Source organism: Bactrocera dorsalis, chromosome 3 (assembly GCF_023373825.1).
Source record: "Bactrocera dorsalis isolate Fly_Bdor chromosome 3, ASM2337382v1, whole genome shotgun sequence".
Taxonomy (NCBI): domain Eukaryota; kingdom Metazoa; phylum Arthropoda; class Insecta; order Diptera; family Tephritidae; genus Bactrocera; species Bactrocera dorsalis.
The window spans coordinates 17,979,595-18,105,419 of NC_064305.1; the positions used below are offsets into that span (position 1 = coordinate 17,979,595).

Consider the following 125,825-nt stretch of genomic DNA (forward strand, 5'->3'; position numbering starts at 1 on the left):
TGTGTATCTTGTTTGTTTGCGGGTTGCCACCAACGGCTCTCACGCTTACTTATCACTCAATTTGCAGCTTGTCAACTTTTTTGTTAGCGGAATTTGAATATTATTATGCATTCCAGTGAGTTTCTTAATTATGAAATATTTGTTGACATTCTTGTGTGTTTTTGTTATTTTTTGCTAAAGTTCTTAATTGCACAGCTTCCTGTTTTGTTAGTGTTTCCTTGGCTTTTTCCCTTAGCTGTTTACAGTTTGCGCCACAATTTAATCACTTCAAAAGACATTAACAAATTTTGCTTAATGACGTTTCCGCAAAACAAGAGAAGCTTAATTTTATGGTCCAGTTCTTTGGGGAGTCATTTATAATGGCAATGTGTCGGCGCTGATAAGGGTTGCTGCAATGTACGTGCCAAGCTTTAGTTGTCAATTGTCAGTTAGTATTAAGTATTTTTTAATTAGTGACGAATACTTGAAGTCCATAATTCAAGTGTCCTTATGATATATTAAAGTGGTTGTATTATTAAGATGGACTTGTGATTTATCTGTATGAAAGCCACATTATATGGTAATTTAGACCGAGAACAAAATGTTGAAGATAATTAGAAGACGAAGTGGTAGCTTTCATACTACACTGAAAGATGTATTAACTCTAAAAGTCTCTAGCTAGCTCAAAGGACACAAATATATAAGAAAGAAAAGCTGCTTCCATACTTTTGTAACTTTTTTTTAATAGTTAGGTGGGTAATGTAAGGTCTCAGATAAGTATTGTTGGAGCACTCGTGAAAAATGGATGCCAGCGACAAGAAATGTCTCACGTTACAGTTTTTATTCGATCAGGTCAAAAAGCCAAGTTTTTTTTGTGTTTCGTGGGGGTTGGCAAGGAATCATCTATGTACTATGAGCTCTCCTTCTTTGGCCAAACTCTTATCTTGGACCTGTATCGCCAACAAGTGGTCCATCTGCAGAAAGCAGTCGCTTAGAAGCGGCCGGCCTTGGCCAATAGGAGAGAAATTGTATTCCATAGGGACAACGCTAGGCGACATACATCGATAGTGAGCTAGAAACTTCGAAAGCTTTGTTCGTAGGTTCTTATGCATCTTTCCCATAATCCGGACTTGATATATATATATTTTCCCGTAGTTCCTAGGTGGAACATAGGGCCTCCGGACTTGGTACCAAGAGATTGCAACCTGCTCCTGTCAATGGCAAATGATTTTGCTTGTGGAAACTTTGTTTCAAGAGATAAGAAAAGTACTGCGGAATATTTATGGTTCCTTTCTTTGTATGGGATATACGATGACATTTTCATAGTTCAGCGAATTAAGAGACAGCGGCTAGGCTGGCTAGGTCATGTTGTCCGATAATTTCCACTCTGTTTGAAGAACCAGATGGAGAAGGACCTGGCTACAATTAACGCCAAAGAGTGAAAAGGAAAAAGGGCTGGCGCGCTGTTCTCTTTAGAACGCAACTCAACGATTTTGTAACCGAGAAGTCGACATAATCAGTTTGATTTTGGTTCTGTGGCTGATTCTCAAGATGAGATATTGTACTTGTACTACTATATACGGTACTTTCCGATATAAACTTAAAATAAAAAGTACTCCTAATAGTCAGATCTTACAAATCGACAAAGCGCTTTGATGTCAGTGCAAATCTGCTTATACATTTTATTTCTGAGCTCCGAGCTGATTAAGCTTCAATCTCGCAAAGACGGGACAATTAAGAAGGAAGTGGTGAGATGCTTCTACCTCATCTTCTTCGGAGTTTACAACTGGTATCCGGTAACTCGAATATTATCAACCTTGAATGGACAGTTAGATACAACTAGGGTAGCGTTAACCTTACTGCGGGCAAGGAGCTCAGGAGCTAGATCTCTTGCGTTGCATTTTGGGACAAAAGGCTTTTGCGACGGCTCAAGAACTACCAATGATAACCCAGCGTTGGTCAAGCTCCTGCGAAGCCTAACTATCCAGTAGAAAAACACATGAGAAGCTGAGCTCTGAATTATTGATAGTGACGCTAAGGTGTCTTTTCTTGCTAGATTGTCGGCTTTGCAATTTTCTGCGCTTCCGCTGTGTCTCGGTAGTACTAGTCTTATCAAGAAGTAACGAGATGCCGGTGATAGCGACTTATAGGCATTCCTTAACTTCTTGTACACAGGGTTAGTAACTCGACCAGCTAGCTGACATAAGTAGTACTTTGCTATTAATTTGCAAGAACCATAAGCAACGATAATTTCATACTACAAGACAAAGAAATTGATATTGTAGAAGCCTTTATCTACCTAAGCAGTATAATATTCGCCGAAACCAGTGCAAGAACAGATATTTTGTTGAAAATAAATTTAGCAATAGTCGCAGACGTTGTCTTGGTACTGTTTTACGGATATGAAGCTCGAATCTTAACCGACCACCTTACTGTAAAGAAACAGAGCTTTCATAATAGAAGCCTACGGCGTCGCCTCTAGGTGTTGTGGCCAAACGTTATCAGTAGCGACGATCTATATAAAATGTAAACTGGAACCCATGGGACAAATTTGCGAAGGTGAAGATGAATAGGTTACATGCTGCCGACAAGCTTTGGATTGGAACCTCCAAGCGAGTCATAAGAGAGCCCGTCCTACGAATACGTGGTGGAGAACCCTACAAATAACAAACCTTGGATGCGGAAAATCGTGAAACGAACTAAAGATGCTTGAGGTCTTATACTCCATTAGTAGTTGATGACGGAAATTATAATAGACACTAATACAAAAATGAATGACAATCGGAAGAAGATGCATTAGAAGCTTGAAAAGTTATTTGAAATGAAATGAACCGGTCATGAATCTTTCAGATATTGGAAAAGCTCTTCGGTGATATTTTTTTGTTTGTTCTTGATTGGTAAAAATCTTTCAAAGAGGGTCTAGAACGCTTTGACGACGATTTACGTTCAGAACGGCCACTAACATCCACCGAACATAAACACGTCAATAAAATTAAGGAATTCTTGCTTGAAAATCGACAATTATCAATCAGAGATCTTACTAGCTTCGTTGAAATAACGGAAGGATCAGTGAAATACAGTTTGAAAGATCATTTAAGCCGAAGGAAAGTTAAAGCACAATTGGTTCCAAAATCACGAAGTTTTTTCGAAAACGAGCTTTGCGTTAACGTTTGTGAAACAATGCTTTCCGACTATCACGATATCATGAGATGTATTATTACTGGTGATGGGTATTAGATCCGGAGACAGACCATCAATTGGCTGTATATCGTGGAAAAGCTGAGTGGAAGCTGAAGAAACCGCGACAAAGCGGTTTAAAAATCAAGGGTGTGTTGACCTGAACAACTGTTTTGAGGACTGGAAGAAACATTGGCACAAGTGTGTTAGGACTTTGAGGGGAACGACATAGCTTTGGAAGAATAATTCAAATTTTTTTAAATTATGAACAAAGTTTTACTGTTTTTTTCTTACAGTAGTATGTACATATATTAACTAAACACTGCTTGAAGTCAAAATTGTTGCGTTGGCCAGGCATACTCCCAAAAGTACTAACAAACGTAGATATACGATACTCAAAGTACAAGCCCATTTATATAGGCGAGTGTGTACATGAACTCCACACATTTACTTCTTCAATGTTGTCCTTGTTGCCATAACAACAAATACAAACGAAAGCAACAACATAATAACGGTATGTTTATGTATATATATAGCATACATATACGGAGGGGTATATGAAAAGCTAGAAGATGCGCAGCGTAACTTCCGCTCCGGAAGCTAATAGATACATATAACCTCGAATATATTTACATATATACAAGTACATGTATGTATATATGTATGCACCTAAATAAACACCGAGTAATGTAGACGAATATCGGTTTCAATTTAAAATATGTACATATATACATATGCTTTAAGCAAGTGTCGCTGGCGCCAGCGCATATTTTTTTATATTTTTTCAAGCTTTTCAAGAGGAAATGGAAAAATTGCCAAAAACTCTTAAAAAAAGAAAGCAAAGCACACGCGTTTAGTTAACCTTTTTCAAGCACGACATTATATTGTTGCTTAACAAACTTCGATTCTGCAACACAATTCCTTCGCGCACTTATTGAACCACACTTTCTGCGACTGTAGAAATACTACTTTTTGAATAATTTACGATTTTCCCGCCGTTTTCGCGCGCACACACCATATAAAGCGACTGCACAAAAGCACCGCCGACCGCAGCAAAAGACGCACCCGACCGCGACAGCGTAAAATGTCCAACTGTACGTGTGGTTTATACCGTTAGCGAGCACATTTGTCGACCAACTAACGGCAGCACCACGCTACGCTCAGCCATTAAGCAGTAATAGCCTTGTTGGCGTGCCGAAGCGACACGAAGTGCAAAGGATTGTGTGGAAAAGCTCTGTTTTTTACTCGTCCATTACAAGTCGGCTGGAGAGCGCGACCGACGAGTGCACAAGCGTAAGTGCGCCGACGTCGAGAACAGTGCTTGTGAAAAGTAAACGTTTGCGGCAATTTTTATGAATGAACCGCAAAGAGGTTGGTGTATACTACTACGGGTATACTAGGTGCCGACGCTGGAGTGTCGCAATTTGTACGCCAAAGCAGTCGATAGTAATATGTAGTATGTGTAGTAATGCGGTGGGTGGGTTGTTCCCTTCGGCTGATAGCATTTAGCTCGGCTGTTTGTTTGTTGTAGATATTGCTTTATTTTTGTTTCTTGTTTTGTTTTTGTGAATGCCGCAATAAATTTTATTCACCCAAAATGACATTAATAACCTTTCGCTCGAGCACCTTTAACTTCGCAAATAACAATTGATAGGTCGGGTAAAGTGGCGAGTAGTGTAGGAAAACCACGATTTTGATTTAAAATAAACAAAAGAAAACCAAAATTATTTTACTCAAATTTGAAAATTGAGTTATCTTTTTGTTGAGAGTGTTTTTTGTTGAGTATTTTTAACGTCCATTTTAATTAATTAATCGTTCGCAATAAGAATAAAAAGCCTGGAAGTATTGACAACCAAGGGAGACGAAAATTAAATATTTTGGTTATATAAAGAAAAAGTGGTGTTAGGTGTGATTTATTCTACAAAAAGTGAGATATAAGGACGCTCTAAGTAGTTGTATTTTTTTCAACAGTCTTTTTTTGACAATTCACGCGTGAGTCGTGTCAAGCTGTCATGTTATTTTTGTTCAGTATTGTTTGGAATTTCATCATGGAAACACTTACGCCTGAACAACGTTCACAAATCGTCCAATTTTATTACGAAAAATCAAGAACTGAAGCCGCTTGATCTTCTCAAGCGACATCGCTCTACCGGCTATTTCAGTTCCAAGTTCCAAGAAGATCCGCCGTAATCGAGCCTAATTTTGTTCGGCGATGAGGCCCTTATCTGGCTCAATGGGTATGTAAACAAGCAAATTGCCGCATTTGGGACGAAAAGCAACCTGAAGAACTTCAAAGGCTACCATTTCATCCAGAAAACGATTTGGTGTGGTTTGTGGGCCGGTGGAATAATAGGTTCACATATCTTCAGAAATGATGCCGGTGATGACTTAACCGCGACCCTTATCGCGGCTTGATAACCGACTATTTGATGCCTGAAATTGAAACTAATGATCTCGGCGATATTTGGTTTCAACAAGCCGGTGCCACTTCCCATACATCGCATCAGTCAATGGATTTATTGCAAGAATACTTCGGCGAGCAGGTAATTTCACGTTTTGGCCACCAAGATCGTGTGATATCACACCGCAAAACTTTTTTCTGTAGAGATGTGTAAAGTCTAGAGTCAAGCCGACAATGCTTCGATTCAGACCTTAGGGAACTTCGATATAGTAAAGGATGCTTTTTAGACGTGTACTTTTCAAATAATCTTATATTAGGTCGATATTATCGCTCAGCAGATTCGGTAGTTCAATCAATTATGAATCGGCTTCGCATCACGTTAACCCTGGTGGATAATGTGCATTTTCAGAGACGCCGTACTGTGCGCACCGAAGACGCTGTTACTGCTGTGAAACCGGGTATCGAAGTTAACCTGAATAAGACCGTGAAACAATTGGAGCTGGTCTCATTTATTTTATGAAAGATTTTGAGAAGGACATTGGCTTGCAGACTTACAAAACTCAACTTATGGAAAATATGAAGCCAAAACGATCATGAAACGCGTCGAACGTTGTGTGAATGGGCCCATAACGAAATGAGCACTGACCCAGAGGAAGTTTTTGGCCACAACATTAAATTATATGCGGTTTATTACTTATTGAAAACCACATGTCTCAAGAAACAACTCCGATTTCACATAATTTCGGCTCCAAACTGTATTATACAAGATTATACGTGGAATGAATGATTCTAAGGTATCTTACAGGTTGACCGATATAGACGATATAAAATCAACCGAAAATATGAACATCCTTTATATTTTGTTTTATATTTTCGGTATCTACCAAACTCAATGACTCGTTCGTCATTGCTTATATTTCTTCCGCGGACTTAAGTATTACTATACATGTTGACCTACAACTCGTTCATTTTTCTGCTGTGTTGCCAAGTTTCCGGTTCTTCTCGACCTGATCTCTCCAACGGAGAGGAGTTCTTCCTCTGCTTTCATCGGCGGTTCTTTTCTATCCGATGTCTATTTTTCGCAGAACTATGTCAATGTCACTGTATGTCTCTTATATCGTTCGTTTGTTCCATCGACTGCGTTACTCGCCGTTGCCAATGCGCAAAGAACAACAAATTTTCCGTAAAATTTATCTCGCAAATACTCCTAAGGCCGAATCATCAGATGACATCATTGTCCATGGCTCCGAACCATAAAACAGGACGGGAATGATGAGAAACTTGTAGAGTTTGGTCTTTGTTCGTCGGAAGAGGACTTAACTTTTCAATTTCCTATTCCTATTCCTATTTATCCAAAGTGTTGGATTTCAAGGTTGATAGGGTGCAATGGGGTATAGTTATACTTCTGGATAAGGAGTTACAGTTTTAAGACTACACTCAATTCCTACTCTTACGCCCTTGCCGCGCACCCTGGAAACGTGGGTGACGCTTGTGTAAGATGCAGTAGACAACATGTGTGGAGTCTGGAATCTACTACTACTACCTACTTCTAAAAGAGAGTAAGCTTCAGCGAAGCCACTGCGACATTTCGGTTTAAGGTTTGGCTGTAGTCTAATTGCACTAGAGGTGCGGCTACTAGTGGACGTCGGCCTTGAAACAAGCGGCTCGCTATATAAATGTGTATAAAATTTCATACTACGTGCCTAGTGAGGTTGTGCGCTGGGTCTGGGACCAGCCACGTGGAAACCACTACCTTGGAAGAAGATTTCCCACGACATTCGGTCAAGGACTGTCAACTCGGAGCAATTCTGTTGCTACAACGACAACAACGACAATAAAAATGATTGCAGTACTAGGGTTGCCAAATTCCGAAATATAAAAGGCAACCTACGAAAAAAGTAGACGTGCTCAGATTATGAACTCATCCTGTTCTGGCAAAATTTTGTGCTGGGTATGTAGATACCCACTTGTAAGATATGTATATGTGTATTTAAATATCCATATGTATGTATACCTAGAAATGTGTGTTATGGTATCTAAACATTAAACACCGTTAGAATGGCTACAAAATCCCTGCGGATTACTTAATGTTCTTACAGATATGAAGTTGTGCCACATTTGATAGTCCTGCAAGATTTGTTCAACCTGTGCGATGATATCATTTGGCTTAACTGATAAAGACGCTTTGGCACCCACTATCATATACACCGCTTTGCTAGTTTAGCAATAAAAAACTGGCGTTACTGCTTGTGGACTGCCGGCATGTGTGTGAGTAGATGAAATGAGAATTTCGGCCTCACATTACTTGATGCTTCGTTAGCTTTTTATGAGGACGATGAAAGTGCTGCTGGAAATCTTAATAATTCGGCATATATTTAGATATATGTACATACATACATATATAGTTTTTAGGTACATGCCTGCATCCAGTGCTTTCCCATACATATACATACATATGTACATATATGACATCGCACACATTGGTGACTACCGCCACTTCGGCATTGTTTGCCATAACTTTTGATTTGATTATGCCGCTGCCTATACTATACATACATATATAGCATATTCGCAGTTATATGTAAGTATGCGTGTCGGGGGGTGGGTTATAGTTGACATTGAATGCTTTTCATTTATTGCCCAGTTGGTGTGCTGCTCTTTTAGCAGCTGTGAATGTGCGTGCACGCCGGATATTCTGGTGATTGCGTGCCACATGAGGCGCATTAAGTGTCTGAGCCTCGTCCGTTCACCGCTGTGCGACCGTTATGCGAGCCACGGTGAAAACGTGATATGTACGTCATGTGAGTGCCGGGGTGGCGAAATGCTGGCTCTGCTATGTGCGTGACTGTTTGTCCATCGGTTGGTTTGGGTTTTGTGCGCGCTCTTCTCCGCCACTTTGGCCACTTTTACTGTTCATTGCCCTCTTCGGCTGTATTTCGGGTGGTCCAGCTCTTCGTTTGGGGGTGTTTGTCCCATTTGTTTGCTCGGGTATCTAGCGACCATTTAGTGCCGGATTTGGTTTGTTTTAAAAGCCCAATGCTTAGATCTCTGTGCCGGATTATAAAGTAATTTATTGTTTTATTGCATACTGTTTCCAAGCGAGTACGAGTATGTTTGAGTGTATGTGCGGCTCGTTGGCTATGATAAGTGCCAATCATGCCGGGACATGCGCCGACATAGTTTCGAATAATAAAACTTTTGATATAAAAACTTAGAAAATGAATGTGTACAAACAAAAGTACCCTTTCGAGATTAGGCTAATGTGAGTGGTGCAGTGTGTATGTGTCTGAGTGTGCATTTGTTCGCATAAGTGTTTGTTGTTGCAAGCCCAAAGCGCAAATAATTGAGTTGTCTTGTCTGACAAACAGCCAATAAGTGTGGAAAGGTTACTTTTTATAGCACTTTTGTTGGAGACAGAAATTAAATTTGAGTTTGAGGATTTGAAAGGAAGAGGAAGACCTGGGTATACTTGGAATCTCTAATTGACACAAAACAGCGAAAAGGAAGAACGCCTGACGCGCTGTTGTTAACTCGGCTAAAGAGAAGAAGAAGATCTGAAAAGAACTCTAACTTTAACTTCACCAAAGGATTTGTACTACATGTTTTTGGGGTAGCTGAAAACGAACCATGGAGTACATGGAGTAACGTCTGGAGAATACGGCGGGTGGGGTAAAATCTCCCATTTCAACGTCTCCAAATATTTTCTGATCACCTTTGCGACGTAAGGTCGAGCATTACCATGCTGGAGAATGACTTTATCGTATCTTTCCTCGTACTGTGGCCGTTTTTCTTTTAGCGTTCGGCTCAAACGCATTAACTTCGCTCGGGATCGATCTCTTGTGATGGTTTCACTTGGCTTTAGCAGCTCATAATATATCACCCCCTCGTGGTCCCACCAAATGCAGAGCATGCATGACCTTGGCGCCATGAATGTTCGGTTTTGTCGTCGACGTGGAGGCATGTCCAGGCTTTCCCCATGACTTTCTTCGTTTAGGATTGTCGTAGTGGACCCATTTTTCGTCGCCAGTTACAATGCGATGTAAAAGTCCCTTTCGGTTGTGCCTTTCAAGCAGCTGTTCACATGCAAAGAAGCGACATCTCTTGGTTTCAAGTCGTAAGGAACCCAGTTTCATGATTTCTGAATCATTCCCATGGCTTTGAAGCGTTTTGATACGGCTTGCTGTGTCACTTGTAACGATTCGGCCAATTCTTCTTGGGTTTGAAACGCATCTTGGTCGAGTAATGCTTCCAATTCAGCATCTTCGAAAATTTCAGTTCAGAATAAGCTTGGGATGCAAACAGATCTCCACAAATATTTTGTTGGTTTAATGTTGACGATGACAACAACCGATGAGTCGACGTTGCGAGTTTTCGAGAGAAAAGTTCTGCGAAAGATTTATGGTCCTTTGCGCGTTGGCCACGGCGAATATCGCATTCGATGGAACGATGAGCTGTACGAGATATACGACGACATTGACATAGTTCAGCGAATTAAAAGACAGCGGCTACGCTGGCTAGGTCATGTTGTCCGGATGAAGCGGGAAGCAACTCCGTTGGAAGGACCAAGTGGAGGAGGACCTGGCTTCGCTTGGAATATCCAATTGGCGCCACGTAGCGAAGAGCAGAAACGACTGGCGCGCTGTTGTTAACCCGGCGATAATCGCGTAAGTGGTGTCTACGCCAGTAAAGAAGATTACCATTGAGAAGGGTTGAAAGCATATTTAGATGTTTCCTTCTCATGGTAAGAGCCCTACGAAGGTCACTCCTCTGGGTAACGAGAACGGACTAAGTGTGAATCAGTAAGACTTAAGTAAATCAGGCTATATCCTCTAAAGATCAGACCTCAATAGTCACTTTTGTGCGAGGATTCCTTTTAGACGTGAATGGAGGAATCTCTCTTTTTAAACTCAACCAGCATCTTTCAAGCGGAAGTATTAGGAATATAATGTTTCTGATGTTCTGTTGAATAACTGCGGGACGATACAGAAAGCAATTCCAGCGTAGTCAACAATTGCAGGATGGCTTTAAGCTCACTGGCAGGTTCACTACACTTATCCACATTTTGGGTTCCAGGCCACAGTAACATTCTCGCTAACGTAAAGGCAGACGATTTGACAAAGCTAGGAGAGCCTCTTTGGACGAATCCGGGGCGGAGTTAATATCTTGACCGCCATGATTAAAAGAGGGCGTTATATGCGCTTCGAACACAGAGCTTAGTGCAGATGGAAATCAATAACAAATTGTAATATAACAAAGCAGCTATTAGAGGAATCGAACCAAGGACTTATGAAATAGGTCCAGAAATAGTATACACTAGACTTACAGCTACTATAACGTGGCACTGGTCATTAAGAAAGCATGCGCTAAAAATGGGTCTGCCATTTAACAATATTTTCCGCTGCAGTAAGCTAGAAGAGAATGCGGAAGCCATTTTGTATTTTCTCTATGAATACCCACATCTAACAAAAACTATACGCAGAATACTTGGAACCAGGCAGCGAACCTTGAACCACAAAAAGCATAACGGACATAAGTAGTTTTATTAAAAGCTCCCAATGGTTTGAGCGTAAAGATGAAGTAAGGTAACAAGAAAGAAATTAGGTTCTTAAAGTCGTCTATTGATATTGAAAAAAGGATATCTTTTATTGGATACTATATATTTACATACCCAAACTCATAAAAGTGGCTTGCTGGAAGAAAATATCACTCAAATCTGCAGGTTAAGTTAATCTCCTATTTCAAAAATCTTCAAGCTTCACACTAATGAACCGTGAACGAAAATTTGGAAACCCGTTGTAATAAAGAAAATTTTTCTTGACCTTAAAAGTCATGGACTTAAGAGAAGTTCAGATGAATATGACATTTCATATATTACTTTTTCCAGCTTTTCTGAAAGCTTCACTGTGCTCACCGGTTTGTTTAATACTCTTCCGTCATCATTTACACAACAATATTTGTGAGCATCAATGCTTTTTGTCAGATTATTTGACTGCATCTCCACTTGTTAGCTTGTTTATTTGCGGACTTCTATGTTGGCTTACGATAGCAGTGAGCTTAATCGTCAGTGTTGGCTGCAAATTGTTGCTATTCCTCATTTTACACATATGTGTATGAATGGCATAGAAACATAACATAGACAGGGTATCTAGTTTGGGATTACTAGAAAACGAACGTAAAGCTAACTAAGATGCGACGTCAACCTAACGTGTGTAAGAAAAATTAAGGTGAGATTATATGGTTTATAGAGTCCCTCAGCCTATAACGCTGGTCCTTTGTGATACCCAAAATTTTTAGATATGGATAAACAGACCCTCATAGATCTAAAAAGGGTTTCGAGTTCTCTAGTTGAATCGATTTGCTGGCATAAGATTTCTTTTCAGTCAGAACATTTTAAAGCTGATTAATATAAATCCCAGCCACTTCGCCAGGTACGTCGAAGGTGTGCCTACCGAAGTGTTTCAACCTCAGTCTGGCTAAAACTGGACCGTTGATATAAAAATACATAGATGACTCCAGCTCTCCAGCTAGAACAATTTGCATGTAGAGGATTTTTGTCCAGTCAGAAGATCTGACTTGCGAAGAAATGAACCTTTACTAAGAGCAACTACTTCAGAGCATCTCTTTCGTTTCATTTTTGGCCAGAAGAAACTCGCAGCTGCACAAGTTCTTAGTACGTCCATGACACAGAGCTAGAGCATAAGAATAAGGCGTAGTATGGACTCGATTCTTTTAAAATATGTTTCATATTGGCCATTTATCTGGAAATTAATTTCGTTATTACTTTGGTTATATGGGATCCAGGCGAACGTATGAACTTTTTTTGGCATCAAAGTGCATTTTACTTTGTGAGAACCCGGAACGTTAGAACATAACATACGAAATATAGATCTAAGGAAGGCAGTGGACTGATTCCTTATATTTTCCGCAACAAATCGCGCTTCGTGACTTAGTTCCAAAATGCATTATCAATAATAATATCACTGTTATCTCATATAGTGACCGTTATCGATCCATTTCGAGGAATTTCATCATTCCGGTATATGGTAGTTAGAAGAGCATGGACCAATCTCGATCATTATTAGCGAGTTACCTCAATCTCGGCGATCGTTACAGGTAATTCAGTTATGTTTTGTAAATCAAAAGAAGTTTTCAGGATTTAAAGTGGTACTTTATTGGAAGTAGGAAGAAGTAGAAGAAAAAGGTTTGGAGGTTGGAGTCGAGCAATTTTTTAGTTGTTACTAAATGTGAGCTGTTCCTCATCTAAACCTGAAAAATAATCCTAAATTTGAAAAGTAGATTTTGAACTATTATCACTACACACGTGAAAATGGTGACTTAGTTTTGTATACAACCAACAAATTTCCTCTTATCTCATCGGCTTTTTGCTTTGCTTTTTTATCTGTCTGCTCATTTGTTTAGTTATTCGTCTGTTAGTGTTTTCATTCGTTTGCGTCTACTTTTGTTTGTTGCTTTTCAATACAAAGCTGTGCTAATGCTGTTGTGTGAGTAGCTCCGCTGGCCTCAATGTCAATTGGTCCGATAGTCGGACGTTGTGGAGTTTCAGAAGATATTCGGTCAGCAGACAAACTTTTTGGTCAGTCAGTCAGTTAACAGCATATAATCGGGTACATAGAAACGTTTACACAGCTTTGGTCATCGTCCTTACGGTCGTTGCACTAATCCTATTCCAGTATGCGTAACTTTTGTAAGCGCTAATGAGCAGTGGACTACATGGATCATGTTGACGTGGAATGTAAACGGCTAGTCATTGCACAAATGTGGTGATTTCATGTAGTTCACCTGCTTGTTTAATTGCTATATATATTTGTTTGTGTATACATACAAACATATGTATGTACATGTATAGTTCCAGGTCAAGCTGGGAGATCTCCCGTTCGGTATTTGTAAAAGATGGTCGCTTTTCGTGCTACTTTTATTATTTGGAGATGGCTAGAGAGCTCGACATCTCTCGCGAGTCCGTCTGAATGATTTTGATGAATATTTTAGGTATGAAACGCGTTCTTGTTCGACTCATCCCGATGAAGCTGAATTTTTTTAAAAAAAAAAAGTACCGTGAGCAGGTTTCTTTGGGCATGCCTGATCAAACGAATTCCAATCAAACATTCAGGGAAATCATTATTACAACCGATCAGAGATTGGTATAAGAGTTTGACATGAAAACAAGTCAACAATCAGCGGAATGGACCCGTTTTGAGTAGACCGAAGAGATAAAACAAAATTCACAGAAGCAGTTGAAGGCCATCCCAAAAAGTGCTTATGAAAAGTGTTTCGAGGACTGTATGATAGTAACACGTAGACCAATTTTACATACATATTTTTGACCCTGAACTGTACCAACAAGTAAATGAGTACATAGATGGCTTTACTAGAATTAAATACACACGATTTTTAAAGGCTAGCTCAAAAGGAACGTGTATATGACAGCTGTCGTCACCAACGAACACATCAAAAAAGTCCACAAAATAATTTTGGTTAACGGTAAGTGAAGTTGTTCGAGATAGCAGGCACTCTAAAGATATCAAATGAATGTTTACATCACATCATTCATGAATATATGCGTATGAGAATGATCTGTACAAAGCGGCTGCCGCGCGAGCTCACTTCTGACCAAACACAACAACGAGTTCATGATTCGGAGCAGGGTTTGATAATGTTAAAGCGTAATAAACCCATTTTTTGCGTCGATAAGTGACAATGGTTGTAACATAACTTCATCATTTCATTCCGAAGTCCCATCGACAGTCATCCGAGTGAACTACGCATCATGAACCCGCTTCAAAGCCTGGAAAACTTAACGCCTTTATTTAGACAAAGCACGGTGTCAGTGAAAACGATGGCAAAGTCCATGACTTACGCTTCGAGTTGCTTCCGTATTCACCGTAAACTTCAGATCTGGCCCCCAGCGACTACTTCCTGTTCCTGAAATCTAAAAAAAAATGATCGCTGGGAACAATTTTTCGTCAAAGGAATAAGTTATCGCCGAAACTTAGGCCTACTTTTAAATCAAAGGACAAATCGTTCTACAAAAATGGCATCGAAGAGTTCCAGGGTTGCTATAATTAGTGTATCAATGCATCAAAAGCGAAATTTACCAAAAAGGCCGAGGACTTTTCAATTGATCTAATGCCTTTTGTACCATCATGGGTGTAATATGTGAGGTTTCTTTCTGACGGGTTTAGTAATTGATTTGCGAAGTTTATTCCGAAATTGTCTCGAATTTTGTATTTCTTAAGAATGTGTTTGCTTATTCATGAATTTTTGGCTTGTTCTCTTCAAAGTAACGGCACGAAATTGGTTGAAAAACTCACGAAGAATTATGGCAGTATGCGACGGTGCATTTTTGTGGCGCAAACCCCAAGAGTCGGTCTCTAATTCCGGCCTATTTTTACGAATAGCTTCGCGCAAACAACGCAAAAATTATTCCTTGTTGACTGTTTGGCCTCTCAGAAGGAATTCGAAGTGCACCACACCTCGATATTGGAAGAAAACTGTCCACATAACGTTGACGTGTTTTTTCGGATTCGGCTCCTCTCGATATTCGGCTGACTGATCGTATCTTTCCGGGTGCTTACAAAAGATCCAAGTTTTATTGCCAATCGTAATACGTTTCATGACACCTAGTAGTCGGAAAGCATTTTTTTAAAAACGTTTACGCGACACTGTTTTTCGAAAAGTTCGAGTGATTTTGGAACCAATCGTATTTTCAGTATTTTTAGACTCAAATGATCTTTCAAAATGGTTTTCATTGATCCATACAATGATTCCAGTAAGATCTCTGACCATCGTCGATTCTCAACCACCAATTCCTTCATTTTATTTAAGTTTTGATCATCAGTTGATGTTGATGGCAGTCCTGGACGTACGAGGTTTGACAATTAAGTAATGAGACTGATTTTATTGCCGCGCTTGTGGTAAACCTGTGACCTTGAAATTCCCTTTTCCGGCATCCCTCCCCTCTCCATTGATATATGTACCATCGCTCTAGCTTGTTTAGTTCGCCTGCTGCGTCAAGTTGAGTAGACGTGTGTTTGTAGTGCTCGTCACGAAAATGGAAAAACGAAATTCAAATGATCGTCGCAGAAGACTGTTTTGAACAAGTGGAAAACGATCCCACATTGCTTGATTGAGTTATTACAGGCGATGAGAGCTGGTTTTTTCAATACGACCCGGAAACCAAACGCCAAAGCTTACAATGGTTGTCTCCGCGCGCCCCCGCCCCGAAAAAAGCTCGCATGAGCAAGTCGAAGGTGTATACGATGATTATTGCCTTTTTTGATAGCCATGGAATCGTCCACAAAGAATTCGTTCCACCGGGGAAAACTGTGAATCAAGTCTAATATTGCCAAGTACTCGAAAGATTGCGAAAACTGGGGTGCTCCCAGACATCGCTCGTAACTGGATCCTTCATCACGACAACGCGCCGTGCCACACCGCTCTCAGCTTGTCCCAGTATTTGGCCTCCAAAGGGATCGCCGTGTTGCAACAGCCGTCTTATTCGCCCGACATGTCACCCTGTGACTTTTTTTGTTTCCTAAAGGAAAATCGGCGGTCAAAGGAACCCATTTTGAGTCGATTACGGACATCCGGCGGCCTTGACGAGGGTACTCGCGGACTTCCCAGTCGAAGCGTTCCAGATATGTTACGAAGCATGGAAACGCGCTGGAATCGCTGTATAGCTGCCCAAGGGGACTACTTTGAAGGGGATGGCAGAGTTGTAGAATAATTTTCAAATATACGGTTTTTATGAAATCAGTCTCATTACTTAAATGTCATACCTCGTGGTTCGTCGTCAACGTGTTCTTGACCCTCAACAACTGACAACTGTTAGCTGAACAAAACTATCATACTCTGTAGCAACATGGTGCAAGAGTATAGTAAGAGTAACACCACATATCATATACCTCTATGACTACCAAAGCGACTACATAAAAAACTCGCTGTTAACAAAATCAATTAAGGGCACATCCAGTTCAATAAAAGCCCAACTCGATTCGTGGTAAAACAAGAACTTTCTCTATGCAATGTGTGCGCCTGTGTGTGACGGTGTGTAAAATATTGTGACGCCCCGAGCAGTCCATCAAAGAACACTCGAAAACGATTAAAATTTCAAATGGTGTACGCCGGTGGTGTAAATGTTGATTACAATAAAAATTGCAATCGTTTTTTGGACAAAAAGCGCCTACAAAAGTCCACTAAAAAGTGGAAAATTGTTGCTAAACTAATTAAAATGCATTTAGTGTTTGCAGCCGGCCACCGATACGTAGCGCGTCTCTGTGGCCCGTGTGCCGCGCGTGCAACAAAAAATATGCCAAAGAAAAGCGGGCAAAATGTGCTGTCTCTGCCAAAAGTTGCCATTGCAGCGAGCATATTCATATTTTTTGTCATTGCTCTCGCGCTTTTGTTGGTGTTTAGGTTGCATGCCATAGAGCCACAGTGCGACACAGAGTCGCAGTAGGGTTTACAGCGGGAATGTTAACCTTAATTGCAAAAGCGCCGACGGTTATTCCGCGTTGCTGCTGCCAAAGTGTTGCAACGCGCACACAAATTGCAACTTAACCCTTGCAGCTTGCAGCTTGCAATTCGCCAACTGGCGCACCAAAATGTGCAAACAAGCAAGAAAAGATGGAGGCGAAGCACTTGACGAACTACTACGCCCACACACGCACACCCACACACACACACAGTACGCGCTTGGGGAAATTACCCAGCGGCAAGTGGGCCGGCACAACTTTGGTCACAGCATTGCGGCGGCGGCATGGCAGGCAATTTGGTGACGAAGAGAAAGCGCATATCCGCACGCGTGGGAATTTGCCTATGCAACCGCTAGAAGGCCACCAACTGTCAGCTTTCACGAATATTAATATATGTATGTATGTATGAATGTGGCGTATATAAAAGGGCAACTAGAACTCTTCATTTCGTTGGGAATCAGTTCTTCAAAAAATTTTGCTGTTTTTACTTGCATATTTTGCCTGTATGACATTTATCTCTTGCTGTTGCATTTTTTGCGTGCGACATCGTTTTTGAGTCGCAACTCAATTTTATGCATAGGATTTTTTCACAGCTGAAATTTCTTCGTTTTAAGGTTATGTCAAGAAAAAACGTTAAAGTTGGCTGCACCGAAGCCACACCACAATATTCATCATAAATGCAAAATAATCATCACAGGAGCTTGATTTTGATCGGTTAGTGTATATGGCAACTATATGCTATAGTGATCCGGTCTGAGCAATTTCTTCGGAGTTTGCTCTATTGTTTTGGAGGATAGTCTCTGTCTCGTCAAATGGAAAAGTTGTCCATACAAAGACTTTATTCAGGTTGTTCAGTTTGTATGCCAGGCAAGTTTGCGTACAACGTTGGTAGCGCTCAAAAGCACAGCGGATCGAATCAATGCTTTGATCAGAACCCTGAAAATGCCAGGCAGTGTGAAATGAACACACCAACCGCTTTGATAGGGTTTCTAGGCCCATCTAAAACCTCTGCTGTACTCCACATTCAACCTACAAAGCGTCAGTTCTTTCCGCTTTCGGGTTTTAATCACAACCACCACGAATCTCACCGGTGGGCCAGTCCGCATGAGTAGGTTGAGGCGAACTCCAATTGCTCCCGCTCCCCGTGGTTCCAGAATTAAGCCTCCGGTCAGACTTCGTAGCCGAAACTACTACCAGTTGAGCTTTCATACTGGTCTGGACTAATGACCGAGGGTTGGACACCATATGCAGATTACCCGCACTCACTATTCACACAAGTAGCAAACGACCCTAACTGTGCGGAATTCCGACTAGTGAAGATCAAATCGCTTACATCTAAACGCCCATCAGTCCAGCTAATCCCCATACCACCCAGATCCCAAATGTCTGAATACGGGTATTCTGCAATTACATGAATCCAGTCCTCTACCCCCGCCACACAAAAACGACCCGACCTCTAAAATTGGTGCCTTTGATGCAAAAAGGCATTCAGACAGCACATCATGCTGATCATAATCAAGTAAGAGAAATTTTGGTATTGTCGATTCGGCTCGGGTAATTTTGATGTCATAGATGCGTCACAGTGTGGAAAGCTGGACACATCACAAAATATTTCATCATCATTTATTAAGGCTGTAATTATCAATCTCAGCCACTTCGCTAAGTTCTTCAAAGATATGTCTAGTATGATATTTCAATCTCAGTCTGGCAAAAGCTAGATAATAAAAGGCAAAATTACAAGATGATTCCATCTCGGCTTCTGTCGTACTGCTTTTGTAAAGAGTGCCAGTCAATTTTCCCAAATGAAGGAATTCGAATAGTAATTACCCGTCTGAAGAACAAAAAAGCGGCGGGTCCGATAGATTCTCGGTCGAGTTATTCAAATAAAGCGGCGAAGAACAAAGTAGTAACAAAGTAGGAGCATCAGCTTCTTTGTACAGTATGGTCGAACGGGAGAATGCCTGACGGTTGGCATCCCCCAAAGGGAGACCCCACAATCTGCGCCAACAACTGAGGGATGAGCCTGCTTAACATCGAATATAAGGTTCTATCGAGCGTATTGTGTAAAAGATTAAAGCCAACGGGACTTCAGGCCTGGACCAGATATTCATCATATGTATATCTTTGAAAGCCTCTACTCCGTATGAAAGACCAGGTGGAGACGGACCTGGCCACACTTGGAATCTGCAATTGGCGCCAAACAGTGCAAAGGAAGAAGGAGTAAACTCGGTTATAATAGCGTAAGCAGAGTATACCATAATAAAGAAGAAGAAGATATTCAGATATGTATTATTACTCCACAATCATTCCACAACAAGTTCAATGCCGCAATTTTTGGTCGCTTTGATCACTTGAGTTAATGTTTTATTAAATTGTTGAGAACAAACCCTTTAAAGACAAACATTTTCTGTGTTTTAGCCTTTGTTGTTTTTTAAGCGGTTAACAAGCTGCTGTTGTCTCCACACTTGTGCTGTGAGATCCCGTTTTTTGGTTATGCAAATTCAAGATACAATACATACCGAAAACTATGCAACAACAGTTCCAACAACAAACACAAACGATAGTTGTAACTGCTTGTGCGACACTTGGGAGCCGTAAAAAAACAACGAAAGCCACAGAAATGGTCGCAGCGAGTTATTTGAAGAGGATAAAACGCACAGCTCGTTGCAGCTAAGGACGCAGACATTACAAACTACAATACAGCTTACAAATATCAAACAAAATATGTTGGCTAACTGAGCAGAGAGCGAAAACTACAAAAGTAACGAAATGTAAATAAGTGCAACAACAAATACTTGATAAAATAAAATAATGCTGCAGAAATATGTTGAGCACGTAATAAGCAGGACATTTGAGGCGCTTTGCTAGAGGAAGCTTATTATTTGGCTTTAGTTAGGATTGCATTTTTATTGTTTTAAAGGTGTAGTCAGAAAGCACTGTTTCACAAACGTTAACGCGTATGTTTTTCCAAAAAATTTAGTGGTTTTGGAACCAATCGTACTTTCATTTTTTTCTTTTAAAATGGTTTTTCACTGATCCTTCCAATAATCCAACGATGTTAGTAAGATCTCTGACTGTTAATCGTTGATTCTGAAGCAGCAATTATTTCTTTTTTATTATCAGTTGATGTTGTTGGACATCCTGGTTCGTCGGCAACGCGTTCTCGACTTAATGTGGTGCAAGAAAGAGGTCTGAAAAAGTGTCCTTCAACTACTGCTGTTATCAAAAATAGCTTGGTGAGAGTCATCCGGGCTCTTCGTGATATGAAATGTCCAGGGTTAAGAGAGTTCCGGACACAAAATTATTTTTGAAACATTATTTTGGATACCTAAATAAAATTAGAATGAGAGCTAATACTTCAAAAGGATCAAAGGGACGTGTTATACAAATCGTTCATGAATAATTCCACATTCTGTATCAGCTCACTACCTAAAAAACGCACCATATTTAAGGATAAGACAAAATATCTTTGACTTGATTCCGCACCTTGTACTGAGCGTTCCAGAATGTGGTTGAAGTAGAAGAAATTTAGCGACCAATAAGAGATAATCGCCAAAACTCGAGCTTATTTTGAGGGAAGTATGTATGCTATTATAAAAGCGATATGGATAAATTGGAATATTGATGTAGTAGGGCAATGATAAGAAATATGTTTTCGTTCCGATGCTCGTGTTATTAATATTTCGAATTCAGAATTGTAAGAAAAAAGAACTGAGACAGAAATCCTCAGAATACGGTGCACTGGACTGCATTTCGTAGCTTAATTTGACTAATTTGGCTGTAGCGACGTTAGAGGTGAGGTTTCTTCTGCAAACAGAGACGTTACAGTGTTTCAAAGTTCCGTATAACTCGGCATATTAAAACCCATCGATCATTGTGTCTTGGAATTTGGTGTAAATCACAGCTTAAGAGTATCAGATAATGGTAGACGTTACTTTTATAGCTAATAGGACAATTTTCTATTTCTTCGGCGGAAAGTGCACTACTATGAGCGCTCCTTAAACTCTAATGTGCTGTGTTCCAGTGAATCCATAAATCGCTTTGAATTGCAGCAACTTCAAGCACTGCTGTGAAGGATTACTTTAGTTCTACTGTATTGGGATGAACTCGTTAGAACAACTTTTGACTATCGCCAAAAAAATACAGAGTCCAGCTATACGGTATCCAAGAGCTCTTTAATTTCACTGCGTGATTTCTTTTCCAGACGACAAAATCATATCACCGACTGCTATAGTTTTTTTCCCCGTTAAAGGAAAACTACGAGTCGATTGACCGTAAATATGTGTTGTGTTAGTGCTGCTGCCGAACAGTGAAGCTAAATATATATTGAAACGTCTTCGAATGTTGAGAAATTCCTCTAACTTTCGCATTAGTAAGTTGTAACTTCGATTGTAGCGAACACTGATGCAATAAAGGGAAGATACAGTCTGTCAAGTAAGAGCGTGGTTAACTTTACCAACAGTTAATAAAAGATTTCGCTCTAATTTTTTTGCGGGCCGATAGAGGGATGCTTTGTCCTTGATGCATTGTCAACAAAGGTTCAGTTATCGCTGATCTTTTGCGAGAGAATCACGTTAAACGTCATGAGTGCTAATTACGCGTCACGCTACGAAGCTGTGTTCCTTTGCATCCACCCGAACGGCCCCAAACTGTCGCAATCAACGGCTGCCAAATACAATATATGAGAAAGTCGAAGGCCTTTGTACAGAAGTGGATATAGTGGCTAAAAATCTCGATGATTTACCAGAACGTGGTCCGATGGGAAAAGTGGACAAAAAAAGGTGAAAAAAGGATAGTGAATCTGTTTTCGCGAAATCCTGCTTTAACACTGCGGCAAGGACAAGCTAAATTAATGGCAAAAAGTTTAGATATATCTTACGAAACTATCCGAACCCTTCTTCATACTCATAATCTGAAATGGCGCAATACAATGAAGAAGCCTCTGTTGACTGAAAAACTTGTGACAAAGCGACTCACTTGAGCGCATAAGAATATTGATAGAGATTTTGAAAATCATCTTTGGGGCTGCTTCTCAAAGCAGGGATTCGGCACTTTGTATCTCTTTACTGACAACCTAATTGCCGAAATTTAAGAAAACCGTTCCAACGAGACACTTTATAAATTTGAAAAAAATTTCGGGGAGATCTCGATATGTTATATACGACTCACATTTTCCATGCTTTGAGAGCATTTTATTTCCGGTTCCGCTCAGAATCGAAGTTTGTACTTAGTTGTCGTTATTTTTGTCATATTTGTTCACCAAAGTTCAACAGAAAGATTCCCAAGAGCTATTGAAATGAAATTTGTGATTGCAGGATTTACGGATGTTAGGTTAGGTTAAGCGCTCGTAACTAACAGAGATCGCATTTGAACAGCGTGGAACGACAAAGCGCTTTGAGGATTCCACACATTGGTTGAGGAAGGGGACCTCGGTTTCGGCTCTTTCTTTCTTCAATATTTGACCTTCATGAAGGTTTTCTATCAAGGTTAATATTAACGAATGCTGTTTAAAAGAAAATCCTTTCAAAAACTGCTGCGAGTAACAATGATCATTTTTTCTTTAATTTTATTAAACTCTTTTATATGGTAAGGGAGTGTGGTAATAATGGAAAATGTCAAAATTCTCAAAGGTATGGCAACAATTGCTCGCTCATGCATGCATCACTGCGGCCATTGTTGCAATCTAGTGAATTCTTCATTCTCTCCTAAGGCCAACTAGGCAGGCTAATGAAATTGTTGCTGCTAGTGAATTTAATTTCACACAATCTCATTCACGCACGCTCGCACACACACATACACACACAAAGTAATTGCATTAAGTACGCAATAAATTTATTTGGAGAATTTAGTATATATTGTATATAACGGGTGCTATTTTTAGAGTAGGTCTTTTTGACAGCTGTTACTTGATTAATATCAGTTTGGTTTGATATATCATAATGAACAGACTTACTCCATCACGTTTACTCTAGTGGAAGTACGAGTACGCATCGCTGGAGCTGCCGCATAGTGTGCACCGAAGTCGTTATTGCTGCTGTGAAGGTGGTTATGGAAGAAGACCCAAATGAGTCCAACCGCCATTTTGCGAAACTGCTAGATCTGTTCCCATTCACTATATGGAAGATTTTGGGAAAGAGTCTCGGTCTGCGGGCCAATAAAATTCAACTTGTACTAGAAATGAAAGCGGTGGATGAGTCTAAAACGAGATGGCCATCGCTCTCGATTTCCACTAGAAAATTTTGTTCAACGATGAAACTCACTTGTGGTTGAATGGATACGTTGGGAAGCAAAATTCGCGCATTTGAAAATATGATAATCCACAAGCCATTGTAAAGAAGTCACTACATCCTCAAAAGTCATTGTTTGGTGTGCTCTATAAGCAGACGGAATTATTGGTCTATATTTCTTTAGAAATGAAGACGGCCATAATTATACAGTCAACCGCGAACGCTATAGACTCATGATTAATTACTTTTTCATGCCTGAATTGGACGATGTTGATGTGAGCCATCTTTGGTTCCAAGAAGACGGCTATAGAAGACATATCGTCAACGAAACAATCTATTCATTGAAGGACACTTCTGGCGAGTGCATAATCTCGCGTCATGGGCTTCAAGATTGTGCGATTCAACATCTCTGGACTATGCTTTGTGGCTTTATGTGAGGCCGCTTGTCTATGGAGAAAAGTCAGAGACAACTGAACCTTTGGAATGGAATACTCGACGCGTTATTGCTGACATATGGTCCCAACTGATGCAAAAATTGTTCGAAAAAAAAGGCTCTCGGCTGGAACTTATTTCACCCAGTCACGTTGGATTGCGAAATAATTTTTAAAAAATTGGTTAGGTTAGGTTAATCTGGTAGGCCGGTAAGCCACGCATAGACCAGTTCTGGTCCTTTGCGATACCAGATGTAGTTCAGTTGCTAGATCCAAGAGCAGTAGTCATCCTTTAGGATGCCTGCGCTTGACCCGAATTTTAACGGCCTCACTATCGATACCTCTTCCACCGTATCATGTCGTGGGCACCCCAGATGCTTATAGCATAGTCTTTTTCAATGCGATACAAGTGCACAAGAGATGCTCCATTGTTTCCGTGGTGCCCTGCTCTAGACATTTCCTGCAGTCTTCTCGATCTGCCAGTCCCATCTTGCGGGTGTGTGTCGTCACCATTTATTTCCCAAAACTGCATGTCTTAAAACGTACCCTTTATCTCCCTTATATGCCAGTTGAGGTTTATGTGAAAAAGTGATTTGCAACAATTTGACGCTGTCCTTGCTTCCCACCTTTCCACATGCTTCATCTTTCCTGTCAAATACATAGGCAAACTTAACGTTACATTTCAATTAAAAAAGCTCCAAGGACTCAACTGTGCTCTTTACTATTTACATATGACAACTAAAGAATGAATGCCTCAATATACAGTTATAAATGTAAGCATACACACATGAATATACATACCGACTCATGCAAATCTGTACGATGCGCATAGCATCCTTGCAGCTTTCATTCTATGCCAATTGCCACTTGTCTGTTATTAGAACACATAATGGCTTAAATGATGTCTATGATGAACGACAACCGGCCTCCTGCCAAACGAGCTTAGTCTGAGCTTTATTAAAGTCTCATACAAATGAGTTTAGCCGGTGAGCTGTCGCTTCACACAAGAGAACGTGGGTGATGTTGTTTTGACTCAACGAGCGCTGTGCAATACCGTTATATATATGTAAATCAACGTCGTATTTGCCAAACAGTATGCTGTGTGTGCGGAAAATCTGCTGAAGAATATGCACAAAGAAATCATGAGGTGTATAATTTGTAAAGCTTGCAGTTTAAGCTCCAAGGGATGTGCTGCTGCTAAGTCAACCGAAAAATCGAGCACAACTCCTCACACCTGCTAATTTGCATTCGTGATGATGTAAGCCTGCCTACTCACGACAGAGCATAAATCTTTTCTGAAAGCATTGTAATCTTCTTTCCTATTCACCAAGTAGAGATAAGTGTCGAGTTTATATCAGAATCAAATTTCTTTAATACGAAAAATACGATTTATTTGTCATTTAACTGTCATAATCCAGGTATGATGTGATTGGCTTGTTATAACTCAAGTGCGATACATTCATTTTTGAATCTTCAATAACGTCTGACCAAATTTGACGTCGACTGACCAAAAAAAAAAACACAAAAATCTACGGAGAAATATGCAGGACAGAAATTTTATTAAACCAGCTCTGCGGGTATTATATACAAGGAACGAGGGCAGGTCCTTCTCCATCTGATCTTTCCAACAGAGTGGAAGTCTTCCTTCCTATGCTTACCCCGGCGGGTACTGCGTCGAATACTTTCAGAGCTGGAGGTTTTTCATCCATTCGGACGACATGACCTCGCCAGCAAGGCCGCTGTTTCTTAAACCGCTGAACTATGTCAATGTCGTCGTATACCTCATCGTTTCATCGAATGCGATACTCGACGTGGTCAATACGCAAAGGACCATATATCTTTCGCATAATCTTTCTCTCGAAAACTCGTATCGCCGACTCATCAAATGTTGTCAAGCCAGAAGGGATTAATGAGTGATCTGTAGAGTTTGGTCTTTGTTCATCGAGAGACTTTACTTCTCATATTGCCTACTCAGTCCGAAGTAGCACCTGTTGGCAAGAGTTATTCTGCGTTGGATTTCTCGGCGTTAAAGTTGCCAAGAACGATTTTAACATCGAAAATATCTTTGGTCACATCGTCCTTTCCTTCCAACGTAGCGGCTATGCTAATCAGCGATATGTTAAAGAACTTCACCTTGGTGAGGATTGTGGTTAGACGTTCATCCACCAGGGTGAATGACAGGACTCGGCGACGGAGTCTCTCTCCCACGCCGAATTTCATTTCTATGGGCGATGACGGCGGTGATGTCAGCCATAATTTTTACGAGGACATCGACCAGCTAGGCAGCGGCATCTTTCCAATTAATGGACTGCGCATTCCAGGTGCATGCTCTTAAACCATATTCCTTATTGCGTTTGTTGTGGCTACCATCAAAAGGGCGTTTCTCTTCCGAGGCTGTTGCTTTACTATCATTGGAGGCGCTTTTTACGTGACGGACCCCAAATCCAGCACACAACACTCTCATTTTAGATAGATATTTTTTGGCAGACCCAGAAGATATTTGGTCTAAGATCGGAAGTCGTGAGGTGCTTGAGCCATATGTAACATAATCGTTGCAGGCCACTCCCAAGTCATGGCTATCAGAGAACTTTACTCATTTGCGTGAACTTCTACACATGACTCTATCCTATAAAACCGCATCTCAAAAATATTTTTAGTTATAAGACTTTTTGTTGTAAAAGAATTTCCAAAACAGACCAATATCAATAGCTTCAAGCCTTACTTAACTCAATAATACGTACCTACGCAAACTAGTTCCTCAGGTTTTGAGATATCGATCTGAATTTTCGAAGACCTTTTTTGCTGCCTAAGAAGCCGCTCATTTCTCGAAATGGTCGGTATCGGACCTTTATGGGATATATGTATGTAGTTGCTAACCAAACTGAACGATCGGAATAAAGTGCTTGTATGGAAAACTTTATCATTTTTGGAGTTAGCTTGACGAAATTATTGCCCAAGCCAATAATGCAATCTCTGAAGAAATTGTGCAGATATGATCCTTATATATAAAGGGTATTCTTCGTTCTTGTTTTCAATTACAAATCCATTCATTTCCAGTATTTTTCTTCCTTTTTTCCAATATTATGACGTCACATCTATGACAGCCGAAACTAAAAAGCCAACCACTGCTCTATTCGAACTAATTATTGGTTACTTACATACTATACATATGTACATATACATATATGTTTTGACTAAAACCTTCATGTTAGCTAAAGCTGCATTTTAAATTTTGGCTCCACGGTAGTCGGTGGAGGAGTGCCAATATACTCGTATATGTACATATGTATATATATATGTATGTATGTGTGTCCGCAGTTATATTTTAGATTGTATTTTAATTTGTTTTCAATCTTTTTTTCACTTACTTAATTGGAAATAAGTCTACATACATATATATATCAGGTCGTCATCGTTGTTGTTGTTGTTGTACACAGCATGCTAAAGTGTGATGCGCAGCGCCACCCAGAAGCTCAAGTTTAAATGCCGAAGCTGACGCCACCAAACGAAAACAAAAGGCATCGAACGCACCGAAACCGAAATTGCAAAATCATCAGTGGCGGCGAGCGGTGCGAGTGTAAAAAGTAGTTCATCATCGGCATCATTGACAAGCAGAAGCAGAAGTAGAAATAAACAACCAGAAAACGGCATACAATATAAAGACGCGGCAAAAACAAGCGCCACAATGCGTCGAGGAACGGTAACGAAACGAAAGTTAAGACCTGACAGCCGAAAAGGTTAAAATAGCCGGCAGCCACAAAAAGGGCAAATTCAGCGCTGAAGCTCAACGTAAACGCCAAAGGCCACCAATGAATTCCGTAACCCATTAAGCAATAGACTGCGTCCACCCCTCCCCCCACACACATATGTATGTATGTATGTACTCCTGCAGCACCTTCCATGCCATCCAGACTTCTTACGCAGGTCCTATGTTTACGCCCATTTAGAGTACAATGACCACAGCGCTACAGTTATGGTGCGTCGAACAGTTAACACAACATCATCATACGCGGCAACAGCGGCATAAATAACAACAACCAACAACTGTGTATGCAACAATAACAAAAACGTAGTCATAAATAACAATAACGGTAGAGCAAAAAAAATTTTGGAAGTTGGTACATAAATAATCGGAAACATATGTACATAAGTATGTATCTATGGGTATACATATGTATGGTTTAGTGTTTGTGTCGACTCATGTGTATAAGTATGTATGTATGTGTGTAGGAAATAAGCAAACAAACGAAGAAGCCACCTCAGCGATGAACAAACGAAATCAAAGTCAAACTAAGATGAAAGCGAAATTTGTGTGGATCCAAAACTGTATTGCGAGTGGACATTAGGGTGTGGCGCATTGAGCAAAATTCAAAGACGTGCAAGAAACTCGAAGGTTTGGGTTTTCCTCGATTCTTTTTGATACTGTGAAATCAATATTTTTGGTCCGATCTCTTTGTCTCTAAATCGATGAACCATTAAATATATTCACAGAGGCTCCATGGATTCAAATGCCGGTATGCATGTTCATAATGGCTGTGTTCGACTCGGCAAACGTTGGAGAGTAGTGAATCGAACAAACCAAAGAAGTTGTTCAAGCAAATTGGCCCATAGATAAAATTGCATATCTACTCCTCTTTAGTGCAGCCTCCTTCAGAAAAGTGACCATTCACTCACTCAGATGGCAGAGTGGCGATACTAGCCTTGAAATTATTAACAGTGTGTTCAGGGTTGGTCTCAGAGTGTCTTACTTTGCTGTCAATATCATCAAGCCTCTTTGTGATAAGACTGTTTTGGTGACAGGCCATAGCTGAGCCATTGGTACATGAACTGTCGCTGATCGTAAGAGATCTATCTTTTCGCCTTTAGTAAGGTTAGCGTTTCCTTAGTTATCGGGCTTTTAACAGGTCCTCTTGGCGTCCATGCTGTTAGGTTGAGAATCTTACCAGATGCTGTGGAATCAGCTCAACACTTCTTTCTTTAGCGTCCCGCATTCGGGAGGTTAAGACTTAAACAATTGGGAGCGCAGACATCCCACCGAACTGGCGAGAGTGGAAATTAATCGCCTGCGCAAATTTGTATTGTGTGCTAAGCGTTTTGCAAATTTATAAGTTCTAATACAGGAGTTCTCCTTTTCTATGGCTTTACAAAGGACTAAACATAGCAGTAGCCAAATGCGACAATTTTACTTATTATTCAACCAAAAGCGGGTGTAATCATGGAACAAAGTTTTCATGTGAGTATAAGGGTCAGTGGCCATCTCGTTTTGGACTCATTCTTTGAACGTGCGACGCGCTTGATGGTCGTTTGGTACCAATTTTTGTACGAGTTGGATTTTATAAGTCCGCAATCCAAGATCCTTTCCCAAAAGCTTCCATAAAGTGGAAAGGCGCAGATGTAGTTGTTGCGCGCGATGACGGATTATCTTATTCGAATTTTCTTCGCTATTCCGCTCAACAGCATCTTCGGTGCAGACTGTACTCGTACGATGTCTCTAAGGACGTATATTGTTAACTAAAGTAAACGTGGTGCGAAACCGATCCATAATCCATAGTTGCTTAAATTAGCTCCTCTACTGAGAAATTATATCGACTAAATATGACACGCTGCATACGATGTGTCGTCCGAACCGAACCTATGCTTTGGTAATAAATTTGACGATTTGCAAACGTTGTTCTGCGGTAAGTCAGCCCTTATGATATGACAAAGCGAATTGAGCTCAAGTAACAACCGCTAAAAACAAATCTTCTATATTGGAGTAGACACCGCTTATGCGGTTATGGCCGAGTAGAGACCAGCGCACCAGTCGTCCTTCCTTTTCACTGTTCGGCGTCAATTGGGGATTCTACAGGGTGGGCCAAAAGAAACCAGGGGGTGTAAAAAAAAATTTGACTTAAAAGTGCCATTGTGTCTCGGGCAGTATGGGCAGTAGCTCCGTCCAGCTGAAACCACATACCAGGTCTATTTTCAAGAGCAGGACGTAAAAAATTTTCTATCATAAACCGATACCGCTCTCCATTTACGGTTACAGCACTTCCATCTTCATTCTCGAAGAAGTAAGGCCCAATGACATTTTCATATGTGATCCCACACCATACTGTACACCTGATGGGGTGTAATTGGCGTTGATGAATGGCTCTTGGATTTTGAGAACCCCAGAGCTTACAGTTCTGCTTATTAACAAAGCCATTCAAATGAGCTTCATCACTCATAATCAAATTTTTAATAAAGTTGATTTCATTTCTGGCCAACTCTTGAAATTTAACTGCAAAATTTAGACGTTGTATACCTCTCCAAGTGCTGTCTATATAATCTGAAAGAAAAAATAAAAAAAAAATTAATTAACGAAGAAGTTATTAAACTTTTACACCCCTTGGCTTCTTTTGGCCTACCCTGTAATTGTAGCCAGGCCCTTTTTACCTGGTATTTCAACGGAGTGGATGTCTTCCTCTTCCTCCTGCGGGTATTGTGACGAAAACTCTCAGATCTAGAGTATTTTCTTCCGTACGTATGACAAGACCTAGTCAGCGCAGCCGCTGTCGTCGTATACCTCGTACTCATCGTTCCATCGAATGCGATATTCCCCACTGCCAATTCGAAAAGAAAAGCAAGACGGGGATGATGAGTGACTTATAGAATTTGGTCTTTGTCCTAAATGCCGACATAATGTCACGCAAATCGTAACAAAATTGCTTAAAAAACATACAGTGCTTATTTATCTAAGCTCTTGTCAAGAGGGTGGTTGCTACCCCGATAAGCTCTGCTGGTTTTATTAAAGCTTGTATATTGTTTTGTGTTTATAATCAGACAAGATTTCTACTATCAGCCGCAACTTAAGTCGCACAAGTCGAAAACAAATTACGATCGGCATTGTTGTTCGGCAAAAGGAAAATGGCGACACATTTTGTACACAGAAAAGCGCTGCGCCTGAAGTGGGAGCTGAGGCGACTAAGCGCGTTGAAAAACTTCTGCACCACAAATGTTTTCTTTGTGTGAAATCTCTGCAGAGCTGAATGTCGCAGCTCGAACTGCTGGCGTACGGACACGTGATTGCACCAATCCTTTGTTATGCGCCAACCGAAGTTAGCAAGTACCAAGTGAAAGTGGCATGTCGCTTAACAGGGGGGAACAAAGTGTGGCAGCGACGCTGGTGCGATAAAATTATTTGACAAAAGAGTTGCAAACATGGGCAAAACAACATTGGCAAATTTGGTAGCCAAACAGGGTGTCACCGAACTGCGGGCAAAACAAATTGTAATGACAGCGACTTACAAAATATACACGACAACAACAAAAATACAAAACTTTACATAAAATTTGTCGAAAAAGAAGTGGCACTTCGTTGCCGACAACGGCGAATTGCCAAATAATAACGAGCAGTCGCCATACGACGGCGAGCGCTGCCGTCTGCTTACGTTATGTTACGTTGTAACAAGTGTGTGTATGTGTGCATATGTGTGTGTAATAGCTACTCGTATTGTTGGCTGAATGTTGCACAAAGCATATTGCTGCTAATTTAATGCGCTGTTGTTGTGCATTTCGAATGCCACTTTCAAATTGATAAGCACACACCGAGCGCCACAGGACGAGGGCGCCTTTGGCGGTAGACAAAGGTGAAGCTCAAATACATAATACGCATTCGTTAACCATTGCCAAACCGAAAGACGGTTTCAGGTGAACCGTTAGCGGGGGAGCAGTGTTGTTGAAAGCTCTACATAGCAGCCACGCAGCGCCTGCCATGCAACAGCGCGAAAGCTTAGGCGGCGGGAGTGGAAGCTCGGTAGCAGCAGCTACGGCAAAATTGCTTTGTGTAGCTATAATCAGCTTAGTCACCCAAAAGGTTTGGGCGTCCTTTTTGGCTTTTATTGCATTTTAGTTGGCAGTGTTTGTGCGGCGCTTTGATTTACTATACTTTTGTGCTTAGGCATTGGGACTAAAGGTGAGTTAGCGAAAAATAGACGCGCTGATGAAAATTCTACTACGTAACGGTATTATACACTAATTCCACATACACGTACGTCATTTAATGTCAAGCGTATTTTACTGAAATTAAAGTTTGTGGACGCACTTATTCGAGTACACCTCAATTTGCCACCAAGCAAAGGCATCATAATTGTTCAAGGAGGTGTAAAACTAACAGCTTTTAAAGTCATACTCGAAAATAAAAGACTCTTATAAACTTTCCTCAAATTTACTGAAGATATCTTGTCAACTAAAAGCGTTTTCCATAGAACGACTTGATTTGCTACGACGACCTGATGTCTCTTAATTCGCTGAACTATGCTAATGTCATCGTATATCTCGCACAGCGAATGTGGTATTCGCCGCTGCCATTGCTCAAAAAACCATAAATCTTCCGCAGAACCTTTCTCTCGAAAACTCGTTTCGCCGACTCATCTGATGTGGTCATCGTCCATGCCTCTTGTCCACATAGCAGGACGGGGATGACAAGAGTTTGGTCTTTGTTCGACGTAAGAAGCCTTTATTTCTCAAAACGCGTGTTTAGTTATCGTAAATACAGACGAACATATCTAAATCGACTCAGTTCGTCACGCTTATCATACACATATACCATATATAACGGGTGATTTTTTTGAGGTTAGGATTTTCATGCATTAGTATTTGACAGATCACGTGGGATTTCAGACATGGTGTCAAAGAGAAAGATGCTCAGTATGCTTTGACATTTCATCATGAATAGACTTACTAACGAGCAACGCTTGCAAATCATTGAATTTTATTACCAAAATCAGTGTTCGGTTCGAAATGTGTTTCGCGCGCGTGTTTTGTTCAGCGATGAGGCTCATTTCTGGTTGAATGGCTACGTAAATAAGCAAAATTGCCGCATTTGGGGTGAAGAGCAACCAGAAGCCGTTCAAGAACTGCCCATGCATCCCGAAAAATGCACTGTTTGGTGTGGTTTGTACGCTGGTGGAATCATTGGACCGTATTTTTTCAAAGATGCTGTTGGACGCAACGTTACGGTGAATGGCGATCGCTATCGTTCGATGCTAACAAACTTTTTGTTGCCAAAAATGGAAGAACTGAACTTGGTTGACATGTGGTTTCAACAAGATGGCGCTACATGCCACACAGCTCGCGATTCTATGGCCATTTTGAGGGAAAACTTCGGACAACAATTCATCTCAAGAAATGGACCCGTAAGTTGGCCACCAAGATCATGCGATTTAACGCCTTTAGACTATTTTTTGTGGGGCTACGTCAAGTCTAAAGTCTACAGAAATAAGCCAGCAACTATTCCAGCTTTGGAAGACAACATTTCCGAAGAAATTCGGGCTATTCTGGCCGAAATGCTCGAAAAAGTTGCCCAAAATTGGACTTTCCGAATGGACCACCTAAGACGCAGCCGCGGTCAACATTTAAATGAAATTATCTTCAAAAAGTAAATGTCATGAACCAATCTAACGTTTCAAATAAAGAACCGATGAGATTTTGCAAATTTTATGCGTTTTTTTTTTAAAAAAGTTATCAAGCTCTTAAAAAATCACCCTATACTTTATAGATTGTCCGACATCTCCTTTGGTGTTACCGATTTCCTCGCTCTATTACCTAAACATTATTAGTCGCCTTTTTATTAATCTATACATACTCGTATACAAGTATATATATAAAAAGAACGACGAAAAATGGCTGATGGCACTTGATAGAAAAATAATACCCTTATCGCAGCTTTAGACCAGCATCAGGCATTGTGGGATTCAGCCTTACCGCTGTAACAGTTTTTATTTCGGTAGACGGGTTCTTCTACACGGGAAAAACGGGATCTGGTAAGGTTGGAAAGACGACAGTTGCCTATAATCGGCTCATCATACGGTCTCATCTGACGGAACGCTTTAAATTCTCGCCAGACTTTAACAAGGATCTCAATGAAACGTCAGGTGTGATAGCGGATTCATCCAGGGTTCAGCGGAGGCTCATAGAGGCTAGATTCAACGGCTGACGTCTTGCAAAAAAGACCATTTTGCGCTAAAGAATGAAGAAAAAGCAATATGTGTGGAAGAAACAACCTGAAGATTGGTTGCTGGAACAGAGTAAGTAACTTTAATATATTTGGATAAGATGGTATCCACTATGTAGGACAACCGAACGGTTCAGCGGAGAATGCCTACAAAGTACAGTATGCCAGTCAGTCAGCAGGTTGGTAGGGATTGCTTTTCTTATAAAGGAGTAAAAGGGATTCATTTAATTGAAGAAGGAGTCAGCGGTGAAGCCCATAAAAAAGTCTCGGAAGTCAATTGGATACCCTGCATCGACTTTTTCGAGTAATTGCAGAAATCCAGTGTATGAATTCATGCTTCAGAAGGTATTTGTAGGATTTCAACCAAATTTCAACGAAATTAAAGCTCAACTACGGCTGCTTCTGAAAAAATTGTGTTCCAGCAATACTACAATTGAATCTGTGTGTTTCGGCGTCAGATATACTCCAATTTCGAAAGACAGGTGTATAAATATAAAAACAACATGTCGGTGAGCTAACTAAGCCGTTGGATTCGGCTCGTCTTGGACGACCCACACGGTCGATTGCTGTTTTGTTTCGGGCTCATACGCATAGATCCATGATTCTTTTGAAGCACCGCGATCGTATTTTTCCAGCATTTCTTTACACCAAACCACACCAGCCTTTTTTGAGCGATTGTCGAATTGTGCGGGATCCAACGAGAACAAACCTTTTTTACGGCCAGGTGTTCATGCAATAACGAATGTATGCTGGTGGGAGAAATGCATAGGCATGCCTCTATCTGAAGGTATGTTACACGACGGTCTTGCATTATCAGTTCACGTACGGCATCGATGTTTTCTGACATAACGGCTGTTTTTGGACGACCTTCGCGGAATTCGTCTTTGAGCGAGCGTCGGCCACGATTGAATTCGTTGTACCAGTTTTTCACAGTGCTATAGGATGGTGCTTCATAGCCATACAAAGATTTTAGTTCATCGATGCACTCTTGTCGTCATAATCCACGTCGAAAGTTGTGAAAAATGATCGCACGAAAGTGTTCACAAGTCCATTACATTTTTTGGCCGAGATGAATTTTTTAATTCCCTGTAAATAAAACAATTCGCCATTAAATGACAAAACGTTCTGAGTGATGTTATGCTAAAAAATGTCAAACTTTCCAATGGAAATGTCAGATTGCACCTGGCAACACTTAGTGTTGCCTACGTCAGAGATATGTATAGCAGCCCTCGTATGTGTATTATTCAAAGTATCGCTTATCTGAGGCTATACAATTTTACCATCTTTCTGCAAATTTTGTGGATTACATCGCATCGAGATACTTTTGATAGTTTCTGACAATTTCTGATGTGAACAAGTGGTCGTCAGTAGGCGGTTCTGGTATATAAAACAGGTGAAGCAAATCTTCCCAGCCCCTATTTTCGAAATAAATTTAAAGCAATCTTGCAACATGAGATTGAGTGTTGTCATGATGAAATACTTTTGTCTCATGTCTAGTCGAAAATATTGGGCGTTTTTCGGCACACGTTCGCTTCAAATTCATTACTTGTTGCTGATAGTGTTTCAATCATTGCTTTCAGCCGATTTTAGAAACCAATAATACAGCGTGCTCTTCTGATCGCACCAAATACAGAGCATTAACTTGGCGGGATGAAAACTTAATTTTGCTATTGATTTGGCTGTTGGCAAGTTAGCATTCGATGCAAGAACAACCTTTTGTAACGTTCAAGAAGCATTTCTGATATGAAAAATCGTCTTTCAATGTCTATTAGCTTCAATTCTAATGGAACCTTATTTCCTTGCTTTTGTATATATCCGACTGCCATTGAACATTTTGAGCACTCGGTTGCTTGAGTGACTCTCAAAGATTCTACGAACTTATTTGTATTTGGAAACAATCTATGTAGAGCTTTGCTTCCAATTCCTCATCTTCAAACTTTTTGTTCGCCCAGGAGGTTTCTCGCCTCCCAAATCTCCACTTTTAAATCGTATACGGCTCGTTCGCTCAGTTACTTTCAGCTGAGATTTTCTTCATGTTAAAGTAATGAAGGAGAACTTCCGCAAAAACAGTATTTAGGCACAAAGTTCGACACATTTAAGTGAAAAAGTAACAGTACCAGTATATTGACTGATATGTGCGTCATGAAATCGACGGGACGGAAATCAGCACACGCTTTATATGAAGGACGCGTGGAACGCACGAACCAATTTCATAAATTTCTGCCATCAAAGCATAAGACTAAGTGTAAAATAGGCATTATTTTGCAGCAAAAAAAAGTATCCAACGAACTTAAGGTTATTAGCCGTTACTCCACTGTGCAACCTTTTAAGTACTAAGTAATTTATGTTTATTTGTGCGAACAAAAATCCATAAAATTGCAATAATGCTGCTGCAGGTCACATTCAACGCATGCCTCATCGCATTTCATCGCACGTCATCATGTCACCAACAGCGCCACCATCATCCACCACCACCACCACCAACCACGGCCACTGCCAACATCTGATGCCAGAACAAGAACAAGAGCATGTAGAATCACAGTAGCTGTCACTACATAAATGGGCATACATGATTGACATTCTTCGTTGATTGATTGAACAATTCGCCTGCGGGAATGGAGGATCATTCAATCCATCGCTTCCACCTGACAACCGATTACATCAATGATCGGACCAATGAACGATCAATCGTTGCCTGGCACGGCAACACGGCAGCTGCTCGCCAGCTCTTCAATACTGTATGTATTTACATATGTGTATGTGTGTGCGTGTGTGTGTGTGTTAGTGTGGGAAGAGCGCAATTGTAGGGCAATTTTTTCACGAAGCTGCAAAGCGTAGATAATTGTTGGCAGTGCTTTGGTTACAAGTACACAATCGCCGGGCACGATCGCAATAATTAACGAAACGAAATCAACCGTGGTGTCGGTTGGCTGAATTGTGCAACAAAATTAGGAAGGAGTAAGCGATTGGAGGATGTGTAGAAGTTCACGCAAGTGAGGAGAGTTTTCTGAGCGCCATTCACTTTGGAATGGACAGAAACGATTCTTTAAAGTAAGACCAAGTATTCTCTGGGTAGTAAAAAACATTCGTTTGAATTCGAGATAAAGTGTCAAGGCGTAACATCCTTCCCCAGGGTTTTGAGCTAGGTTTGGCACCGGCCACGTAAAAAATACACACTCAAGGAAAATAACAAAACAGTCTAGGATAAGAGACCCCCCTTTTGATGACGACCATGGCAAACGAAATAAGCATTACGATTTAAGGGGATGCACCTGAGATATCCGGTCTTTTAGTTGGGAAGGTGCCGCTGCTCAGCTGGTTGAGAAGTGCGCTGGACGGGACAAGGACTGCGATGAGTAGGTCCGTGTGGCATTTACTACAGTGGCTATATAAAACAGCGCAAATCGTGGTGGGATTCGTGGTGTTAGAGAGACTCCGTTGCCGAGTCCTGGCATTCACCCCAGTGGATGAATGTATAGCCACAATCCGCATCAAAGCGAAGTTCTTCAACATAACCACGACGGAAGACAAAGGCAATGTGACCAATTTCAACCCAGAATAACACTTGCCAACAAGTGTTACTTCGGACAGAGTAGACAATTCAGAAGTAAAGTCTATTTTCGACGAACAAAGAACTAATTCTACAAGTCACTCCTTATCTTCGTCCTGCTGATGAGTTTGCGTTGCGAGTTTTAGATAGAGAGGTTCTGCGGAAATTGAAGACTTCCAGTCCATTGGCGAGACCAGGAGGAGATATCTCAAGCATTTTATAAACCATTTTGGGTTCAGTTGCATACTTCGACTATAAAGAAAATACTAAAAGTACCTTCAAAAAGAACACATACATATGTATATATAAATCCTTCAAAGTAAAGCTATTCCACTGTGCATTCTTTGTAATTAATGAGTTCAGAAAAATAAAATCATGTAAGTTTGCCGCACACATACATACAAACCCAAGCGACTTACATATGTACATATATTTTTGTCTTGTGACATGGTGACTTGTAAATATCACTCATCAAAGACTTCCCCAGGGAGACAACAAAACCATGTGAATGATCGTAGCTCGCGCATCGCCAAACACCGGATCAGTGAGAGTGATCATTACAAAACACACAACGTTGACGTTGAGCAAGTCAAGTTCGCTATTTTTTGTGTGCGTCTTCGTTATTTATTCCTGTTTATATCGGTTTGTTGTGTAGCTCTGACTGCCGGTGGTCGGTGGTCGGTGGTCACACAAACGAGTGCCATGCGATTATTTGTTTACTTGCATGTTAAGCACTCATCATTGACGCTTAAATGGTTGCGAATCTATCATCCCAGGACCTAGGGCACTTTACAACACCTTCACGCGGCCCAAGTCACATGTGCCACCACCTACTGATGAGTTGCGATTTGCGCAGGGAATCTGGAGCAAAAACTGCCTAAGGGTATGGGCTCTTAAAAGATCTCGAAGATAAGTTAACGATCAGTGCGAGGAAGTGCGGCAGGCGGGTAGAGCATTGGAGTTGCAGCACCATATATTTATGTATGTGTATGCGTTTATAGATAGAAATCTCTTTCCGTGTGTAGAATATGAGTTACAATGGAGTCTTGGAGGTAAGCAATTTTAGTGCCATGATTTAGTTAGTAGTTTTTCGAAATCGTGACTGGCGATCGTTGGACTAAGTCACCGCACAATTCGTTCGATCAAATGACTAAAAAGATCAGTATCTCAACATAGATTGATCCTTTGCCTCATTCATGAGGATACAATATGAGCTACATTGGACCAAAACATGAGGTCATTGCTCATTACCTGGTTGGCCGCCTCATTTCGGTGAATATAATATGATCGACGTAGGACCATTTACTCAATCGATCAAAAAGTTCTGAATTGCAGCACAGATTGACTTCTGGTTGCGTGGTAGGCATCGCATGTGGTCGAAATCAGTCCTTTGGCACATTTATGTGTCTGTAATGAGAGCTACATTAAACCACACCACGGGATCATTGCTCAATCAATCAAAAATATTTGGATTGCAGCACTGAATGATTTTCGGATACTTGGTTGTCATTATATATGATCGGAATCCGTCCTCTGCCTCATATCGGAGAATATGATATGGCCTTCATTGGGCCAAACCTCTACATAATTCCTTCGACCAATCGACTAAAAAGATCAGGATCGCAACACAGATTGAATCCTTTACATGATTCCTGCGAATACAATATGAGCTACATTGGATCAAACCATAAGATCATTGCTCAAAGAAACAAAAATTCCGGTTTTTCGGATATCTGGTTGGCATCGTATATGACTGGATTGGGTACTCCGCCTCTTTCCTGTGAATGTAATTTGAGCTAAATTGGATCAAACTATCGGACCATTTGTTTAATCAATCAAAAAGATGAGATTGATTTCCGGCTGCTTGGTTGGCATCTTATGTGGTCGAAATCGCTCCTTTGCCTCATTCCTGTGAATATAATTTGAGCTAAATTGAACCAAACCATCGAACCATTTGATCAATTAGTTAAAAAGCTCATGATCGCGATCCAGCTTCCGAATGTTTGACAATGCTTATGGCCAAAACCAAACCGTTTTCTGGCAAATTCACCTACAAAACCTGTTATAAAGGGTCATCACAGATCATATTTCTCTAAGATCCCACTTTCAGTCATTTGGTAAAGTAATACATATTTGCAGAAAGTCAGAGCAGGCGTGGAGGAAGATGAGCGTTAGAATATTACCTTTGTGAATGTCCAGCCGATGAAGACAGGTTATAGTCCACGGCTCCCAATGTTCTAACTTAGGAGACATTAGTCAGTTGGGGAAGGAAAAAATCAGGCATGTTATTACATCTACTGGCTTGCTGCATAAGGCTTAATTGATTACCACTTGGGAGCACAACAGGCCTATTGACAACCTAAGTGCGGCTGCCTGCGCTCTACATAGCGTTCCTGCGCCTCCCTTTCAAACTCACCAACTTACCAACTAAGTTTTTTCTCCTAATACTTTTTGAACTATTTAATTTTTGATCGCGTGAGCTAAGCAAAAATTCGTTAAATGTCTTTAAACGCACCTTCACGGTTCCACGATATTCCACACTGAGTTTGGTGTAGAAGCGTCAGACCATGCGACTACAAGCATACCTACTTTATCGCGTTTACCGCTGCGGGGTTTTAATATAATGCGGTAATGATATGCTCTTTAGCATCTAATTATATACTCAAAACTCTCCTTCGTCCAAAAAGTGCAAAGCCTTAAAAATATTATAAGTTTTGATTTTTTGTATACAACATTCTGCCTCGCAAAGTAAAACACATAATTACGGTTGCTGGTGTTAAATTGCGGCAGCTTAACGGTAACTAACTACGCAGCCGAATTTTATATTGAGCGCTCTTTAATTTTGGCGCCGACGAGATTTGTGGGTCGCATGCGAACGAGGAAGAACGTGGCATGCGTAGAGGGCGAATGTGTGGCGCTGTAGGCAGCACATCCAAAACCAAATGGGTGCATAATTAAATTGTAACTCCAAAAGGTAGATTGCGGCGCTCGAGCCGATGATGGATTTGGAGGGTATGACGTTGGAGTTTTAAGCAGCAAAATTGCAAAAAAATTTATGAAGAAAAAATAGTAAAAATATTTTATTTAAATTTCGGTGATATGCGTTTCTTATGTTATTGGGTGAGCGAAAGAACTATTGTGATGATTGTTCGTTTTGTTGGTATAATGTGTGACTGGATATACTTAACTAAACTACAAGCTTCCAATTTCATACCCAAATCTGCAATCAGCTGTTTCTTCCATTCCTCACCAGACCGAAATATCAGTGCCAAAGGACCTTGCTAACTTGGAAGATATTTGTAGTACTGACAAAGATGGTACTGTACTGAAACCCATTGAGAAGTCAAGTTTTGAGTTTAAAAATGACTGCAAACCGAAATGGTTTCCCAGGGTGAGCTAAATGATTTGATGAGAGATCCAGAAAGATACTCTTCCCAAAAACGTAGCTGAATCAAGGCTAAAAGGCAGGAACTTACTTTTGCTGGGAATGTCTTCCTCCTGGTGTAGATTCGTGAGAAGCAGTTCACTTTCTTACTTTTGCTGGGAATGTCTTCCTCCTGCTGTAGATATCCTGAGAAGCAGTTCACTTTCTACTTTGCCCAAAAGAACGAGTTGGTTTATTGTTACAATATTGAGGGTTTAGTGGAAACATTTAAGAACTCATTCGACCCATCACAGTGGCAATTTTTCATACACTATTCAAAAAGATGCCTTAAAGCATTTCTTTCGGTTGTTGCTGTAGTTGCAGACAACATTTCTAAAGCAATTTCGAGGAATAATGTCGAGTTTATAGTTCTTCCACGGAAAAAACTCCGGATCTGTTCTGATTATATAGACCCGCCTGTCGTGGGAACGGATCCTGTTCCTGTCGGTCATTCTGGAAACCTCAAGGAAACCTGTAAGAACTTAAAATTGGTTCCCTACAAATTAAAATATTGGGTAGTCGAAAAAGTATTTTCGTATATTCGTTGAAAAAAAGTTACAGCTGTTCAAAAGCGAGTGAAAAAAAGAAGAAATTCGTTATATTTTGAAATTTTGGTTTGGAAGAATGCCACGCAAGTCACCAATGAAATTTATGACGAGACGATGCTGTATCAGTTCGTGTAGCACAAAAATGGTTCGCTCGCTTTCGTTCTGGAAATTTCGATGTGAAAGATGCACCACGCTCTGGTTGACCTATCGTTGAAATAATCGAAGAAATTATGGAAAGGTTGACCAGGACCGTCACTTAAGCAGCCATGACTTCGCTAAGGAACCTTACATTCATCATCAAACGGTTTTTGGGCTACCACATGAATTGTCTGTGAAAAATTTAATGAACCGAATTAACATCTGCGATTCTTTGCTGAAACGAAATGAAATCGAACCATTTCTGAAGCGAATGATAACAGGAGACAAAAAGTGGATCAAATACGACAATAATGTGCGAAAAAGATCATGGTCCAAGCGTGGTGAAGCTCAACAAATGGTCGCAAACCAGGCTTGACGCCTCAAAAGGTTATGCTGAGTGTTTGGTGGGATTGGAATAGAATCATCCACTATGAGCTGCTCCAGCCTGGTCGAACGATTGGCTCTACATTTTACTGCCAACAACTGATGAGATTGAAGCAAGCAATAGAAAAAAAATGGAGCATACAGAACAGAGCTCATCAACAGAAAGAGCTTCGTTTTCCATCAGCACAATGATAGACCACACACATCTTTGATGACGCGGCAAAAACCGGGAGAGATTGGCTGCGAAGTTTTGATGTATCCACCATATAGCCCTGACCTTTCACCATCGGACTACCAATTGTTTAGTTCAATGCAGAACTCCCTTAATGGAGTAAAGTTGGCTTCAAGAGAGGCTTGTAAATTAACTTGTCGCAGTTTTTCACTGAAAAACCAGAAAAGTTTTACATTGATGGAATAATGTCTCTGGTGGAGAAAAGGCAACAAGTGGTCGACCAATGTGGTACATATTCAGTTCATTAAAGTTCATTATACTTGTAAATATAAAAAAAAATAAGTTGAAGTTTGATTAGAAATACGAAAAGACTTTTTCTTCCTATATTCATTACCATTCGTAAGAAATTTTTAAAAATGTTTGACATTTTGTTTAACATTATCTCTTTTCAATATTGCCCGCGGCATCGTCTCAGATGGTTCATCCGTTGAGTTCAATTTTCGTTGACTCGTTCGAGCATTTTGACTGGTAACTGGCCAATGCCACGCTTGTTGTTTTTCTCTAAGGGCTGAATCGGAGCCGGATTGCCCGCATAGACTGTAGGCTTTACATATCCGGACATGAAAAAGTTTAACAGTGTGGTATCACACGGTCTTAGTGGCCAATCAACCGACCCAAAACGTGAAATTATCTACTCACCGAAGTGTTCTCTCTATAAATCCATTGACTGATGCGATGTGTTTGAAGTGGAGCCGTCTTGTTGAAACCAAAAGACGTCGAGTTCGTGAGCTTCAACCTTTAGTATCGTCACAGGAATGTTAAAGTCATTTCAAGCTTTCTGTTGCTTAATGTGTCACACGCTATTTTTTTTTTTTTTTTTCAGTCTCATCAATTTTCCTAAAAGTGTAGGAGATGTGAGTGAAGAGTAAAGTGAAGGATTTCATCCAGTTATTAGGTTAAGTTGTTAAGGAGATGGAAAAAAGATGACTGAAATTATCATGTTAGTGTCATACCCCTAAACTGCCTTTATGTGCTGTGTGTATGTGATGTACTCGTAGGTTTACATGTGTGCACTTATTTAAATGAGCCGCTAGTGCGTTAACATTATGCCACTGCCCCTGTGTTCGTTCAAAATGACGTATTTAAAAAGTGCCTACAATAATGTTGATGTTGTATGAATTTGGCTTTGCAACTCTCCCACATCCACATACATATATACATATATCTGCAAATATATAATATACTATATTTAAGCAAAGTGTGCCGGCCAGCAAATAAAGGGTGATTTTTTAAGAGCTTGATAACTTTTTTTAAAAAAAAAACACATAAAATTTGCAAAATCTCATCGGTTCTTTATTTGAAACGTTAGATTGGTTCATGACATTTACTTTTTGAAGATAATTTCATTTAAATGTTGACCGCGGCTGCGTCTTAGGTGGTCCATTCGGAAAGTCCAATTTTGGGCAACTTTTTCGAGCATTTCGGCCGGAATAGCCCGAATTTCTTCGGAAATGTTGTCTTCCAAAGCTGGAATAGTTGCTGGCTTATTTCTGTAGACTTTAGACTTGACGTAGCCCCACAAAAAATAGTCTAAAGGCGTTAAATCGCATGATCTTGGTGGCCAACTTACGGGTCCATTTCTTGAGATGAATTGTTGTCCGAAGTTTTCCCTCAAAATGGCCATAGAATCGCGAGCTGTGTGGCATGTAGCGCCATCTTGTTGAAACCACATGTCAACCAAGTTCAGTTCTTCCATTTTTGGCAACAAAAAGTTTGTTAGCATCGAACGATAGCGATCGCCATTCACCGTAACGTTGCGTCCAACAGCATCTTTGAAAAAATACGGTCCAATGATTCCACCAGCGTACAAACCACACCAAACAGTGCATTTTTCGGGATGCATGGGCAGTTCTTGAACGGCTTCTGGTTGCTCTTCACCCCAAATGCGGCAATTTTGCTTATTTACGTAGCCATTCAACCAGAAATGAGCCTAATCGCTGAACAAAATAAAGCGCGAAACACATTTCGAACCGAACACTGATTTTGGTAATAAAATTCAATGATTTGCAAGCGTTGCTCGTTAGTAAGTCTATTCATGATGAAATGTCAAAGCATACTGAGCATCTTTCTCTTTGACACCATGTCTGAAATCCCACGTGATCTGTCAAATACTAATGCATGAAAATCCTAACCTCAAAAAAATCACCCGTTATATGAGCGAACGAGCGTATTTGCTTTTGCTGACATGTGCAATGGACATTGTTCGAAATGTCATCAGCAAATGCAATCACATTTGACCAAATGGAAACCACTTGGATTGATTGGTTTCACTACGAATTTCGCCATTTCCTCCCCCCCCACACACACACACACACATTTGCACGCGGCAATTGCATAATCAACGCGTGACCGCATCATCAGCAGGAACCGCAACACACCCACACAGACACACAGGTATGTATGCATCTCTATCATAACGGTTGGCTGACAGCGCGAGCCGTTTTGGCTGCCGCAAAAGCGAAAATTGCAATTGACACTAGCAAAGTCAGAGTCGAGTTTTAATTTGTGTCAGAACTCAACAGAACCCAACAAATTGGGGTAGTCGAAAAACGACAGCGGTCGGCGGTCGGCGGCCGTTGACGCGCTGATGATGGACAGGTTAGCAAAGCGTTAATGATAGCTGTAATAAAAGCCCGAAAAAAGTGCCGAAAACCGCAACAAACTTCGCAAAACACACAACGACGAGTAAAACGAGCGGTGAGCTGTGAGCTGTGAGGCGAGTTCAGCGGATGGACGGATGGACTGACTGACGAGCCGGAAAAGCCTACCAAAATATTTTGTTTAGTCCAACATTGTGCAAACGTCAACAACGAAGGCAAATTTATACATATGTAAATATATAATATATATATATGCATATAAACACATATTTATGTATATATTCAAATATGCAATGCTAAAGCGCTTATGGCGCTTTTTTAAGTCGACCTGTATGTGCAGCTCATATGTTTGATTGTCTGTGCCGGCGACTTTTGGAATTCACCTGCAACGTAATCATTGTGCTGGAAAAAAGAAACGCCGAAAAAAGAAGAAGATCACCAAATAAAACTGGGGAAAGAAGGCGAAGAACTGCTGAATTGGCACGTAGAAATTCCAGGAAATCCCTTATGCAACGCACGCCCAAGTAAGCGATAGCCAACAAAAACACTGGCTGACTCGGCTGATCGCAAAAAAGGTAAAATTCATTTCAAACACTGTCGCTCCGAAGGTGGCAAATACAGCGGAATCGTGTCTGACCGACAGACACATGCACTGGCTTCAGCTGAACTGTAAAATGAGAAGGTGGCAAGTAAGAAAACTCCGAACATGTTTAGAAACATATTTAGATATGCGAACATACTTACATATTACTTATACATATATGTATGTATATGTGGACAAGCGTCTATAAGCAACAATATACTTGTATATACATATACATAAATATATCATAAATCTGTACAAATATGATTTTTTGCATAGCAATATTTTTGCCTGAGAATTTCTAATATTTTAATTTAATACCTTTTACGCATGCGACTGTACTGTTATTACATAATTTTTGTACCCTAAACAGGTTAAATAAGCTTGCCATGAAGTTTGTCAGCAGAAGCTGCTCATTTCTCGGAACCACTGTTGTAGAATCACTAATCAGTTATAGGCGTCTCACAAGGTTAGGCCAGGTTAAGAAATCAATGCTATGAGGGGTCTCACTTGAACAGCTTAGAACGCTGGTGAGCTGTGTAACCTAAAACTTCAATATAACCTTATAAATAAGCCTTACAAATTGACATAGCGCTTTGAGTCTTCTACAAACTTTTTGAGGCGGCTAATTTCAGTTTCGGCTTTGTCACTTAGTTCACCGATGAGTTTCATTCTCGCTTGAAAAGTCTGGACAATGGCGAAAAAGGTGCCTGGATGTTTCAACTTAACATTAAAGACTTTGAGACTTACCGGATAAATGTTTATTGGAGAATATCCAGTACGAGCTCTTTCGATTGCGGCAAGATGAACTTGGCTAAGAACAAGTAGTTCAGAAGACCTCCTGCGTTCCACTCTAGGTCAAAAGCATCTTGCAGTCGCACAAAAGTGCATCGTCGATATGCTCAACACATGAAAGATCTATTGGATCAATGCTAGAACACAAGATGCCAATGGAGATCCAACTCGGTCCCATTTCAATGTGAAGGCGGCGGTTGCCAGCGCTTCCGCTATGATTAGGCACCCAAAAAAGACTGATGATGAATAACTTAATGCTATGTCTAGTGAGAACAGACTCTCATTGATTTGTTTAGAGTTCACAGTTAGGGAGCTCAGGCTAGTATTGCCGCTCTGCTTTCGGAGTGAATACTCACTTCCCTGAAAGCGGATACATTTCGTAGTTGAACGTCCACCTTTACTTTAATAGCAGTCCTTTCTGCGTGAAAACCACTGCGGTAGTCCGGTACCTAAAGCTAAGATTGGCTTAGAGCTCCTTACAGCAAACTCGACTCATCCCAGAAAAAGCTCACTGGGCCTCTACTCCAAAGAAAATGAAAAAGCTGCCACGAGTATGTAGCCTCTGCAACGCACTGAACCAAGTTTTCAGGAATGCGTATGACGGAGAAGTTTCGGCGTGCCATGTTTGGATCCACTCATATCTATGCCAAGCTTAAAGGATCCTTAGAGCACACCTCGCAACAATGGACATGCCGGCATTGTCCTCTGAAATGAAGTGCTACTCTTGCTATATTCCGCAGTTCACCAGAGATGTCTGTCAGATCCGCTCTTGGGACACGTTAAAATTTCTTAGCAAGTGTAGTTTTTTTTTCGAACGAGCTCCACCAGACAAATACACCATAAAACGTTATTGGCTTGTCTATGGTTTGGTACAGCCAAAACACCATCTTTGGTGAACATCCCCACCTAATGGTGATGTTTGAGACCTTATACCTCATGGTAAATAGATCCATTGTAGTTTTACTTAGGTTGATCTGTTTAGCAACTTCTAATATCTTAGGTGGTTACCACGTTAAGGTACCCTTCAGTTAGCTGGTATTTAGAAAATTTTCTTCAAGGCGAACTACATACCGCTTCGTTATATATGAAGTAATTGAAATGCGGTGGAAACTTCGAAGGCTTTATCCCAGTCATTGAAACATCAGTATAACCGTGGGAGATATACTGAACCTTTTTGATATTTTTAAAATATGACGTTATTTGGGATATAATAAGTAGGTTGATGGTTCGAATTAACCCACGTTTATTTCATGACTCCATGACACTCGGTTGGATTTTGGACTCACCGAATCCTTTTCGCGAGATTTAGTTCTAAGTAAAATTACCCTTTTTCCCACTTAGCCTCCAAAATCGAAATATTTTATGTATTGCAGTATGTAAATTCATAAATTGTAACATTTTCGACACCTTATAGTTTTTCTATTATGGTCTTTCAATAGTGTACTAAATATATACCTGTAACATTGTTCGATCAAGCTCACGTGTCAGATGCAATAAGAAGTGGAAGACGAATTTTTGGTTAAAAATTCGTTTCGTTTAATTATTCTTAGTTTTATAACTATTTGACAAACCAAAATATCTTAAAAGTAGATGTGTCTGCAAACTTTGTTCTCCAGTTAAGCTATCATCTTACCCTCAAACTCTACCGACAGATAAATTATAATTTTCGTTCATTTGTTGTGCCTTTGGTGATTCAGTTTTTCTGCTTTTTAGTGGATTGAATTTCATTTTACATTTACTAGATAGATCGTGACAATTTTGAGATCGCTTCTCATGACAATTACGATTTTGTGTCGTGCGGAATATGATTCATGAAGTTGAGAGCTAATATACATATGTACATATATGTAGCTGGTTATTTGGGCGATCCCGTTGCTAACGGCGTGTGAACATCCGCGCATTTGACGCTTTACTTTACCTGCAGTAGTGTTGGACTGCTTAGGGATTCTGTAATCGATTATGAAACTTAATTTAAATTGGCTTTTAAATTGAGATTTATTTTATTTATTAATTATTTATAAAATAAAGAAAATTAGCTTGATCGAACGATTAATATTTAAGTGGGTAAGATAAAAATATGAGGATTGCACCGCGACCTAAGGCATATTGTTCCCATTTAAGGGTTAGGGGTAGTCAGAGGCACGAAAAAATTAGATTTTTCAGTTTTTTTTCGCTATTAAATCGTGTTATTTTACAAAAGTAGTAATATGGCATTCTTATAGCATGTGTTGACTTGAAGTCAGGAAAATTTCAAAAAAAAAATTAATTTCCAAAGTTATAGTTTTTTGTGTTGACCCAGTTCCAAAAATAAGTACTTGCGGTGACAACCATAAATCCTTGGAGATTCGTCTAAAATCCATCGGACAAAAAAAAATTAAGTTTTATAAATAGATAATTCTGGACCTGATCGAAGGATTTTTTTTCAAAAATTAACAAATTTTCGTCTAAATTTTTGGGGAAAAATCAACAGTTAATTGGTTTTATAAATTCGAAATTTTTGAAAAAAAAACAAAATCCTTCGATCAGACCCGAGCTTATTATGTATTCTAAAAGCTGTATAAATTTCATTAAAATCCACTTAACGGTTTTCGAGCTACAGTTGTCACCAGTTCAAAAAACAAAGTTTTAAGAAAAACGCGTTTAAAGTTGCACACCAGCGCTTTGAAGTGCCCGAACTCAGCAAAAACTAATTATCGCATCAACGTGAAATTTTCAGAGAATATTTTTAAGATATTACACTTAACGAAAATGCAAACAAATTTTTTTTTTTTAATTCTGACTACCGCTAACCACTTAAGGAATTAATCGACATTAAAAATTTGAAAAAGTGGTAATGTTTTCATATTTCAAAGGTTGAGATATTTAAAAATGTTTCCCCAAAAGAATTTATAAAAATACAAATTAGTTTTGGCGTTTAAGTGCCGGGACAACGCGGCCGAAGCATCAGCCTGCAAACGAACGACATTGGCTAACAGCGCATTTGTTGGATTTTTAAGCACTTAGCTACATATATCCATGTGGCCGTAGGGCTCATACAATTTGTGGTTACATACATCGCACACGCGGACAGCTCCAAAGATCTTGGGGAGAACAGTTGTCTCGAATGCTCAAAGTGCTTTCTCATCTCCGCATTTCGTCATCCATGCTTCTGCACCTTATAATAGGACGGGAATAATGGGAGACTTATTGAGCGTAATTTTTGTTCGTCGATAGAGGGATTTGCTTCTTAATTGCCTACAGATCCCAAAGTAGGACCTGTTGGCAAGAGACTTTCTGCGCTTGGTCTCCACGCTTGAATTATTTGTAGAATTTATGCTGTTTCCGAAATTTAGAAATATTTTATGAAATTCAAAGCTGCCAACCTTCCGAGGAATCTTTTTGTGTAACCAGATACTTTTTCTTGCCTTTGTTCCCCTCAAACTGACCTAATACTAAGTTTTTTCTTACCAGACTGGAAAAGGCTACGCATATGGCTCTGCTGTCATCTGCGTACCGCAATATCTTTGTACTTTTAAAGTAGTCCGTGGTCCGGTGGCTCGTACCACTTTTCCCAGCATTGCATTGAGAAGACGCATGAGAGGAAATCAGTCTGTCTAACACCTCGACTAATATCGAACGGCTCTTAAAGATTCTTCCCATTTTAACGGATCTTATGGTTTTGCTCAACGTCATTCTATGTACATAGCTGTATAAGTTTCGCAGTTATATTAAATTTAAACATGGCGCCAAATAAGCGGCTCCTGTCAACAAAAAAGAGATAGGTATAGAGCTGTATGTTAGGGGCTTTTTCAAGGATTTCATGAAATGTGAAAATATGGTTTGCGGTGGATTTGCCAGGTTTAAAGCCACGCTGTTAAGATACCAATAGTTTATTTACAATGGGTTTAAAAGCTCCATACAATACTGTCGACAGAACATTTCATGTAATGTTAAGAAGGCTGATCCTACGATAATTAGCGCAGATTGTAAGCTGTTCTGTATATCGCTTAATGTATACGGTTTCAGTTGCTGGGATACAAAACCAAATATTTGAATAAATGATTTCCCAGATGCTTAAATTAAAAATTGTGTTATATTAAAAATAATATCAATAAATTTGTGGAATCTTTCCATATATACATACATACATACATACATACAAAAACATATCGCTGGCTAAGGGTGCAAAGTGCCTAAGTCCATTTTTCCCAAAAATGAGATTTTGATGCAGTTCGAAAGATAATTCGAAAATACATGGGTTAAAAAACAAAAAAAGGGATTTTTTTTTTTTTTAAGTTGTATAGTGTTGGTAAGCAAAAGTCTTAAGTCCGTAGTTGTCAAAAAAGCGCGCGCTAAGTCCACTGAACGTACACAGCATCAGCTGTTTCATAGGAATTTGGCGCAACATTCAGTAAAGTTTGTTTATTTGTTTTATAAAATTGCTCATAAGTGGAAGGTGAATACGGTTACTTATTTTTTCTTAATATTTAAAGTTTAATTATTGTTATTATATCAGATAATGTGTGCTGATAAAAATTATAATATTCAACCGAAAGCAGTAGAGTGCCCTGATTTTGGAATTGAAGCAGATGATGGTGTTGTAGGACTAGTGCCTTATGGTTTTAACAGCAGTTCAGACAATTCATTTGAGTTACCAGAGCAGAGTAAAACACGTAAACGAAGATTAAAAACAAAATCCAGTTCCTCCTTTTCTGAAAAAAATAAAGTCCTTCGCCAAAGTGGTAAAAAATACCTCGGCAAAAAAAAAAACAGGTAACGTTTGGCAATACAATAACATCAGAGACGCTAGAACTCTCAAACAAAGATGTAATTGTTTGGACAAAGGTGAGACTGCAATCATGAAATGCGCACAACTGTCAGAATCATGTAGAGAACAAATATTTAAGGAATTTTGGAAAATGTGTTGGAAACAAAAAAAAAATTACGTTAATACTTTGATAGAGTGTATTCAAACTAAAAGACCTCGAAATCGTCGCATAGAAAACGCATCCAAGAGAAGTCAAACACTGCAGTATCACCTTAAAGCCAATAATACAATTTTGCGTGTGTGTCGCACTCTCTTCTTAAACACATTGGGCATAAGCGGAAAAACTGTTTTGAAATGGTTGAAAACGCCCTTTTCTGTATCCAATTCAAACAAACACAACCGAGGAATGGCTACCCAAAGTGTACAGCAGCAAGAACTAAGTATGTTGTTCGACAGTTTTCCAGCCACAGAATCTCATTATTGTCGAGCTACAACCACAAAAAAATATCTGTTATCAGAATGGCAGTCTAAAACAAAGCTTTATGATTTCTATAAAAATAATTGGTGTACTGAACACGAAAAGCAACCTCTTTCTAAAAAGCGTACTGCTTTTTATGGCACGAGGTCGAAGGCGGATTAACTGCTGATGAATTCGCTAGTATTTGGACTTATTTCATTGAAAAAAATATTCTGCATAATTTGGAAAACAAAAATAACCCGGTTAACATTATTTTTTACAGTGACGGGTGTACACATCAAAACCGTAATTGTACTATGTCAAACGCTTTGCTTAATACATAGATAACTAATAAAATTACGATTGAGCAAAAAATACTTGAAATAGGTCATACGCAAATGGAAGCTGATAGCGTACATTCTGTAGTTGAACGTGCATTAAAAAATAAAGACATTTATGTACCAGCCGACTATATTGGTTTGTGTAAAGGTGCGCGGAAGAAACCAGAACCATATGATGTGACCTATTTAGATCATACATTTTTCAAATCGTTTAAAAATGTATCGTTTTTTAAAACCATACGTCCTGGTCGTGGTACAGGTGATTCGAAAGTGACAGATATTCGAGCACTGAAGTATACTCCAGATGGAGAAATATTTTTTAAATTAAGATTTCCACATGAATGGAAAATTCTTCCACAGCGCAAATGTATGCATTTAGCCCCATTACTGTGGTACAACCTGGATCAGCTTTACCATGAAAAAAGGCCTATTTCAAAAAGGAAATATGAAGACTTACAATCTTTAAAAGTAACATTGCCAAAAGACTACCATAAATTTTACGACGAGTTGCCACACGAATGAATTGTGTTTATTTTGAATAATTAGTGTTTAAGATTTTGATAACTGGAACATATGACTGATTTTTGTATATTTAAGATATTTATTTTTTTTTTTTTAGTTTTAAAAAATTTAAAAAAGAAAGTGAAATATAATTAAACTTGATTAAACAATTAAAGTTTCTATGAACTTTAAATAAAACTTGTTTTGTCTTTTCAGGCGAAGAGAAAATACAAAAGTGTTTAACAATAAAAAGAGCTAAGTCCCATACAAAAAAAAAACTCTGTTGCAGAAAATGGGCTAAGTCCCAAAAATAGGCATAAACAAGTATCTTATGCTTATTTCAAATTAAAATTGTATTTGAGTCATCAATTACGAATATAAAAAGACATTGTGTTATACAGCTTTAAAAAATATTAACAAAAATAATATTTAAAATGTTTTTCGTCTCTCCTGAAAAATTTCAAAAAATGGACTTGGGCACTTTGCACCCTTAGCCAGCGATATGCCACCTCTACTTTCGCCTTCGGCCACAAAGACGAAATATCCTCAACATTATTAGCCTTCTTTAACTTGGCTTTGTTGTTGGTGTTTTTCCTTCAATCTCCTTTTTTCGGTTTTTACTACTTCGCGCGACTGCCGCTTCGTGACAGCGCTCGAGTTTTTCCGATTATAAAATAGTTTGCAATTTTCTTCATATAAGCCATACTATTATATATATGTATATATGTATACATATCTTATACAAATATATATAAACATACATACATGACGTTTTTATTTGCTTTTTATATTTTGCCGAATTCGTTCGATTTGCTCGATTGTTGTTCTTCGCCATTTTTATTGTTATTGTTCTTTTGATTTTAGCTTTTCTCCGGTACTTTTTTCTTTTGCGCGAAGTCAAAAACATCAGCAAACACTGCAACGTCGACCGCGCGGCCGGCGTCGACGCCGACAGCCAGCAATGACTTCGGCTGCTGACGCTGCTCAGCCAAAGTTGACGACATTGTGTGCCGTTGTCGATTCGCGTCTTTAGTTTCCTCTTTGTGTGGGACTTCGTCTATTGTTTTGTGTCTGATCTACTTGTGTTTCAATTCCGTACGAGTATTTGCGCTTATGTTGTGCTTGTGTTGTTTGCTGCCACTGTAAGTGGGGACAATGTTATTCCTTGAGTTGTTGCCTTGCACAGTGGGCAAAAATGTTCAAAAATAAAGCTAAATTTTATTATTTTCTATTATTTTTAAATTGTTCAAATGTCATTATGGTAGGAACTGCTCACTCAAAATGGCAACTATCGATTTTGCAGCAATTCTTTTTTTAATTTTAAAATTTTCTAAAAATATTGTAAATTAAGCATTTCTTGCTTCCCGTCATGAAAAGATATATATGTGTATATATAAAGAAAAGGTATGTAAATTTTCAACCAAATCGGTGTTTTGAAAAGAGTTGGCTCCAAAATAAAAAAAAGCTTTAAAGTTTACTCCAGCCGTATATTCATAAATTTTTTCTTACTAAACTACCCTAGTTAGTCATACACCGAAATGGCGGTAAACTTTGAGGTAATTCGAATTTCGAAATTTTATTTTGAAGATCCAAAAGTAGTTTCACTCTTTAATATGTTTCAATCCTATTTGGTGGAATATCGATCGATTCATTGTCTGTTGGAAAAGGAATACTGTGAGCTTCTTCTCAGATAAATCGAAGTTAAAAAGGAAAGAAGGACAGACTTCCAATGTCTTTCGAGCTGTAGCGCCTTTCAGGCGGAGGTAGTTGTCATCAAAGTAGAGAAAGATATACTGGTCCGAAGTGCAGTCCCTCTTACAGAGTTGTGCATTCACTCCGATAGTCGAGCGGCTATATTTTCATTGAGCTCGCAGGCTGGGAACTCAAAACTAGTCAAAGAGTGTATGACCACATAAACAATAGCTTCAAACTTTTTTCATATTAGACGTGTATGGATGCCCGGCACTTATACTCCAATTTCAACCAAGTGGAAGCAAGTCAGTTTACCGATGTCCTCTTGCGCTTTAGCGGTAAACCTATACACCGACAGTGTGCTCGGCAAGCGGTGGTCAATCATCAGAACTTGTGAACTGGGAGAGACTTCTGGCTTAAGTGCACCGAAAGAGGTCCTCCGAACTACTTACACTTAGCAAAGCTAAACTAAATTTTAGGAGCTCAAACTTGACACTGCTTATTTCCTTATATATATATACTCTAAGTGAAGATTTCTCGATGGATTCGGCCCCATTCGCAGCAACTCGAACTGACGTAAGGAATGGCGAGATCTTAAATTGAAAGAATTCCAAGAAGATCCGACTTTTCGAGGCAAATTTTGTTCAGCGCTGAGTCCCATTTCGGGCTCAATGGGTAAGTAAACAAGCAAAATTTCCGCATTCAAGAGCTGCCATAATCCAGAAAAAAAACGGTTTGGTGTATTTGTGGGCCAGTGGAATCATCGTTCAATATTTCTTCAAAAATGATGCCAGTGAGAACAAAACCGTAAATGGTGATCGTTAATGCGCCATGATAACCGACTATTTGATGACTGAAATTGAAGCTCGGGGTCTCGGTGACATTTGGTTTCACCAAGACGGCGCCACTTCCCACATGTAACGTCAATCAATGGATTTATTGAGAGAACACTTCGGTGAGCAGATAATTTCACGTTTTGGGCCGGTTGATTGTCCACTAAAATCGTATGATATCACACCGTTAGGTTCTTTTGCTGGGGGTATATGTAAAGTCTAAAGTTTATGTGGTTTATGCTACGATTCAGGCCTTGGAGCGAAACATCATGCTTTTCATTCTGCAGTTACCAGTCGAAATGCTCGAACCAGTCAGTAAAAATCGGACTCAACGGATGGACCATTTGAAACGTATCCGCGGCCAACATTTGAAAGAGATAATCTCCAAAAAAGAAATGAAAAAGAATGTTCTTTCAAATGATAATAAACATTCCCTATCAAATTTGAAGTTTCTGTGTTTTTTCTTAAAAAAATAAGAGCTAACCTCGAAATGGATCACTCTTAATATTTCCGAAAATATTTAGTTTGAATTTTGAAAAGTCCTTTTGTAGAAATAATCTTGAATATGTAACCTTTGAAAATATGAAAATAAAATCAGTTTTTTTTTTTAATTTGTAGACTACGAGGTATGACAATTAAGCAATGAGACTGATTCCATAAACACCGTATATTTGAAAATTATTCTACAACACTGCCAACCCCTTCAAAGTAGGCCCCTTGGGCAGCTATACAGCGATTCGAGTACGTTTTCCATGCTTCGTAACATTTCTGGAACGCTTCGCGAGTACCCTCGTCACGGCCGCTTGGATGTGTGTAATGGACTCAAAATGGGTTCCTTTGAACACCGATTTTGTTTTAGGAAACAAAAAAAGTCACAGGGTGACATGTCGGTCGAATAAGGCGGCTGTTGCAACACGGCGATCCCTTTATAGGCCAAATACTGGGACACGCTGAAGGCTGTGTGGCACGGCGCGTTGGCGTGATGAAGGATCCAGTTACGAGCGATGTCTGGGCGCACCCTGTTGACTCGTTTTCGCAATCTTTCGAGTACTTGGCAATAGTAGGCTTGATTCACAGTTTTCCCGGTGGAACGAATTCTTTGTGTCAAACCTCGTAAATACCTTCTTAGTGTTCTAAATAAAAAATACAGTGTGTTTCGAATATAAAAGACTAAGTTTACTCTAATTAGCAGTGCATTCTTCTCCACACGAAGTCATCCACTTACTTTGTCGGTACTCTTTCAGCTTCCCAAAAAAGTATTGAACAGTTCTTTTAATACTTACAACGAGCTGTGTAAGCGCTCTTTATATCACTACACATTTCGCAATATTAGAAGAACACAGGCCACTGTACTTGCTAGCGCCGTCAGCTGCTGACTGGATGGATGCGTGCTCTAATCGCTTGTTGGTGTTTTTGTTTTGTGTGTTTTGTTTGTATTCGTTGCCGGCGTCATCGACGTCGTAGTGGTTGTCGCCGCTACGCTGCCGCTGTCAAAGGGGCGCGCTGTAGCTGTCGTTGCCGTGGTCGATGTCGGTGTCGGTGTCGTCGTAGCCGTCGTCATTGTCGTTGTCGTCGAGGAGCAGAAATCAAAAAGATTTCGAACGCAAACAGATGCAACGTGCCGCTCACAGCAACTGGTCGCACGTTTTCCCTTAGCGCGTATTATACACACTCGACATTCGTCACTCGACAAATACAGTCGAAGAGTCAGACCGAGTGCGTCGTATTGTTGCTGCCACCTCGTCGCATTGACCAAACGGTATTGTGCTCTGCTATCGCTTAGCCGCATTGTATCGTAGTCTCATAGTTGCGGCAGTCGAAGTCGTATCGGAAGTGTGTTTAACGTGTTTCGTGGATTTCCGCTCTAACGCGACCACATTGCTTGGCAGCAGCTGTCAATCGAAGTTTCGCGAACTTAAAACTCAACTAATTTACGGTTTTGTGTATTAATTAAAATTTGTGCCTACGGAAAAAGCCTAGAACGTGGTAAAGTGTGAAATAGTGTTGCGTCGTCTATCGTGTAGTGTTTGTGTGTGTGTTGTGCGGGTATTACATTTTGGGCGCGCCGTCATCAGTGTGTCGGGGAATCTGTGTCACCTACCCAGAAGAGTGACGTTTGACGCACGGTCGCCAAAATTGTTGACAACCGAAAAAGAAAGCAAGAAAGCGCTACAGCGAAATCAATGCGAAAACGTTGAAGTACAAGAAATCACATTAAGCTGCTCGTCAAGTTGTTTTAGACGCCTGTGAGCCCAGCACTTGCCACCGGTGAACCGTTAAAATCGCCATTCATTAGTGCAACTACTTAAAACGCGTTGTATGTGTGGTCTTTGTGTGTGACTACGTCGCTAAGCCTCGCTCATTAAACTCAACGCTAGAAGGACACATGTACATACATATATTTATTCGTTGTGGGTCGGCAGTTGCCTGGTTTGAAGGTGTTCGCTGCAAAGTGTCCTTGTTCGTGTATGTGTGTGGTTAAACGCTTGTCGTTTATCACCACTCACTAAAGTGTACAGTAATATAACTGTTAGTGTACCGTTAGCCTAACGTTAGTGTATCTTTAGTGTTGTTGTTGGCCAGTGTTGTTAATTGTCGTTGTTTCTGCTGTTATAAGCGTTTGCTGTTTGTTGGGGCACAAATGCAATGTGTCGTTCCGCCAATTGCCACAATTGTCATTTACTTGTGGCAAGTGTTGCATGTGTGACAACGTAATTGAGGTTAATTAGTTGTAAGTTGCGGCAGCCACAGGTGGATGTGCGCTATGTTTGTATATATGTATGTATGTACATATGTAGCACATAGGAGGGTGTATATGCTTTAATTGCTCATAAACAGCTTCATATATACAAAAATATAGGCAAATATATGTACAAAGAGATAAAAAAATGTCCGAATATGTTCACAAGTAATTACAAACAGGTATCATATATATATAAATATATCCTATTTACCTCTTAAGAGTGTTGTTGGAATATGTGAGTTCACGGCGTGATCCCTTTAGTACCAGTCATCTTCATTGGTTCAATGTCTGTTATAGGTTTTATACCCACAACGGGCACGTTAAGTTGGCACCGAAGCTTGTAACATCTATAAGGAAACATCTGAGATCCTATATATAATATTATATACATATATACATACATACATACACATATAAATGACCAGCGTGATGAATCGATTAGGCGATTTATCCACCATCTGTCTGTATGTGTATACTCCAATTAGACATTTTATTTGAGATACCGACCTGAAATTTTGCAATCTTGCCTTTCTCACCAAGAAGCTTCTCATTTGTCAGAATCGCTGATATCGAATCACTATAGCATATAGCTGCCATACAAACTGAACGATCGAAATCCAGAGCCTGTATGGAAAACTTTTTTATTTGACAAAATATCTTCATCAATTTTGGCATGGATTATTCTCTAAAAATAATATAAAACCTCCGAAGAAATTGTTGAGATGGGATCACTATAGTATATAGCTGCCATACAAATTGAACGATCCGAAATTAGTCCTTATAAGGAAAACTTTTTTATTTGAAGAGATATTGTGACCAAATTTGGCACAGATTATGTTTTAAAGCAACATCACAATCTCCGTAGAAATTGCTCAGATCGAGCTACTATAGCATATAGCTGCCATACAAACTGACCGATCAAAACCAAGTGCTTATATGAAAACCTTTTTATTTGACAAGATATCTTCATGAAATTTGGCATAGATTTTTCCTCAAGATGAAGATATAATCTCAAAATAAATCGTTCAGATCGGACCACTACAACATATAGCTCCCATACAAACTGAACGATCCGAAATAAAGGCTTGTGTGGAAAACTTTTTTATTTGAAGAGATATTGTGACTAAATTTGACATGCACAATTTTCCAAGGCAATACCACAATCTCCGTACAAATTGTTCAGATCGAGTTACTATAAGATATAGCTATCATACAAACTGACCCATCAAAATCAAGTCTTTGTATAGAAAACTTTTATATTTGACAAGATATCTCCATGAAACTAGGCATAGATTATGCTCGAAAAGAAAATTATCATCTCCGAAGAAATTGTTGAGAGCGGTTCACTATAGCATATAGCTGTCATACGAACTGAACAATCCGTATCAACTGCTCGTATGCAAAACTTTTTCATTTGAAGAGATATCGTGACTAAATTTGGCATGCACAATTTTCCAAAGCAATACCACAATCTCCGTAGAAATTGTTCAGTTCGAGTTACTATAGCATATAGCTGCCATACAAACTAACCCATCAAAACCAATTGCTTATATGAAAACATTTTTATTTGACAGAATATCTTCATGACACTAGGCATAGATTATTCTCTAAAAGAAACGTATCATCTCCGAAGAAATTGTTGAGATCGGTTCACTATAGCATATAGCTGTCATACAAACTGGCCTACCAAATTCAACTGCTTGTATGGAAAGCTTTTTCATTTGGAGAGATATCCTGACTAAATTTGACACGAATTATATTCCAAGGCCACTATATAATCTGTGAATAAATCGCTCAGATCGGAACACTATAGCACCCAGCTGCCATATAAACCAAACGCACAAAATAATTTTTTTGTATAATTATATAAGTAATTTTTCTTCGTAAAGGGTATTATGGCCTCGCTGCAGCCGCAGTTAACATTTTTTCTTATTGCGCTTTTTAGCACATGTAAATCTACCTAAAAGTCTTTAGTACATACATATTTACATGTACGCAGCAAACACCACACGAGTGTGTGTCTCGTTGCAAGTAATTGGGCGCGTAAAATAGTCGCAGTCGCAGTCGCTTGTCTACCGGTGAATTCGGGTCTATTTTTATGCTTTTTAGTGCTTTTTGTTTTTGGGTTGTTGCTAATTTTCGCATTTTTGTTGCATGGATTTTACGCAGTTCACAGCACTTGGGCTATCTCACATTGAAAACGCGCATTTCATTAATTACCCAAACGCACTTGACTAAATAGTATTTCGGAGTAAGATGATGGATTTCAATTTAATTGCACTTGACTGTAAGTGTGGTGAAAAATTATTTACTTGTTCGCAAGCATTTAAATTGTGTTTAGTTAAAAAAAAATATGTAAATATATATAAACTGTTACTTTTTATCGAAATAACGAAGGATCAAGTTTAAAGAAACCCATATTTTTGCCATAAAATTAAGGGTTTATTTAGCATAGTTATAATGATTCGATTTAGCTCATAACAGAACTGTGTTTTTGATAGCTTTTTGCCATTTTGTTGGTAATTTCAGAAACCACTTTCAAGAAACCCTCGTCCCTTTCGGCAACCAAACTGTCATAGCTGATTTTCACAAGCTGCTCTTGAGCCGCATTTTGCATCAGCAAAACCAGTCACCATAGACAGGAACTGGTAGCAGTCATTTGGTGGTAGATCTGGGTTAGAAGGTGGCTACACAATAAAGATCTCGGAGCTTTTGGCCAGGCAATTTCTCTTGTATTAGCCAAAGCTCGCCTCATCAGGACGATTGCTTCTTTTGAATGGTCTAATTGTTGCCAGTATTAATCCGAATTAAGAGTTAGGTAGTTGGAGCTCGACTTGTAGATGATTATTTCTTTTGATTGGTCAAACTGTTGCCAGTATTAGTCCGAGTCTTTTCACAGTAAGTGATTCTCTGCCAATGCCATCAAACACGTAGAAAAACATTCTAGACCCGTCAATCCTTGCCTATCCACCGTTTAAGTCGGCGCATCTCGATTCGACCACAGCCACTTGTCGCTTAAAGTTGCCTTAAGTGACTCACTTCTCATCACTAGTTTCGTTTCAGAAATGGTTTGATTTTATTGCGTTGCAGCAGAGATCCGAGCCAAGAGGTTTTTCTGCCTTAACTCGAGTAACACCCATACAACGAGCTTCTTTTTGTATTTAGCCTAATTTAGATGCTTTCAAACGACTTTTGTACAGTATTTACCCAATTGACAATCGAAAAGTTTCTATATTGTTGGACTTTCCGACTTCCACAGTTTGCCCGTTGTTCAGACATTTCGTGGGTGTTGGTGTATTGTTTTGAATCCAGATCGATGAATGATTTTTGAGAGAACTATCAAATTGAAACCTTAAAAGTGGTGAAGTTTTGACGTTTCGTCAAGTCAATTCATTAATAGTTTTTCTAGACCCCTGCCTAGTTCTCCTGGTCAGTTGGTTTCTCGTATGGTTATGTTGCGGTTTTTCTGGTATTCGTTGTGAGTTCTAAACTAGTAACGATCCAGTTTAAATCAAGTAACTAAGAGAGTTAACAACAGACGGTACCCGTAAACTATATTGAGCATTTCGGGAGAAAACTTCACTGGCATATACGAGCATAACCACGTACAGCTCCTCAGGGAAACAACACTGCTTCTTCTTGACATTTCAGTCGCTTTAGTTAATCTTTCATCTCAACCTTTTATGAATCCTCCGTACAAAACTAAAAATATCTCTATGCTAAACGCTTTCCATAGTAGTTTTGCCATGGTTTCCTTTTATAATAATTAAAACATGTACTGAGTATTGGCGTCTACCATAAAAATTTTAAATTCCAACATTTAAAATATGCGTTTTCCAACCATAAATATTTACCCTTGTATAATTGAAAGTCAGTTGTAATCGTGAAAGCATTAAATATCCGTGTAATTGAGACAGCATAAAACCCACACCCCTGCCACTCCACCATGCTGAATGCCGGGAAAACAGAGCTTTATGCAATAATTCGCATTTAAAACTTTTTCAATAAAAATCTCTCAACTTATCTAATGGAATAAAAAAAAAATAAAGAAAAGATGGACAAAGTATGTAGTAAAAAACATGCTGCTTCAATCGCATCAAAACTACGTGGAGCGCATTTCACTGCAACTGTTTTCATGTAGACACATGTTCTATATGTATACACCCAGCAGGTTAACTTGGTTTGGGTTTGATTTTTTTAAATTGGTTGGAGTACTGAGTAGTGCAGATGATAAAAAGTAAAATGTTTCACTTAAGTAAATTTCCCGTTTAAAATTGGCCGCTGCCGTCCTTTAGCTGTTTCTCAAATATACCACAGAACTGTTCACTTCGAATTTGACGCCTAGGTTAGGTTAGATTAGGTTCAATGGTTGATGCAAAATCGCTTGAAAGCCATTGCTGTGATCTGGTAGACTGAAACTAGCGTTGATGGACAGTTTCCGACAGAAGCCTGCACCTTCTATCCTTCCATGTAACTTCGATCCATTTGGAAAAAAGCTTCCTGTACTTCCTCTTAAACTTTAACTCCTAAGGGCTTCGCCCTGCCACTAAATCCATCCAACCTGGTACCGCAAGAGACAGCTTCCGCGATGTGATGTAAGGAATGCAATCGAAGTAGTGGATAATTTCAGTGTGTCTCTGCCCGCAGTCTCAGCTTGCTTAAGGTCAATAGCAGCTTTTGCCACAAGGTAGCTACCTGCTATGTCTGCAGGTGCACAATTTGACTCTTACAAGACTGTTAAATAATATTTTCAAGTCTTCCGCATGCCCTCACTCTTTGTTTCCAACTCCATTTGTCGGAACCATAAGGCTACCATACAAATTGAACGATCGGCATCAAGTGCATGTTTAGTAAGTTTTTTTACTTGACGAGCTACATTCTTCTCCGAAGAAACTATACATATCGGACCATTATAACATTTAGCTGCCATACAAACTGAAAGATCCGAATAAAACGAACCTTAACTACACCACACCAATATGGTCGCCTAGATGCAGTGAAACGCAGACGAGGAAGCTTCAGACTTGTCAGAATAATGCATACCGTACTACGAAAGGATGTATCTTGTCGTCTTCTATTGAACATCTACATGGTGAGGTCCGTATGCTCCCAGTTAAGGGGTATAATGAACTCCACTCCAAGCAGTTCCTGCAAGGGTGCTTTCGCAGAAATGATCTCTACAGTCACAAGCTTGGTGGTGAACCGCCTTCTAGGAGCATCAAGAGATCATTCTTAAACTACAACAATGACATCAAACAATACGCCGACCAGACTTCGGACGCAATTAACTTCCGAGAAGCACTGACCGCGCTACTCACAGTGGAGCCATCTACCCTTTTAGTGAATGGTGTACATGGATTGAAAACACTGCCTACTGGAGACGAATAGCTCGAGTTGCCGCAAGAAACGAGAGTGTCCTTTGCGTAGCTTCGTTCTTGATACTGTAGCAGCTTAAATTCCCACTTATGCAGGATAGACCCCGACATATCTAATATATGTCCTGGGTGCAATGAGTATCCGCATGACACAGGCCGCCTCTTTACATGCCCCCTAACCCCACTCATCTGACACCCTTCTCCTTTTGGACTAACCCCGTCGAAAAGGTAGGCTTCTTGGGCCTACCGTGGGATGACGTCGATGACAATTTAGCTAATCCTTACCATTTTAACGGTGATCAGGGGCCCGTTACAACAACAACAACAACAATAAAGCGAGTCTAACTTTTTTCTTCTTGTTTTAAATTCTTTCTAAACCGAATCTCGTTTACGCTTCTTGCTTTTCAAATAAGCACTTCTTTTATGAATCACCTCAGCATTGTTGGAGCTCATTTCATATGCATCCAAATGAAACCAGTTGACGACTGCTGCATGCTTACTAACATTACTGTAGGTCTTGCTTATCTAGCCGCTAATGCGCAAGCACACACATACATATGCGAGTATAGCTGTGTTTAAGCAACCATTTGGCAAATAACTTTTTGCGGCGATTCGAAAAGAAAAACCCCAAATTTAACGCATCAGCAACGGCAATGCACCATTAAAAAATTTCGGTAATTTCCATTATCAATTACAACTGCACACATACACACGCACACACGTGTAACAGTGCAAACATGCTCATACAACCTTATGAGTAGTAGCATTCATATGCGTGTGTGTTGGTGTGATTGTGTGTTTGGCTTGCGGAAACGCTAAAAGCCAAAAGCGGATACAACTTTTTCACGAATTGGACTTTTTGAAAAAGTTTCTCGCAACGCTGACGCAAAAACGAGCAGCAAGTTTGCGGCAGCTGTGCTAGGTGACGGGGCAGCGCGAGACGCCGAGGCTAAAAAGTGACTGAGCGTTGCAAGTGCTGCTAGCGCATGCATGTTCGACGTTTCAATTGTTGGTTTGCGTGGTGGAAGCCAACCATGAACCCCGTTTGCCGGTTACATGTGTGACACACACATATGCATGTATGTATGTATGTAGGTGTGCAGCTGGAAGCATGTGTGCGGTTACCAAATTACATCTATTGCAAGCATGCATTGAGCGGTGAACTGGCCGCACATGGCCTAAGGCGCAAAGGATTGCCACTTTTAGGGTGATCGGGTGTATGAGCAGGAGGGGCGGCAGGTGGTTTCGGCGTTGGGTTCGCAGGCAGCCATCAACATGCTCGCCTTGGGCGCATAAACGATGAGACAGGAATCAGAGCAGATGTTGCAAGTATGCAAGTATGCCGCAATTGTTGGCTTCGTGTCGGCCATAGTGAGCCATAGTGATGAGTTCAGCTCTTAGGGGTTAAAGGGTTGATGGATTGTGCCGAACAAATAACTGTAATGCACTTCAAATGGTTTTGTTTGTTGATCCTTACACGCTACTTATGCCGTTATGCATTTTTCCGTATAGCGAATTTGCAGAATTTTTCTAGTTTGGTCTGGAATTTGATAACACTGTTTATGCAGAAATTGACAAAAACTAAAAGGTTTACACATTAAGGTATTCTTATGCAAATTGCAACATCGATATATGTATATGTATATGTAAGTAACTGAGCACTCATGAACTTGAATGGAGAAGAGGTTTAGTCGGTGAGGAGGATACTACTTCAATCTATAGCATACGGACGGGTCCAAAATGAGTTGTGGGGCAGGGACGTGGATATACTCCCAGGATATTGATATCTCTCTATATTTTCGTCAACCAGACTCAGTTAGAAGAAGAAGAACCTCAGTAAGCATTTTCACAGCGGAAGTTATAGGCATAGAGAAGACTTGTAGTATTACACTGAACAACTGCGGGGGTATACAGAAAGCCAGGTGACACTACTACACTACTAGCCTTAACGTTGCACAGGATATATTCAAGCTTAGTAAACAAATATAGAAAGTCTTTAAGCTCACTGTCAGGTTAACTCCACTTGCCCATAATTTGTGTACCCGGTCACGGCAACGAAAAAGCGGACGATTTGGCTTAGTCAGGAAGCTTTCTAAACAAATCCGATGCAGAGATAATTACAAGTTCGCTAGGAACGATCAAGAAGGAGTTCAATGAGCTCAATACACAATTTGAACAAATAGATAACCTGCCCATTTGAACTGTTATATCGAAATGAGCAGCTCTATATTTTGCTAGAACTTGATACACGTGTTCCTTGGCACTTGGAGGCGGTGAAAAGAAACTGAAACTTATTGAAAGATCTTAACAACAGCGAACTAGTCGTTTCTTCTTCTTGCTACTTGGTGTCAATTTGAGATACCAAGCGCAGTCAGGTCCTTCTCCACCTGATCTTTCTAACACAATGGAGGTCTTCCTCTTCGAAATCCTTCAAAGCTTGAGTGTTATATTTCATTCGGACGACATAACCTAGCCAACGTAGCCGTTGTTTCTTACTTCGTTAACCTATTTCAATGTTGTCATATATCTCGTTCCATCGACCTCGGTATTCGCCGTTGCCATTGGCAAAGAAATATAAATCTTCCGCAGAAAACTCGTAACGCAAGACGGGAATGATGAGTGACTTGTAGAATTTGGTCTTTGTTTGACAAGAGGGGACTTTACTTTTCAGTTGTCTCGTCAGCCCAAAGTAGCACCTGTTGGCAAGAATTATTCCGTGTTTCAAGGCGGAGGTTGTTGTTGGTTTTAACGCTGGTTCCAAGTTAGAAGAAATTATCAACGACTTCGAAGTTATGATTGTCAACAGTGACGTGTACGCCAAGTCGCAAATGCGATGACTGTTTGTTTGATGACAGGAGATATTTCGACTTGTCCTCGTTCACTGCCAGACCCATTTGCGTTGCTTCCTTGTTCAGTCTGGAGAAAGCAGAACTAACGGCGCTGTTGTTGAGGCCAATGCGATTGTGGTTTCTCTATTCAGCTCTAATTATTTTAACTTTATAATATGTAGACAATTGGTGTTTGATAGCGATAATATCATAATACAAATTTTTCACAAATAGTGTTTTCTCTTATTTAAGATTTACCGACTTCGAAACATAACTTTTCAACCTCATTGTTAGAAAAGACAAGTATATACAGATCTAAGAGCCAATGGCTAAAGTTCTATCGCAAATATCGCTCAATATATAATATGATAGAGGTTTCTTGTTCAAACTATAAATAAAATGAGTGAGTCCTACCTATTGGCAACCCTTTAAACTGGGCATCATTTTCCTTTGGGATCTCCCTCATCCAACAACTCAACGATAATGTCATTGCGGGCCGCTACAGCAATTAACTTTTTGGTTTCCTTTCTAAGCTCCCTATTAGTTGGAAGTTATGGTAGTACCCATCTCAGCAGGTAAGCAGCACAACACTTCTTGGAATACCTTGCCTTCGCTGGGTCATCGACCTTACAAACTTTTAAACTTCCGGTGAGCCTTATACCGTAAATATAGCCAAATTGTCTGATATCTTAGCAGAGTGAACTTCTGCTATATAGTTTTGTGATTGAAATTGGTGAAACCGATTTACTAACTACCCCCATATAGCCTATACATATGTATGTAAACTGACTGTTCGTACTATATGTAGTAGACTTTCTGCGTAATATAATTTAATTAAGGCTTACACCCCGACCTAAGGTATATTGTGCCTTTCTGTGTTACACTTATATCTGTAAACTTTGAGTTATAAGATTACATGGAAATATTGCCTATGAAATTAGTTTAATGCCAGAAGTAAATAGCGTAAGCTCAGATCTTCACGTAGTTCCAATATGTCCGATATAGAGATTTCCAAAAATCCACTTATAGAGGTATGACACTGTCGGTTCTCAGAAAAAATTGAGTATTAATTTATTCCTAGCTTAGATTAGAGTAGATTTATAAATATGTACTATGCGTTTTAGACATTTAATTTTAGGAAGCAATATGCCGAAACTTCGCATGAATATTGTCTGTAGTGGATTCAGAATTTCTTTCTGAGTGAGTTTTTTTTCCAAACTACTTTTAACAGTGAATTTTAATTAAAATCTCGCATTTTGGGGGGTTTGATACCAAATACCGTACACTCCCCTCTCCTACTTTTGGGTCCACCACTGAGTTTTGTATTTTCTGGTTAATTAATATTCTAAACGTAAATTTTTGACAGCAAAGTGAGTAGCTAACTTTCAGAAAATGTTCAATTAAACTGTAATGACCTCAAAAATTACTGACGAACGAACAGTGACACAACTTCGCACTGCCAGACCGAGAGCTTCTATGGCAACTAAAGGGTGATTTTTTAAGAGCTTGATAACTTTTTTTAAAAAAAAACGCATAAAATTTGCAAAATCTCATCGGTTCTTTATTTGAAACGTTAGATTGGTTCATGACATTTACTTTTTGAAGATAATTTCATTTAAATGTTGACCGCGGCTGCGTCTTAGGTGGTCCATTCGGAAAGTCCAATTTTGGGCAACTTTTTCGAGCATTTCGGCCGGAATAGCCCGAATTTCTTCGGAAATGTTGTCTTCCAAAGCTGGAATAGTTGCTGGCTTATTTCTGTAGACTTTAGACTTGACGTAGCCCCACAAAAAATAGTCTAAAGGCGTTAAATCGCATGATCTTGGTGGCCAACTTACGGGTCCATTTCTTGAGATGAATTGTTGTCCGAAGTTTTCCCTCAAAATGGCCATAGAGTCGCGAGCTGTGTGGCATGTAGCGCCATCTTGTTGAAACCACATGTCAACCAAGTTCAGTTCTTCCATTTTTGGCAACAAAAAGTTTGTTAGCATCGAACGATAGCGATCGCCATTCACCGTAACGTTGCGTCCAACAGCATCTTTGAAAAAATACGGTCCAATGATTCCACCAGCGTACAAACCACACCAAACAGTGCATTTTTCGGGATGCATGGGCAGTTCTTGAACGGCTTCTGGTTGCTCTTCACCCCAAATGCGGCAATTTTGCTTATTTACGTAGCCATTCAACCAGAAATGAGCCTTATCGCTGAACAAAACACGCGCGCGAAACACATTTCGAACCGAACACTGATTTTGGTAATAAAATTCAATGATTTGCAAGCGTTGCTCGTTAGTAAGTCTATTCATGATGAAATGTCAAAGCATACTGAGCATCTTTCTCTTTGACACCATGTCTGAAATCCCACGTGATCTGTCAAATACTAATGCATGAAAATCCTAACCTCAAAAAAATCACCCGTTAATAAAAATAAAGCTTGCTATATTTCGCAAACTTTATTTATTATTCGAAAATAAAAAATTTCTAATATAATAGTTCGAGCAAGCCATTACCAGCAAGCAATCAAGAAGCACTCGAATTGTACCCGAAAATAGATTGCTCTCCAAAGTCGAGTTAATTAATTCAAATCGAATTTCAAACTAAATTTGCGCGATTTGTGGAAGCCACAATTGATGTACCGCCCCCCTCGCGCTGCCGGCTGCCGTTTTCGCTTCAAATTATTGTCGAGCGCGCACTAAAACCAACCGCCCCCTTTCGAGGTTTTCGATTGGTGCCAATTAAAACGCAAAAGGGCCAATTAAATATTTCGAGCGCAATTCGCATTTCGCATACGGAAGGCCAATTTGCATGCGAAGCCAATTAGTTAATCTAACAATTCAGGGAATTAGCAACAATTTTTTTTAGAAAAAAAGCTCGGAAAGCTGCAAAGCTTAATTTTAAAAGGCGCCAAGTCGAAACAAAGGGCATTGTAAAAATGCACTCTGATTTCGCTGACAAGCTGCAATTCATCTCTGACAAAGGGAGATGTTAACAAACTGGACAATGTCACCATTTGACAGCTGTCCAATCAATTGTTGGCAATTAAAAGCGATTGGCCTTTGCCTTTGCCACACACACAAAGCCACATACATATATACATACGCCTACAACCCCACATGCCAAACGCGTTTGTCTAATTGTTGGCAAATGCTGGGCTTTGCAATTGGCTTGACTAATCCTGCAGCAAGCTTCTCTCTTTCTGTGTGTTGCCGTTTGAAACAATTCGGGTTTTGCAGCGTACGAGCATTGCCTAAATGCAATTTTACTAATTCACAAAGCGCATAAATTACACTTGCCAACGAAGCGTTGAAACTAATTTGAACTCTCGCACCGAAATTACGAAGGTCGTACACGTTGAAAATGCTGTTGCCAGGCCGAGGAACTCTTCACACGCCGCCGCTTGCATTGGCGCGCCTGCCGTTGCTGCTGCTCTTTGTTGGCGCGGCATTGTCAGCCCGCTTTGTTGACGCGGCAATCGCCTCAGCCATGGACGATGCGACGCAAATTTTCGCTAATAGTTTGACGAGGCGCGTATTTAACGCCGACAGCGGTGGGAATGGCTGTTCTGCACGCAAATTTCAATCGATGGCCAAAGCTATCGATGACATCGAGGATCTGGAATTGGATGTGCCGGTTAACATCGCTTTCGATAACCATCAGAAGAAGAGGTAGGTGGGATTTTTTAATTACTTTCAAAGCATATATATTTCATATTTGTATGTATGTACTTGTATTTATTTGATTGTTATTTATTGGTTATATTGCTACAGTCTTGTGCTTGCAATAACTTGCTTCACATTTTGAAGGTAATTTCATCAGGTCAAACGCATAGAAGCTCTCGTCCATACTGCCAAAAACTGGCACCAGCGATATTCACAAACTTCTCTTGATGCGAATTCTTCATGAGCAACAATAGTCGCCGGAAATAGGAACCAATAGTAATCACTTGGGTCCAAACCGTACTAGAAAATGGATGGATGGATGAGGGTGTTACCAATCAAGCTGCCGGAGCTTCTGTTGCGTCACTCTCATTGTGTGTGACCTGGCGTGGTCCTAATGGACCACAATTCCTCTCCTTTTGGTTAAAGCTGGCCGCTGCCGTGCGATCATTTTATTCAGACGGTCCAACTTTTGATAGTAAAAATTCGAAATTGGACTCTAATAGGGGAAAAGCAGTGGATGTTTCCATGACAGTCGGGTCTATGTAACCGAAACGTACCCGTATTTCTATCCAACCAAGGACTGTCAATTCAGTACCATTTCTCGAAATTACTTCAGGAATGTTGTTAGCCGCTTTAACAAAAACAATAGTGGTTACCGCCAACCTCACCAAATACCTTCCTCATCGTCAATACTGACTGGCTACCGTTTACATCGGCTCTACGGAAGCATGACCATTTTCGTTTGACTATGTTAAGTGATAAATTTTGGTCCTCATTTTCCTTCGAGATCTCCCACAACCACTACTTAGGAAAATGCATTTTAGTCTACATCAACTGTGGACTCCTGGATCTCCTATGTAAGCTTCTCATTAGTTGGCGTTTATGGTGGTACACATCTCAGCAGGTAAGCAGTACAACGTTTCTTGGTACACCTTGCCTTCGCTGGGTCATCGCCCTTAAAAATAGGTCATTCCCTAATGGACGCACTACCAGCAGTAACATTCTTGGTACCTCCAGTCACTTCCTGCTTTGTAGCCATAATTTAGTTAAAGGATTTGGGTGCGGCTGCCTCTGGTGTTGTTGCCTGTCTGAAGCTAAGCTTAACTTTAGCTCCGGAGTTAGTGCTAGCCTTAGCACCTAGACCAAGCTTAGCTCCTGTCTTCCTGTCCCGGCTGTTTTGAACTCTTAGCAAATCCCGTCTTTTTCTGCGAACAACTAGTTCCATCCGGTTTTTTTGCAGGCGAACCGGGGTGCTTTAAGATTCTAGTATTGCTGCCTTTATTTAGCATTGTCGCCTTGTTTCAGCCCTTTCTCTACCCAAAATTATAGCAAAACTTCCCACCTGCATGCTGTCCTATTGAAAAGCAACGAACACCCAGATAAAAAAATCAGATCTGAGTTAGATACCTCCCAACTTCAACAGCGGCGAACTGTTTCCTATTGAGGAGCAACGAGCAACCAAATAAAAAAATCAGATGTTAGTTAGATACCTCCCAACTTCAGTCCAACCTTGCCTTCGTCGCGATACTGTCGTATCTAAGTGTTGCCAGTCGGCACCGTCGGGGAGTATTCAGCGGGGGAGTCTCGCCATCTTTGCTTGTTATCGCTTTAGAACGCGACATACAGTTTACTAAAGCAAAATAATGGATTTTCTTTAGTAGTCTTACATTATCTCACTCAAGACCATTCCGCTGCCGAAGCAGCCTACGTACTCGGACGCTTCTCAGTTGTCTTTGAAACCAAAAAAGCTCGTTAATATAAGAATTGTGTGAACTTTACTTTCATATTTAACTCACCTGACCAATTTAACCGTTCCATAGTTTAGATATATTATCGAATCTTGAACAACTTTTACTTTCATGAAATAATTTTCACTTCTCTTGAGTTTTGAACATTATATTTATGCAATAAATTAAACTTTTTCCCTTTAAATTTTCCACTTAGCCAGCGTGCCCTCATAAGTACAAACAGTGCAGTGTCCCAATAAGTATGTAGTAATAAAAAGTTTCGGTAGTAAAAACTTTTACCGCAACCTGAAACCGAAACTAATAATTTCTGCAATGTGAAACATAAATCGAGCACTTTGCCGCTTATTTTGGCCATTCTTCGTTTTGACACATACAACAACATGCATGCCATATAGAGAAGTTCTAGACGCACATGTGAGCACGTAATGCGGATGCATTGCATTGGGACTGGAAAGTATGGTACTACTTATTTACAGTTACGAATTCTGGCGGGTGCTTCCAGCTGTGCCGCGGCTGACTGTAAAAGCAATTGAATTTGAAAAATGGCCGAGCGACGTGAGTCAACAACCAGCAAAGAAAAAACGAAACAAGAAAGCAGGCCAAAATTTTAAATGTATAAATAAGAAAAGCTTAGCTGAGTTATAGACAGTCTCCAACTGCTTACGATTAGATTTCATAATAGTTTTAAATCTTTGGTTTTTCTAGTTACTCACTGTGCTTAAGTTTCTTTTACTACTTGCTGATCCAAACAGGAACCCGGATCAAATATCAGCACTTTGTTGTATAAAGTTTCTCGGGATCATCACTTCCCCATCCTGGTTGCATTGTTAGCCCTTTCGGGGTTCAAAACCCAGTCGATTTCGGTATCTTAGAACGGGTTGTTGGGGGGACTCCTTAATTTTTTCTCGAAGATACCGCTTCACAACTTTTGTTTCATTGTTAACCCTTGACCGTATAAAAACGGCTGTTGTGGGGACTGCTTCATTCTTTCTTGAAACTACCGCTTACAGATTTTTGTTCCCATATTGTCCGGGGCTGCGTTGTTGGAGGTTTCACAGTACTGTATTATCACATTATTTAAAATTATTTCATCCTGTTATACAACCATAAATGAAGTATTTTCTTCTTTTTTGGTACTGCAACCGCAAGTGGCCTGGGCCGCTCCAAAGTTCTCGCGAAGAACAGTTCTCTCGAATGCTCCAAGTTCTTTGTCATCTAGTGCTGTCATCGTCCATGTTTCTGCGCGGTATAAGAGGATTTAATAGGATGAGAATAATGAGAGACTTATATGTAGAGAATAATTTTAAAATGATTTGTTTCTCATTTGCCTACGGATCCCAAGGTAACGCCTGTTGGCAGGAGTTATTCGCCGCTTAATCTTCAGACTTAGATTTTTGGTGAAATTTATGCTAGTTCCAACATATATCTTTATATCTCACAACAGTATTTAGTTATGTTGCCTCCTTTCACCACAAAGTCAAGTTCTTTCGCTAATTTTTATAGGCTTGAAAAGGCTGTGCTAAGGCTCTGTTATTTCTACGTTGTCAATATCATCTATGCTCCTCATTGAAAAAGACAAACGAGAACAATCGTCTTGTCTGAAATCTCATTTGATATCCAACGGCTTGCAGAGGTCCATCACGATTTTCAGGGAGCTGATGGCTATGCTCAATGCCTTTCTGCATATTCGTATGAATTTCGCAGGGATACCGTATTTAGACTTGGTGTCGAATAGACAGCTATTGTCAATGATGTGGAAAGCGGCTTGTACTAAAAAAGGGAATGATGTCGATCTGTTTTTCAAGGGTCTTCTCCAGGATTTGAAATATTGTGAAAATCTGGTCTATAATGGATTTTCCTGGTTTAAAGCCAACCTGATAAGATCCAATCAGGGTATTTGCAATGACCTTAAGTCTTTCACACGAAACTGTCGAAAGAATATTTTATGCGAATTCAAGAAGGCTGTTTCCGAAACATGCTTAAAAGCTGGAACATGCGCTTTCCAGCTCCTCGTCGACGCTTTATACAGCTCAGCCGGTAATCCATCGGCTTAGAGCTGATTTCACTTCGTCTTGGTCGAGTGGCTTGACGACAATGTTGTTGCGGTAGATTGTTGGTGAGGCTTCTTCTTCATTCGTCGGAGCACTGATTCTGTCATGTAGCAGATCCTGTCGTTTGTATGAATGAAAACACTCCAGCTCTGAAAGTACTCCACGAAGTACGCGTCGGAGGAAGCAGAGGAAGAGGTTCACTCGGCTGGAAAGACCAGTTTGAGAAGGACCTAGCTACGCTTAGAGTCTCCAATTGGCGTCAATCAGCGTAAAGGAAGAACGAGTGGCACGCTGTTGTAAACTCCTAAGCGGTGTCTACGCCAATGTAGAAGAGGATGATGTAGATTTGAAAGCATATTATATTTTGTGCCCAAATAAACTTGCAGCGCCACTTAACATATTTCACTACCTGCCGCTCACCCATTTCGAAACGCAAGACACCGGCGTGTGCGCCTTCCTGTTATTAGCTGTCAAATTTCTGTCACCACGACGACAACAGTATTAACGGTTTTGTGTCGTTGTTTGACTGTCTAGCGCCTTGCTCGCAATTACATTGACATTATTTCCAACTGTCAAAATGTTTACGACAATGGCACCTCAAAATCCCGCCCCTACCGTTGTAAATTCCAAACCAACCATGGTTTTTGTTTGCCTCAAATTCGTTTTACTGTCAGTGGCGCACGTAATCTTGGGTCATCAACCGCCTTCTCGACCTTCTCCACCTTTACTATTTCTGTTTTTGCTTTTTTTATTGCAATATACATTGTCTGTGCTTCACTTCTACGAAGCTCGTTCGTCTTGTGTGCGGAAATTTCGGCGCAGGTTTTATGCTGTCAGGCACACGCACACAGGCACACAAACAATCGGAAGCGCCATCGACAAATAATCTTTTATGATCTTTCCGGTACGTGTGAACATTTTCCTATTTTCATGCATTCTATCTTTTTACTGCGTGTTTGCTTTTCCAATTCGATGATTTTATGAAATGTCGATAAGGTCATAGCGGAGGGCAATAATAGCAAAAGTGTAATAATAAAAAGTGTCAAATGTTAATCATAAAAGAATTTACGAGTGTGATAATAAAAGTGGATCCAGAGTTAAATATGTGTCCGTATTCCGAACGGAGTAGTATGTAAATGCAACAAAATCAATTTCTTTATAATAAAGTGAATTTAAAAAGTGTTGTGTGTAATTGTTTTCAAAAATATTATAAAAATCTACAAAAGTCAATTATGGAAGGGTTTGGACCATTTTCATGTCAATGAGACGGTAGTGTTCGAGTTATATCCACTTTTTCTTCTTTCTTATTGGCGTAGACATCGCTTACGCTGTTATAGCCGAGTTTACAACCATTAAACGCCAGACGTTCTTCTTTCTAGCTGTTTTGCACCAATAGGAGATTCCAAGTGTATCCAGGTTCTTCCTGCTTTCCAAAACGGGTACTGCGTCGAATACTCTCAGAGCTGGAGTGTTTTCATACATTTGGACGACATGAACTTCCGCAGAAGCTTTCTCACTAAAACTCGTAACGTCGACTCATCAGTTGTTGTAATCGTTTCGGCCTCATCTAACAGGACGGTCTTTATTCGTCGAGAGAAGACTTTATTTTCAATTGCCTATTCAGTTCTATATAGAACCTGTTGGCAAGAGTTATTTTGCGTCGGATTTTGAGGCTGAATTTGTTGTTGGTGTTAATGCTAGTTTCAAGATAGACGAAATTACCAACAATTTCGATGTTATGACTGTCAACAGTGGCGTGGAAGCCAATTCGCAAATGCGACGACTGTTTGTTTGATGATAGGAGATATTTCGTCTTGCCCTCGTTCACTACCACATCTATTGGCTTCACTTCTTTGTCTACTTACAAATCAAAAATTTCATTCCTTTTGATGTACTGTTTGTATGCAAGCTCGGAAGGAGGTGAATGGAAACGGCTATTGCTAATGAGATACCAAACGTAGATGGGAGTCGAGACTGCGATTTGGCAAGATGTATCGCGGACACTTTTCCAGTGCAAGCTAGCTCTAAAGTTCACGAAAGCTTCCACGCTCTCCTGAAGGTAGCCGTGCGTTTTAATTCGAACAAAAAAGAGGACTCCAGCAAAGCAAGGAAGTGCTGAAGGCTAAACGCGATACAAGGTGGCGGTCAGGATATGAAGCCGGTTCGAGGGAAAGTCCAACCCAAAGGAATAAAAGGTGACGCTCTTGGATTGGGCAAGAGAATAGGTGAAAAACTGTCGGGTACATTTTGCCACACGCAACAGTTGCAGTGCCCCGGATCCAGCGATTGCAATTTGTATAGAGGAGCACATCGGTGAAAAGTGGCAGCGTTGATAGATAGCGAACCAAAGAACCCTTGAAACAGATAAAATGCGAAAATGTTCATGCAAAGCATGAACGTCAAGAAAGCGGAAGACAAGTCGGCAATGTCCAAACAGCGGCAGCAACCAGTGGGACTGCAAAAGGATATGTGATCGTGGCGCCCATCGACAGCAGTAACCCGTTGCAACAGATGTTGCATTAGCTTTCAAAAATAGTGGAGAAGAAGGCATTGGAAGCTCTCTTCTCGAGGATAGACTCAGAACTAAACGTGGTGACATATGATGGACGGACTTACGGAAAAGTATATACCAATTGAAAAAGTTCAGAGGCTCGCTGCGTTGTGCACAACGAGAACTCTAAGAATCACTTTAATGACGGCACTTGAATAAGTGCAAAACCGGCTACCAATTACATATAGAACCTTCGGGCATAGCCTGGTGGACAGTGGCGTGTTGGCAAGCACCAACTACATATTCCCACTTTGCAATTGAAAAAAAAAGTTTAAAGTAAACATAGAAAAAGTTGGTTAGCTGCACGCAACATATTAAACATTTATACGGATGACTCGGAAATCTGGGCAAGAGTTGCTGCCCTCATGTGCTGTCCAGTGTTAAGTAACGGACGGCCGTTTATGCTGTCGGATCACTGTAGTACATTTCCAGTATAGCTATAGTATGGTATAGCTATAGTCTTTGCTATTGGGAAAGCCGCGAAACTGGCCTTTAATAAACCAGCAGACAATTCCAGAGTGAACATCCATATTTAATGAAGTCATATTGAGTTTTAGATCACAAAGGCATCGAGGTCAATGGACGAGATTGCCAAAAGTGGTATTCGACTGTCATGCGAAAACGTGATTACCATTGGCTAATGCTCTGGACAAGAGCATTGATAAAGAAAATGAAAAGAAGATGAAACGAGCTATCTGGTCGTAAAGCTGCAAAAGTCAAGTGTGTATTGTTAGATCGGAAATACCATATACAAAGTTTCTGCAGGTACTCGATAGTAGCAGACTGTAGGATAATGATTGAAATACTTACTTGTCACAGTCTGGTATTGTAAGTGAGGTCACAGAGTCTGTTGAAAATCGCATCAAGCGCAGGTAACCTAAAATATGATTACTCCTCAAGGATTTTGTAACGGAACTTCATCTGGTATTGCAAAGAGCCAAAACTTGTCTATGTTTGGCTCATTAATCTACTAGCCTACCCATATTTCCATATTTCACAGTAGAAACTCCAAAAAATGTGACTGTTGGTGAGGAAGATTTTTCAGCTTAAAAATTATTTCTAAAAACTAAAAAAAAAACTATTGTAATTATTAGGTATGAATACGTGTAATGATTAAAGGACTACTCAATATTTTTTTTGTTTACAAGATTACGGCTTCCAAAAACCCAAAATCGTTCTTTTTGAAAAAATTTATACTTTAGAGTGGCCAAAAATTGAAGCTGTTACAGAAAACCTTATACCTTCGCTCATTAACTCGTCGGTATATATTTCCTAATCAAAGCATATATACAGGGATTTGGCGATTTTGAATGACACCATCATTCTAATAGACCTAACTATTATAAGTATAAACCGTAAGACTAGCAAAACAATTAACTATGCTGTAAAATTTTCTCAGTGCTATAAATACCAATATGTAGTTGCCACCTTCATGTAAATATAAATACAAAATTATGCCAAAAATTCAATTTAAATTTAGGCAAGCATAATTTAGCGCAAGGTTAGTCAATTGCACCCCTACAAGCTGTTATTAATATCCGTAGTGGAGAACGAGCAAGGCAGTGAGTGCGTTCCCTGATGTGTCAGACACTAATTCACTCGCCTATAAGCATTTGTCAAAACACAAAAACACCAAAAAAACAACAACTAAAACTAATAATAAAATAGCATCAATTACAAGAATGATAAATTTCGGCGATTTAATTGAAACAATATTTCATTTTTGCCGCCCACAAATCGCGAGTCATTGTCAAATTGCATAGACGCTGCTCATCAAAATATTAAAATTGTACATATTTAATTGCTGTGCGAACCATTTGACCAACATGCCATGACGAATCAACATTTTTGTGCCTTTACTGTGCACCAGACCAAAATAATCGATTCAGGCGCCCAAAACTAAAAACGTGTCAAGAAAACCAGGCGCAAATCTATTTTCGTGACAACAACGAATTTACAACCTTACCGAAATAATTAGCGAATAAAATCCTGTGTGCGCCACAACACACTATACGATATAACTGTATGTGTGTGTGCATTGACATTCTGGCGAATCGAACTAGTCAATTCGACACTACACGGTGGAGCGAATCGAACACAAATTTTTTTGTTAAAATATTTTAATGTTGAAAATTTGGTGTTTTGTGGTTAGAAGATAGTGAAATTCACGTCAAGCGCTGGCAACCTGAAGCATGACTACTACTCATAAACTACTGAACGTATTTTATTTCCATCTGGCATTTCTAAGGACCGAAACTGGTCTATGCGTGGCTGACGAGCCTTCGAGACTAACTTATCCTAACCTTTTATATTTTGTAAGAAACAGTATAAAAAGAGGTATCGAAGTATCAAATTTATAGCGTGGATCTATTAGACAAAGAGTGATCCATTTCGAGGTTTCCTACTTTTTTTTAAAGAAAAACATAGAAACCTCAAATTTTATAAAGAAGGGTTATTATCATTCAAAAGCCCATTCCTTCGGATTTATTTATTGAAAATTATTTCTTTCAAATGTTGGTCGCGACTACGTCTCAGATGGTCCATCCCTTGACTCCAATTTTCGGTGACTCGTTCGAGCACTTCGACTGTTAACTGGCGAAAGTCAGGCTTGAAGTTTCGCTCCAAGGCCTGATTCGAAGTAAGATCGTCTGTATAAACTTTAGACTTTACATATCCCCACATGAAAAGTCTAACGGTCTTGTTCACATGATCTGGGTGCCAATCGACCGTCCCAAAGCGTTAAATTATCTGCTCGCCGGAGTGTTCTCTCAATAAACTCATTGATTGATGCGATGTGTGGAAAGTGGCAACGTTTTTTTGAAACCAAATGTCGCCGAGATCACAAGCTTGAATTTCAGGCATAAATAGTAGGTTATTATGACGCGATAACGGTCGCCATTGACGGTTATGTTCTCAGCATCATCATTTTCGAAGAAATATGTACCGATAATTCCACCGGCCCACAAACTACACCAAACCATTGTTTTTTCTCCATGAAATGATAGCTCTCGAATCTCTTCAGGTTGCTCTTCATCCCAATTATCGCAAATTTTGCTTGTTTACATACCCACTGAGCCAGAAATGGTCCCCATCGTTAAACAAAATTTGTCTCGAAGATCTCGAATCTTCTTGGCACTTTTCAAGAATCCATAGAGCAAAGCAATATTTGTTCGGTAACTGCTACTTGAAATCTTACCCTAAACTAAACTCGGCTACAGCATACCGTTAACGGTATTACTATGTATTTGATTGCCCGTTACCACTGTGCGGCGGCCAATAGCCAACCGAGGGAGACATGTCGCGACATCGAATGCGTAGTGAATGAAATCACAACAATCAACAAATGCGAATATGCTCGTAATATTTGCACTCTACATTTCAAAAACAACAAGAAAAAACTAGCAAAAATGCGAAATAAAATTGATGCCAATAATAAAAATACGCCAAATAAAAATGCCGGTTTAATGAGTGGCCGAAATAGGAGCGCCAACTGCAAGAACAACAATGGAGCCGAGCAAGCATATCAAAAATGAACATATCCACCGACGCCGTGCATACATAGGTGCGTGTGTGTCTTATGTAGCTCATGGGTAAATGCGCTCATACAGCGCGTGGGGAGGGGGGTGGAGCGCACCGACGCCCATCTGTCTGTGATGCGTAATTTTAGTATTGCCACGTAATTGCAACAGAAATGGCTTCAAAAAAATGAAAAACTGAAACAATAAGTAAGGAAGAGTTGTATTCGGGTGCAACCGCGCATTTTATAATCATGCAATTTACATAGAGCAAAGCCGGAAACTCAGGCAAAGAGGAAAATGTAATATGTGGGTTACTACTATGAACAAAATATAATTAGACGTTGGTCAGAATTTTAAAACTCTTAATTTATTATTCAAAATCTATTTCATACCTCTTAAAATACTCCTCTTTGGCCCCAGCACACTTCTGCTAACGTTTTTACTAATCCTGGAAGCATTTGTTAAAATCAATTTCCGGAATAGCCTCCAATGCGCGAGACGATTCATGTTTAATATCTTCAATTGGCTCCTCGGAAAGGTTGTTTGGGTTTACTGAATAGCCAGAAGTCACACTCAGCTAATAAGGCGAATAGGTTGTGGCATGATATTGGTTGAAATTTTGGCGAAAAACTCACAAAGAACTAATCTAGTATGCGACGGTGCATTTTTGTGATATAAAAACCAAAAGTTGTCGCCCATAATTTCGGCCTCTTAGTACGAAAAGATTCGCGCAAACGACGCATAACCCTCAAAAAGTATGCCTTGTTGACAGTTTGGTCGATCGAAAGAAATTTGAAGTGCTCCACACCTTGATAATCGAAAAAAACTATCAACATTGATTTTTGACCTGCGACGTAGTTTTTTTCGGCTTCAGTTCACCTTTGCCACGATATTCGGCCGTTTAATCGTCTGTTTCCGGATCGTGAGCATAGATCCAAGACTCATCTCCTTGACATCCTGGGTATCCTACATATTGACTGTATCTTACATATCTATCCAATTTTGGCATTACGACATTTCAGTACAAAAACAGGATCTCTAAATTTTCTTTAAGTCGTTTTTGGCATTATAACATACCAATAGATTAGTACGATGTCTTACAAGTTGTGCAATCTATAAGGGTTGAAGTCAACCGAATATTCGAAAATCCTAGTAACAGATATGTAAGAACGAGCGTCATATTCATCCGACTTTATCCATTATAGGCATAAGAAGAAACTGTTTTTGAAAAAAATTTCTCTTTGAATTTTATTATAAGATTTTACATATTGACCGATATATACTTAGAACGTATGTATGTAATATAAAGTGTACCCAAACTTTGAAAATCCTTTTGTTTATAAATATAAGTTTCTGGAAACCAATGATCCGATATATTTCATCTTTAAGAGGAAGCTGCAGCAATAGGAGGAAAAGATATTTATCAAAGTTTCATTGTTCTATGTTAGAGATTGACCTATTTCAGTCTCTATTTCAGCAAAAAGTCAGGTACAGGCTTTCAAGTCCACATATTTAGTATAAGGGAGCTTGATAAGTTGTGGTATGAGTTTGATCATTTTGATGCACTAGGGTACTATTTGTATAAAGTTTTCTACTGATAACTGTCGCCTGTAAAATCTTCGATGCCTGGTGATAATGATGGTGAACAAAACTATTATACTCTTTGGCAACATGTTGCGAGTGTATAAAAACGAAAGCAATGCCCAATGAAAGAGTTGAAAAAAGCTCACACTAACTGGCCCATAAGGTGGTGCTGCTCACAAACACTCACACATACAATGCAGAGTATTAAAATAAATTTCACAACTAATGATACGAAAATAAAATACAATGCGACGCATTTAAACGGAATGCAGGCGCTTTTGATGTTTTGCTATTTGTGCGCGGCAGGCGGCAGGCGGCGGGCGGTGAGGTGGCGAAACATGTGCATCACATGTAAATACTTTGTGTGGCCAACGGCGATTTCCGCGTTTGCTGTGTTCGCACTTTGCTAAACGCAAACGCTAGTTCGTGCACAAATATACATACAATATATTCTATATGCACACATACACACCATAGTATACACATACACACCATATATGTATATAGTATATATGTATATGCATTAAATACGACTATTTTGCCTGTGGAAAGCGCTCTGCTTGCCGCTGCTACTTGGCTCGGTGGCCGTATTCCTGGCTAAACAGTTTTACTCCAACAACTTAGCTCCTTGGGGCGCCCGCAAGCTTTATGCGCCTCCCGGCAGCAGCACAACGGCACAACAACAACAACCATTAGCGATGAATCGATTCCTGGAATTATATAAATAAATATTGCACAAAAGAGTTCAGACGTTTAATTAGTCAAAACAAAATAAAAAATAAATATGTGCCAACGCACCAGCATACACATATGTACATATATACATATCGCGCTGCTTATGTTTGCTGCTGGAGCGTTAAGTATGAAACATAATTCTGGTAGTGATTTTTATGCAAATAGAATTCTGCCGCGTGTACGAATTTGTAGCGGCTCAAATTACACACAACAACATTAACACAAAAGCAACAACATTTTACGCGATGTTGCAACATGAATATGTAAACATACATGCATGTATATGTGCATATGTAAAAACGATTTTTATTCGAACATACATTTGTATGTCCCTATAGGTATAGTACGACAAACAGTAGTTTAAAAAATTCGTGGTACATTAGCGACCACTTAAATCAAATCGTTCATTTGTATGGTAGCTACGAGGTATGACAATTAAGTAATGAGACTGATTCCATAAAAACCGTATATTTAAAAATTATTCTACAACTCTGCCATCCCCTTCAAAGTAGTCCCCTTGGGCAGATGTACAGCGATTCCAGCGCTTCGACTGGGATGTCCGCGAGTACCCTCGTCACGGCCGCCTGGATGTCCGTAATCGACCCAAGATGGGTTCCTTTGACCACCGATTTTGTTTTAGGTCATGTCGAGTGAATAGGGCGGCTGTTGCAGCACGCCGATCCCTTTAGAGGCCAAATACTGGGACACGCTAAGGGCGGTGTGGCATGGCGCGTTGTCGTGATGAAGGATCCAGTTAGGAGCGATGTCTGAGCACTCCCTGTTGACTCATTTTCGCAGTCTTTCGAGTACTTGGCAATAGTAGGCTTGATTCACAGTTTTCCCGGGTGGAACAAATTCTTTGTGGACGATTCCACGGCTATCAAAATAGGCAATAATCATCGTTTTTACCGTCGACGTGCTCATGCGACCTTTTTTCTGGAGGGATGCGCGTGGAGACAACCATTGTAAGTTTTGGCGTTTGGTTTCCTAAGCTAAGAGCACTATCACCATACACTCTTACAATTTTAGCGTACGTTTCCGAAGCTGTTTCGTCCAAAATGGCGCAAAATTTTATCGCGACGCGTTGCTCTTGATTTCGTTTTTCCATTTTCGTGACGAGCACTACAAACACACGTCTACTCAACTTGACGCAGCAGGCGAACTAAGCAAGCTAGAGCGATGGTACATATATCAATGGAGAGGGGAGGGATGCCGAAAATTTCAAGGTCACAGGTTTACTACAAGCGCGGCAATAAAATCAGTCTCATTACTTAATGGTCAAACCTGGTATATGCTGTAGTGGTCCGATATCAGCGATTCCAACAAATATTTGGTTAGGTTAGGATAGGGTAGCTGGCTGATCTAGAAAGATCGCACGTGGACTGTTTTACATATGTAGTCCTTTGTTAAGCCATCGAAAAGAATAATTCCTTTGTTCGAACTTATAAATAAGCAAAACGCTTAATAGCCAATAGAAATTTGCACATCCGTTAAATTTCCATTCCCGCCAGTTAGATGGGTTAGATGGGTTACAATTTCCTACGATTTCGTTGTGGGGTATCCATACCGGTCTTGTCATAAAGACACTCGATGCTATTGATAGCAGGGTTATGCATTGCTTGACCAACCCTGAACGCACTTTTAATGAGTTTAAGTCTGTATTGCCGCTCTGCTATCTGAGGGTAATGTCACTTCTCTGAAATAGGCTGCATTCCGGAGCAGTAAATCATCTGTTTCTTTAATGGCTGCAAGCCGACTTGGAAAATATGTACTACAAAGGTCAGGAAGTCTGAAGCAGGAATTGATAAAAAGCTCTACACCAACCTTCCGCTCAAGATATAGGGGGAGATAGGCCTTGCTAAAAATTTCAAATTGATGTATAAAAAATTTAGGATTACTTCGCTAGACTAAAATGTGGATGCATGAGAGCTTCCGGAGCTTCTGACCAGTCTGTGGCTTGGCTTTGTCATGTTGGAGCTTCCGCTCCTATTGGGCTAAGCTGACCGCTTCTGGGCCATTGCTGCTCCAGAAGGTTCAATTGGACCAATCGATCCTTCTGATCGTCAATCCTGACTTCACTACCATTTTTACCGTCTCAGCGTAATTCCGCCAACACCGTTATCGTTTTATGTTACTGTAAGTGACTCATTTTTCGTCATCAGTCTCCATTCGCTTTTGTGGAAAATCGGTGCATGAGACTTATTTTGAGTTTGCTCGTGTGACATTCACACATCGACCTTTTTCTTGTGTCTTGCTTTACTTGAATGCTTCTAAATCGTTTTTTGGCTTATATTACTTTATTGATACATTTCGACCACTGACCTTCAAATCCTAGTATTACGACTGTAAATTTCTTCTTCTATTTTGCTTTCGTTAGCCGGTCTGGGTCTAGACACACAAAATTTCGCCAGTTGCCTCTATCCTTTGTGATGTCACGCAAGTGCAGATAAGTCGCTATGTACTTAGTCTTTGTATTTAATGCTTGGGCGTCTTTCTTTCCGTTGTCCACCCATTGGTCTGTAATCGAAGGAGCTTTTCATTGGAGCATCATCTTCAATACGACAGGGCTGAATCAGCGCATTCATTGCATTTTTAAGAGCATCACTCATATCACCGAAGAGCTGATTTCGTCGTCAGTTCGTGCTTCTATCTTCTTCGATATTCATCGCTCACGCAGATGGCTCCAAAGATCTTGTGAAGAACAGCTCTCTCGAATGTTCCAAGTGCTTTTCTCATCTGGAGTCGTCATCGTACATATTTCTGTGCCGTATAATAGAATATAATAGGGCGGTAATAATGTGAGACTTATAGAGCGTAATTTTTGTACAACAAGAATTCACAATTGGCTATAGATCCCTAAAGGGCACAAGGCTAAGATTATTAGAAGAATTTATACTGGTTCTAAGAAATATCCTAATCCCCACCTTTTTCAAATTGCTGCTAGGAAGAACGAGTGACGTAGTTCCTTACCTCGTTCAACACAAGAACAAGAGGAAGAGGTTGCGTTGACTGCTGTGTTGTTCAATATAATCTGTGTAACTGCCAAAATTTTTTACCAACCACCATTATAAATAAACAGCTGTTTGCAAACATTCGTATTCTACTGTTATTAGTACTGCTGCTGCAGCAGCTTTATCTTAACTTTAGCATAACCAGCATAGAAGGAACGCAGGCGGCTGAACTTTTCGATCGCTTAAACATATGCACATACGGACATACTATACAACTACCGATATGTATATAAATATATACAATTGTACAACACGTTCAAGATGATGGAAAATTTCCCGCGCAAAATGACACGATTTTCTGCCATTAACTCGTAAGCGATCAATAACAACAAACATAAAAGTGTACGGACAGCAAACCGCTTCTGTGCGGACTTCGGTACGTCAAGCTGACGATCAACTTACTGTTCGAGTGGCATGAATGAGCGTGTCATTGCAGTCTTTAGCTCTGCCGATCGAACTGCGTTTACTACTAATGAAGTCGTAAAATTAGGTTTTACGATTTGTTTACAAAATCTTATGGTTTTGTTATGAAGTGTCGGGGCGACCGATTAGTTGATTTTATGCTATACTTACATACATTTGTATGTATGTATATTTGTAGATTTCATGGTTTGGTCCACATATTAACTTATACAATATTAATTTGTTTGTATAGAAAAACTGTATGTGGGGTCTATAACCCCTTACAAAAAATGAGGATTAATTTTTATGGCACACCTTCACATATGCTCGACAAAATCCGTGAGGATTGGTTATATTGACCAATTTAGAATGATTACTAAATATTTCCATCCTCTTGACCTTCTACGATCTGGGTGGTAGAGTGGAAGGATGAAGCTGGCGTACACGAGGGGTGGGAACCCATCGATCGTTAAGCATTTCAAAATGCAGTGGTTATTCTGAGAGAAGTACAGATACCTCTGTTATGAGAATCCATCACCCTCCATTGCATAGAGTTTATTCATTAGTAAATCCATAAAACAGAAACCAATTGACTTACTGTGTGTCCTCAACTCGGATGGTACGTCCTAAGGTGTTCGAATTTGTTTAGGATTACGCTTTCACTCGGGGATCGTGGTATCTGAATCGCGATACATTACAATTGCTTTTTCTACTAAGTGATTAAATTCATCGGATGTCACTTATAGCAACCCTTTGAAAAAAGACGAGGTTGAAATATTGCAAACTTCCTGACAACTACTGTGTCGCCTTTGCCAGATCAAGGTTTAAAAACTTCGAATCTAAAACACTCAGACATTGGTAAGCTAATGGGAAGAGAAACGCTGGAGCTAATTTGTATTGGGTTCAAGGCGCTTCATCGACTTATATGAATTGACTATAAGAGTTCTTTTTTCAGGTCCACAAAGCACTTTATACAAGGTAGATATAAGGTAGATCAAGGAACTAATTTAACGTATCATTATCTCTTATATCTAGCCGACTGACTGATCACTTGAAAACTTATGAACTTTGCAGTACCGTACTTAAGAAAATTGAATTTTGAACGCTTTATGTGAAAAGAAGGCAGGATATAAGTAGAGTAGATATTCCAGCGTCTCTATTATGACTACTTCTTTGCACTTTCTGAATGTAACGTTGTTTTGAAGGCCCATTCGGCTCGCATATGATATCAGTAGGTTGTCATTTGGCAGTCATTTCGAGACCACGCTTGCAAAATCCTACCCAACATCGCATGTGAGGATCTATAAAGCCTATTCTGAAAAAGATTAAAGCCCACCGCCAACACACCGATTGGATCTTATCAGTGGGGCTTTAGGCCTGGAAAATCAACAACTGGATATTCTCCATTCGACCGGGAAAAGAAGATCGACATTTATCACCTCTTTGTCCATGTCAAAGCTACTTTTGACAGCACGAAAAGGAGCTGACTTTATGTCGCTCTGTCGGAATTTGGTGTCCCCACAAAACTAATACGGTTGTGTAAACTGACTATGCCAAAAGCCCCGTCAGAATCGGAAAGGACCTCTCCGAGCTTTTCGATACCAAACGGGGTTTCAGACATGGCGGCTCTGTATTATGCTTCTTCAATTTACTGCTGGAGAAAATAATTCAAGCTGCAGAGCTGAATCGAGAAGGCAGAGGAAGAAAAAGATCTACACTCCTTTAGAAAGATCAGGTGGAGAAGGAACTAGCTGTACTTGGAATCTCGAAATGGCGTCAGACTGCGAAAAGGAAGAACGACCGGCGCGCTGTTGTAAACTCGGCAATAATTGCTTAAGCGGAATCTACGCCAATAAAGAAGAAGTGTGCAAAAATCATGCGTGCTTTTCTTCGAAGGTCTTGCATATCTTACATACTTGTATATTTCAGCTTAGTTTCAAAAATTTAATAGAAATAGTACTACGATACATAAAATTGTAACTGTAACAGATAATTGCCTAGGTTATTACAAAGTTCGACAAATTCTGGGTCATGTCCATAAGTACAGTTACATCTAAAATAGCTTTTTTTTTATTTTTTTTTTTTATGTGATGCGTGATTGCCGAAAGTGTTGCACTGAGTAAACGTTTTCCTGTTCGAATTAAACTCTTGGCGCTGTCTTTGTCGCTGGTCGCATTGCTTTTACGGCAGTTACTTGATATTACCGCTTTTTTATACATTACCATAGCACCGATAGTAAAAACATTTTGCCATTTTGCCAAATATTGCACCAGCCATATTCGAGGACACACGAATCTGCTCCTCATAACGCAAATACGTATTTGGCACGCGACATGAAACACTGTTGGCCGACCGGGGTGGAAGTTAGGAAGTAATCCGCTGCAGTTAGAGATAAATTTTACGCATTGACACTGTTGAGGTTATTTGAAAGTTTCTACATGTAGATGTACTATTTGATAAGCATAGTTATTTGTAGAAATTTCAGATTTCTTGTCTCGACATCAATATACAATATGCGAAAATATTGTGCTGATAAACAATTGGAGACTCTCTTAAAGCTATTCGGATGTGTAAATGTGTAAGCGTAATTCCACTTGTGCTTTCATTGTGAACGAATTTGAATCTTTTCCAGTTCAATTTAATTCATTTCTAAGAAGTGAGTAGAGTATTGCCTATTTTGTGGAAGTTATGGGTTGAAAACAATAATTCCAAGGCAAAGCAGATCAAATAACCTCTGCTCAGCTTTAACCATCGATAGCACGACAACTGTGCCCGATCTGAACAAAATGTTTAGAAAATAATTTATGACAAATGTCATGAGAATATTTGGACAAGAACTTGGGTTTATTCTTTTAGTTTGTATGGCAGCTATATACTATAGTAGTAGTTCTGAACCATTTATTCGGAGATTGTTGCTATGTTTAATGGGTCGAAGGAGGGAGGGAGGGTTGGACGGGGGGTTTTTTGCATGGAGCTCTCCGTCAATATTAGCTTTAGGCTAACGGACCACTAGTAAACTTCATCATCAGACTCGTTTGGGAGCTTGGTCACAGCGGAACCGCTGGCAACTGCAAGTCCGATGGGTTGGGCAGAGGAGGCCCTCTAGCCACGCTTAAATCGAAATGAGACCGAGTTGGATCTCCTTTGCACCTTGCGATCAATGAACATCGCTTAGCAAACGCTGGTTGACGACCCGCTCCTGTGAGACTGCAAAATCATTTTTGGCTAGAGTAGAACGGAGAAGATCTTTTATATTACTTGCCCATAGTAAAGGTCATCTTGTCAAAATAAAAGGAGTTCTTATTTGACATTGTTCAAAAGCGTTAATATGGTAAGGTTAGAATTCTTGACGGACGCAAGTTATCAAAATTGCATGGAGGAAAGTGAGGTAAAAACATCCAGGCGCTTTCGACTCCATTGTCCATCATTTGCGAGACTGAAAATGAAAAATCTCTGCTGTCTTACCCACGGCGAACCAAGTTTTGGAATTTTTTAGGTTACAAACGATCCGGCCTAACTTAGCAATGTCGTGGATTATAATCTTTTCCAAATTTCATGAAGATAACAAATAAAAGAGTGTTCCATAAAAGAAGTCGAAATCCAACTTTAAGAACGAAGCCTAAAATTAAAGATAACCCGTGGGAATTCAGCAGATAGTGCTTAAAAATTACATTCTCACCTGTTTCTTGTTTAAATGTCCAAAGTACTTTTCAATATAATCAGATTTCGTCTCTGGAGCATACATCCTCAAAAAAGTAGCGCCATCACACACGATGGAGTACTGTTGCCTTGGCGACGCTCCAGGTGATGTTGGCTTCGACTGACCTTCTATTTCATTAAAATTTATTCTAAAACTTATCTACCCAAACGAGTTTAGACCTTAGAAAGCCTTTAGCCGGATCGTAGAACCGGCTGTTGTGGCAATTCCTACTACCCATCACATGATTCCTGCAAACCACCAGCATGGCTACCGAAGAGTGCACAGCACCACCACAGCGCTTAGCGTCATAAACGGCCAGATAGTTCATGGCCTCAGCCAAAAACCAGCTTGCAAAAGGACCATCCTCGTAGCGTTGGTCTTGTCAAAAGCCTTTAACACAGTCAATCACATAACGTTACTTGAGAACATCGAAAAATCTACGCTACCTCCAGGGCTGAAGAGGTGGACCATGAACTTACTGAGCGGTCGACAATCATCCCCCAGGGAATTGTCCTCTCCCCGTTGCTGTTTAACTTCTACATCTCGAAGCTCCCTCAACTAGGAGAAGTTATTTTCTATCACTTTGTACGCTGATGATTGCACGATAATTACTTAAGGAGATGGAATCGTTGGCAAGTGCTTAAACGTAAAAGGTTATCTCTCCGACCTTTCTCGCTTCCTCGCTGTGCGGAACCTAACACTCTCCCCCACTAAATCCACAGCAGTGAAAACTGGACGAAGGAGTATAGACTCCTTAAGATCTTAATATTGCAGTTGATGGCATTCAAATTCCCTTAAGATTTTAGGTGTGACATTTGACAGTTTGTTGCCCTTCACGCCTTATACGAGCGCGATTATTGTCAAAGTACAAAGCTGCAACGAAATTATCAAGTCGCCAGTCGGCAGCACGAGAGGAAAAGGCAAAGATACCTTATTCTACAAGGCAATCGGCCGGCCGTTCCTTAACTAGGTCGTAACAATATGGCCGCCTGGACGCAGACGAGGAAGCTACCGACATGTAAGATACCTGTTGATATCTCCCATCGAACACCTGCACAGCGAGGTCCGTATGCTACATAGCAGTTAAGGAGTATAATGAACTCCTCTCCAAACAGTTTCTGCTGGGGTGCTTTCGAAGAAGTCCGCAAACTCAAATGACCGACTTGACTTGACTTTAACAACTGTTTCCAGGATTGGGGAAAAACGTTGGCACAAGTGTATTGGAGCCAAGGGGTATTTATAGATTGCGAAGAATAAATAAGAATTTTAAAATTATAAACATAGTCTTGTCGAGGAAAATATAAAAGTATAGTCTGTATACCTTCGTCCAGTAAGTAAATAGGATCGCTGTGGATTTAGCATATAACAAAAATATCAATTTAGCATCTTCAGTTTTTTTTTTAATTTTTATTGTAAGTTATGACGTATAACTCCAACTTATTTTAACTCTTTGTATATTATCATTTTATAATTGAAACTGTATTTAATATTTAAAAAAATATTAGTAAAAGACACGCAAGTCGACATATCTTCGTTTGATCGGCGTAAATCGAATATCCCTTACAGCATTCACTTCGTAAGTTTGCTCACCAATTTGTCGATTATTATTGGATTTCATCTTTCCTTGCTGTCTGGCGCTATTTTTCCTTGACTTTCTAAAACGTTTCTTCAGTGGCCACCAAGTGCCCGCAGATCTAGTTTTAACTTTGAAAGACTTTTTTGTACGCTTGAAGCCCTTTCCTTTGGGCGCTTTCTTGGATTGCTTCGTAGTAGTATTCTTATTCAAGCAAGTTGCAGTTATCCAGTAATAAATAAGTTCACATATAAATAATATTATGCCAACCACAATACCTATAATTAATATGCAGAAAGGTCCTTTCAGATGATCCGTGGTAAGAACGATCGTGGACTCTGGAATGTAAGATATTTTTAGTATATTGCTAAATAAAGAAGACTTAACATTTTCACAATTTTACTTTTAAAATCCGGTCGCATGCGCGATATTCTATTCAGGTACGTGTTGTTGTAGTGAAAATCTTGCTCAATCTTCTGGAATATACCGTGATCGCGCATAGCGCCAATCAGCCAATTAAAATCCGGTATCAACGGAAAGCCGGCCTTTGTTATGATTTGTAGTGGTGTTGAGAAAACATTTTGTGGGAATGCGAAAATCTGATCGGCCAGTCTGTCTTGCAACACATACATGCGGCTTGCCAATAGCACACGCTTGCCGTTTTTTACCGCACGAAGATTGGCTGAATTCGGTATGAATAAACTGGAATCGTTGTATTTTTCGAAGATCCACATATCCTCATCATTTTCAAACCAATCCTGGTTCTCATCCGGCCCACCAAACGGTATATCAGCTTCGATTACTTCTTTGAGTGTGTCTATTTGGTGTAGGAAGCCAGGATCGGTGAATACAGAAATCAGCTGGGATGTGTAGACCGCAACAACGTTCACACCATAAAAGCTTAAGGCGAGAAAGAAAATACGTGAAGCATAACACTCAGGACGCTCTTCAACCGACACACAGAGGGAGACCGCCATGGCATTTATACCAGCTAACGACAAGTCTTTGTGATCTGACGGTTCCGGTAAAACATTAACGAAAAAATACCAAAATAGCCAAGTAAGTAAGAGCAATGCCAAGAAACACATCCATGTTTCGTCTTGGAAAATTTGATAGAGTGCTATCCATGCTGGTCTTCGGTCAGCCAGCTTTACATACCAAGTGTAACTATCTGAGAGGTAACAGGTGGAAGCCCAAAAGTCTTCATTAACTTCGTTGTCTGGATAGAAGCCACCCAGTATGAAATCGCAGTTGCGGTCGATCAACTTGCCAAGTAGGCCAGTCCATGTGCCATTTTCCTCGCGTACTCCTCGGTTATCTCGCTTGCATGATTGCTTGATCTATAAGTGAAAATAAAAGAACAATATTTTCTCTTCTGACTGTTTAAACTAGCTAACTTCATCGAAATATTTCATGAAATTGATCAGGATTGCGGGAGGAGCTGAGCTCCGGACGTTCATCTATCTGTTTGCGGGTATTTTATTAATTTGTTACCTCGTGGACCTCAGTTTTTGAGATATCGATCTGAAATTTTGCAAACGTTCTTTTCTCTCCAAGAAGTTGTTTATTTCTCGTAACTGCTAACCGATATTGGACCACTATAGGACAAGCTGTCGGACAAACTGATCGACTAAAATCAAGTCCTTGTATTAAAAGCCTTTTAGTTGGCGAGATAGGTTCACGAAATTCGAGTTGGATTAGGAAAATTGTTCAGATCGGACAACTACAGGACATGATAGCTCTCCAAAAAATTATCCATCAAACTCAAATCCTTTCCTGAGAAGCTTTTCTATCGATACCTTTGCACTCTCGATTAGCTATAAGAAACGATAAAACTTACTTTGAATTTAAGACGGTTCCGCATAAAGGTTATAATACGTAACTCAATGCCCGCGTGACAGTTCTTTTCCACGAACGGCGCTGCAATGGCCGCACACATTAGAAACGTACAGTTCTTTATCTCGATTTCTCGCTCGAACTTGCGTAACTTTCTTTTTACCTCGGCCGTGCTCGGTTGTGGCTGACCATTCGTGCATTCGCCTATTTTGGACACACGAATCGTGCGACAGTTCTCATGGTTGTAATAGTCCATTACCGAAAACGAGTAGTTGAGATCAGCTGTAGCATATAACAGTGCGATTTGATGCACATAATACTGTTTTTGTAAAAGTGTGAATAGTTCCATTGCCACCGCATGCTCGCTGTCTCGTCGTGTTGAATTATTGTACAGTAAAAGGAAACGTGCGCCCGGATTCCATGAGTTCATTCTACTAATGTAATCCCTCATAAGCTGCCGCAGTAGGTCCGCGCTGTCCACAATAATGATGTAGTAATCAGTGGAGATGACGGCGCTGTCGCTGATTTTCAATTTCACGTATTTATTGTTGTCGTATACCGCACGCAGCTGGTAGAATCGCCGACCCCGTTCATTACTTTGGCTAATAACTTCATTCAATAGTTTCGTGATGCCGTCCTGTATCTCCAAGCCTGGCGAAGATATGTTGTAGCTGTTCGTTATGAGCACATTATAGGCACGCGTTAGACGCGCTCGACTAATAAAAGCAATCTTCATGTACGCTTCTAGGCACTGTACACCTGAAAGCCATGGCTTCTCATCCAGTTCGGCTTGTGGACGTAGAAATATCACACTATTGGCTGTCTCCTGGTGCTCGTTCATGAGCGCTTCACAAGGCCAACCGCTGAGGACTTGTAATATCACAAATGCGACGCTTTCAAGCATTCTTACGGTTAGCGCTGTTCTCATCGCGAATTGCAACTGTCGTAAAATGACACAGAATTTGATTTTATTATGGCAAAAGGATTTCGTCCTCTGCTACCATTGCATTGTGGCATGCAACTGTTGCATGTATGCGAAATTTGCATGTGACTTTGTTGACTTTAGGCGCTTGTTGACCTAAAATGAAAAAATTCACAAGACTCATATACAAAGCTGATGGTTTTCAAATATACGATACTGATATACCTTTATATAAAAAGTATGTATTCACATTTACTAACCACTTGGTCGGTTAGCTTGGTGAGAGTGTTCTCTAAAGTAATAAAAGAAAGTCTAGACTCACTTTCTGTGGCATTGGGTTACTTCATACCAAGACTGATTTGGGTGTCTGACCAAAGCGTTATTGCAAAAAACTGCAAGACTGAAGATCTTACCAAGTTAGGCTCTTAAGTCTGCTTAGCTGTGGAGTGGTAACGAGTTGGATCATCACTTTATACTGGGTTTCAGGCCACAAAGAAATTTCAGGGTAACGAAATAACCGAAGAAATTGTTAAAGGTCCAACCGTCTCGCTATCGCTGAAGTACAAGTATAGGGAGTACTGAAGTTACTAAAAACAATACACAATGAAATTTCCGAAAAGACTGAAAGACGTATCAGGGTGACATAGTATGCCTTAGAGACCTGCAGAATCCCGGAGATATTCTGTTAGAGTCCCGAAAAAAAACACCGAATTAGCCATACGATTTCGGGCAGTTATTGGCCTAATGACAGGTCACAACTTAACGGCATTTTTTACGAGTCGGATGGACGAAAGTAACGACGATACATGCAGAAAGTTCAGAGATGTATCTAGGTATCAGAGTGATGGCGGGCCTTTGTTCAGCATTGTCTAGAACTCGTCTAAAATAGCTAGGAGCTTGACAGTTCAAAGAACTATATTAAGTACAAGATTAGATATTAAGTCACTCTTTAAATTCTCAAAAAGCGTTGACATCCTGTAATGAATACTACAGGTGAAATTGAACCTCCATCTGATATTCCAAAAGAGGTCTAAGTCTGGCGTGAGTGATGGCCAGTATAACCTAACCTAAACTCGGCAAACGGAGGATAAATCGAGAAAAATGCAGTGTTGGAGTTCTTACTAAATTTTTGGCGTATGAGGACTTTTGTTCAGTGGATTGTCTAATATTGATATTAGCGGCAGTGGGTCACTTTGCGATAAGGCTAATACTACCAGGCCACAGTGGAATCGCTGATAGTTGCAAAGCCGACAAGCTGACACCTTAGTACCACTATTAACCATTCGGAGCTAGCGATCTCTTCGTGAGCCTTCCACTTGTTCAGCTTTGCATGAATCTGACCAACCCTGTGATATTATTAGTTCTTGTGCTATCGCAAGATCCTTTTGGGCCAAAGTGGTCTAGTGAGCTTCTCGTCCTAAGTAAGGATAGCTCTTTTCTCGTTTGAAGGGGTTCTAACTACTCACTGCCCTATCGGTGTTCTCGCGGCAAGGTTAAGAATATTTCTGAATGCCACTTGTATAATCTGTTTCAAAGAAGACGAGGTGGAAACATCTTAACGCTTCCATCATGATTGTCCCGTCTTTACGAGGTCAAAGCTTAAGCATATGGGAACTTATATCTGCAGTCATCCTGAGCTGGTGAGAATAGAAAAAAATATCTGATTATAGTAAATTTTGTGGATTCACAAAGGAGAGCAATGTAACTTAGACTACTAAGTGAGATCATCTCAATTCATCCTTCTTGAATATCCCGGTTTTACCATACCAAGGCTGAAATATCTTAAGTCTCAAGCTTGTTGACACAAGGGAAAAGTATCTGAAGCCTAAGTAAAAGACCTGAACATATTTGAGTTAGGTTCAAGGTGTTTGGGCGAGATTTAATATCCAACTACAGCTGCGTTTATGTGACTTTACAAAGACCTGCTCATAGCTTTCAAATTGCCCTCGCCATATTGGGGATAACCTATCTAATATAACTATCATAACCTCATTAGTTGGATAGGAAGTTAGGATTGCTGACTCCAATGAAATAACTTACAACCTTTATGGTTTTTGTGGACAGCCATTAAATGTTTGGCGCCTGATAGGTTCCAAGTATTTTGTGTCGGATTTGTGATAGAGCTGAGCATCCACAGTAAGTGGAAGAGAGTTTCCGTTTTCCTTTTTCCCTTTTAAATTGAAGCTGCGGCAAATATTGTTATAAAACAAGCCCATGTTAGTTTATGAGCCCCAAAAGGCCAGTGCCCGTTAAGTGTGTGTAAGTCTGTATACGTATACTGTTATGGTGTTATTTAATAGGTCTTTGGTTCTATTCCTCTCATACTTCAGCCATTTCTGCTTCGTTATCTTGCAGCTAGTTACTGATTTTCGTCTGCTTTGAGCTATTTGTTCCCTCTTGACCATTCGCAGTAAGTAAGTTACTAACCCGACCACGGATTCGTCTAATGAAGCTCTTATCTTTGCCATAAGTCTCGTCTGCATTTTCATAGCCGAAAATCTTCTTCTTACCAGAAACCAAATTATGGACAAGTCGTGTTAACCTGCCAGTGAACTTAAAGCCTTCCTGCAATTGTTTACTACACTGAATTTAACCTTTGTCGTTGACAATGCCGCCAATGCCGTCTGGATATTCATGTGTAGTATGTGGTTGCTTTCTGTACCCTCATTTAGTTATGCAATAGAACTCTACTGTCATTCTCTTTAGCTGGTTTCCGCTTGGAAGCTGCTGGCCTCTTTTGGTAGATGGATAGAAAGCGAAACATCAAAATAATTGGAGTATAGTCCTGTCCATACTCAGCAGCCCATTTAGAACCCGTCAATACAGATAGAAGTGGTATCCCCTTCACCTACTAAACCTCTGCTCCGTTCACCTGACCTGAAAGTGACTATTGATATTTAACCTTGGGAGGATGTATGTACTTTGATTTACTTAGGTTTAGTTGGTTTAAAGAGGTGGTAAGTGTTTTCTTCAGCCTTAACCGTTTTTAATGAACGGAATACGAAATATGAGTACTAATTCCAGTCCTATTGTCGTTAGTCCATTTCTCCGAGGTTATTTGTTTCCTAATATTTCCTAGATTGTCCTTAGTAAATATCTAAAGTTGCTGGAACTGGTCAATAGCACGGTTAATGGACGTTTCCATTCCATTTCATTATAAATCTTTAAATTATTTACAACTACTCGAATCGTATCTACCATACAGATATATTTTCTATTTCCGCTGACAATGTTAACATTTCTGAATGTTGCTTTAAGTTTGTTGCTTGGAGTTACCCGAGTATCTGCTGGCATCTCGTTAAAAAGTTAAAATGTCTGCCAATCGCGGAAGTCATAAAACAAACGCGTCAACTTATTACATTTTCCATTCACTACGCAATTTCTGCCACTGTTATAATTAAAGTTAAATTTACGAGCAATTGTCATAGGAACACACAGAGCAGTATACAATGCAAGTTAAAACTCAGCTGAGACACGAGTACAGACAATGCCTGAAATGCGCCGTCCAGACGCGTACACGCATCGTTTGGGGGCATAAATAAACGAAGCGCGGAGTAAATCAAGTGGGCGACACAAACGAACCACCGCCACCAGCACCACCAATCATCTCGGAAGCACAACCAAATGGCTTTGCTGCTTGCACACAGCATCAAGTTTAACTAAGCCATCAAAGACAAGGAAATGGTTAAGCATTTCGTATGCGTTCGCACTTAGTAAACATCACAAAAACAATGCATATGTTTGGCTAAGATGGTTGCCACTTCTTTCCGGCAGTCGAAAGTGGTTTTATGTGCGAGTACATGGCAAACATTTTTGGCGTTCTGGCTCGCTTCTCTACAGCTCAAATCACTTGAGCGCCTCAGTATTGCTCTGCACGGGCTGTTAGTGAGTGTGGCAATGTCGGGTATGACTCATTCGCCACAGCCACTTGGTGGTGGTGATGACCGCCAAAATGACAAGTGGCGTCCGGCAGCAACATTGAAATTGTTGCTGTTGCCAGTTTAATGGCCGCCTCAGCTAATGGTGTTGGTGTCATAACATTCATCTTTTCGCCGTCGTAATATTTCTTAAGCGCCCTGCTTAATTCGGGAAAGCTCGCATGCGTTGTGGTTGGCGGCCGGGTGCAAGTAGTTGGCAATTCAGCCAGCAACTTTATACGATTTTGTGTCTAGTTGCAATAAATGTTTTAATGTTGCCGACAGACGATTCAGCGATAACAATAACGACTTGATGTGACTCCCAATTCGGGCCTTTTATGGGTGCTTGCATTAACAAGTGCTTGCAGTGTGTTGCCATTTGTTGTTGTTGATTTCTACTACTGGCAATTCAAGAAGGGCAAATGTTATTAATGCATTCCGATTATAGCTTCTATATTATGCTTAAAGTTGAACTAAATTATATGTAATTAAAATTTAGTAACTGTAAAGCACTCAGTCGATAGTTTAACAATTGTTCCTTAATCCTCTTGATTAGCTTGGTAAGTTGACAAGAAATTTATTTGTTGAAACGCCGGTCTGTTGTGATACCCCGAACGCCTAAATACGGATCAAAAAGGCTTTCGCATATCGACAAGTTGCCTTGAACCTGTAAAAAATATTCGACAGCTAACATGAATTCGTCTGGTTCGTAGAAGATATGTACGCTTCAACTTTAGTCTAGCACAAAGTGCAACAAGTTTCGTCTTCACTAACCTCCATACAGGTTTGATAGTTGCTTTCTATGACCTAACTGCCTGAATACCAATAGCATCATTCGAACTCCTATCATTGCGGTAAGATGCAGCTTGCTAAGAGCAAGTTATACAAAGGAACCCTTATCTCTCACTCTCACTGCAGCACAGAAACTGGTAGCTAACTAACGCTGAGAGAGCTCACATGGGCTTCACAGATCCGGTACTAGCAGGCAAGAGACCAGCTAAAACTTATTGCGAGCTTATCAGCTTTGTTATTTCTAGCGATACCACATTATGAAACTTGAGGATATTGCTAGTGAGGTCAGGCACTCTTTGACTAACCTTCCCAGCCAACGCAAGGCCACTATGCTATCGGAGTGAATACGCACCTCTCTAGATGAAGCTGCACTTCGAAACAGCCCATCTATGTTAACTTAATTGCAACCACTTCTGCTTCAAAATGCTACAGTGAGCTCCGAGTTCGCCTGAGCTTTGATCCAGCAGTAAAAAAAACTCGCAGTGCCACTTTATCAGCGGCTTCACCAAGTTTACATATACCTTGTGGGTATTTTCGCAGAAAAAACCCATCACCACACAGCTCTAGTCCAGGTTATCAAGGATGTAATGGAATCTATAGAGGAGTCCGGTATGCCCTGCAACTGCTATATCCAAAGAGATTTTCCTAAAGAAACAGTCACTGCAGGAAAGACTTACAGAGTAGACTACAATTTGATTTATTCTGCTATGCAACTCTGATAAAAGGTGTGTTCCAAAGCAAACAAGACTTAAAAAAAAACGAAAAAACAGAACAAATGGTTTTTTCGGCAAAATCAATTTATTTTATTCAAAATAATCTTCCTCAACTTCAATATAGCTTTTTGCACGGTCCAAAAGCATGTCGAACGAGTGTTTTAGCTCGTTGGCCTATATGGCCGCCAGTATGGCGGTGCGGGCCTTTTGAATGGCCTCTACGTCTGCATGACGCTTTCCTTTCATGGGCAAATGCATTTTTCCGAAAAGGAAGAAGTCTTACGGTGCCATATCAGGTGAATACGTGGAGTGGTTAATGGTTAAAATGTGCTTTGATCAAATAATGATGTCCTACGAATGTTGGATTCTGATCAATTTTTGGCCATCAGTCAATTTGTGTGGAACAAACCTTTCGTAAGCCCAAATGTTCGGTCAAAATGCGACAAATCGATGTTTTGAAGATGTTCAATTCCATTTCCATGAACTTCAATGATGATTTCGGCTGATTTTTGATGAATTTACGCAAAGTTTCGATGGAATTTCCGGTGGTCAGTGATTTTGATTGGTCCACATGTTGATCGTCATTTATGTATGTTCTTTGAAAACGTTGAAATCACTCGTGCACTATGCCAAGGGATAGGCAATCATCGCCATAAAGTAGTTTCATCAATTGAAACGTTTCGGTAAAAGTTTTACCAATTTTAAAACAAAATTTAATGTCGGCTCTTTGTTCGAAGCTCATTTTCGCGCCGATAACACAAACATACTGACACTTAAAACGCAATAACTTCACTTCCAATCAATGAAATGTCATGAAGTTCTCACCGGACAATTGATAAAGATAGCAGTTTCTAACACATCAGTCGACATATAGATAACGCCACCAGGGGCCGCTAGATTCAAAAAGTCCTGTTTACTTTGCAATGCTCCTTGTATAATGCTCTCAAATATATTTTTGTATGAACACAACCTTTAACCAATATATTGGTGATTTAAAAGTTTCTATCCAAACCATTTTCTCCTTAAAAATTGACATAATTTTGTACTTACAATGAAATAACCTCTTCGACTTATTGATATTCTTCTAACGTTACCTATCGTCGGGGCGAAAATCTCTAAGCAGATTTGCATTACGTCTTCTCCTCTTCCTCAAACCATTTGAGAAGACAAGAGAGACAGAGAAATTCATAGAATTTCCTTGGAATTTTATTGGAGTTTAAATTGTATTTGTTATTTTGTTATGACAGCTACTTTTAGCAGCATATTGCTACTAGCGAAATAGTAAACAAGCGAAAGAGCAATAATGCCATCAATCGGAAGGTGAGTGCTAGTATTATATCAAACGGAGTACCACGGAGTACCAGCGGCTGCTTATTGCGATTCAAGAAGAAGAAGAAAAAGTATTACATATCAATCCATAGGACATCTTGGCTGGCGTCGTAAACTTGCTTTCTAAATGTGTTAATATATTTATTACTATACATTGAAAGATCAAATCAAATGTTCAACTTTACTTCAAGCTGTTTCGCGAGCTTCCAACCCCTGGCCACCAGTCCAGAGCAGTACGGAAGCTCAACTGGTAGTAGCTTTGGCTATGAGGTCTGTCCGAAGACTTAATTTGGGTGCCACGGGGAGCAGGAGCCCTTGGAGGTAACTCCAACCTGCTCATGCGGACCGGCCCCTCGAGGAGTATCGTGGTGCTTGTGGTTAAAACCCGAATGCAGAAAGAACTGACTTTGTCAGTTGAATGTGGCAGAGGTTTTAGATGGGACTCGAACGCGACCAAGGTGGTTAGTGTGTCCATTCCACATTGCCAATTGGCACTGAAAATGCTTAGCATTCTCAGAGCGCTGATCAATGCATTGATTTGATTCGCTGTGCTTTTGAGCGCCGTGGAGTAAGGCTGTCGTCAGCAGGTACCCATGTTAAACACACCGGACGTTGTTTCGCGAGCTTCGCTCAACTTATGGTCAACATAATCGGCCTACCGACCATACTATTCGGAACACCATCACCCATCTTGAGTCCCAGCATTCATTATTGGTTAATATTCGACCGAATAGACCACGTCCTGCACGCAGTGAAGAAAATATAGCAGCCGTAGCTGAGAGTGTACACGAAGACCGTGGGGAGTCGATTCGGCACCATTCGCAGCAACTCGGACTGACGTATGAAACAACTGGGCACATTCTACGAAGAGTTTCTAAATTGAAAGCGTACAAAATACTTCTTGTGCAAGAACTGAAACCACTCGACCTTTCAAAATGACATCGCTTCATTTTAGGGGCTCTTGAAATCTTCGACGAAGATCCGATAGTTTCGAGCTAAATTTTTTCAGCGACGAGGGCCATTTCTGGCTTAATGGGTATGTAAACAAGCAAAATTGCCACATTTGGGATGAAGATCAAACTGTAGAGATTCAAGGGCTGCCAATTTCATCCAGAAAAAACAGGGGCTTGGTGTGGTTTGTGTGTCAGTGGAATCATCGGTACAAAGATGCCGTGGCAACCGAATCTTTGATGCTTGAATTTGAAGCTGGTGATCTCGGCGACATTTAGTTGCAACAAGACGTCGCCATTTACCACACATCGTATCAATCAATGGATTTATTGAGAGAACACTTCAATGAGCAGATAATTTCACGTTTGGGCCGGTGTGATATCACACCGTTAGACTTTTTTCTGTGAGGATGTTTAAAGTCTAAAGTCTATGCGTACAACCCCGCTTCAATTCAGGCCTTGGAGCAAAACATCACGCGTGTCATTCGCCAGTTACCAGTCGAAACGTGTGAACAAGTTATTGAAAATTGCACCCAACGGATGGACTATCTGAGACGTAGCCGCGGCCAGCTTTTAAACGAGAAAATGTTCAAAAAATAAATGCCAAAGAATGTTCTTTCGTATGATAATAAACCTTCCCTACTAAACTTGAAATTTCTGTGTTTTTGTTGGTCTAAAAATTTAGGGAACCTCGATATGGATCACCTTATAATTATATTTTTATACAAATTATTTTACATCCTTTAAAGCTACAACGTTTCATCCCATAATTACTTTATAACCGAAATTGTATGCTAGTAAGCCATAGTTCGGAGGACAGCATGGTCAATTGTGGCATGCCACAATGCTACTAATGCCCTCCACAAAGCTCTGCATTTATAACGGGTGATTTTTTTGAGGTTAGGATTTTCATGCATTAGTATTTGACAGATCACGTGGGATTTCAGACATGGTGTCAAAGAGAAAGATGCTCAGTATGCTTTGACATTTCATCATGAATAGACTTACTAACGAGCAACGCTTGCAAATCATTGAATTTTATTACCAAAATCAGTGTTCGGTTTTTTTTTTTTTTCGGACAAATTTTGTTCAGCGATGAGGCTCATTTCTGGTTGAATGGCTACGTAAATAAGCAAAATTGCCGCATTTGGGGTGAAGAGCAACCAGAAGCCGTTCAAGAACTGCCCATGCATCCCGAAAAATGCACTGTTTGGTGTGGTTTGTACGCTGGTGGAATCATTGGACCGTATTTTTTCAAAGATGCTGTTGGACGCAACGTTACGGTGAATGGCGATCGCTATCGTTCGATGCTAACAAACTTTTTGTTGCCAAAAATGGAAGAACTGAACTTGGTTGACATGTGGTTTCAACAAGATGGCGCTACATGCCACACAGCTCGCGATTCTATGGCCATTTTGAGGGAAAACTTCGGACAACAATTCATCTCAAGAAATGGACCCGTAAGTTGGCCACCAAGATCATGCGATTTAACGCCTTTAGACTATTTTTTGTGGGGCTACGTCAAGTCTAAAGTCTACAGAAATAAGCCAGCAACTATTCCAGCTTTGGAAGACAACATTTCCGAAGAAATTCGGGCTATTCCGGCCGAAATGCTCGAAAAAGTTGCCCAAAATTGGACTTTCCGAATGGACCACCTAAGACGCAGCCGCGGTCAACATTTAAATGAAATTATCTTCAAAAAGTAAATGTCATGAACCAATCTAACGTTTCAAATAAAGAACCGATGAGATTTTGCAAATTTTATGCGTTTTTTTTTTAAAAAAAGTTATCAATCTCTTAAAAACCACCCTATATTAGCGTCGATTCGTCATGTCTACACCAGCGAGTTCGTTAGTTCACCGTCTCACCTACTATTTGAGCATAATTTTAAATATATTCTCCCACCCAAATGCCCTCTTCCGGAAGGTAAGGTGAAGCTGTTGGTGTTCCATAATCGCATTTTCCTCATTTAATAATCTGTGAATGTAAACAAATCTTTTGCAAAATAAATTGAAATACTTTTGCGTTGTTGTTGCTTTTCAGAGCCGTGAAGGAAATGTGAGAGAGAGGGAAACACACAAACCGCTAGGCTAAATGTATTTGCTCTTTTATTTTAGACGGTCATTTCCCGTAGACATTCTTAGGTATAAATTGAGTTACTGATTTCATGAAATAATATGAAATATAAGTAGTAAGAGTAACGGCAAAAGGAAATGGAAAAGCAGCTGGGAAATTGGAAACCGACCGACCTACTAGGTTGCTATTATGTGTTTGTTAAATAATTTACAAAGTCGAAGGTTTAGGGGAATGCAGTTTTCCTCGAAGGTAATACAATTTGCATGCAACTTAAGGAAGCTCTAACGGTATTAGCATAAATATTATATATAAATTCTCACGAAAACTAATTGTTTGAAGGTAAATGTGTTGAAAGCGATTCATTTAAGAGCTTGGGACGGGCAGAGCTGAAGGACTCATTCGATTGAGCCCGTCCGGATTCAGTGACGACTACTTCGATACATATCTTTTCCTCCGATCTTTTTTTTGCCACTTTCTTATAAACTGTTCTCCAGCTTGCTGAATGGCAGTGAAAGCATGACACCAAGAGATGGTGAAACCGATTCCCCAATCGATGACTATGGAGCGAACATTCCATTGCCCGACAACTTAGAAGTTCTAATAGCAATTACCTGTCTGAAGAACAACAAAGCGGCGGGGGCCGATGGATTGCCGGCCGAGCTAACAAAATGCATCAATTTAGAATTTGGACGGACGAAAGTATACCCAACGATTGGAATTTCAGTGTGCTCTGCCCAATTCACAAAAAGGGAGATCTCAAAATCTGCGCCACTACCGTGGGATAAGCCGCCTCCACATCGCATTTATGGTTCTATCGATCGAATTGTGTGAAAGATTAAAGCGCACCGTCAATAAACTAATTGGATCTTATCATCCTTTATACCTGGAAAATCAACAACTGACCAGATATTCACCTTGAGCCAAGTCTTGGAAAAGACTCGACCGAGCCGTTCAATCCCAAACGAGATTTCAGACAAGGTATCTTATTATCGTGCGACTTCTTCAATCTGCTGCTGGAGAAAATATTTCGAGCTGCAGAGCGGACTCGAGAAGGCACAATCTTTTATAAGAGTGTACAGTACGCCGATGTTATTGATATCATTGGCCTCAACATCCGCGCTGTTATATCTGTTTTCTTCAGGATGAACAAAGACGTGAAGCAAATGCGTCTGATAGTGAATGAGGGCTAGACGAAATATCTCCTGTCAACAAAAAAAGAATCGTCGCACTTGCGACTAGGCTTCCACGTCACTGTTGACAGTCATACTATATACTACTACAGCATATGTATACTGTAGTTGTCATACAAACTGGTCGGTCGAAATGAAGTATATGTATGGCCAACCCTTTTATTTCACGGAAAATATTCACGAAATTTGGCATGAATTATTCTACTAGGCAGTGCTATAAAATCAAAACAAATTGTTCAGATCACATCACTATAACACATAGCTGCCATACCAAAAATCAATTTCTTGTTTAGAAACCTTTTTATTTGCGATTGTGATTGTGAGCTTCAGCGCAGCCGAGGTTAACGTTTTTACATATATTTTTTTTTTCTTTTTTATTACATTATGTCTTGTAATTTGCGTGCTCACTATGCCACAATAGCCTGTCAAAATCTTTGACACCAACTCATCAAGCCGCAGGCAAGGCTTGTACCAGAGCTGATAGCGCCGAGTAAGAAGTGCCACGAGTCGACGAAAAAGTGCAGTGGCGCACATGATTGAGTATTTTACGCGCTGTCAACTTGCAACAGTGTTGCAAATTACGGCATATGAAATTATAATATTTCAATTTAGCCTTTTATTGTGTGCTGTTGCATGTAGAAGTAAGACAAATATGGTCGGGAGGGGAAGGGGAAACTAATTGCTTGCATATATTTGTCAGCCTCGCGTGCAAATTGAAACATCAAAACAGCAATTACTTGCACATTACATGCTGGTTACATACCCATACCACTATATATGTATATGTATGCATATATGTGTGATTTTTTGCAATATATGTTTGTAAAAAAAAGCAAAGTGTGGCACCTCAGCGCGTGTTAATTAATGTTGTGGCGAAGTTAATGATGCCGTGCGACCGCTTACAGTATATTAAAGGGTGATTTTTTAAGAGCTTGATAACTTTTTTTAAAAAAAAGACGCATAAAATTTGCAAAATCTCATCGGTTCTTTATTTGAAACGTTAGATTGGTTCATGACATTTACTTTTTGAAGATAATTTCATTTAAATGTTGACCGCGGCTGCGTCTTAGGTGGTCCATTCGGAAAGTCCAATTTTGGGCAACTTTTTCGAGCATTTCGGCCGGAATAGCCCGAATTTCTTCGGAAATGTTGTCTTCCAAAGCTGGAATAGTTGCTGGCTTATTTCTGTAGACTTTAGACTTGACGTAGCCCCACAAAAAATAGTCTAAAGGCGTTAAATCGCATGATCTTGGTGGCCAACTTACGGGTCCATTTCTTGAGATGAATTGTTGTCCGAAGTTTTCCCTCAAAATGGCCATAGAATCGCGAGCTGTGTGGCATGTAGCGCCATCTTGTTGAAACCACATGTCAACCAAGTTCAGTTCTTCCATTTTTGGCAACAAAAAGTTTGTTAGCATCGAACGATAGCGATCGCCATTCACCGTAACGTTGCGTCCAACAGCATCTTTGAAAAAATACGGTCCAATGATTCCACCAGCGTACAAACCACACCAAATAGTGCATTTTTCGGGATGCATGGGCAGTTCTTGAACGGCTTCTGGTTGCTCTTCACCCCAAATGCGGCAATTTTGCTTATTTACGTAGCCATTCAACCAGAAATGAGCCTCATCGCTGAACAAAATTTGTCGATAAAAAACATTTCGAACCGAACACTGATTTTGGTAATAAAATTCAATGATTTGCAAGCGTTGCTCGTTAGTAAGTCTATTCATGATGAAATGTCAAAGCATACTGAGCATCTTTCTCTTTGACACCATGTCTGAAATCCCACGTGATCTGTCAAATACTAATGCATGCAAATCCTAACCTCAAAAAAATCACCCGTTATTTAATTTCTTTGGTTGTTGTCTTGGGAGGTGTTGGTATGTTAGTTATAAGAGAGACGTTTTGAGCCTACGTTGGAGAATGTAATTAAATGTAATATGTATTTTAGTTATAAATTCATTAGCGAATGAAGTTGTTTTTTGGTTTCTAATTACTATAATATTAATTTTGAAAAGAAGTTTTGTTCTTTAAAGTTTTTGTATCAGTATGATACACAAGGAATGAGGTTAGAAAGAGGACAGTCACTTATTATTTCATAAGTAATTTTTGGGAGAACCTTTAGCTCCTTCAGCGAATTTTGTTTTATCTCTTCGATCGTCTGAAGAAAACGGGTTCCACAGTTTTAATTTCAGTTTGGGGAATAAGAAAGATTCTCACGAACCCAAATCTAGTGAATACAGTGGTTGATGGATAGTATGCATTGCATTCTTGGCTTTAAATTCGGTCACAATCATGGCTCGATGTGATGGTGCATTATTATCGTGTAAAATCCGTGAATTGTTCTTCCACAATTCCGACCGTTTTAGACGGATGTTCTCACGCAAACGCCTCAATACGGTCAAATGGAACTTCTTATTGACCGTCTGTCCCTTCGGAACAAATTTATGATGCACCAAATCACGAATATCGAAAAGCAACTACTTTCACCTAGAGTTTTGAGCTGCTTTGGTGTTGCTTTTTGGTTTCGGCTCTTTTTTCCCTCCATTCAGATGATTGTTGACTTGTTTGCATGTGAAACTCATAAACTCATGTCTCTACGACAGTTATATCGTTTGCCATGAATGCGGGATCGGAATTTGACCGATCAAGCATGTTTAAAGAGATCCGTTTACGGTACTGTTTTGGAAAAAAAAGTCAGCTTTATCGCTACAAGTTGAGCAAGAATGCATTTCTAACCCAAAATACTCATCCAAATCAACGGGCTCGCGGAAGAGATGTCGAGCTTTCTTGGCATCTCTCTATCTCCATCTCCTTCATTTAATGTATAATCCAGTAGTCCAGAACGAGGTATGTCTGCAACGATCTCTCGACCGTTTTTGAAGGCTTTGTATCACTCGTAGGCTCGTGTTTTTGATAAAGTTTAATCAATGTATACTTTTCCCAACATTCGCAATGATTTCCCATAGGCGATGTAAAAAACCGCAACTAAAATCGAAAACTAAATCTGAAAACACAACCGATCAACAGTTTGCGTCCAGCGGGAAATATTTTACTAATTAATGCCAGATGGAGGTTCAGATTTAAGCTGTAGTATTCCTTATACAAAACGTTAAGGCGGCTTACGAAATTTAATACAGACTTGATACCTAATTTTGAACTGCAGCTAGTTCCTTAACTGCGAAGCTTCTAGACTTCCAAGTCGAGTTTGAAATAAGCTTGGAAAGAATGTTGTGGAGATGTTCCACTCTATTTTATCATACCTATTTCCATGCACTTTCTGTATGTATCGTCGTTTTTCTATCCATCCGTCTCCGATGGGATTTCAGTATGCTGCGACCAGTCATTAGTAACAGCAAACGTTCTGCAGTTCTTTCGAGACCGTTTGTGTAAAAACCTTACTTGTTTTCCTTCCGCTCCTTTGCAAATGATCTTGGCAATCCTACATGTCATTAAGACATTCCTCTGATAGATGGATCATGGAGAAAGTCTATCAGAGCCTCCCGAAATTTCATGGTGTATCGTTTTTAATGACTTCCGTATTTCTTGTACTGGTTCATTAGCCAAATAATTAGCACCTTTGACAATCTCATCAGCGGTTTCGTTTTTCAGAATTCAGTGTGTTCTGGAGCCCAGTTAATATGTTGCCGCTTTTCGGCAGACACTAGATTTACTTTTTTCTTGCTTCTAAGGGCATTCTTTGAAATAATGCGTTGTAATATTGTTGCTTGAATTGCCGCCTGGCTACCGATGTATATTTTTTAATGTGTTTCCTGCATTGGTAGCTACCTCAGCCGCTTTCCTGCACGTAAAAACTTTCAGCCGGGCGATACTGCGTTATTCCGGAAGCTTCAAGCGTTCCTAAGGTTTGGCTCCGAGCAATATATTCTGACTTCCACTTTATTCCATTTTTGATCCGTCTATGTAAATCTTGTAAGTTCCGCTGACATGTTGCATGCTAATGCGTCATCCGCACTCTTCTCGTGTGACTTGAAACCTTCTCTGCCAATTAATGGGTATGTATGTTATTATTTTATCCAGAAATCTTCTGCTTTTTGAGCTGTACCCAAAGGGTCTTGTTGAGTCTTGTTGAACGCTCCCAATATTGTTACTGATTTTGCTGCAGAGCTTTCCATTGCATTCCCGTTTGGTGATAGGTTGTATAACATTTCTAGAACTGCAATTGGTGTAATTATTAGCGCTTCCGTTATGCAGAGAATAGCGAGCAGCTGTATTCACTTTAACGGTTTTCTGTATGAGACTTAGCTGAAAGCGGTCCACCACGCGAAAAAAGCAAGTTTGGCTTGATCACCGCGGTATAGCACGGTTCTAAGTAATCCCGGTCCCTAGATTTTTATCCGATCAATGACTGTCAAACCTGCACCAAGCCTCGAAATTATTTTATGTACTTTTTCTGCCGCCCCGGCAACAACAACCAAAACAAAAGGCCGGGTGATAGGCCATGTGAAGACCTTAGCATCGTCTTACATGCATAGAGCGCACCGCTGGTTTTTGGCATTCTGTCCTCACCATTGTCTTTCACTTCAGTTTGCTAACCAAAATTAGTTTCAAGTATTTGGACTTTGCTTAAAGGTTACCTAATGTGGAAAAAATATACTTTATTAACACGTTGACGGACACTTGCGTCTATAGCCGTCAAAGCGAAGTTCACTATGTGGCATGACGGCGAAAGCCGTCTAAAACGAAACGGTCGTTTACAGACACTGCGGCGATCGCAGCACAAATGTGAATTTACCGGCGTACAAGTAGAAGCCTATTGTCGTGTTTTGGAAACAATTGGAAACAACCTAACTAAAGGTGCTGAATTATTCAAAATTAAGTTTATTTAAGCAGAAATAGTAAAACTATACTTTAAATATTCTAAAAATTACAAAAACACATAGTGTCAATTTTCAAACTTTACTTGTTCCTACTGTCCGTCAATGTGTTAAGACATACTCGTATGTTTTGATTTTGTTTGATTTTTGTTTTGTTTTGATCAGTTTATTCTTCAGCTATATGCTATATCGATCCGATATATGTACATATGTATTAAAAACTCTATGAAAATTCCATGCAGCCTTACTTAAAAAGCCGAATATCTCGAGAAGTATTAATGATAGCGATTTTGACCTCGCATCTTTTTCATACCAAATGAAATTTCCTACAAATTTGTCCTGTACATTTTTTCTATAGCTCTTGTCATTTACGAGATATGTACAAAAGAATGCGAAATTCGTGGAAAAATCGGGTTTAGAGCCCCGCACTACCTCACCGGTGGGAGTTACGACTTTGTTGCACAGGGCACTTTTGTAGAGTGAAAAATTCTGAGAAATGTCTAAAGTCAAAGTGATGCCATAAAATACCACTGATCTGTAGGAATTCAAAGATAAAAACTCACGATTGTAGTTTATTTTATATGGAAAATTTTACAGGCCTTGGTCCAGTCTTAATGTAAATATTAAGAGCTAAAATTTTCAGGGAATTTTTTTTAGGGTATTTTCAAGAAAATTTCGTGACGGGACTGAAAAAAATGAATAGTTCAATAAAAAAAGAACACCCTTATATACATATGTATAATATTATATATATATTTTTTATAATTATTTTTTCTTCTCTCTTTGTAGATTTTTGCTTAACATCAACGCCTCCGCGCCGTTAACCATCACTTTTTCACAGCAGGTCGTGCGCAAGCTGTACTTCAATCAAACAAGTGAGTAGCACAATCAGGCACTTTCGGTTAGTTTGCCAGCAAGTTAAGTTACTCATACGCCATGGCGTTCATTTGCACACAAATTTAGTTTCCTTTAATTTTCATGCCTTTGCTGCCACACTAACGTTAATTTCTCATTACACATTACACATATACTCTGCATTTTCCACCATTCGCAACTGCAACTCCGCATTCATGTATTTTCATCACTTTGACGTGCGTATTTGCATTAATCTTTGGCTGGCAATGCTCGTCTCCTCTGGTTTATCATGCATTCAACGCTTCACTTTGACTTCCGTGGGCAGTAAATTTATCGCGTTCACTGAAATCGGATCAACGCATGGTGGTGCTGCCCTGTGCGTTGCGCGGCCACTACGATGTCTTCGTGCAGGCCCGTCAGCGCGGCTCCATCAAAATCGAGGCGCATGCAGCACATCCGCAGTCCGGCTGGCCGCTGCTCAATCGCACGCATCACATACGCATACGCACGCAGAATCTGGTGCGCAATCGTCAAATGATAGTCAAGTGGGACAAGAGGTGAGTGCACCACACTAGCTATCATACTTATTTACATAGGCAACGTTTTAACTGTAAAATATGCATTGATCACTGATTGACTTTCTTCGTTCGGCTGGGCGCGCTCGCATTGCGTTGCAGTAAATTTGATTTCCATGCGGTGCATTACTGCCTGGTGGTGAACACACAGCGGCACCAATTGAATTTCTGCAACGCCGTCAATGACTACTTCTCCGGTGTGACGGCGCGTGAAACTGTTGCTGCGCCAGCCAACTGCTATCCCGGTTCGTTGGTGGACCACATATGGTTAAGACCACCGGAGCGTGCTAAGAAAATTGGTGAGTTACCACACAACGCTGCGGTCGCTTGTAATTGCATTGCGGACATATCTCATAAGCCATATGCTGATATATATATTTTTCACTGCCGCCAGATGTACGCAACGTCAACATTATCTGCACGGGCGCTCACACGCAACAGCTGCTGCGCGGTGTGCTACCGAATCTCACATATTACTTGGATATATTTGGTGTGCATACACGCCGCCAGAATCTCACCTTTCACATTGCCTCGACACAAGTGGATTATAATCGGACGCATCCGGTTGCGCTGAGCGACAATATGCTAACCATGCGGAAAATATCGGGGCTAAATGGCGTGCAGGTCTTCAGTTTTAAGGTAAGCAAGAGTCACAGGAAAATGTATGCAAGGAAATTGATTTTTAAGGTAAGCGTAGGTTGGTCCTTCGGGCTCAATTACTGCTAGATGCGTCGTTTTGATGTACTATCATGAGACCTTTTTATCTTGATATGATATGCTTCGCTGTTGTGTTCAACGCATTTGGTGTCCTCTATGAGACTACTTATCTCCATTGTGCCTGATAGAGATTCAAGGTTTGGTACCTGCTGGATTCCAAGCGCTTCATGTCTGGTTTATGATAGAGCTGGGGTTTCACAGAGGAAGAGGCGGAAGTTATGAACTGCTTGAGCCTTATGCCTTGCGTGAACTTCTACACATGACTCCATACTTCGGTTATAACCGCGTAAGCGATGTCTACACCACTAGAAAAGAAGAAGTTTGTATCTACTTTTCCTAAACCTATGTATGTATGTAATAAGATCTCAGTTCTCTTATCTTGTCATAAGTGGGTCATATCTGTTTCGCTATCATGATTTCCATATATTCTGAGCTATTTGTTCAAATTGTGTATTGAATTCCCTCTTGTTTGTTTCTAGCGGTCACGATAGTATCTATATCTCGATTTCATTTAGAGAGGCTCTTGAGTTAGCCAACTCATATGCTGATTTCTTTCAAAAAATGTTCTTCTGACCAGAAACTAGTAGAATTGACCTACATTACTTTACAACTCTGATCTTTGACGATGACAAGGCTAGTAGTATCGCCGGACCATCGGTGTAAATGGTTACCTTCTGTATGCGGCGGTAGTTGTTTAGTAGAGTAGTAGTAGTACTTTCTCTTGGAAAATGCTAACTGAGACTGATGGCTCTCTGTGTAAATGGTCACCTTCGGTATCCGCCCGTAGTTGTTCAGTAGAACTCCATAGACCAGCCCAATGCTTAGTGCTTTCGCTTGGAAGATGCTAACTGAGCTTGGTAGATGGAAGAATAGAGCAATATATAGTTTCTAAACTTATTCTTCATTCACGTCTAGAGAGTATTCCGACCTTGAAGTAACTATTGAAATCCAACTTTTTGAGAATATAGAGATTTGATTAGATCAGTTTCAGCTCTTTCCATAATCTCACTGATTGTAGAAAGAGACAGCTCTGATACCATTAACACATTGCATATCGTCTGATCCGTTGAATTGAAGTGGTATAACGAATCTCGCAACCTGCTCTTGAGACGAGTTTTCAAGCTGGAGAATAACTCGCCAAAGACAAAAGCAATGGAAAATAACGTGATGCCTAGTTCGTTCTATTCGGTGGATGCATGAAAACCTTTCAACCAAGCTGCCGGAGCTTTTGAACGATCGATTCTTGCAGACGCTCCAATGCTTGATAGTAGAGGTCCGAATTAAAAATTGGGCTGTAGAAGAGTTGCTGTTGTTGTCGATGTAGCCGCAGCAATCTGCCGAGTCAGTCCTTGGTCGAATAAAAATTCGGATCCGTTCCGGTTAAGTAGACCAGACTGTTGAGCTGTTCATACTAGCTGATTCTATGCCAATCCCACCATATATATAACAAAACCTTCCAGATCCTGACAACTTTAGCATGAACCCCGTTTGCGTCGGCTCACAATGATTCAAACACGACCATTTTCGCTTGATGTTGTCATGAGCGACCTAGTTTTCGTGAGCAGTAAACAGCGGCTTCATAAGTGGATTGATTTTGTTTTGAGTGAACAGCGATTTTCAGTTGAAAATTAGAACCATGAGGTTTTGTCGTATGACATCTATACATCGGGGTTCTTTCTAAGTCGAACCTTATTTAAATTGTTCTAAAGGGATTTTTCTGCAATGTGTAGCTTCGGTGGAATTGAAACAATTGGATACGGCGAATTCGATACCGATATTTTCGACCGTTGGCTTTCTGGAGCATGATGCAGGTTTGATGTAAAGATTTCAGGAAAGGAATCACCTCAAGCAAAATTGCAAGTCATTGGCTATTGAGGTATCAGGAACATAAGCACTATTCACCTTCCTAGCCGCTTGCCTTCCGTTTTACCCTTTACGGAAGAAACACTGTAATATTTATATGTGGAACTTTCTCTTTGCTGGTGTCCATCTTTTAAGGTGAGCTGAAGCAATACTGAGTCAGGCAATCACAAAACTGTCTGAAGAGCTTCTTTAGTATGAAGACTTATTTTTCTAATGCCATATAACAGAACCTGATTGCACTGTTAGAACGGGAGCTAGAGATTCGTAAAGTCATATATTGCCTAAAGCAATAAAAGCGTTCCTCTTTAGTGACCGGGGCGGTCAAATTTGAGCTCTCGTATCTCGAAATATATTTCTTTTCTCTTATGATCACTTCACAAACAAAATTTGTAATTTACTCAATTCACAGGTTCCTGGAAGAGAAACAATATTGCCAACAACCGCGCTGCAGCTGCGCTATCTCATTGTGCCGTGCGGCGGCAGTGAAATCGATATAAAAATTCTACGCAATCGCACGCTCATGGGGAATGCGACTGGCATATATAGGCCCACATACATACGTTTATCAGAGGTGCACAAGGGTCAGCGTTACATAGCGCGTTTCACGCCCAGCAACGAAGACGAGACGCTGCGCGCACACAAAGTGGGAGTAAGTAGCCACAGATTTCAGTTCAACTAATGTCTAAGATATTCTAACGCACATCAAACAGCTGGCTGTCACGACAACCGGCATCTTTCAGCACCTGCCAGAGCTGCCGGCTGATATTACAGTCTTTGATGTGAGCACACGCTGCTCCTTAGCCACCATTGCATGGTACAGTTCGCCGGACAGTCGAACAATAAGGTGTGTATACTAGCGACTAGACTCGATGCATACTTTGCACCGCCGTACTACTCATGTAACTCTCTTCTCCAATACTTTAACTAATACTTAAACCGAACCGTATCTGTTTCTTTATTATATTTGCAACATCATCAACAATGAAAACCACATAATTGGAATGCGCATCTCAATCTACGCTGCGGTCTCGACTACGATATGCAACTTGCCACATATGCCCCTTCGTGCTGCATGAATTTCAATTGCGGTTTCTGTGGCCTGTTTAAGCCATAATGCTTTACGAAATACGTGTTCCTTTGGCTGTAATATCCGCATTGCGTGCGCTATGTGTGGACCTTGGTGTGGGTTGGATCGTATCTGTTCGGCCTACATCCGTCGATGACTGTGTTAATTGCACGTGTGTTTGTGGCGTTCAGGTACTGCATAATTGTGTTCAATTTGCCGCAGCGTAATCGTAGCTCCATCGATTACACGAACTACTGTCTCGACTTTGGAAGGCGCGTGGTGCAGCATCCGCTATTTCAATCCATTAAATGCGTCGAACGTTCAAAGAGGTGAGTTTTTTCACATTTTATGTTCACTTGTAGATAATTTTCGAAAGTGAGTTTACACATTGTGAGACACAAATTATTGATAAGAGAATCACTTAAGCCAAAAAGTTGTTTGCCTCATTGGGTCATACTTTTTGGAATGAATGGAGCATGCGCGAAACTTAGTTTTTAATATATCGATCTGAAATTTTGCACTTGTCCTTTTCTCCGCAAGAAGCTTTGCCATATGTCGGAATCGCTGATATCGTACCAATAAAGCATATGACTACCATAAAATCCGAACGCTCGTCATCAAGTCTTTGAATGAAAAGCTTTTGTGTTCGACGATATATATTCGAGATATTCGAGATATACACGAGATATTTTCACTTTTCACTTATTCAGAAAGAATTATTGTCCATAGCAACGCTACAGTCTCCTAAAAAAAATGTTCCTAACGAACCACTATAGTACATTCTTCCTCATCTTTGGCACAACAACCGTGGGTAGATCTGGGTCGAGAACACTAAACTTCGCTAGTCTCATCTTCTATGAGGTCCCGCCACTTGTACATTCAATGTAGAGACAGGATGTTATGCACTGGAATCTTTCATTGGATGCGTGGGATGGGTCTCGAGTCGAATGAGCTTTTTCGCTGAAACATCAGCTTCCATATGAACAACATTGCCTAATCAGAGAACAATCATTGAGAGGCTTGTAAAGCGTAATTTTTCATCATTTCAATTGCCTACCGATCCCAAAATAGCACATGTTAGTGAAATTCATTCTGCCCTTGATCCCTAGGCTTATCTTGTTAGTGGATTTTAAGCTGGATTCGTGATATGCAAAGTCCTTGGCTGTTTTAAATTATTAACTACCAACAATGACGTAGTTTCCCAGACGGCAGGATTATTTTCTGTGTTAACTATGTATTCTGTCTTGTTCTCGTTCACCGCAAGACCAACTTCTTTCGCTTCTTTTTTCAGGCTGGAAAGGGCTATGCTGTTAAGGCCCACAATGTCACAGCATATCAGCTACCTATCACAGTAACATTGTACTTTTAGAGTGGACAGCGCTACTGCGGTTCAGATTTGCGGAACGTTTCCTATTTTCAAGCATCGCATTGAAGAAGACGCACGAGAGGGAATTACCCCGTCTAAAACACCGTTTGGTATAAAGCGTCTCGGAATGGACCTTCCCAATTTTGACTCAACTAATAATTGTGTTCAAAAGCATTCTTCTTATTTATAGGCGTGAATACCGTTTACGCTGTTATAGCCGAGTTTACAACACCCAGGTTTCTCAACCTGGTCCTTCCAACGGCGTGTAGGTCTGCCTCTTCCTGTGCTTCCCTCGGCTGCTACTGCGTTGAAAAGTTAAAAGCTGTAGTGTTTTCATCCGTTCTCTTATTTCGCTGAACTATGTCGATTTCATTGTATACTTTTCTTTGGCTGTGCTTTTTACCTGGTGGGTCCCAAACCCAGCGCATTACCCTCACTTTAGCTCGCCTTCAAACGGATTTTTTTTGGTTACCCAGAGGATATATACTCTAAGACCGGAAGTCGTCAGCCGTTTGAGGACATTCCCAAGTGTAAGGCGTTCAGAGAACTTTTCTCACTTGCGTGAACTTCTACAAACGGCTCCATCCTTCGTCATCGACGTCATTCTACATAACCGAGTTTCGCAAGGACACCAAATTTAGACAAGTCCTGTCAGTGCTGTAGAAACTGCTTAGAAATCGACGAAAAGTAAATGGTTGTCGATCTGTTTGTCAAGGGTCCTCTCCAGGATTTGGCGTATTGTAAAAGTTTTGTCTGTGGTTGATTTTCAGTTCGAAAGCTATACCGATAAAGTCCAATCAGTTCATTTACAATGGCTTTAGTATCCACGCAGTATTGTTTAGAGAACCTTAAGCGCAATGTTACGAAGGCTGATATCGCGATTATTGGCGCAGACTGCGAAATCTTCCATCCGATGTACAGGGCAGAGTATACTACAATATTCCAATCAATGCGTATATATTCATGCGACCAAATCATGTTGGCCAGCTAGAGCTGTTTTATACCTTTTATGCTATAAAACATTCACATACAATATTAAGGGCATTATGATTTTGTTCCATCTGAAATTTGGTTTCTTCTTGTTTCTTATTATTTCTTAAATATTAAAGCTACTATCATTCATATTTATATAATTAAAAACCGCAGACATTTTAGCAATCCGCAAATTAACTAATCCTCCATACACAATTCATTACAGTTCGCCACTCGAAACGCACACCATATTCAATCTGACACCAGGTGAAACATACCTCATCTATGTAACGGCGAATCTCAATGAGGGCAGACCGCTGCCCTACCAAACGCTGCGGATCACAATGGGTCGTCGTTGCAGCAAAGAACTACTCGATTCGCGAGAGCCCACCACATACTACTGATTGCGCGGACACCGAGGTTCCTACGCCGCATAACGTGAGCGACAATGGCGTGCAATTAACTAAGACAAGGTTGCAATATGCATTTGCTAATGTCTACAGCTACAACTACAACTATTTGTATTCTCAATTATGTGCAGCTTCTGGCCGGTTGAATTCACTCGTAAGTGAGCTTTAACGTATGCCAAATGAAAATCGCACAATTTCGCTTGTAAAATATATACAAATACACCCACAACCGCTATATAGTATATAAGTGAGTATATGTTTACTTATAAATATATATACCAGACAGCAGGTAATTGCCAGTTCAACAAGCTAAGCGCTAAAAGACGTAAGCCTCCGCCATTGAAATATTGCTAAATATATGTACATGAATGTAGTTATTAATATGCAGGATAGTTAACGGTATGTGTTGCCTACATTTAGGCGAGTGGTATAGCTAGTGGGAAAATATATGAAATCTAGTATGGGCATTAACATTTTTTTCTATAAATAATTTGCGTTTTTAATGATTTTTTTCGCTTATCACCGTAAGGCTCCACCTGCCGCCGAAATATATATGGCTTATTTGTTAAGATAACGGTAGCAATTATTACTGAAGAATGTCACTCAAATGCTGTCAGTCTATTATCTATTAAGACAAAAGTATATTTTGCGGAAAATTTAGTATATTCCTTTATTCATAGCATACCATCAGGCGCCTATCATAAGATCTGCATTTGAACTTTTTGAATACAGGGATTAATCCAGTAGTTTTTGAGATATCGAGCTGAAATTTTGCACAAGTTTATTTCTTCATAAGGAGCTTATCATTTCTCAGAATCGCTGTTATCGGATCACTACAGCGTATAGTTGCCATACAAACAGGACGATCAGCGTGAAGGTTTTGTATGGAAAACTTTTTCATTTGTTGAGATATCTTCACGAAAATTGGCACGTATTATTGTCTAATGCAAAAATATTATTTCCTAAAAAATTATTCAGATCGGACCACTATGGCGTAAAGCTGCCATACAAACTGATCGTTCAAAATCATGTTCCTGTATGAAAACTTTTTTAGTTTACAAGACATCGTGACCAAATTTGACACAGATTATTTTCTAAGGCAACACCATAATTTTCTTTGAAATTATTCAGATCGGATCACTATAGCATACAGCTGCCATACAAACTGACCGTTTAAAGTCAATTGCTTATATGGAAAACTTTTTTATTTCACAACACATCGTCACCAGATTTGGCATAGATTATTGTCCAAGCTAACGGTACAACCTCCGAGCCAATTATTCAGATCGGACCACTATAGCATATAGCTGCCATACAAATTGATCGTTCAAAATCAAGTTCTTGTAGGGAAAAATTTTTATTTGTGAAGGCTATTTGTCTTTTCTTTCTGTTAAGCTCTCTCCTCGCGTTCCAAATATTGGCATACACATATACACCTGCATACATACTACATTTTCCCACTGGGCAACCACTCGAAATAGCCGCTAAGTTATATAAAACATAATGTAATATTTCAACTAGTTTAGCTTTAGCTATTAGTTAGCTTATTAGTAAAAGAGAATCGCAAGTTCACTGCGGTACCGAGTACCGTACCACTTTGCAATCCTAAGTTCAAATTTGTTTCGTAAGCCTTAGCTTGGTAAGCAGCATAGTTTTAGTGCAGGCCTTTGCTATACTAAGTACTTCCTAAGCTTGTAGTGTTAGCTACTTATTGTGATGTGTTAAGTTTAGCTCTTTATAATGTTGTTGTAATATTGTAACTTTGTTAAGCGTATTTTATATTTGTGTGTGTTATGTTGCGCTGCTGAATGTCTAACTTCATTTTTTACGTAATTAAACTTAGCTGAAACGTAATTAAGTAACTGAAGCTTAAAACGCTAAAATTTGCAATGAAAAAACGAAACAAAAAAAATTTCCAACGAAAAAACGAAAAAAATATTTAAAAAAAAATTTAAAAAAATATTTTAAAAATATTTAAAAATTATTTTGTTTTTAATATTTTTTGTCAAAAAAATTTAAAAATTCAAAAATTATTTTTTGTTTTTAATTTTAATTTAAAAATTCAAAAATTAATTTTTTAAATTTTTTTTTTCAAATATATTTTTTTAACTCACAAAGTTAACTCAAAAATTTAAAAAAAGTCCGAAACAAAGTTTAATTCAAAAAAACATAAAAAAAAAAATTATTGAAGTAATAAAAAAAAAATTGAAATAAAAAAATACAAAAAACGCAATGCATTCGTACGCCATAAAACTAAAGCGAAATCCTCTCGACGCACACATTGACAATAACTTGTTCATATATTTGCTAAAATTTACACATACTAGTATGTCCGAAAAAAACTTAAATATATACATGCGTAGTGCATAGCAATATGTATATACATACATACATATGTAAGTAAATTTTGTTTCCATAATCCAATCAGCTTTCGTATGAATAACTGTGTATTTACCAGCATTTACCCAAACGCCGAAGTCTTTCGGTTCTATGCTGAAACTGCCAAACAACAAATAAAAATAAAAACAAAAAAATTATTAATATTCTATTCATACTAGTATATAAAAACGTAAAGAGTCTATCACGTATTTGTGGAACGTAACAATTCAGTTGAAGTTTGATCGCATTATCGCAATTTTCCTGTGCCCGTCCTCTCGCCAATGCTAAATAATTAAAATAATCAATCAATTACAAGCGACACTTGGGCGTTTCTATGCAATAATAAAAATAAAACGATTTAATGAAGACGAATTGTTGTTTCAATTGTGGATTTTGCTTGGGATCTTTACATAATTCACTTCATTTTGCAAAAGTATTTATTCCCTAGATACCGTAGGTTTTCTCTAAGAAGAAGTACAAGTACAAATATCAATCATAGAAAATAGCTTGAGAGTTCTCCAAAATATTCTCCAGTAAGATGATCTATGCACTTTTGCAAGCGTTTCAACCAATCGAAGCACTTTTGAAACTCCGATTGAGGTATCTCCGAAACATGTGTTTTGAATGCATTAACCGCAACTTCAGGTCTCCAGAAACGTTTTCGTTTTAATTTAGCTTTTACGTACTTTATAGCCGTAGAAATTATTCGATTACAAGTCAGTACTACAGGTTGAATAACTCATAAAAGCGATGTTTTCAGTGCTCAAGTGCAGTTGTTTCAGAGAATGTGTGAGATCTTGTTTACTTTCGGGCTATTACTGCCTAAATTCACGATTCATACATAACCGTTATATCATATACTTTTTTCACAGCGCCGCTATCATATTTCTTTTAATTTTTCTCGACCAATCAACACGACCTTTTTTTAATGGATTGACAAATAATATGGGATTCAACGGAAACAATATTTTTTAACAGTCAAATGTTCAATACAATACTGCTATATTCTGGTCCCACTAATGGCTATAGTTGTCTCAATCTCAGGATAGGTCATATGATGATCTGGCAATATTAGTTTGCGAATGGCATCAATAGTTTGATAGTGAATCGTGATGGTGTGATAGTGATCTGTTTTCGCCGGTTGATTTTCCAGTTTTCTTGAAATATAACTGGCAAACAAATAAGTAGTAGTGGAGTAGGCTGGTTCAACTAATGCCTATAGTTGTCTCAATCTCAAAATAGTTCATATGTTGATCTTGCAATGCCAGTTTTCAAGCGGCATCAATAGTTTCCGGAAAACCAACTGATTTAGCACGAACTTCACAAAATTCGCCTTGGAGTGATCTACAGCCTCGATTAAATTCATCATTTCATCAATGCACTGTTGCTGAGTTAATCTAGCAGAATGTTAGACAAACCTTCAAGTCTCCGGATTATTGCAGTGGAAGTCTTTGCGGTGAGGAAAGCCGGTGCGTTAGGTAACAACAGAGGAAATATCATAAGAAGGATAAATACATATACCATATACGTCGATCGCCTGGCGACAGTTAAGGCAAATTAAATATCTGATGAGACTGTCAAAAATGTCATCCATTCGGCTACCGGACCAGTTGAGAAAATACTCAAGTTGCTAAAAACGATACAGAATGATATTTCCGAAAGAGCTGACAGACGTATCAAAATGTCGCCGATATCATGAGCTTCAATGTCAGTTATCAGAGTGGAATGGAATCTCGTAGGAGCATGCAGAATCGCCAAGATAAAGTGCAAGATCCTTGAAGGAAAAAATGCATGCTTTTTACTCAAACGGTTTCCAAAGGAATGCAAGACGATTGCTGGACTAATGATGAGATACAATTTAATGACGTCATAAGCGAGCCGGATGGGCATAAGTACGGACAATGCATGCAAAAAATGCGTCTGTCCAGCCATATCTAGAGCTTATTTAGATATCTAGAAGTTTCGCAACTTAAGGGACCAGATGAAATATTAAAATTAGATATCAAGTAGCTCGCAAATAGAGTTAACGTCCTGTATGACGAATGCTTGAGCTTAAATTAAACTGAACTTCCATCCGGTGAATAAATAAAGAAGGAGCAGTAGGTCCATGTATAGCGTGCTGACCAGTACGAGTATAACCAACCTAAACTAATAAGAAAGACCTAACTTCGACTGTAACCGTTTAAGCTCTCACAAATTGCAAGAATCCACGCTGATTGGTATAAAGCCAACCGGAAGATTGGAATATCTGATATATATATTTATTTGCAGGCTAGAGGAATCAATGACTCAATTATATTAATTTTTTACATTATTGCCACAAAGAGATATTCTATAAACTTCATTTATACATATTACAGATTGAACGATATTTTCTGAGAAGAAGGTATTTCTCGCTTTGTTCAATTTTTGTAACGTTTCCTACGAAACGGTTCCGCAACGTATCGCATCATAGTTATCACCGTTTTTATTTATTCACACTGTATGACTAGGTTCTACGAGGACTACTCCCAAGAGTTAGTTTAATATTATTCTCCTCCCTGCTTTGGTATCTTACCTCAAATTTCGGAAATTTTTGAGCATGGCAATGGCCGATTTCGTACTTTTACAATACCTACTTCCTCGGAAAGTCACGCATCATGTTTCCTTATTATATATTAATTATTACTCGAGTTATTGATTGCATGAACGGACGGACTGACAGACTGCCGGTCAACTGGTTCGTCATACTGATCATTTCCTGTGAGAATTTCATTAAGAGAGAGAGTCTCAATATCTATAACTATCTCCTAAATTTCCTGAGAGTTTTCTCTTGAGGTTCAAGAACGTAAAACTTAATGCAAATGTATTATATGTAAACATACACTACACTTCTTTGGCAAAGGGCGCTAAACCCGATCATTTGAAAACTTTACTCCTCTAGAACAATGTTTCTGTACAGTAATGAGGAAGCCAAAAGTTGGGCAGGTGTTTCAACGGTCTTGTTTATTTGGTTTTTGTGTTTTTTTTATGTAAAAAGGCTGATGGTTGGAAAAAAAGTTGCTGTGGATGCTATCGGAAAGTGACTAGTTATGATCTGATATGAAAATTAATTAGAACCATTACCATTTTTGAGTTTATATACAACAGAATTTATACTACATACTGACAACACCTTCATATACTATACTATTTCGTAAAAGAGTCATGTGGAGAAAATTTTCCCCATAAGCAATTACGAAATAACAATTCATCTCCGAAAGTTTGGCTTCATTGAAAATACTCACAAGTTGAACAATTTTCGAATCGTGGATTATAAATATGATTTTTGAAAATTTATAACCAAAATTGTAGCACCAATTCACTACCAAACGACCAACACTGCGTTTTTTTTGCTATTTACACGAACAAGTAACGTGTTAGTACGCTTATGAAATCCATTTTAATTATTGATTTTCATTTTCGACGGTTATAGTTTCCAATTAAAATGCAATTCTTTACCTGTACCAATGAATACATGTCAAAATTTTCCAAAAAACCAAAACTCGGAAATTACACGTTTCAAACCGACAACAAATGTTACTGTTAGCTGTCAATGATACACTACACGACCGACGCAATCGAACCGACCGCAACAACAGCAGTACGAGCAACGAACGCCACCTTTTGCTGCTGCCAAGTTAAACGAAATTCCAATTACCATCAACTCACTTCGGTGCAAAACATTTTGTGATTAATTTCGCCAATTTTCGCCGAGCGCATCAAAACATGCAAATGTAACGGATTCCTGAAATTGCCGCAAATGGAAATGCTTTTTGGGTGGGTGATGGATGTCGGTTACACTAATTATTATTACGGTATTACATTTGTAGGTATTTATGACAGATATTTGTAAAATACTGTATATTGTATGATGAATTGGATGTAAACGATTCATGGTAGGCGTTAAAAAAGCGGAAAATGGTAAGCGCGATTTCAATGTGTGAAGGGCATTAAATGATTATTTGGCTCAAAAGCCATCAGCAAACGACAGATTAATGCCACTAACATTGGCACGAGCTTCCAAGATTCTTTAATATCCGGTCATTAACTTCAAGCTTGGGCTTTTAGACTCATGGAACACTCGTCCTATATTATTAATGAAGCGTTCACTTTCTTCATGTCTTCTACTAAGTATTGAATGGTTACGCTGCTTGGAAACTTAGCCAGCACTTCGCTACGATTACTTCTTGCCCGGCCGCAGGTTCGTTTTGGTTTAAGATCCAATGAGCTTTTCGTCCTCAGCAAAGTAAGCCGTTTCCTAGGGAAGGGATTGTAACTGCTCATTAGACTTTTGGTGTTCACGAGTGAAGGTTGAGAATAGTACCAAATCCCAGCTGTAGAAGCTATAAGAAGAAGCTAGCTGTAGAAGAAGGGAAGAGATCAAGGTAGAAACGTCTTAACTTTCCTTTCTGATTGTTCCATCTTATTTAAACATCTCGGAGCTCAAACTTTTAGACATCTCAGTGAGCTGGTGGGAACAGAGATAAAACAGACTTGTTATGGCACCAAAGCGATTCTCGGCTGATTGGATTACATGTGTTCTCTTTCTGGTTTCACAAAGGACTCTCAATAATTGGCCAAGTGCGATCTCCAACTTGGAAACTACTCAACGAATTTAACCCAACCTGCAAGTATTTGCCGCTTAAACTATTCTTTTGTATAGGACACTGTCCAAAGGGACTGTTAGTGGAAATTTGAGGATGAAATTCCGTAGGAATTGTCCATCAATGTAATTTCCAGCACCAGTGCAGCATATTTACTCTCTATTCTATTCTAGGCGCCAATATTTTATTTCATTTATACTCCACTAGGAAAGGAGCTCGCGACCCACCATTAAGAACTTTCAGTATCTACGCAAACGGATCTAAAATTGCTAATGAGTTTGTCATTGGTATTTATTGAACAAAGCTAGATCTCAGGCGAGCCTTCAAGTTATCGGAATACAGCAACATCTTCCAGGCTGAAGTCTTTTGGGTTAGGAAAGCTGCTGGGGTAGCTAATAACGCAGGAAAGGACATAAAGAATATTAATATATGAGCCAAAGCAATCATATAGATTAGAGTGAGTTTGAATGTCAAGCGAGCAAGTATGACGGCAGTAGATACAGCGTTTACTTTTATAACAGGTTCCAGGCCACAAAGTGTCATCCGTCTGGCTAGCGAACGGAAAGTACGGAAGTAGTCTAAAGAGCTGACAGACTGATCAGGACGAGATGGAATGCAGGATAGTCAAGATCATATGCAAAGTTCCGAAGAAATACACGCAAACTTCTGCTCACACGTGTTCGAGGTTGGATATTGGTTGGCCTACTCACAGATTACAGCTAGCATCATCACTAGCATTACTTGCGAACCGTATGACCATTATCAAGGATGACAAATACAGAAAGTGCAGAAGAGTAAGGCTAGAGAGATACACAGAAACTTCTCCTCTGCTTCAGTCCGGCTTTATCTAGAACTTGGTTTGGATATCAATAAGATGAGGTATCAGAATCAGATATCTAGTCTCTAATAAACTTCGCGTTGACGTCCTGCACGACTTACACTTACGCTCATAGTAAAATGAACCTCCATCTGACATCACAAAGGACCTGTAACCCAAACTAACTCATATCTTATTCCATTTGAATTGATTTTGCAAGCTTACTCGCTTTTCCATAAACAATTAACATTGCGGGCGGGAAGACTGATTAAATACGCATGGAAATAGATAAGCAAATAATCATTAAGGCGCATTTCTATATTAATCGCGATTATGTCAAAATCACTGATAAATCTGCGCACCGCATTTGACAGTAATTGCTCCGAGAGTGACTGATAAAGTGACACAAGAGACTCTGAAGAGCCGACATCATAAATTTATGTTGCAGCTAAGCATCTGTATGGATATTTATATTAATATTGCACGAGTTTATTTCAGTCGACAACAACCGCTTGGTCATAACGGTGCTTTCATACGTTTATAATCAGCCTACGAGTCGGAAAATGTTTGGTTTGTTAAATTTGCATTTCTGTTGAGTGTTAAGCGATAGTTTTAAGGACAGATTATAATAGATAATGGGAAAAAGTTCGAAAAAAAGTTTATGGTTTTATTAAACCAAAATAGCGATGAAAGAAAAGTGATTTTAAATATTTTTTTGGTGCGATCGAATCATTCGACAATTGTGTTTACAAACCAGATTCCTTAAGACAGGAAGCGTAGTACTAAAAGATAAATTGTGTTGTAAATAAATAGTTACAAGAAATCTGATCTGAGCAACTTCTTCGAAGATTGCTGTGTTGTCGTCACGCTAATCTGTGAAAAGTTTCGTAAAGAAGGCTCGTCATATATGACGTCAATAATTTTTGCGAAGTCAGTAGCATAGAACAAGTTTCTATTAAGCTATCCAATTAAGACATTTCATCTAGCCCCTTGAACAGTGAAACTGCTACATATCGAAATCCAGTTCCAAATAAGACTCGAAAATAAGCTTAGGAAGTGTTCCAGCGTCTCTCTCATGCCTACTTCCCTGCGCTGTCTGCTGTATCGTCGTTATTTATAACCAAGCGGCCCATATGTGGTGCCACTAAGTAGTGACCTGTTCAAGAACCGTCCAGGAATTCTTTCGAGACCGTGTGAGTACAAAACATGCGTGTTTTTTCAGAACCTTTGCAGGTGATCTTCGCGATCTTGTCAGTATTTTCAGAAATTTCATTGTATATCAGTTTTTGTGACTTGCGTACTATCTGTACAGGTTCATTAGCCAGACGGTTGACACTTTTGGCAATCTCTTCAGCTATTTGGTTTCCCGGAATTCCATTATGTCCTGGAACCCGTTATTTATGCAGCAGTTACATCTGCTGGCTTCCTGCTGCTAATGCTTTGCTGAGAATTCCGCCTGGAAGATACTGCAGCGTTCCGGAACTTCTTTTAGGTGAAACCCGCTCGACCAAATAAAGCGTATGGGCATGCGGTCAGTTTTATCCACCAATCGCCAGCTTATTGAGATGTTCTCTGAGGTCTTTGTGGGGAATTCACCGAACGCAGCTAATCTTGACGATTTTATTGGA

At 39.8% G+C, this 125,825-nt stretch overlaps 3 protein-coding genes across 5 annotated transcripts in view; 1 reads left to right on the plus strand and 2 right to left on the minus strand.

The window, feature by feature from the left end:
• The window catches only part of LOC105224716 (uncharacterized), a 94,225-nt gene extending 89,945 nt beyond the window's left edge, over positions 1 to 4,280 (minus strand). The window contains exons 1-2 of one of the 2 annotated variants that reach the window (XM_019989692.3): positions 4,019 to 4,280; positions 1 to 265 (exon numbers count right to left, since the gene is read on the minus strand). The exon at positions 1 to 265 is cut by the window's left edge and continues 1,053 nt beyond it. The gene's annotated coding sequence lies outside the window, so the exon portion shown is untranslated. Of the gene's footprint in view, positions 537 to 4,018 lie in introns of both variants that reach the window. The other variant, XM_049452558.1, reaches the window with a different exon arrangement.
• Positions 4,281 to 56,134: 51,854 nt separating this feature from the next.
• On the plus strand, positions 56,135 to 118,282 carry LOC105224717 (uncharacterized). 2 transcript variants are annotated; one of them, XM_019989700.3, is made up of 10 exons: positions 56,135 to 56,707; positions 68,688 to 69,119; positions 109,342 to 109,427; positions 109,733 to 109,964; positions 110,085 to 110,281; positions 110,377 to 110,621; positions 112,972 to 113,211; positions 113,273 to 113,406; positions 113,820 to 113,957; positions 116,193 to 118,282. In XM_019989700.3, exons 2-10 carry the CDS (start codon positions 68,812 to 68,814, stop codon positions 116,368 to 116,370), a joined length of 1,758 nt encoding a protein of 585 aa, XP_019845259.2. In that variant the 5' UTR covers positions 56,135 to 56,707; positions 68,688 to 68,811; the 3' UTR covers positions 116,371 to 118,282. The 2 variants fall into 2 exon arrangements, with proteins under 2 accessions (XP_019845259.2, XP_019845260.2); XM_019989701.3 differs by having other exon boundaries at positions 56,135 to 56,494.
• On the minus strand, positions 89,872 to 92,914 carry LOC105224711 (uncharacterized). The gene is made up of 3 exons (XM_029549569.2): positions 91,827 to 92,914; positions 90,390 to 91,326; positions 89,872 to 90,324 (listed from the first exon to the last, which is right to left on the minus strand). The coding sequence occupies exons 1-3, from the start codon at positions 92,748 to 92,750 to the stop codon at positions 89,915 to 89,917; spliced, it is 2,271 nt and encodes a 756-aa protein (XP_029405429.2). The 5' UTR covers positions 92,751 to 92,914; the 3' UTR covers positions 89,872 to 89,914.
• Positions 118,283 to 125,825: the final 7,543 nt, after the last annotated feature.

What these genes read in the sequence shown, in the direction of transcription:
- LOC105224717 (XM_019989700.3), top strand. Translation starts at nt 68,812, where the DNA reads ATGCTGTTGCCAGGCCGAGGAACTCTTCACACGCCGCCGCTTGCATTG. An exon ending in GATAACCATCAGAAGAAGAG is followed by an intron (nt 69,120 to 109,341) that starts GTAGGTGGGATT and finishes CTCTCTTTGTAG; the next exon opens with ATTTTTGCTTAACATCAACG. An exon ending in TGCGTCGAACGTTCAAAGAG is followed by an intron (nt 113,958 to 116,192) that starts GTGAGTTTTTTC and finishes AATTCATTACAG; the next exon opens with TTCGCCACTCGAAACGCACA.
- LOC105224711 (XM_029549569.2), bottom strand. Translation starts at nt 92,750, where the DNA reads ATGAGAACAGCGCTAACCGTAAGAATGCTTGAAAGCGTCGCATTTGTG. An exon ending in GGAACCGTCTTAAATTCAAA is followed by an intron (nt 91,327 to 91,826) that starts GTAAGTTTTATC and finishes TTTCACTTATAG; the next exon opens with ATCAAGCAATCATGCAAGCG. An exon ending in CATGCGACCGGATTTTAAAA is followed by an intron (nt 90,325 to 90,389) that starts GTAAAATTGTGA and finishes CTTACATTCCAG; the next exon opens with AGTCCACGATCGTTCTTACC.